This window comes from Amblyomma mixtum, chromosome 4 (genome assembly GCF_055824585.1).
Source record: "Amblyomma mixtum isolate Tamu chromosome 4, ASM5582458v1, whole genome shotgun sequence".
Lineage (NCBI taxonomy): Eukaryota > Metazoa > Arthropoda > Arachnida > Ixodida > Ixodidae > Amblyomma > Amblyomma mixtum.
Genome location: NC_143015.1, coordinates 130,483,445 through 130,627,623, shown reverse-complemented (window position 1 = coordinate 130,627,623; position 144,179 = coordinate 130,483,445). Strand labels below are relative to the sequence as shown.

Sequence of the window (144,179 nt, the reverse complement as noted above, 5' to 3'; positions counted from 1 at the left end):
TTCGATGGAGGCGAAATTCTAGAGGCCCGTGTGCTGTGCGATGTCAGTGCACGTTAAAGAACCCCAGGTGGTCGAAATTTCCGGAGCCCTTCACTACGGCGTCCCTCATAGCCTGAGTTGCTTTGGGACATTAAACCCCGACAAACCAAACCAAACCTACTTCTTTGCTGCTCGTTTAGAGAACGCGGAGCTCGCAGATGGTGTGGTTGTGACATGACGGCTGACACGCTGAACGGTCTTGTTCAATTTAAGCGGCTTGCCGAGTCAGGTACGATGGCGTTTGAGCCGATGAAGAGTAATATTGTACGTACATGGAATAGGTTTCAGCTGCAGCTAAAGAGAAATCTTGCGTTTTTGTTTGAAAGGCGATATTTAGCGTGGTTCTAAGTTTCCTCCGATTAGAAAACCAGAATCATCATAGCATAGCTTTTCTTATTTTTTTCTTTTTTTTTTGGAGGCAGATTAGGGGTATTCATCGAGGCATTTTTGATAAACAGCGCTCAAGTGCCGAAGTAATATTTTGTTCTTTCTCAACGTACGCTATTTGTTTAATAGTTAAGTCCGACTAGTCGGTCAGAGTAAATTGAGAGTTCTCCACCGTTTCCATGGCAGTAATATATCTTATTTTAATCCGGTCTATTACAACTATCCTGCTCTTTAGAGTTATTACATTAGCGACGTGGACAAATTCTTCTAAAAACACTCTGTGCTCTGCTTTCGATTGTTTCATCGGATATTGTTAAAACCGAACCTTAATCAGGTAAGGAACAGCGCTGTCTTAGGGTTTTCGGGCGCAGTTAGAAAGGCGAATCAAAGGGGGGGGGGGGGGGGGGGGGTAAGTTATGGTTGTTTCTTGGTCTCGGGGGAGTATATTAAAGTAACAAAAATATTTCTTCTTCGTAAACAGTGGGCTTGAGCAAGGCGTGCAAAAATGTGTGCAGACAGGACGACTCGCAAGAACACCGACAAAAAATCGGCTTTCATATCGATTATTTGATTGACTGATTGATTGCTTGACTTCTTTATTGACTGTGTACTCAGGTAAAAGTAAAAATGGGTTCAGGGGAGTCTCTGTTTGCTAGTCATCGTTTAGACATGAGGACTGTCTGGTATCTGATTTGTTGACTGACTGACGTAGCTTATCGTAATGGACAGTTCTGGATTAGGTTCAAGCTATCAAGGCAGGAGGGGGTGGGGGAGGGGGTGGGGGGGCTAGTAGGTGCTTGCTTTATAGTGGACATATCGTGCTAACTGATACACATACAAAGAATACATACAGAGAGAACATACAAAGGCATACAGACATACAAAGAAGACATACGCATAAAGACAGGCACTCGGCGTTCTTTAACATACGTTTATGTCCCACTTTCCTACTCTTACGAAGTCGTGCCGTCTTGGCCGGAATCGAACTCACGACCTAAGACTCGGCAAGATGCCGGCACAGTCACTGAGCTACCACGGCGGGGCCGGGCCGGCATAACCACGAAACTTACACTCCCTTCCAAAATGATCGAATTTCGACAGCCTTATGCGAGGCACGTCAGGTCTACAGTTCACGCGCAGAAAAAAAAAGGAACAAAAAACAAAGGTAAAGTATGGAGCACGTGATGCGGCAGCCGGTGAAGGCTGAAATGTCCGCAGAATATTCTGAGTTCGGCGTTTAGCTCGCCATTCACGTCCGAAAATGACGTACAAGGGGGGGGGGGGGGGGGAATTCTGCGCATTTCCGCCCGGAACGTGGCCCGGAACGAAAGCGGTGCCGCATTTAGAGTAGATGTCGACAGATGGCGTTTGCTGACACGACCAGCCTTCGTGTAAGAAGCGGATTGAAAACGCATAACAAAAAATAAACAGAACGACAGTTTCTTTACAGTTCCCTTTCTACCGAGGAAATCGGGTGCGAGCAAAGAAAAATCTCCCAGGAGAATGTCATATGACGAGGAAGTCAGAGTGATGTAGTAACAGTGGACGAGGGTCTGCTGACTCATGCGCATATGACGACATCCATGCATGTAAAATGCATGCGCACATGAGCGGAACCATATAGAGCGCGTATGCATATATGCACGAGGTAGGTGTTCTTGTGTGCAGTGAGGGGAAGAAAGAACAAGGGATAACGAAATAAAAGCACATCTGAAGTCACGAAGCATCTAAACCGACGTAGATTGGTGCGCAGACCTGAACTCGGTGAAGCAGAAATTTCCACTCTGTATGTCGTGATCGTAGGGCCGTTGGTGCTGCTGGTATAATGCAACATTCGTTTAGCTAGGTTCAAGTCTTACCGTCCATGCACGCACGCACGCACGCACGCACACACACACACACACACACACATGCAGACATACACGCACACACATGCGCGCACGCACACGTTCACGCACACACAGACGCGCACACGTGCATGTGGTGGAAAAGACAGAATTACCATAAAATTGGAATAGAATATGTATAGAGTTCGAAAAGGATTTGCATATTATGCGGCACCGAGGGCAACTTCAAACTGGTTGCCGTCTGGCTGCTCGAGCTACTTTCACGGACCCTTGCACATTCGTTTTCGAGGTTGATGACTGCGATGGATATGTATATTAAAGCGTTCTAATTGGCACGATTGCCAAATGTGATGCGCCGATCTTTACTTAAGTGGGTGCCTTTGATTTCATGCGGTGCTGAACACAAATGCTTGCGATGCGCGCTCGCTGTTTCAATCTGAGTGCTTAATATCAGAGTGGCGTTGGTGGGCTCGATTTATCAAAGCGTGCACGGACTTCTATTGCTCTCGTTTTAAAACCTTGAGCAAGAGCGTTGAGATATGAAATCTCCTTACAAATGATGATGATGATGATGATGAACTTTATGGCGCAAGGGCTTATCTGGCCGAAGAGCGCCATGACACAAGCTTTTCCTTCTACTCAAGGGGGGGTCACAGACCCATTTCCCAAGCATTTCACCCTAAAGAAGCCGTGTACCAGGCTGGGCAAAGCTTGTCCCCATTGTATCACCGGTAGGTGCCCGACGGCAGTGGGGATCGAACCTACCGCATGCGAGGCGTATGCTCAAATCACTACGCCAATGCTGCGGTTTTTCCCGTGCAAATAGAGCGTGTGCATAAAACCGTGGCACTCACGCGCCGTGGTAGCCCAGTAACAACGGCTTTCGGCTTCTGAACACGTATAGAGCCTCGTTTACATGAACCCGACAGCGGAGGGTTGAGTCAGGGGATCGAGTTGAGCAAGATCAGCCCAACTCGACGACTGCGTGTTTACATGAATTCGACTTTAGCGAGTCGAGACCGGTTCAACTGAGGCGTCACTAAATGTCGAGGAGCGCAGCGGGAGAGGGCAGCGGCAGCCTCCAAAAATGCGACACGGCACAGCTATCTCGCAGGCACGATGGCGCAAGCGAAAAACAGGTTTTGCATTTATCCTCTCCTCTCCCACTAACCCCTTTCTTCGACTCGATGCATTTAGAAAGGCAGGTCATGCGAGTTAACCTACCCCCTCCAGGCTAGTTAACTCTGCTCGCTCTGCCGCTTATTTTCTCGACCCGACAGTTCATGTTTACATTCATGTTTACATGAACAGTTCATGTTTACCTGAACACGACAACTGGTTTTCTGCCCGGCAAGCTAACTTGACTCGACTCTGTCGGGTTCATGTAGTGTGACAGTAGGTCGAGAGAGCGAATCTCGGCCCGAGCTGCCGCACTTCTATGGAGGTGAAATGCAAAACTCGCCCGTGCATTCTGCAGTATAGGAGCACGTTGGTGATCCGAAAACTGTAGAAAACAAATCCGAAGCCCTTCACCGCTGCGTCCCATGTAGTCCACGTGCAGCTTTGGGTGTTGAAACCCCTCATATTTTATGCTGGTGTGTTTGGTTAAATAGATTGATTGGGACATTCAACTTGGCGCAGCCTTTGGCTGCGATAGCGCACCAAGCTCGAATGACGCCTCAGGGTGGCTTAGAACGCCAGACCACCGTCATCGGCCCCCCGCAAAGCTTTTCTTGCGTAACGAAGGATTCTTGACTGGCTAAATCCCTTAGAGCCGGCGGTCATCATAAGATTTCGGTGGTTAATTGCCAAGAGGACCTCGTTCGCCGAACAATCATGAATTGCCTCTTACACAACCGAAATTGCGCCCCCACTCCCCAACCCTTCCTCACATTCCCCAAAGCTGTTGGTATGCCTGTCAAGACGTAAGAACGCTTCTCTGCCGACCAATTCGTTATTGTGATTAGTTTTATGTTACCGCCTTCCTGGCCGCAAGAATGCGCTGAAGCCATATTTCGACACCGGTTTCGACGATTGGTTAGCAGGTTATTGCTACAAGCCTGCATTCAACGTTTAGGAACAGCCAATTGCCTTCTAGAGGACTGCCACAAAACAAATTGCAGGGAGCACTTAAGATCTGCCTTAAGGGTTTGACCTGATAGCGTTCATAGGTTACATAAATGCGGGTTTTTCATTCTAGACTTTACATTTATAGGTCTCTGGGAGTCCCCGTAACCCTTCAGGCGCCCAGATTAAGCCCCTGCGATGACAAGTGCTGCCACAGGTGACGTATTGTGCGACCCAGATTGCTCTTCTCGAGCAACCTCTCGCTGTCAATAAATGATTTAACTACCACCTACCACGGTGGGAAGTTTGCTCACAATCCAGTGGGCAGGTTGTGATTGATGCCACGTGACCACGTGACGCCACGTGACAAAGTCACGGGACCTAGGTGGCCCACACATTGCTTTTCGGGGATTTTTCGCTCCCAACGTCCGCGGCGACGACGCCTGATTTTCTGCACAACGGGAGGCTTAACCCTATCTCTCTAAAATGTCCCTTTAAAACGTCGTGTTTTTTTAACCCTGTAACAAGGCGTTGTTTGCTGCTGCGATATCTTAGCCCAAGGACACCGCATACTGTCACAGCCTTTCCGCTGTGAGCGTCCACGAAAGAACTGGTGCGAGGAAAATGCATACGTGGCAAAACTTCATGGATGTAAACACGCGTATTTTTTGTGTTTAATTTCTTCCGGCTCCATCGTACCCATGTCCATGACCATGCCTTGTCGGTTTTCAGGCGAGGGGAAGGAGCTTGTCTTTATTTGCCGATATAGTACAGCTTCCTCACTCTCTCGAGCGAATGTGCGTTAAAGTGGTGGTATTACAAACGGTGGTCCTCGGAGGCCATCGAACAACGACGTACGACATCAAGAAAGCACAGGGAGAGGCAGAGTTAATCGGCAAAAAATAGAACTCGTATCGAGCAAAGAAATTGGAAGTGCAATGGTCCAAACACTTGACTCAATAGAGCGCACGAACGGCGAGCACTGTCGTGGATTTCCGACAATCGCCCCTACCTGGCGGGCTCGATACAGCTTTTAAAGGTATGGACATAGTTAAACACAATCCACCTGAATGTGTATGCGTGACAAGCTCCGGTTTAGAGCTTAAAGGTGCACTGAAGAGGAATCTGAACTTGTCTTTTTGCCGCGGGAACTCGATCTACACGTTCCGAGCTTTCTTAGAAACTGCGATTTTTTGCCCTGTGTGGCCGATTTCCCTAATTAAATCGAATTAACGCCCGGCTCTCGCCTTTTTTTTTTTTTAATTCTGCCTCGTACGGTGGGCGGAGTCGACCAACGCGTGGAGCTCCTTTCACCCAGTCCCGTGACGGCTTGCCGCTCTGCCATCGGCGGAGTAATACGTAGTAGTCCGTAGTAGCAAATAGTCCGCGCGTATTTTTATTTCTTCGGGGCTTATTTTGCGGCTATATTATCTGCGAATGAAACTATTTATTCATGGAAACCTAAAAAACAAAATAAAGTGAAAGCAAAGCCTCCACGGGACTGGGTGAAAAGCGCTCCACGCGTTGGTCGACTCCGCCCACCGTACGAGGCAGAATTAAAAAAAAAGGCGGGTGCCGGATGTTAATTCGTTTTAATTGGGAAAATCGGCCACACAGGGCAATAAGTCACTGTTTCTAAGAATGCTAGGAACGTGTGGATCGAGTTCCCGCGGCAAAAATACAAGTTCAGAATCCTCTTCAGTGCACCTTTAAGATCACACGTAAATGACAAAAGTCTGCTCCAAAAATGTGCCATTCGAGCGCTGCAGACAGGTGTACGGATGACTGTGCAGGTGCTTGCCCAGGATGAATCTCGAGCGATCGCTGGATGGCGGAAGTAGAGATACAACTGAGTGGGCCCGGAAAATTTTGAACCACAGATTATTTCTTTTAAAATAGAATTAAACAAAGCACGAACATTAATAATTCTGATGGATGCTGTTTAGATGGTGACTATGGTTTGAAATACATTAGACCAGTTATAGCTGGGTCAATAAGAGCGACGCCAGTGATATCTTCCGGATGTGAGAGGCAACAGAAGACAAAACAAAAAAAGATTTCATTTTAGGTGAAAGTAGCGTCTTCGGCGTTAAAATGCAGTTATCTTTACTTTAATCAGAAAGGAGTGAAAAAGGAGTAATTTGTCCTCAAGCGCACTCCCATTTACAAAAGGGAATGTTCTAGAAGACAGCTTAATCCTTTTTTGCTCTCGTATAGAAGTATTCGTGTTTATAGTGTACCAGTACAGGCCAACAATAGTTACTTCTCAGAGTTTCGTCAAGACTGGTTCACTGCCCCCATGACTAAAGCGAGTGAGGTGCAGAAGGTTTTAATTTGTTCCCTTTCATCATTTGGGACTCAACGAATCAAAGGACTTAAATGCACACTGAGGGAAAATTTTAGGGCAAAAGATGAATCTATAATTGTATTCATAGCAATATTCGATCGCCAGGACTTTTATGACTCTGGTGACTTTTTTTCGGCACATTAGACAGTTTCATTGCAGAGAAATTAGGAGTCAAATTTAAATATTTTTCCTGGCGCTTCGATTCAAACTTGGGGAGCAAGTGATGACGTCAGGTGTCATGAGTTTTCTTTATCTAGTTTTCAAAGTGCACTTTTTCTTTTCGCCTTCACTGTGTGATAAATGTTCGCTATCGGTTACGAAGCAAATGCAACTTTATTAGTAGGGGCCTTTATCCTCCGTTTTCTGTTCTGGTAAAGAAAAAAAGTTCGTAGTTTATCGGTCGTTCAGAGTAGAAGTAAGCATAGAATGCATTGCAGGAAAGGCGTAGCCCATTGTAGGCGTCTCACAGATGTTGATAGCCGCCTTGGTGTGCTGCCCAGGTCAATTGGCTGCTTTATGCGCCTCTGTCTTTGCCGGATTAAATAGGTCGACCAGGGCAGGGCGCATGACCTCTCTAGCTGCGGTCGCATCTTGAGGGGCTGCCACCATTAGCTGCTTCACTTTCAAGTGAACAGCGCGCTCGGCGCCCTTTTTACGTGTCGCCGTGTTCATCCGCTGTGTTCATCCGCCAGCACTCAGAGCCTCTCGCTGCTTTCGTTACTTGGGGCGCCATAGCGTTCGCCAGCATAGGTCTTCTTGTAACATTTATGTGCGGCTGTCTTAGGCTGCCTTTTGCGGCTAGGCGAGCCTCGCCTGCATCTTGAAACATTCAGCTGTGGTGCAGGAACACGAGGGAAGCACTGTTGCTGCCGACGGTTGAAAGATGACGAATGCGAAGAATTAAAGCAGTAGTGCGACAGGCTACCATTTAGAGCAGAAAGCTTCAAATGCTGCGGTAAGTGATCTAAAGGACCGAAAAAAAAGCTGTCTTGTGTACACTGGCGCTGATTCGAGTCGTATTCGGAGCTCAAGTTTTTTTTACTTTTTTTTTGTGCTCGTTACCATTCCAAGAGAAATTATCGGAATTTTTTGAAAAAGTTTGGTTTGATGTTCGGCTTCAAGTTTGCTGCTATTTTCGGACTATGTTCGGCTGAATTTTCTGAGGATAGAAATCAAAAAGTATTTCACGTCTAAAATCTTATTTGTGCGGTTGTGGCAATGATCAATGCTGTCGACACCTGTTTTACATTTCTCGCGGTTTTCTAGCTTCCAAGGGCTCCATCCTTTGTGAAAGAAACCAATTTTCTATCAAATCAATGCGTTGAGTATACAGCTGAACCTCGTTATAACGAAGTCGAAGTGATCCCGAGATTCCTTCTTTATAGCCGTTGCTTCGTTATAGCGGTACATGACAATGGTCACAATTGCAGCATGCCGACGGGCTTTTACGGGCAATGTGTATACCGTGGACAACATAGCCGGCGTTAGTGCGCCTTCGATGTGCGTTACGGGAGTTTTCAACACGCGCATCGAACGGCCACCGCGTGGCCTAATATACGTACACCACCCGAATACGTACGACTTGTCAAAACGCGCCAGCGTCTAACGCAACCCACATGGCGGTCAGAGTATAGAAAGCTGGCCTTGGAAGAATAGTGTCGAAGAGGATAGGGAGACTCTTATAAAGAAAATTTATCTCCATTTTCCAAACGCTGAAGTTGACACCTGCCTTTGTAAAAGAGAAACGCGGCGGTGATTTTATGCGAGTACATGTTTTGGTTAGCAACACTTGTTGTTGGGCTAGTTGATAAGCCATGATCTCAGAAGAACCTCAATTCCTTAATTCTTCTCCTTTATCAGTGGTTATGGTGCTCGGCTGCTGACCCGAAAGACGCGGGTTCGATCCCGGCTGCGGCGGTTGAATTTCTTTGGAGGAGAAATTCTAGAGGCCCGTGTACTGTGCGATGTCAGTGCACGGTAAAGAACCCCAGGTGGTCGAAATTTCCGGAGCCCTCCACTACGGCGTCTCTCATAGCCTTAGTCGCTTTGGGACGTTAAACCCCATAAACCAAACCAAACATTTATCTGTTATAGGAAAGAGCTGTTTAGGCTTTTTTGCTTACTTGCGCCACTCTTTTTATACCCTGAGTCATTGTCAAAATGGTTGCTCTGCTTGTGCTTCATAGTCCTTGACAAGGAACTGTACAAATACGTTGCACTACTTTCTACCGAAGTAAAGCTCAAAGATCAGCGCTTCTGTCCGTGCCGTCCTCCTTCATGCTTGTCCGTTGTCTTTTTGCGCTGGTTCTTCTGAGATCATGTTTTGGTTGTCTTCGTAGCATAACTCCTCAGCACGCGGGTCACCACACTTCTTTGCATGGCAGGTATGTCCTGTGGAAAAGGATGAGAGAAGCCAACAGCCACAGAAACCAAGGGGCACAGGGGATTTTTAATTAATTTATTTATTTTGTGGTGTTGATCAATTTATAATATTACTGAATATGTTATCGCTTAAAGCTAATTGATTAGCAAAGCAGAAGAAAAAACAACCACATGCCGCCGGTGGGATCCGAACCCACGACCTACGAATTACGCGTCCGGTGCTCTACCACTGAGCTACGGCGACGGCTGTCAAACCTTCTGCTTTCGGGGGTATTTATGTTTACAAATAACCTAACCTTGGGAGTGTTCACCAGCGCCACCCACGTTCTTAATTAAGCGGCGGACGTAGCACGTCCTGAGTTACCGCAGAGCCGTATGCTTTGGTGATGACCGTCTTCTGGTCAGTGGAAATTGTTTCACGCTATCGTTTTCCGTCGCTTATTCATGTAAAACCAGCGGGACCTCGATTCCGTTAAGCACATCCAGCGCACTGCCGAACGTCTATAATCATGAGACCACGCTGCGGAAACGTAAACTAAACTGCGCATGGAACTCGAGAAGCAGAGGAGGCTTAAAATGAGCCTTGCACAACAATGAGGTTGACGAAAGCAGAAACTGCAATCAGCCACATCGAATAGGTACGGAAGAGCCAAGAAAGAATACAAACTGGCACACTGAGCGCAAAATGGCCAGTGGGATACATTAGAGGTTCGTTATATCCGGTTGCAGAAAATTTTTTTTTCGTAAAAGCGGGATATTAAGCAAATGGGCTTATATGGGGGCTCCCAGAGGAGGCTTGAAATGGGCCTTGTACAGCAATGAGGTTGAAGAAAGGAGAAACTGAAATTGGCCACATAGAATCGGTACGGAAGTGCCAAGAAAGAATAAAAATTGGCATACTGAGCGCAAAATGGCCAGTGAGGTTCATTAGAGCGTCGTTATATCCGGTTGTAGAAAAAATTTACTTCGTAAAAGCGGGATATTAAGTAAATGGGCTTCTTTGGGGCCTCCCACGTAGAGTGGCGATTACTTCGTTATATCCATTGTTACGTTCTAAACCGCTTTGCTCCAGCGAGGTCCGATTGTATTTCCATACGGATAACTGTTTTTCTTTTGTTAGTGTGAATAATCGGATGACAGCGAGGGATGTAGGAGAGAGAAGTGGTGATATGGATGAGAAAGTGGTCGCTTAGAAGAGTTTCGGCTGTCACCTGCCAGTGAAAGGAAAGTGAACCCCGAGAGAAAGTGAGGTCGGGTGTCGTAGGGCGTTGTGAGGCAGTGCCCGCTCGAGTAGGAGAGCCAGGAGTATTAAGAAGGGTGAGGTGGCGTTCCTGGACCAGACAATGGAGGAGGCGGCCGGGTTTGAGGGTTTGTGGGTAGCCCCAGAGTGATTAGTGTTTTTCGCACTAATCTCGCCTCCGACTCCTTTCAATCCTACGACGACTGGACGTCGCGCATCTCTGCAGCGCTCACGTCCAGTAGCCGTCGCGTTCGCTCTCGTTACCCAATCCAAGACCCAGATCCTCACCTTCTCCGTTTATGGCGTCGCCGTAAACGTCTTCAACGCTCCTTTCGCTCCCAACCACACAATGCCCAACTTTCCTCCCGGATCACTGCTTTGCGGGCCGAGATCGTCGCCCACTGCGCCTCCCTCGAGCACTCTCGTTGGAGTGCTCTTTGTGATGGCCTTGATTCTGCATTGCACTCGCGATCCGCATGGTCTCTCTTTAAATCCCTCCTTGGCACTAAGCCTGCCCTTGCTCCCACTCTAGCTAAAGCCCTCACTCAGGGGACTCCCTCCGAAGTTTTTGATCAACTCGCCTCTCTCTACCTCCCGCCCCCTCTGGCACCCTCCTACCCGGTGTACTCGGGTGGACCTAACCCCGATCTGGACCAATGCTTCACTCTACGGGAGCTCGAATCTGCTCTGGCTGCTAATTCTACACGCTCGGCTCCCGGTGAGGATGCCATTACATACACCACACTTCGCAACCTTCCTGACTGCGCCAAAGAATTCCTCCTTCAAACCTACAATGAGGCCTGGTAGAGCGGCTGCTTGCCGAGCTCCTGGACATCCTCCCTTATTTCTATGATTCCAAAACCGGGCAAACCTCCCTCTCTCTCTAACCTCCGCCCAATCTCCCTGACGTCGTGCGTTGGTAAGACCCTTGAGCGAATGGCTCTGACTCGCCTCTCTGATTTTCTTGAGGCACGGGAGTTCTTCCCCCATTCTCTCATTGGCTTCCGACGCCGCGTCTGTGCACAGGACATGTTTCTGATTATCCAGCAAATGTTCCTGTCCCCTACACCTACTCAAATTTACGCACTTGTGACCGTCAATGTTCGCAAGGTCTTTGACGGTGTTTGCCACGATCACATCCTTTCTCAACTCGCCTCTTTGGATTGTGGCTCCCGCATGTACTCCTATATCCGCTCATTCCTCTCTAAAGGTGTGGCTCGCTTTCGAGTAGATACCCACTTGTCTAACCCACACGACCTCACCCGTGGCACTCCTCAAGGTGCTGTTCTCTCTCCTACCCTTTTCAATCTCGCTATGGCCCCTCTCGCCTCCCAGCTAGCTGAAATTTCCGACCTGCATCATATATTTTACGCCGATGACATCACTCTCTGGTGTTCATCTGGCTCTCCCGGTCACGTACAGGACACCCTGCAACGTGGCCTAGATCTCATCGACTCCTTTCTCACCACCGCTGGCCTCTCTCCTGCTCCTGAGAAATCCGAGCTTCTCCTTCTCAACCATTCCTCCTACCAGCGCTCACACAACCACTTCGTCTCTCTCCACCTTTCTGGCTCTCCCATTCCTGTCGTCACACAGTGCAAAGTTCTTGGCTTCCCTTTGCATGCGGCTAAGAATGTGCAATCCCTTCACCGCGCTGTCACCACCTGCCACTCTGTAACTCACCTCCTGCGGCGCGTGGTAACTCGACGCTCAGGTCTCCACGAGGCTCACGCGTGCCGAGTTGCCCACGCGCTGGCCCTCAACAAGGTCTTGTATTTTGCACCCTACGCTTCCTTCACTCAGACTCAACTTAACGCCCTCGAGACTGCCCTTGTGGGCCTCTACAAGGCAGCTCTCAACCTCCCTATCACTACCTCTACCACTAAGTTCTTTGCCACAGGCCTCTTCCATCCTCTTCGTTCTCTTCTCAGTCTCCATCGTGACTCGCAGCTTGCCCGGCTTTCCCTTACCCGTCAGGGTCAGTGGTTATTGACTCAAGCGGGTATCTCGCCCATTCCAATCTCCCCGTTTACCTCTCCTATTCTCACCCCCGCCCCCAATCTTCGTATCCTTCCCCTCCCGACCAACATGTCCCCCGTCCTGCACGCCGGACGTCGTCATGCGGCCGCACAGCACCATTCCCCTCTCTTTGATACCCAGGGTGTAGCTTACACGGATGCCTCCTTCGTGGCTCCTCGAGGTTCCTCCGGCTACGCCCTGTACCATCCACACCTCCCTGCTCCTGAAACCCACACCAGCGGGCCGTATCTACACCCTCCAGACGCATTGTCCCTCGAGGTCCTCGCCATTGCGCATGCCCTCCAGTCATTTTCCCTCCTTCCCTCTCTCCAAGAGTACACAGTCTATTTGGACTCACAAGCCGCTATACACCACATACAGAAACGCACCCTGAGCCCTTCCCTCCAACAGGAGGTCGAACGAGCGGTCTCCGCACTGCAGCCTTCCATCGTTTTCCTCCGCTGGGTCCCTGGGCATTCAGGGATTGACGGCAATGAGCTGGCCCATCAGATCGCCCGCGACACACTTTTCCGGGCAGCGTTGATCCCCTGGCCCAAGCCCTCGGAGGACGGTGGGAGACTCACCCTTCGCCGCACCATAAAAGAGGTCTGTCTTGAGCTCCGCCTCGACAAACGCCTTTACCCTCCCCCTCATCCATCACTCACGGTGCCGGAGTCTCGCCTTCTTCGGCACATTCAGATGAATGCAGTTATCACCCCGTCCCGCCTCTTCCTCTATCGCTATCGACCGGACCCTCCCTGTCCCAACTGCCCCTGTATCTATGCGGACCTGGCCCATTGCCTCTTCTATTGCCCGGCTGCTCAGCAGTCGGGTTCCTTCCCCCCACCCTCTCTATCCATCACCACCTGGCTCGACTGGCTTGGCGCTGAAGGGGAAGAAGAACAGCGGCTTCTGGTCGCCCAGGCGGTCGAAATGCTCGGCCTGTAAATTATGGTCGATTAAAAGTCTTTTACTACTACTACTCTTTTGTTACAAGTAAATCCAACGTGAACTTGCATATGTGGAGATAAGATTAATAGCTCCACAAAAAAACAAAAAGTTGATTTCAGAAGCAGAGACGAAAAAAATTGACTAGATCGTAATTCCAGCCGCAGATTGCTGCTTTAATAAAGTACAATCACTCAACCGCAATGACGTCAGCGGCGCTTATACGTCATGAAAGATAAATTTCCACGAAGTCGGATTTCTAATGTGGAAGGGTGCCTAAAAGTTATGCTTTCTCGGTTTCTTTTGTTTTTTTTAATGCTGGACGGAAAGAGGAAGCTGCGTATTCCTTCCCCTTTCACGGCTCGTTCGAAAAGGGAAGACCGTTAGTTTTCATTTGCATACGGCGCCAGCCTGTTCGTCCACTCGTCTTCCCGCCCACAGCTGCCCTGTTTACAGTTCTAATAAACGAAATACAAGCACGTGGTAATATTATTCTCCGTCCCCCTGTAGGGGGAAAAATACAAAAGGATGAAAAAATTTGATTGATAAGCGTGGGCAACGCAAAAGCGAATGTTTTTATCGAAGACTCAGATGACAGGTCCTTTAGCAAAGAACACAATGTAGATCGTCTCCATCGGCAGTTCTCGACTTTACTTTTCTTTTTTTTTTGCAACTGAATTGAAAACATTTCCATTGCTTGCCAGTTTCTTTGTCATCGCAGCTACTTCTACTCAGCGTTCAGAATTTTTTTTCTTTTTTTTTTCCGGCTTCGTGCTTTGAGTTAAGCGACGTTTGATACGCTTTTGATGCCAAAGCATTTATTGCTTCATGAATAGCGTGACCACGAGTTTGCACACGAGCTGTGACCACGAGGTGTGTACGAGAGATAACGACGATAAGAACGATATTAAGTAGCCGTAACCAAGGAATTAACAGGTAATATTTAATGAAATGAAACAGGAAATAATTAATGAATTGAAAGAATAAAATGAAATTACCTATTAATAAAAAGTAAGTAAAAGTAGTAATAGTTAGAGACAGTGACCTCATCGACCAATCACGTGATGGGACACAACTAGTCACGTGATACGAACTTGTCTAAACAAGAAGTTGCTGACGGGTTGATGACATCACAAACTAGAGAGAGAGAGAGAGAGAGGGAAAGGCAGGGATGTTAACCAGAAAGGATTCCGGTTGGCTACCCTGCACAGGGGAAGGGAATGAGGGGAATTAAAGAGGAAAGAGAGAAGTAAAGGGAAATAATCACAGTCTGTCAATTAAGGCAGTCGCTCTCAAAAAGCGAAAGAGTGCCTTGTAAGCCTTGATGGCAGTTGACTGTTGTGGCCACGGACCGAGGATCTTGGCCTCTGTGAAAGGGCGAGGGTCCAGGCGGTCCAGAGCACATCGCAGCTTATGTCTTTCGGCTACAAAGGCAGGGCACTCACACAAGATATGGGTGATTGTCTCATCACAGGCGCAGTTCACACAAGAAGGGCTGTCGGCCATCGCGATCCGGAAAGCATACTTATTCGTGAAGGCAACACCGAGCCATAGACGACACAGTAGTGTTGCTTCATGACGCGCTACATTACACGGAAGACGGAGGCGCAGTCCAGGGTCCAATGTCCTGAGGCGACGGTTGCACAACTCTCCAGAGTTCCACGCTGAAAGTGTGAGCTCCAGCCTCAAGGAACGAAGCCCACACGCTTCGTCAGCTCTCGTTACTGGGATATTAACGGGGATTCCGTCATTGTGGCCAGAACGGGCAGCTTCGTCAGCCTGGTGATTGCCATGAATGCCGCAGTGGCCCGGCAGCCACTTTAAAATTATGTCATGTCCTTTCAATGTGGCTTCATGGTACAGCTTGCGGATTTCGGCAACGAGTTGTTCGTGTGACCCACGGCGTAGTGCAGTTTGCAGGCCTTGAAGGGCTGCTTTAGAGTCGGTGAAAACTGTCCAGTCATGTGCAGATTCCTGACTAATGAACTGAACTGCAGCCCGTAGGGCAGCTAGTTCTGCACCAGTTGAAGAGGTGAGATAGGTAGTCCTCACCTTCATTAAAATAGACCTGGCCGGTATCACCACAGACCCAGCAGAGCTTGTTGAAGTCACTGAGCCATCTGTGTAGACATGTATGCGGTGTTTATGGTTAAAATGCAAATGATGCAGTGTCAGTTGCTTGAGAGCAGGCAATGATAAATCAGATTTCCTATTAATTCCAGGAATAGATAGGTGCACCCGGGGTTCATGGAGACTCCATATGGGTGAGCATGATCTTGATGGGTGGGCGAACTGCGAAGGAAGATAGGCACGGTGAGCTAAAAAAAACAAAAAAACTTGTCTGGAGAAGAAGTTGCGTCGCCTCCTGTCAGTTCGTTCTTGAATGCCGAGACATGCGGTTCTCGAAATCCTTCCGCATTTCCGCACGTAAGGAGACTTCAGTGCACCCCGTGATTTTTTTTTCTTTAGTACATAACCGAACAAGAAGAGGGAAGCTCTCAGTATTTCCGATTTTTCCTTCAAGCATTCACGCGGCGAGCACTGAGTTCACCTCCTAGCAACTCCGCCGCACACCTGTGAGTCACCGCTCAGAAGTTGTAAATTCACTGGAACAGAAGTGGAAGAAATAAATGCCATCTGGGTGGATAAAAGCGCAATTAATTGCTCCCAGCGCAGGAAATATAAAAAAAACATTGTGAGGACACTTTGGCAACTAAAGTGTTGAGAGGCGAAAGCCGAGAACACTGACGTGTCCTCCATGACGACCGTGACGTCACATCTCCATGACGTCACATTCATTGGAAGTCATGACGACTTCTGGTGGATGTAACGTCACACCTTTCCCGTAGCTATATCTTTACCCAAACTATACATCTTTCGGGGAGTGTTAATCACGCTTAATTACACATTTTTACATCTAATTTGACGCAAATTCGACATTTTTTCGACTATTCTGTGATAACTTTCACTATGCCGTGACGACTTCCGGTAGATGTGACGTCACACCGTTCCCGTGGCTATATCGACGCAATTTCGACATTTTTGCCTATAATTAATTAACTAATTAACCTACAGTCATCAAACTTGACTTCTAGGTTGATTTATTTCTCGTCTATCTGAAGCAACCATTAGTTTCGTTCTGTCGCTTTTAGTTCTCGAGTTAAACGCGTGTGACACGCTTTGTTAACGGACGACAGTATGAGCCATTAAAGGCTTTCACCTTAGAACACTGCGAAGTGGCTGCGTAGTGAGCGGTCTTCAGCTGTCTCCTTGAGACTTCGTCTCGAATGCGTCATTTAGCTTGGCACACGCGTTTTCAGTTCTGCGCATGCGCGTGGGCTCATCGATGGAGGTCATCGCGGCGTGACAAGACTGGAACTCAAGTGCAGAAAACGTATGCAGGTGTCGCATCGCTTGACGACGGCTGCGGAGACGCGGAGTGCGTGGCCTTTTCTTATATGCGTAATTAGTGCAATCGCTGTATGCGGCGCCCCGAAGACGGTGGCGAGGCAGCGAATGAACAAACGAACGCGCTGTGAGCCACCGAGGAAAAGGCGTCTAAATTCAAAGGGCAGCGCTGAGAGCTGCGTACTGTATTGCTGTCTGTAAAATCCGAGGGTTTGGTTCTATTTTTCTGCCTAGGTTGACACTCCCTCGGCAGAACGAAACTTAATCAATGCAGATGAATTAGGATTTGAAAATGAAATATATTTGTCCCGTGACTGGATTCAACTTGTGAAGCTGATGACGATGTCAAATGAGCTGGTTTTATTGACTGTAAAATTCGAATGTTTTTCGCTTTTATTTTTGCGGTTAGATTGACATTCGTTCGGCAGCAAGAACCGTAATCAGTTCTGATGAATTTGGATTTGAGAATTAAATATATATTTCCCGAGACTGCGTTCAAACTTGTGACGCTGATGACGACGTCAGTCAAGCCGGTTTTATTGCCTGGAAAATTTGAATGTTTTTTGGTTTTGTTTTTGGGGATAGGTTCACATACGCTCTGCAGCAAGAGACCTAATCATTAGTGACAAATTTGGATTTGAAAATTAAATGCGTTTGTCTCGAGGCTAGATTCAAACTTGTGACGCTGGTGATGACGTCTATCGAGTGCATTAGAGACTCAGGGATCGCGACCAGAAAGTGGATGGCGTTTTGTTGTAGCCTCAGAGATCCATCAAGAGCACTTGACATCGCCGCAGTTGCTTTGTGAGAACGGTGTGTGGTGGCGATATTCGTCTTTAATTTTTTTTTTACTTTTATGGATTGTCCAAACCTACTTTTTGTGCAAGATAGCCTTTTTGTAATTAGAAAGCGTTAGCTTAATGATATAAGCCAGCTTAATATGTCCCAAGTGTCGCTCTAATGCCATAACGGCTGAGCCATGTATTTGGTGGACCCGCAAAGCTGAGAACCAGGTGACGAAAACAGTTAACCTACTGACGTCATCGAAATGAAGCCTGTGGTCATATATACACAATATCGAGATCATTATCATTAATTTGCTTTTTGTAGAGAGCGCGATACAAACTTTAATGAGAAGAAAGTCGGAGCGGTCACAGAAAATTTCTGCTGCACCAATGCGGACACCGTTGAAGGAAACGTGCCGAAAATAATATGTAAAAAAAAAATAAAGACTCCCAAATGCGGGGTCTACCATGGTGTATAAGGCGTCATATTTTGAACCAAGCGCTTGACAAACCGACAGTCGAGCGCTGTCTTGCATTTAAAATGGCCGATGAAGCGCTTTCATCACGGGGAGGTATAGTAGGAAAGGAACGGAGAATAACTGATGCATGAGCCTTGGGAACAGACACGTGCTCAAGGACACGCCTAAGGCACCCGCATACGCGCCTCCGCGATGGCGCTGAAAAACAGACTTGGCATTTGAAACGCGCTCATGTCAACAAGGCGCGCAGAACTAATTGCGTGACGCGTATCATTTGATCGCTCAGTCCTTGCCGAAGACGTCGCATAAAAGCCCTAGAATTGCTAGGAGGTTTAAATTTTAAACTTTTATTTCAGAATTTAGACAATATACAATGATCTCGCTGAACATTCAGGGCTAAAGGAGACACAGGAGGTCAATTGACTATATTCCATCTCAATAGTTTCTTGCAGCACTAAGATAGCTGCGATCAGTACAGAGGTGATGGTCTGACGTTGGAGAATATAATGTTAGTACAAAATGGGCATATGACAGCCGCGGTGGCTCAGAGGTTACGGCGCTCGGCTGCTGACTCGAAAGACGCGGGTTCGATCCAGGCAGCGGCGTTCGAATTTCTATGGAGGCGAAATTCTAGAGGCCCGTGTGCTGTGCGGAGCCCTTCACTACGGCGTCTCTCATAGCCTGAGTTGCTTCGGGACGATAAACCCCATTCAATCAAAATGGACATATGGAATAGCGTAAGCTGAAACAACAGCGTGCCCCGTTGGGTGCATGTACCAACCGCTATTTCAAAGCAAGCCTTATCGTATGCTCCCGTTACGTGTGCTATTTCTCGAGATTAACATGCGTGGCTCTTGCGTGCGCTGAAATATCGTTTCCAAATTGGCGGCGACCTTCGAAGGAGGACAGCTCGCTTCGAACTCGACTCATCATTGCTACTGCCGTTTTCAGTACGTTCACTGGCTATATATGCGGGACAGGCTTTCGCATCGCCTCATCTAACCTATAAATAAATATATGAGCGATAAACATACGAGCGGCTTATTCGATAGGATGTCGTACTTTAATGACAAAGAGAGTATTTTCACTAAAAATAGAGTTTTTGTAAACTAAAAACTATCAAGAAATTAAATTCAGTTATCGCCAGCACTGGCTGTTTTCATCAAACCATCTGCGGCGCTCGAAAATAAATGTTTTTGGCCCTACATTCCCAGTTACTTACTCACCGTAGTCACAGAATCTACGTCGGTATTGACGTCACGAATTTCAATCGAGTAGAGGAGATAAAAAAATATTCATTTTTAAAGAGAATTTTCTCTGCAGTGAAGGCGCCTTTTGTCGTCGAACAAATGTCAACATAGCCATAAGGAGCCACCGAATCGATTTTTACCAGCTAAGAAAACTAGATAGAGTTGTGATCCGTGATCTTTTCAGAAGTACAAAATCAGTATTGAATTTATAAAGGAAAGACAGACGAAGAAACAAAAGGGATGCTTAAGCCACTTAAAGGGAAACTGCATAGGTTTTAGAAATCAACGAGCTTAAGAGGGTCGAATGTGTGAAACTCGGAGGTAAAGCATGCGAAGTATTTTTGGGCTAGCACTTTAAATAGTGAAGTAATCGCCGATTAAAATCCGGACGACCTTCAAGCTTCTTCGCAGCGCACAACGCCAAGTGGGGGGCGCATGATGACGTCATCGAAGGTATCGGTACATTTACAACGCACAAACGCCTGCTTTGCAGGAAAAAAACCAATGCCACCGAAGGCGAACCCTGCCGAGAGTTGTTTGGCAGCGTCTAACGCGTCAGGGTAGGGTGTGGCTGATGACAGTGGTAATTTGAAATCATACCTTCCGTGACGTCACGCTGAGTTTTTCTGCACTCCTATGGTGCATTGAGGAGAAGCGCAAATTTCAATCGTCGATTACGTCACTATTTTAAACGCTAGTGCAAAAACACTTTGCATGCTTTACCTACAGCCTATGTATATTTGAATCCTTGAATATTGCGAAATTCTCAAAAAAGTGCTGCAGCTGCCCTTTAAGTGTGAATTGTGATGGCATTAGATTTCACATTTTTGGCAGCTTCTATTACAAGTTCTGTGCGTTTGCGTCGCTTTTTTTGTAATTTTTCCATCAAACGACATATTCGGACTGTAAGGTCCAGTAGCATGTATCCGCCATTGGTGCCGACATCTGCATGCATCGCATTTTTTCACGTTTTTCATTTCCATACTCCGTGTAGGTTGCAGTCCAGAAACTAGGTTGCTCAAAACGCAGCAGGCAGGTTGTCATAACGTCGAAATGTCACGTGAGATTTTTCAGACAATCATGGTTGCCCATCAGGGCCGGTTTCAATGACATCATAAGGACGCGTGACCTTTCTTGACCAATCAGCGACTTTCATCTCGGACATTGGCGGGGCTTTGGTTTGACATCTGTAATGCTCTCGCATGAATAGAAATGCATCATGTTATTCCTAACGAGCTGGGCTCAGAGTTCGACGCGCTCCTGTAAACAGACCTAAGAACAAATTAACTACCTACTTTTGCCATGCATAGACAAAGGCTAAGTGATGCGCTGAGCATATAAAACAGGAGCGCGCTGTTCCTGATTACTGCATAGGCATCCTGGCCGACAACTTATTTGAATATACGGGCAATATGGCTTTGATTTGTTGGTTAACTGGGGGTTTAACGTCCCAAAGCGCCTCTGGCTTTGGTTGGTTGGTTTGGTTGGTTTATGGGGTTTAACGTCCTAAAGCGACTTAGGCTATGAGAGACGCCGTAGTGGAGGGCTCCGGAAATTTCGACCACCTGGGGTTCTTTAACGTGCACTGACATCGCACAGTACACGGGCCTCGAATTTCTCCTCCAAAGAAATTCAACCGCCGCGGCCGGGATCGAACCCGCGTCTTTCTGGACAGCAGCCGAGCACCATAGCCACTGAGCCACCACGGCGGCTACTCTGGCTTTGAGGGACGCCGTAGTGGAGGGCTCCGGAAATTTCGACCACCTGGGGTTCTTTAACGTGCACTCACATCGCACAGTACAAGGGCCTCAAGAATTCTGATCAACCTGCTAGTGTGAGAATGCAGGGAGTAGCAGATAGGGGCTATTACCCTCCCTGCATTGTCGGGGATAGCCCTCTATGTGCAGTGTAACACCACTCCCTGAATTACTGTGAAACTCGTGCTAGCAGATTCAGGAGAATCGACCGGGGCTGTTGGCTGGAAGGGGTGCCTTTGACGGGGAAAAGCCGCTTTTTTTTTTTACTTGCATCTTACTAAGCTACACCTAAAAAGGACTTCAGATCTGAGTACGTTGCAACAACTGCAACTTTTAGATCGAGCACAGACTGGAAAAGTTGAAAATAGAATATATATACATATATATAGGGTGCGAAAGCATGAAGTGCTTGACTGCATACAAGAGTATATAGAGAAGTATACGCTTCGTTAAAGGAAATATATTTATTCGACTCGACGTTTCGATCGGAAGACCGATCTTCTTCAGGTCACTCCTGAAGAAGATCGGTCTTCCGATCGAAACGTCGAGTCGAATAAATATGTTTCCTTTAACGAAGCGTATACTTCGCTATATATATATATATATATATATATATATATATATATATATATATATATATATATATATATATATATATATATATATTTTTTTTTTTTTTTCTGAAGTGCTTCTAGCTTTCTGCCGTTATGTTCCTTTATTCATTTTTCTCTCTCACAATATAATTCCGTTGATTACAGTTTGAAAAAAAGAGTAGGCACTATAAAAGTCATGCATATATGGCATAGTGATCTCAGTCTCTAAAAAAAAAAAGAAGTTAAACACTGCTCGAAAGGTCCATTGAAAATTCACAGCCAGATTAAGTAGTTAGCACGACATTCGCAGGCGCTCTGTGCAGATTTCAAGCGACTGGCGAAACTGCTATTTATGCGAGATCTCGTCTTGAGAAACTTAACTTGGACGGTGGCCTTATTAAAATAAATGGAATATAAAACATCCTTTTTATCGTCAAGCACTGCCTTGTATGTCGAAATTTTATAGAAGCTTCATTTTTAGGAGAACGTCGCAGGAAGAAAAGTATGTATAAAAATTTTGAGGATCGTGCACACTGAAGCCTGAAATACGAAAGTGACGGATAATGGCATTTACGTCACAAGTCCAACCCCTAAACCGCTAAGGGGCGTTATGCAAGTGCTGGAATTTTTGAGAGGGCTGCAGACGTAGGCTGAGTTGGTGCTTATAACCCATACTTCACTTCGAAACTTATTTGGACAATTCTTGGACAATAATTTACTTGAACAATTTGCTCGGAGAATAAATAATTTACTCGGAGAATAACTTTGAATCTCAACATAAAGAAGAAGAACGATGGAATTTCTTGACTTTCCGGAAATAGATAGCCACTGCGCATTATGCGGATCGTATTTAAACACTGCTCATTTAAACCTTTTTTTCCGGCCGTGGCGGACGAATTTCAATGCAGATGAAATGCAAAAATACGGCGTTCTCAGAATTTGGCGCGCGTCATAAAATCCCACTGGGTCCAAGTTACTTCGGAGTCCTTTATTAAGCAGGGTTTCGTAGACTGTAGGGTCTAACTTTGGCGCATGAAAGTATATTGTGAACTGCATTTAGACCTCGATAAGTTTTTCGCTGAGCTGAGCGATTTGTAGTGTGTTAGTCATTTTATTTATTCATTACATACAGCTAACATGTTGTATGTCCAAGCAGGGGAGGGAAAATACATAAAGAAACACCAGTGGCTATGGGATCAATCAACAGAAAAATTAGCAGGTCTCCATTACTACAATCTACGAAATCATACGGAATAATATTAAAAATACACACAAGTAGTACGCAATAAATAACACAACTGAAGAATGAAATAAGACTACAAAAACATCTTCTGAGAGAACAGCACACCAATAAAAGAAGGCGAACAAATTGGGAATTGTTAGGTCGAGCGTACGATTCGGAAAATGCATTCGAAAACATGAAAACATGTTCTTGCGCGCGCAAAAATATGTTTAAGGTCAGAGCTGTGCTTAGTGTGCTAAGGACGTGTAAGGTCTTTGGCGATGTAGTTTTCTGGTCTGATACCAGGTCGGGAGAAGAATAATGAATGGAGAAGGATTAGAAAGAATAGTAATAGAAACATATAATTCAAGCCCTGCTTTCATTTTGTACTACTCTATATATAGTTCAAGATTCGTGGCCAAAACTTGATTTTCAATATATATACCGTTATCTATTCATACTAAAATAATTCATGCAATAATTAATACAATACACTTATACGAATGTAAAATTACACGGCACTACTGAACAACAGGTGAGCAGTGGCTTTTTTTTTTGTTTTTACCAATAAGAGGCTGTACACTTAAAGGCTGTACACCAAGTTCAACCTTCTCCTAACTTATATATTAAACTGAAATAATTACGGTTCAAGAACTAATTGCGGTCTGCAGTCTCTACGATACCTCCTTCCTTCTCTAGTGAACTAGTTTGGGTTCACTAATGCTGCCATTTACTCCGTAACGGTGAACTACATAAGAAATCTGTTCCTTTAGTGTGTTGTTTTTGCGTGTGTGTAGAGCGTAGTTCTAAATGCTTTTGCTTTCATCCACGATTAGATGTTGTTTCCTTACAAATCATTTGTAATTAGTTCGTTTGTGTCTGGCCCTATAGTTTGTGTATTGCAAGGAGCCAAAAGTGCTGGCCGTTGTATTTTCTGCTCAATGTCTCGTTTTTCTTTCTTTTCTTTTCTGCTTCTTCCTTTCTTTTTTCTCCCCACCCAACTGCTACTGAAGCAACAAAGGAGTTGGGAGCTTTGTCAAGCCACAATTGCGGCTTTTTTTCTCTTTTCCTCAGCAATGTACCTGACTGAAAATAAACCTTGAACCTTGAACTGGCATTGCATTTCTCTTGAAGCGGTACTGACTTCCACATTACCGACTAAATGCCGCGTATTTGACGTGATAAGTATATGGGCTTGGCTCAGTACAGCTGCTGTTCTCTTGCTACCATAACGTTTTCGAATTACAATGAGAACAAAAGCAGTGGAACTTCACTGAGATTTGCGTGAGTGAAATTAAAGCCCCTCCATAGCGCTTCCTGTGGACAGGTTATGTAGTTCCCTACGGCGCTTCCTCCTTGTCCAGCTTCCGGTCTTGAAGTCTTGGACAGAAACGCTGCCGTTTTGTTTCCTCGGGGCGAGTCTGTCTGCGGCGGCGTTTCACTCCTGTGGTTTGCGTCTATCGCCTACCGAGCGCGAATCAAGTCGGTTTAGACTACTACAGGCCGAAAAACAGCGTAGTAGCATTGTTATACAAGGTCGGCTCGAGCGATGGAGTACGCTGCACCGAGGCAACCCAGATATAACCGATGCGAGCCGAGGCACGGATACAAGCGGATATAAAATGGACGACCGCTACCGGTGGAAATCGGAACCGGAAAAGTTATGCGCGGATGTGGAAAACAGGCTGCGGCGCTCTTCCATGATTGGCGTATGCAAAGAAAGCGTCAGCAATCAGAGAGGGCTTTAAGTGCAACTAAGTGGTCTTCCAAGGTTCCGGACATGACTTGCCACAACTTTACCTGAAACCCTTTTCCACAGGACGCTATCGTCATAGGTGGCTTAAAGGAAACGAAATATCAGGTTAGGCGATGTGCTTGCCTTGAAGGTTTTGATAAAGGGGCATTACATATGGCGTGAGCAGTTACGAGAACAGAAAACAACGATTGATTTAAAAAGTCGGTTAGAACCTTCAAACGCAAAGGAAGGTTAGATCTGGAGCCGTTCGGTACTGCACAATCGCCAAGGAGGAACTCTTAAGGTGGGATGAGACTTTAAAAGTAACAATAACAAAATGCTAAGCAGCGTTCGTATCATCAAAACTACGTTAATTGAATTTGGCATAAATAATCCAGCGACAAACAGTTACAAAAGACCCTAAGATTTGCGAAAAAGAATTTTCAAAACCTATATATAGCTATATATTTTGTACAAATTTCTGCATTCGTGTCTGAAATGGCTCGCAACAGTAAATTCACTCAATAAAAACACAGACAAAGTCTCAGAAAATAGGCGTATAATTATAGTTCAAAGTCTATAACAGAACTGCGCTTTCCCAACATTACTTATCACGGCGGCGTGTTTGGATCAATTTGCATGCAATCCGCCGCGGTGGCTCAGTGGTTCCGGCGCTTGGCTGCCGGCCCTGAACGATGCGGGTTCGATCCTGGTCGCTGTGACCGAATTTGGATAGAGGCGAAATTCTAGAGGCCCGTGTACTGTGCGATGTCGGATCACGTTAAAGAACCCCAGGCGGTCGAAATTATCGAGGGGGACCTCCACTACAGCGTCTCTCATAGCCTGAGTCGCGTTGGGACGTTAAACCTTCATAATCCATGTAAACCTATTTGCCGGCAAATGCATAAACGTGCAACAAATAAAAGTACAAATAACCACAATATTTTACAGATTTTGTGCCTAATTTTATTAATGCAACTTTGATTATGCCATAGCTAACGAATAGTTTATTATTGCTACTTCTAAAATTTCACCTCAATTTCCGTCTTTCCCGTGTGGAGAAATGGCAGCGACAACAAAGTTCCTCTCGAAATGCGCTGCCTCCAATGCTAGGCGTACACAGGCACACACTGAGCTTCAGTCGTTCCGCAAACCTGTTTTTATATAATTGAGCACTTTCGAATAAGCGCGCGCACACACAAAAGCGGACAGCATAGTAGAACATATTATCCAAAAAATGAAAAAAATTGAAAGTGGGAGAAAATGAAATGAAAGAAGAATATGGAAGAAGGCAAAATAAAAAAAACAAAGAAAACAAGAGAGCGGGCAATGAAGGACATAAATAAAATAAAACGAAGTGACAGTAAAGGAAGACCAGAAGAGAGAACTTTAAGAAGAAAGTAAGTAAATAAAGGAAAAGGCAGAAAGAGGGAAAGGAAGAAAAGCAGGGAAGACAGAAATGAAGGAAAGAAAAAGAAAAAGAAAGAAGAAAGAAAAATGGACAGAAAATGGGAAGCGACAGAAAGAAGAGAAGAGGTAAAGGACGTAATAAAACGCAGAGTGCAACATAGCGGAACAGAAAGCGAGCATTCTCCCAAATAACTTTTGCAGCCTCCTGAATCCATTGAGCGATACAGAGCGGACTGGCGGCAACGAATTGCGCGCCCATAACGCGAGCCTGCTGAAACTTAACTTAGTCGGTCGTTTGAGGTAACTCCTGTGCTCACCAGCGCATACAGGGCCAAGCGGTCTCAGTGCGCATCGCTAGAGACCACGCCGCCCCGCCCACTTTATTACAGCTATATGTTAGCGCAACCACTGCTTCCAAAAATAGTGACCGAATCCAAGCGGGCGCAGCGTTCAAGCATCTCATTTCCTTTATGGTTACGGTCTTTCTTCTTTTTATACCTTTTTGTCCTCAGTGTGGCAAGGGCAACTGCATCGAGCAAGTTTTGTTGCTAAGCGGAATTCCGGACTTGCCCCAAGGTCACGTGATGCTAAGGCGATTGTATTCCGTTGATTGCTATCCGAGCGTCATGCGTGTGGACGAAAAGAAGCTACGTCCTATTATTCTCTCAAGAATCGCTTGCGAACCACTTTAAATTTGAATCTGAGGAAATTATACATGCAACTGCCTCGTCTTAATTGACGAATACATTAGCCTTCGTGGCATCAGTTTTCAAACTGCTCCACTAACTGTGCTGTGCTGCGCTGAACAGTTCAGATAGAGACTCCATTTCTTTAAATGAAAAATAGGACTAGATCGAAGCTGACCTCCCAAAAAGTAAAAGTTACTAGATAGTTGGAAGACAGTGTGAATAGGAGAAAGTCCAGGCTTTTAATTGGGACTGCTTCATCAGAAGACTAGGAAACTGTTCGGGAGAAAAGGAGAAATTGAGACAGAAGCTCCTAGTTTTCTTTAAATTGTCTTTATAAGAGGACCCAACGACAGCCAAGGTTAGAGTTTCACCACAGCTTGGAGACCCTGCCATGCGCGGTCATGACTGGGGAAGCCATACATTTTTTTATCGCTTCTACTTTCTCTCATTGATTAAAGCGCTGTGCGACAAACCGTGAACAAATTCCACTCACTGTCGTTTCCTTGTGTCTCGGTGCTTGATTTTGCTTTCTTGCTCGGTATTTTCTTTTTCGGTGTAAGTTCTTGCAGACGCTTAACAATCGGGTGAAGCAGACGGCGACGCTTTAGAAGGGTCGCATTGTCTGCCGCGAAAAAGAGATTGCAGACGACAGATGTCAAAGCAGTCAGAATGAAATCTGTTGAAGAAAAACGAAGTTAAATTCTATCGTCCCCAAAGAAGGGAAACACAACAAAAACAAGTACTCTGCTCTAGACGAAAAGAATCAAGAGTGCCGCAATATCGAAACCCAAGAATCCGACCAACACGCGAATCTTTGCGCAAGATTACTGCGACGAAACGTTTATGCTCGTTCAAAGGCCTAAACCGTAGTAAGCTGTTCGGTACGTGAACAGCACCTTTTGATGAAGGAAAAAAAAAAGCTACAGAAAACACGACAGAGGGCCGGATCAAATTTGTGTCGCTTGTAACGCTTTTCAAGAACCGATTTCAACACAAGAAAACTCTACAAAGAACGGTGGCCTAAAATTCAGCGTTCAGCGTAAAATGTGTGTGAGTTTCTTGCGTTTTAAGAAAAGCGTTTTGTTGTGCGTAGGCTTGGAGCGTGTAGCCTAAACGGTTCAGGGGACCATTTCGTCTGTTAGGAAAAAAAAGGGGGGCCTTTGTCTGAGGCCCGCAAAGCTGCCGCAAAGAAAAAAAGGGAAGAAATAATGGAGAGACAAAACCCGAACGAAATACAGGGGGCGCTGAGGTCTTGAAATGTATTTCACAGAAGTGTCCGCCTCGCCAACGGATCAAAAAAAAAAAAAAGAGAAAGGATTGTGGCAGGGATCTTCGAAAAAAAACGAAAAGGAAAGAATTCGAAAAAAACTGCGAAGTGACACTGAAAGCGTGCCAATACGAAAACCTATACGCTTTTCTTTCGAAGTATGCCCCACAATGCAACTGCTTACCGGTGTAGTGTACACGTTTTGAAAGCACAAAGAATGACAGAGCTTTCAGAGGATATGCTGCATGGGCGAGATCTCAATTCGACACCTGTCTAAGAATAACATGCTATGGAATCCTACTGCTGAGCAGACTTTGCGGCCTAGGTGAAAATGGAGTTACGGAATCGGCAGGGGAACAGCAGGCGCCTGTCTTCTTAGAAGCAATATAAGGTAACGTTTGTTTTCCCAGGGTCTCTAGGAATAAGCAGTTTTCTCAAAAGCACCAAGAAGGTCTCGCTTCTTTCCATGTTGAAAGTGTTCAGTTATTCTTTCGGCAATTGCGGCGAGCCCAAGGAGCGCAGCTCATACCTGTACCTTTCGCGCATTACAAATGTTTGTATTGTGAATTCACAATAATAGAAAGCGAAGCGATGTTCTTCTCTGAGGAGATGTGGCAGAAATGAAAATCTCCAGTGCACGAGATCCGAAAGAAACCGCTCTAGGCAGCGGTTGTGTTTGAGAAGTAGTTTCATTTTTCTTTCTTTTGCACTTATTGTCACGTCGCAAATCACTCCACTGGCACGACAAATTTTAGAAACCCTTTCTGTTCGAAAGCCTACCCCCACTTCTTTTTTGAGAGCCATTTAGATGAAACTATATTCAGTATCGCGCATATATGAGTACAAACGCTTGCTCGCTACATCCAAGTCACACGCAATTTCAGGTTGGATCTTTCTTTCTTTCTTTCTTTCTTTCTTTCTTTCTTTCTTTCTTTCTTTCTTTCTTTCTTTCTTTCTTTCTTCCTTTCTTTCTTTCTTTCTTTCTTTCTTGCTTTCTTGCTTTCTTTCTTTCTTTCCTTCCTTCCTTCTTTCTTTCTTTCCTTCCTTCTTTCTTTCTTCCTTTCTTCCTTTCTTTCTTTCTTCCTTTCTTTCTTCCTTTCTTTCTTTCTTTATTTCTTCCTTTCTTTCCTTCTTTCTTACTTTCTTTCTTTCTTTCTTTCTTTCTTTCTTTCTTTCTTTCTTTCTTTTCTTTCCATTTCCTTGGTTTTTCTCTGTATCTCTCTTTATATCGATCTTTCTTTCTTTTTATTTCTCTTTCTGTGATTTTTTAAATTTTCCTATGTTTAATATCTCGCTCTTTTTCTTTCTTTCTCTTTCCATCCTTCCTTTCCTTCTTCATATCATTGTGTTTCTTCCTTTCCATCTTTTCCCTCTCTTCCTTTCCTTATTTCTTTCCCCTTCAAAAAAGCTACAAAATAAGCAAGGCACTCGACAAACTGAGCAGAGCTGTCACATTCTGCAAGCGGTTCAAGCGCACTCGAAGAGTTTCGAGACAAAATGCAGTTACGAACATCTGTGCGAAATCACTATTCCGATGGGTAAACCCCGAGCAAGACTTTGCGATGTTTGTTGATTTGTGCCAAGTGAAAGAAGTTGGTTCGCGACCTTTGTGGGTTCGTGCTAAGTGAAAGAAAGGAGTTAAATAAATATCCGCGACTAATCAAAGATATACTATAAAACTAATATTCGTGCTTCGAGCTATGTGGCGACAACGACAGAGAGATGTTCGCTGCATGCGTTGGCGTGGAAAACGTTGTGGCAGAAACAAGGCACTACAGCAGTACGCGTTGGCGTTGAAATCATAGGTGCAGGAAAGCAGCACTGGAGCGTAGGCCGCCAACGTGCAGTGGGTATATTGGCACTGACGATAAAAAAAAATTGACGACTGGATAGCTGGCAACCTGGGTCAATGGACACCTCAATCGCGCTTTCAGGTACGTGGCGGTATTGTCCAACTGCAAAAAACTTTGCTTTCGCACGATATTTCGTGCTTAGCAATGCTAAACCACCGTCCACTTTTACAACCTGAATGCGATAGAAGGAAACTGCGAGAAGCAGAACGAACGCGTTCACTAGTGTACACACTGCGACGGAATCCAAGATGATTGTATGCCTCGTAAGGTGAGCTCACAAGTTAGAACTTAGGGCACTGCATCCCTGTTTTGTTCCTCACGCGCGTTGTTGCTGGCTGCTTTTTTACTTTCCACGTGTTTTGTTATTCGGAGCAGTACGTTTATTAGCTCCATTGAACAACTGGCCTCAGTTTTACTTTATTTCCTGCTATATGTTTAAGGGTTTATGAGCGATAGGCTCGCGTGAGAGAGATGGCTTTCGGGCGGTACAACTACAGGCAATCTGTGATTTGAACCACCAACAACCTCCCACTATACCCCCGAAGTCCCCAAACCATCAGTGTGAATAAGACTAAAAGAACCATCAATGTGAAAAGGACTAAGTGAAGGAGCAATGTGAAAAATGATCAACTGATGAGCGGTAAAAGTCTACCAAGGTTCCACATGCGGACATGAAACCGGTTAACCAACGAGTGGCGAGTGGTGTACTACGATGGTTTCTCCACAATGTGACCTACATTGCAGTGGTGCACCCTTTCAAGGGTGCACCACATCCACAGATTTATAAGGGTTTCGCAAAAAATAACACACTCTTTCTTTGACACAATACCAACCGTCTTTAGAGCAGGTACACCATTTTGTTTTTTTTTTGCTATGTGCCGCATAACTCAGGCAGGAGTGCTGGGGTCAATCGAAACAAAAGTTGCGCAACCTCTAAGAAGAAAGCGATCTCAGGAGATCCCGCTGGCCCGGCAACAGCCCGGGGCGTTGTTGCGTTTCCACCCACTGACCCCTCCCCTTTCGAAGGCCCTTCGAACCACCATCGCTCCTGCCTCCTCCGCTCCCAACTATGGGCGTTCGAAACCAACAGGCCCGGGGTTTGTGGGCTGCGGCTTTGCATGTAATCTCCCCCTTCACTCCCCGCCTGCAAAGTGTACCCAGGTGGCGAGGGCTAGCAGTATCCCAGCCAAGGCCAAGCAAACAACCGATCCCGCGCGCAATGTTCTCGGAGCGCTCCGACAACTACCACGTGACCTGCTGTGAGAAACTTTGGCGAGAGCAACAGCCCTACGTCTGGAGAGCGGCCGCGGAGCGCAGCGGTGCCGAGGGAAATGTGCAGCCGCGGCGCCGGCAGCAGGTTTCGCTCGAACCCCGTCGGGAGGCGCTGGCCACTGTCTCATCCGTTCAGTGCTGCCGACTCTCCTCGCGCCCCGTTCTCCTCAATCTTTCTACCCCTCTATCTCTTCTACTCTTCCCTCTCTAAGCCAGCCTCTCCCGCTTCAGCCTCCTCGCTCCGATCACCGCGCTTATCTCTCCATCTACAAGTCTGCCGTGCTCGGCGTTCCCTCCTCCATTCCCGCTCCTACCACCCTTTCTCCAGGGGCAGTCCCCGGGCCGCATGGCGTCGCATAGAAAAGCGCCGGCTCGGAGTGAGTCGAGTTCTGTCTCCAACGCGCAACGCTGGCGGACGCTGCTCCCGTACTGTGCTCCGGTGCACGCTCTTTGTTCATCGCCGCTTGTCGTTGACGTCGTCGTCGGTGCAACGCTATGTCGTCTGCTCCTGCTGCGTTGGAGGCGTGTGCAGACGGATAAGGGACTGGCATCGTCTGCAAACTTCGCCGGAGTCGTCTGCTGCAGCGAAAGAACAGTTACCCCCTGTGCATTCGTGTACTTACAAACTGGAACAAACGGGACGGGATCAGAACGTTCGCACGTCTTCGTCTGCAACTGTCTGCAACAACGCTGAAGCCTTGTCTTGTGGGCCTTAGCTGCAAAAGAGTAAGTCTCGTTGCATTTTACGCTTAGTTTTTTCTCAGCTAAGTTTTCACGCATGCAACACAGGGGAGACGAAGGGAAGGGTGATAGTGCTTCCTTACAGAGTCAGGTATATGATGTAGGAAGAGCAGCTTTATCCAGCTTTCGTAGGGGCGCCAGCTTTTCTATTTCTCTCTGAGGTACGCTTCAAAAGCTACACTTCATTACTTTCGCAAATTTCATAGCACTTTGTTCGATGCGCTTCGCAGCGCTAAAAGCCCAGAGCGTGTATTGCAGTTGCAATATGTTGCCCACTAAGTAATCCTAAGTTCTCTCAGCAACTTCGGCGAAATATCTACAGGTGTCGGCTTTGCAACGCTTCTACAGCCTCACGGGCTCAATGCATCACTACAGAGTGTTTATTTTTGGTCGGCTTTTTTTTTTCGAGTAAACAGCGAATAATTTTTTGTAAGAATTCATCTTGCAGTCTGCCGTGTTGCAGCAACTCGTAGCGCGGGCACTCTCAAGGCTGGCAGTTCGGTTTCGCTGGAGACGACGTTCTGTTTGCACAACTGCGCCTGCACGGTAGGCGAGGAAAAAAATGTCAAAGAGGCATGTTTCGAGTCGGGCAACTGTTGATTGGAGCACTTCTTTCAAGGGGTCTTGCAGAAACGAGAAGTACCGTAGCCTGGCTTTGCGCATTCTCAATTTCTTTTTCTATATTTTTCAACGCCGCGAGCCAGAAAAAAAGTTCAAAGCCAGCGCAGAAGTGTCGCACTCCAAACCAGGTGCTGTAGCGTTGAATAGCTTGTTACTTGCAGGGCGTCAGTCTTTAACATCTTGAAGTGCGCTATGCCAAGCAATTTTTGTGGAAGCTTTGCACAAACAGTAGTAACCTTAGTAACAGCGCGCTTTTAGGTGCTCTCTATTTTGCAAATACGATGTTACGGATGACTTGTAGATTTATGCTAACTTGTGTTGAGGGGAAACGCAATGTAAGGGAGCTGTGGCTTGGAAGCACTTCTCTCTAACCGCTTAGTAGCAAAACTAACCAAACAGCCCTACAGGTGTTGATGACGGACAAGAACTGAATACATGTACTGCCCTTCTGTCATGCGCGTTTATAGCGCAGTTACATTAGTTAAGAATTAATTAAGCATGGTTAACAAATAACCATGAAACAACTTTAATAGCACTTACTTGCGAGCAACCTGTAATATATGGACTATGTTCATGGTTTCTAATATCCGGACATATGGGCTAGGATAGGTGCTAAATTAGTGCTACATCTTCCTCTTGAGCTATGAGTGCAACCAAACTACGTTATCTAGGCATAAGGAATCACACGATAAAAACGCTCTATTAATAACTTATGCATGACAAAGTTTTCTATGTTCAATTTTCATTTGCTTTGAGTTATCCAAAGTTTTTTTCTTTTGAAGGCTGCGATGTTCGTCCGTCCGTGCCTGCAGGGTACGATATTGGGTACTAATTCGCCTTAGCTCATTCAGGCCCTTGAGATCGAAAAAACTGCTCTGGACACCGAACATGGCCATCACACCGCGGGAAAAATGCAGGTCATAAAATTAAATTGTTCCTATGCTACTAGCCGAAAATAAAATATGATACCGGGCCATTCCGAAAGTCGTAGAGCATATTCGTGTCATCAGCTCCAATGGTTTTGGAATCTTCATTCGTATTCGCGCCCTTGTTTGCAGCGTTTTGAAAACGTTGCCTTTAAGCACCATAAAGCATTCTTTGTTTTTGAAATATTCTCCTCCCTTCGTCAAGCTAGACCGCTAGTAAAAGTAAAACGCGCTGTACGATGTCTTTCATCATGCGAACAGATGTGCAAAAAAGAGAGAGAGAGAGAAAAAAAAACCTCGCTTCCTGTTAAAACTTTTAACGGACGTTATATGAGTTCCGTTGAGCGGGTGTGCAGTACTGACCATATGTGTTTTTTTTTTCCCGTTGACCGCGTCGCGACGATTTTTTGTTGCATTCGAGAACCTTTAAGGGCGTCCCTGACGACGGTGCAAGGGCACTGATGCATTGCAGTTCTGAGACCGCTGATGTTCGATTTTTGATTAGTCGCGTTGCGCTCGCTCTGGCGTGAAGTCCTTGACGTTAATCGAAGGCCGTGGTTTCGGTTTGAATATTCTTTAGCGGAAGCTCTTTAAAGCTGCTGTCGCTGTGAAGCAAAAACAATAAAGAAATCTTTACACAGAGAGAGAACGGTTGTATTTTTTGCTATATTTAATATGTTTTTTTTAGCACTCCATGGTATCGTGTAACGTGTCCAACATTCTAAGACGAAAATATTGAATATTTAAAAATTTGAAGATTCTCATGGAAATAACGACAAAAGTAATAGACGATTCTTCTGACGAGTAACAAAAAAATCTTTTTATGTGTTTACATTGATCCCATCGAGCAGATTAAGACTGCCATAGAATACCAGTGGGGAACACTTTTGACGATAGCAAAAACACTAATAGCATAAAAAAAAATTCAAGACCGCCGTCAGTTGATCGCCGATAATATTGATGGTTATACTGAAATGTTACATTATAAGAAAAAATGGCATTCATAAATTGTTTCGCGCTTCAAAATGCTTTTGTCCAGAATTTCTGGGTGTGAAGTGCCACGAATTTTTTCATAGCAGTAAAAAATGTCGAGGAAAATGTTCAAAAACCTAAGTCATTTGATTTTACTTTTACTTATGCATGTGTAACGAATACATTACCATTCTAACGGAAGCCGGCTGCGCTCTTTTTGCTTATGCGAAGAGAAAAAGCACATCGAAGCGGATACGAAGTGAACACGGCATGGAAAGGAATATAAGCGATGGCCCGTCATCGTCTCCAAGCTCGATGGCGGAGGTTTTGGGGGGCGGTTGCAACGGATTCCAGATAATGTCTCTACGCAAACTTTTTTCTAGCTTTCTCACTTGTTGCGTCCTTTCGCCCGCGGTTAAGCAATACACCTCATTGTATGTATCTGAAAACAAAAAAGCTGTGCATTACTTTCCCTTGAGTAATCCCTAAAGAATTAATCGCTAAGGTCAAGCCAGTACTTTGGGAAAATGTAGGACTATCTTGTTCTGGTGTAACGCTCCATCTAGGTCTTAGTTTGACCTATGACATATGTGTTCCTGCTTCTCTTGTGGAAGTGATCCGCACTTGCTACCCGGTACTGAAAATTTGCGTTTATAATGACATGCAGAGGGGTAGTTGGACTAATGCAGCAGCCATATAAAAAATTCTGGACAAAAAAAATTTTAAGCGAGAAACCTTTTATGAACGCAATGTTTAAATATAATGTAAGACTTGAATATAACAATCAATATATCCGCAGATGATTCAATGAGGGACTTTAATTTTTTTTCGATTAACGTTTTTGATATCGCCAAAAGTGTTCCCCGTTGGTTTTCTACGGGACTCTTAACTGTTCGATGCGATTGATGTAAACCTTTAAAAGAAATATTTTGCTACATATCAGAAGAATGGACAATTGCCTCCTATATTTCCGTAAAGGCATCTTACAATTTTGAAATTTTTTGTTCGAAATTGTTGGACATGGATGTGAAAACTGAGAGTTCCATGGTGATCTTATATCCTTCTTGATCTTACTACTATAGTTATTATTATTTTTAATATTAACACAAGTGCATAGCTTCTAGAAACTCTACTGTTTTAATGGTGTTGCACATTACCGAAGCTGTTAAGGCTACTTTATCCTCATTAAGAGAACTCCTTCTTGCTGTATTTGCATCGTTCAGACTGTTTTATGCTGAGGTACGACATGCAAACACTGAAAACGCATAAAAACGTGGTACTTGATTTCGGCAGTACAGCCCAAATAGTTTTACTTTTCTATGAAACAATAAAATAGCACCATTCAAATAATTTGCGCAGAGGAAATATGTTCGCGGAAAACAAAAAAATAATGCTACCTATACGCAATGAGCGATTGTTCATTGCAGATTAATAATGTGTTAGCTCTTAGCGCAGTTTACATCTGCGAACCTTTAAAACAACGTTAACGGTGTTCAAAGAATAATGATAAGCACGCGTCAAAAAAACAACAAAAAAAAACAACAAAAAAACTCGACACCAGAATAGCGATAAGTACCGAATGCGCAGGAATTTGCTTAGAGTGAAGCTTTAATCAGCCTTGCTATTAGCACCTCCTAGCATTGCTCATGCTTCCATCAGCCATCAGGATACTTCTGCGACATACATGCTCAATTTTTTTTTTAATGGTTTGCTGCTGTATAAAAGGTCCTACGCTAAGTTTTTGTTTTTCACATTTTCTAACATCCTCCAGTTTAAGTGTCCCGTTTTAAAATATTCGCATGCCTTTGAAATACCAGCCTGTGTGTAATGCGTCTAATGTGCGCTCATAAAAAAATATGCACGCCTTTAACTATGGGTGTTCTGTATTGTAGGCCAACCAAGGCTCCAGAAAAAAAGTAGTTCATGGGCAAAAAAAAAAAAAAGAGAATGCTGGACGTCGAAGACCAACGCAGGGGTTAAATATATTCTTGAATTAAAAATGAGCCGCTACAGACTAACAGTGATACTAACCGCGATATACAGGATGCGATGTATGTATAGCCATTGTTTGGTTATTAAACTGCAAGCGTATTCTAATATATGCGACTTTTGCACTCCATGACCTGTCAAGGTGCTGTAAAAGAAAGTAAAAAATTACAAAACGCGCCTCCGCGAGTTCGCTGCCCTCTAGTACGCTACATTCGATCGGCTTAATGTGAAACAGCACTGCCCCTTTTTGTTCTGCGCGAATGTCTCCGCTCGTCGATTTAAACTAAGGTCCCGACGAGCATTTGGACGTTGCTACATTTCAAACACAAGGCCGTAGCAACTACGCCCAAAGGTCGCCACGTGCAACCCCGCGTCGAGAGAGGGCGCTAGCTCGAAACCTTTCGGGGAACGCTTTCATAGAAATGCATTTACTTGGAAGGCGACATCGCTCGCTTCCTCGCTCGGCTCTCAGGGAGGAATTCCGCGTTTACTTGACATTTAATCACGCTGGAATCCCAAAACAGCCTCCCTGATATACACTCCGTTTGCTTCACGTGACACGCATCTGCCGGCCACGCGTTAGGCACCGCGCAGCTCACGTGTCGAGTTGTGTAGTTGTTTTTACTTCGGGACGAAATCAAATAAGAGCGCTCGCCTCCCGGCACTGTCGTTGACTGTCGACACGTGCAGTCTTGCCTATCCTTCGTGGCGCTCTGAGGAAAGACTTTTAACAAGGTGAGACTGCCGTGCGTTGCCTGAAGCGGGTGAGGCGCTTATTATACCGCTGGGATACGTGTCATGTGGTGTTCGGGGATTGCGGGGTTAGGAAGAAAATGAAATATTCGGGTGACGAAATCGAGGTGAAAAAAAAAGGAATTGAGAGGAATGCAGAGTCTATTGCAGTAAAGGGTCGGGTAGAAAGGTGGCGTAGAAGATTTCTGGAACAACGCGGCCGAGTCTGGTGCGAAGAAGGAGGGAGTGGAGATCACATGTCAATGCCTCGGCCCTGGGAAAGACTTAGGCTGATGTTATATGGGCCGATTCACGGCTGACAAAGAAGATTGGCTCACAGTTCCGTGGGTAGCCAGTACTAAACTGACAGGAATGGCATATTAATACTAGTTATAGTAGCAGTAGTAGTAGTAGTAGTAGTAGTAGTTATAGTTGTAGTAGTAGTAGTAGTAGTAGTAGTAGTAGCAGTAGTAGCAGTAGTAGTAGTAGTAGTAGTACCAGTAGCAGGAGTAGTAGTAGTAGTAGTAGTAGTTACTTCACTCAAATGCAGAAAGAGTGTCATTGAACCCCAGCTAGACGTTTGTCATACTCAAACATCTCTTTCTCCTAACACCGAGAAGCGTAAGAGAATAAATACAAATCACCCGCAGAAAAAAGAACATACAAAGAGTCCGATCACACTCGATGAGGCATTGTTCTTTCCTTGACGCTGACAGCCGGTGTGGACACATACGCCGCAGCGGTGCTTCTTGGCGAGACTGCATGGACCGTCCATAGGTTACTGCCCGGGTCACGTCGCCCAGCCTGGACGACCTAGTGAGTGTGCACTCAGTGCGCTAAAAATAGACTTGCGTACCTCAGGTCACGGTTTTGTCCAGTTGCAAGGTAAAAGACGCTGTTGTTACAACGGCCGCCGCTTGATGGCGCTAGTTGAGTGTAGGAGGACCGGGGAGAGAATTTATTTCGCTACATTATTCGGTACGTTTTTTTTTTTTTGACACCTAGGTCTGCATATATGGTACCGCCTATGTCAAAAGTAACCAGGCTGCATGGTTTGCTCCTAGCTTGTATAGTGGAGCCCTTGCGGCTTTCCTAAAGATAAAAACGTGCTGGAAGGTAAGAAGACCCCCAGTCCTTACCTTTAACGACCATTTCAGCTTCAGGAAAGCTGTAAGGGCTCCGCTGTACGAGCTAGAAGCAAACCACGCAGCCTGGTTACTTTTGACAAAGACTGTACATCCAGATGGGTAAATGGCGTAGTGTGCTTTAAAGAGAACTATAACGTTCCCCCGCTGGTTTTCGAAATTCATGTTATTTCAGGATGCACCGTTGTTTCTTTGGGTGGGACGCGTTCTGCTTTGAAGAGCAGAACGTTCCCAATATTTCGTTTTTTTTTTGTTTTTTACACCTAACACTTAAGGAAACGCTTTTGCATGACAGCGCAGTCGGATACTCTTTTTTACATTGGGGAGAAAAAAGTCAAGCTAGAGCTTACAGCAAAACACAATACTCAACATTCACAACACCATGCACACTTAGTTTGAAACTGCGAACTTTTCTTAGCTATCCAGAAACTTCTCTCGGATTCTTTTTTACAAATATACGACCGTCAGAGCTGGCTTGGTTTGCCCAAGCTTTAAACAAGCATTCTCCAACGTAGCATCAATCTGAAGACGGGGGAAAGAAAAAAGAAGGCATCACAGGAACAACAAATAGATATAAAAGCACAACTGTTGCGCCTGTGCTATTAGTGTGACTGGCGCATACATCAGGCCCAGGGCTATGGAAAAATGCACAGTTTTCAGAAAAAATACAACAAAGAGGTGAGACCCTTAAACGCACTTGCGCACACATATTAAGCAAAGGAAACCCAAACTCAACTCCCCGAGAGTGTGGAATGCGTTGCTTCTCATAAAAACTACAAAACCAAATCTCATCCTGCTTTACGACTCCTGTGCTTGCATAATGTATAGTGGGTGGTCGCCAGAAGCGTGGCCATCTATACGCTGTTGCTTGGCAACAAAATTTTTCCTTGCCTTATTTCTAACGTTACGCCCTAACGACTGCGCAGTGTTATATAGCTATTTCTGTACAAGGATGCATAAATTAGCTGGTGCCAGAAAGAGAAAGGTAGCGGATTAAGCGATGTGTTTTTTTTTCTTCATTTGTATTCTAGTCTCAGCCCTTCAACTAAGATTACAACGCTGCCTACATGTGGTGCTCGCCCGGCCTGTTACCAAAATGAGAGCCGAAAATAGTTATTCGTTACCGAGACGTGGCCTCCCGAATCCTTTATTAGGTTATTTGTTATCTTTTTAACTCTGCAGTGTCCAGGTAAAAGCTACGATTTTCCTCCGTTTTGGAGTTGTTATTTCCTACATTGCACCCAGGTAAAGGGATTTCTGTGCGTTTAGGAATCATCAGAATTCACTAACCTACTCGAGCTCATATAATAAATAAAAAAACAAAATTAAAATCGTTTCTACCGCTAGCTAATGCTGCGGTAAGCCCGCATAAATTTAGCTTGTTTCGACGGTAAGGTTACCTTTAGAACGAGTACTCTTTTGACAGGAATTCAGGACCTCTGGAATCTGAAGCTTTAACTTAGCTGCAATAAATGTGTTGCGAAATGTCAATTGTATAGTGCAGTATAGAGAGACTGACATCCTTGTGGGCTTTGTGACGATGTGACTTCAGTCTTGTGGAATGCGAGAAGGCGACGTGCACTGTCTCGTTTTAACAGAGGTCAGAGAAAAGTACCGCAGTTGGCCTTATGTGAGCATTCGTGCACATTTCTTATCGCCTGGTTGCCAGGCTTGGAATCTTAGTAAATATAGGGCAAGTCTGGTCTCTAACTCGAAAGAAAATATGTGACATGAGCTGGCAATGAAGCAATTCATATTAACACTTTCAGGAGTCACTTAATATTTCGATTGGAAACAAACTTTACCCCGGCTTAATAGTATATGTAGGTACCAGAGAAGACAGTTCGTTAATTTTCCAACTGAACACACCCACGGACAACTTTTTATACACAAGTAGAAAATTTCTTATAGTCTAAATAGCTGGAAGCCATGCTATTAATATACCATGATTTGTCAAATTAACACGCCAGGGATCTTAAAGGTACTTTGTTTTGAAGATGCACATGACGCTAAAAATTCAGGCAAAACAAAAACTGTCATTACTACTGATGGAAATATGTCTGCCACAGAATGCGGACGATGTGGTACTAATGACCACTTTTCTGAGAAATGTTATATGATGCACTGAGTTGTCAACATAAAAAGGCACCTTATGTGCAGGATTAAAGATGATAAATTCGCCTCATACAAATAATTCAGTGTTATGCCGAGCACAAACCGAGAAAAAACTGCGAGTTCACAACGCACACAGCTGCGAGAGAATTACCTTAAAAGGTTAAGATTTTCTGAACAATGGTAGGCTGGCAAGGTGGACATCGGTGAAATTAGACTTTCGCTATACAGCCGGATAATGTTCAAACATATAAGGACAGCGGCTTCCCGCAAGACGACGCATGGAAGTGCGGTTGCCACATCGCAACCGCCGCTCAAAAGAACAAAAATAGGCACGACCCAGAAACCGCAGGATTAAGTGAACGAAGAAAAAAAAAAGAGTCGAGGCAGCACGTTGAAGGCTTCCGGGAAAGCCGGTTAGCGCCAATGACGCGCTCAATAACGACCCTGATGGTGCTAGGCGGTTAGGCAGGATTACCCGGGAAGTGACGCAACAAGGATTTGAGGGCAATTTAATCCCAGAGCATTAGCTAGCGATGCGTTTGATAGGCATGTACTAGCACAATGATGGAGAAGGGCTGACCTAAATAGATTATTCGCGGGGATATTGGAGACGGCCCAGTGCTTCGGAGCACTATTAGCTATGCTAAGCTTCTTAAAGTTTCCTCCTGTATGCTGTGCTGAAGTGAAGTGCTGGCTTTCTCGAGCAGTGCTGCATCGATCACGTCTGTCAGTTCTGTCGGTAGACACCTGCATTTATCTCAACTGGCTTCTGGTGTGGATATCAGTCGCTGTCGGAGATCGATAAGGATAGCAATTTATATGATGGCTGGGACTGAAAGGCAGAGGCATCAGCCTCGTGGATCATTGATCAATCAATCAATCAATCAATCAATCAATCAATCAATCAATCAATCAATCAATCAATCAATCAATCAATCAATCAATCAATCAATCAATCAATCAATCAATCAATCAATCAATCAATCAATCAATCAAAATCAATGATTTTATTGTAGGCCGAGGCTTCACCCACACAATATATAGCGGAGGTGATTGGTTGGGTGGCTCTTCTGGAGGGTTAAAACTGGGTGGAGGTTGGTCCAAGGTGGCGGTGGGTGCATGACTGTTGCCTATCTAGGGGGGTGCGGTTGGGAGGGGGCTGGTGGGTTCACTATCTGAAGATATTGACAGATGCCACCATTTTTCGCATTGTGACACTGGGACTGCTTACGAAGTAAAAACGAAGCAGGAATGCTTCCTCAGCTTCATGACAGTATCAGACTATCATGATACTGCTTCCTGAAAATATTGACTATGCCAGATCAGCACCGCTGTTTTTTGTTCATGCGTCATGGTTGACCATGCCATTATTGGCGCTCCTAGCACAATTCATGCAAAGCTGATCAGCCAGTACACAGAAAGATCTTTCTGATGTAGATATGTAGAATACTACGCCGTGCATTTGGTTAACCTATCAGAGTGGTAATTTCTTAAGAGGCTTTAACATATTGGTCGTTACCACGGTTTCCAAAATTGTGGAAAGGATGCGCGTGGGAGCGGTGTCGCCACTTTGCCCCTTGCTCCCGCACAGTAACTGCATGCACTCGATGTAGAGGAGGAAGCGTCCCTGAAGACCATTATGGAGAAACTCTGCCGCCTTCAGATGCAGCTGTGTCGGTGTCAGCGACAATTCCTCCGAAACGGCTCAGGAAGCAAAGACGTGGCGAAAACGGAACACTAATGAAGTGAAAACAAGCGCGTGTTGCTGGAAACGCTGCTTTAAAAACAAACTCGGATTAAGTTTAGGCTTAATTCGATGAATGAAAATTTCTCGCGCACCCCCCCGTTCTGCTCGAAAAATTAACTGCAGGGTTTGCAGGGAGTTTAAGGTTTGGTGTTTTTTTAAGGCGGGCAGTAGTGCGCGTTGCCATTTTTGCGGCTTCGAAAAACAATGTGAAAAGGTCTTGACGTCAGAACTGGCATTTCCGCTTTGGGCTTTTCAGCAGTTACTTTCGCTGCAAAGAAAAACGGAACAAAAGAGTGCGAAAAGTATGAACTGCTTTGATTGTTGCGTAGAATGGCAAGTCAGTCAAGGGGGGATTAGGATTTGTGCTTTTCTTCTTTTTGGCGCGCAGTAGTGCCCACTGCCATTTTGGAGACCTGGGGAAAAAAGTGAGAAAAGTCTTGTCACCCTAAGCGTTTTTCAGAAATTAAGTTGCAGTGAAGGAAAAATAAACTACAAAGTTAAAGCAGCATCAAATGCCTCGGTTAAGTTCTCTGTCTAGATGTTTGGTTTTGTTTCGTTGGCTATACACAGTTCCTCTCATCTCGCCGGCTGAAAGGTTACAATACTGTTCAACCACCGATCAATCAGCTGCCTTGCTAACAATTACTTCACCTCTGCTGATTTAACTAGAGCATTATCGGTCATTCAAGTTAATTTAAAAACCTGCTGATTTGGTTGCTACACGCCCGTGTGCTGCGTGATATCAGCGCACATTACGGAATCCCGCATGTTCTAAATTAATAATGACGCCTCCAGTATTGAACCCCCCCCCCCCCCCCCCCCCCCGTAGTCTATGCGTCGCTTCAGGACATTAAAACTCGCAATTTAATTTTTTTATTACAATTTACCATTGAATGATTTCATTCGAAACGGACGCGCATATTATTTTTACTTCATTACAGTTACTTCATTTTCTCAAAGAATATTGGTAACTGCAAATTTAATTACCGACTACCTAACTCGAAAAAGATGCACTTGCGCCCCGACGGCTTAATTAATGTGCAAATATGTTTTTCTACCCTTTCGTGCACTTTACCGCTGACACTTCCCATACTGTTCGAGCAAGAGCATTCATATCACCTTTTACAATCTCTTGGTTCCATTATAAGAGTAAAGTTCCCAAGTCATGTTGTAACCAACGCGTCTATGGACTTCTCTCTCTAAGCCTGCTTTCGGATTGAACAGGCAGGTGCAGGTACTGGGAACTGGTAGCCACGCTTTCGAAACCTCTCACTACCACGTTTCAAAAGAGCCGGCGTCGCCACCTCTTTAAAACCTCTCCGTTTCCGGTCATTCTCAACAGATAACGTCCTTCACGGTCTGTCTCCTCTTTCTCTCTGCTTTTCCTTCGCTCTCTCTATCTTCGATGTCGCGGAAGAACGGCTTCTATAAAAAGGAAAAGCCCATTCGGAATGAACGCCTCAGTTCCCTTCTTCCTGCCTGAGACTGCCATTGTATAAGCGAAGGCCAGAGAGAGTTGGGAAGAAATAAATTGTTTGCCTTCAGAGAAACCTTCGCCGCCTGTCCTTGCTTCCTGAATTGCTTTTCTACCCGCCGTCTTGAGCTAGCCCCTGAAGAAGCGGTATATATTGCAACAGCTTCTCAAAGCGGGAAGTGAGGCGGTGAAGTTTGATGGATTTTGCGCGACCAACCCGCGGTGGAAACTGAGGTTGTCGTCATCACTGAACCCGAGTGTTTCCTCGATTTATTTTCCTTTTTACATCCATCATATTTTAGATTTCAACGGTCCCCGGTATTTTCCAAAAGAGCTCACCTGCAGTAGGTCTCACGTCGCCTCTAAAGAGCCAATAAGTCAATTTCATTTTTCTTGAAAACACCTGAAACCTTCAATTCGCGATGATGCGTTTCTGGTTTGGTTTGGTTTATGGGGTTTAACGTCCCAAAGCGACGAAGGCTATGAGAGACGGCGTGATGGAGGGCTCCGGAAATTTCGACCACCTGGGGTTCTTTAACGTGCACTGACATCGCACAGTACACGGGCCTCTAGAATTTCTCCTCCAAAGAAATTTAACCGCCGCGGCCGGGATCGAACCCGCGTCTTTCGGGTCAGCAGCCGAGCACCATAACCACTGAGCCACCGCGGCGGCGATGACTAAAAAAAAATCACTCACTCAAAAAAATCACTCAAAAAAATATGAATAAAGCGAGGAAGAAAAAATGATTTTTTTTAAAATAAAAGCTGCGCTCATAAAACTTTCCTGCTGCTTACATCATAGCTGCACTAGCGTTTCGATTTTTTTTTTCTCTGTTCCTAATGCAGTGTTAGGTGGAGCCGTTACGCGACGCCATCAATTATTCATCCCTTTAGCTCCAAGTCGACGTCCGCAACCTTTCGCGCTCTATATCATCCTTCGTGACGCAGGAACTGTCAGACGCATTATATAACGCATTAGGCCGGCGGCTGATAATAGGCCTTTCACTAACGCCTTCGCCGAAGCAAGGAGAGTCCTGGAAGCTGCGATGACATTAGGGAAATGGGGATCTGAAGCGCCTAATTACGTGCTTTCCTCGTACACATTTATTACGCCATAATGGCTAACGCGAACTACACAAGTTGAGTGAGAACAGGTTGGAATGCATTTGGTCCACCTTTTCTTAAGCCCACGAACACTGGCTTACATGCGTTCCTCCAAGTGATAATATGTAGTAATTGTATTTGACTGTACTCACCAATAGAAACTAAACTTACAGGCTGACAACAAGCTTCGAGATCAGATTGAGGACATCATAGACATCTATGGTGAAGAACCAGATAAGGACAAGAATAAAAGACAAAAATAGAGCAGTGTGAATGAGAGTCTAAACTTGAGTTAACGCCATTCTAGAGGAAATAAGACTAGGACGTGGACTGGTGCTGCAAATACAGAATAATATGCAACTTTAAGGAATATTTCGGATGACCACATTAATGTAAAATAGTTACAGCAGTAAGTGCCATATTACAGCATGCGATTTCATGTTAGTGCAACCTTCAAGATCCCGCATGAAGGACAGTCGAAGAAGTCACTGAAATTCCTCGGTGTCTGCAGCAGGCTAAAGCAGTTACAGCGGAAATAAAAACTTCTGTTTCCTATAGGAGATATTCCTCCGGTGCATAGAAAGGCCATATTTGCAGTCATCATTTCATAATAAAGCTGAAAAAGAAATCTTACTGGCTCCCTATTTAGATTTCATGCGATGAAGACCTATGATTTAATTGGCGCGCGTAGAGGAAAATGCGCAATCAGAACACTCTACTGTCTTTCACGTTTTTCTTTTAGCACTGCAGGTCAAAAATAACAAAAGAAACCATTACAAAGCGGTCACTTTAACATACAGAACAATGAAAGTCCAATATAAAGCGCCTAATAATTACTTATTGCTAGGACATAGTTTCTTCATCCCCGCCGGTTGCGATGGATCTTAATGACCCTTAAAAAATTGTTTTTTTTTTGGCACTCTATAGACTACCTATAGACGTTTGCCAATAAACTATAGACTTTCTATACACAAATTCGGTAGACTAGCCTATGAACAATAAAAATCCTATATACAACCTACAAACAATCTATAGACAAATGGGCATAAACTGTTCGTAAACATTTGTCCTTGGACACACTACAGTCTATGAATAGACAAAATAAAATATTTATTAGAAGGCAACAGCCTATAAGAAGCCTACAGACCATTTTTTGTCAGGGGAGCGTAAAAAACCTTCATTTTTATGCGTTCCTGCGCTGAACGAAAAAAGGGAGAAAGAACTGAAACCAAAGTTGCAATACAAGTAAAAGCAGAAATGAATAAAAATAATCTCCCTCGCTACAAGCGTTCGGAGATTTGCGCGCAACAAGTTATTAAAGAAAATGATGAAGTGCCCCACTGAACACTAATTGCACACAAAGGGCACTTGTGAAGTCTATCGTTTTTGTTTCGTCCCAAGATTAGAGAGCAGAGCAGAACACAAAAACCATAAAAAAAAAATTGTTACCGTACTGCACGGGCCCTATTTTTTTTTTCTACATTCCAGTGCTAGCGTGAACCAAACTAATCTCTCGGAAGCCACTTACGAACATCGTTTTCCGAGAGCGAGACTCGTGAGCAGACTCCGAAAAAAAAAAAAGTTCACAGTGCCTAACGATTTCCTTTACTCGAATAAAAAAAAAGAAGGGACGTTTTCAGACGAAAATTAAGTGGCCGCTCGCGGGGCGAACGTCCCGTTTTTGTTCTTTACTTGCACTAGAAAAACAGGGTGCCTCGTTAAGAGTTAGAGTATTTATCCGGCGAAAACAAAACAACAAAAAATATTCAGGAGATGAAAAGACCCGTTCGCTGAAGCAATTGCGTAAGGTACCTGCATGTACCGTACGCTTTGTTTCTGTTTCGCTTAGTCGCCCCTTAAATCGCTCCCACAGAGTAGCAGGTGGCTCACGTGACCGTAGCCCTACAACGATTAGTGCGCGAACGTTGACCTTGCAACGAACAACGATTAAATCTGCGTCGAATCATTCTATAGGCTTGTGTTCTGCTCCCTAAAAAAAAAGAAAAGAGAGGTCGTGCACCTGTGTTCCACATGAACCGAACAGGGCAGGACTCAAGAACCGTAACGGTGACGATGCGCTCGAGTGATTTGAAGCAGAAGGAATGAGAAAAAAAAATACGCGAGCAGGTGTTCTTGTAGATACTCAAAGCATATAAGCCTACGCCCTGATAGTTTTCGAGAGCAGCAGACGACTGCTTGCATAAGACAGTTCATCTTCTTCCTTTTTATAATTTTTTAACCGTTCTTTGATTAGAAAGTTTTCAGCACGGGCTCCTTCCCAATGGCGAAGTTTCAGCTGTAGCCCAGGGCTCATAAAGCAATCGCATATTCGGTCAAGCTAAAAACAGTGAGGGGGTGGTAGAAAAAAAAATGCAAAACGCAGTCTGCCTTTCTTACGCTCGATATTCCGGAGAAAATCCTATGGTGCAATGAAAACAATGACCAGTTTATTTTATTTATTTGGGCCCAAGCAGATGAGGCGAAAAACTAATCATAGATTGACGCGTTTCAAAGTGGCTAAAGTTAACGACGCAAAAATAATGATTGTTTCATATAGGTCGCTAGAAAGACAAAGAGAAAATAAGATCAACATAAAAAAAACCAATGCCCCGAAAAAAAAAGACAGAGTGCACTGCGCACGATTTCCCACAAACGCGGATATAGTCAGGGTAAAAATATTTATTGACTTATTGCCATTTTCCTTCCTAAATTAAACCAATCGTTCTTAAATATTTACGTAAAGTGGGCGTTGAAATTACAACCGCCTCACGTCAGGCCAAGGGACAGCTAGGTGGGCTTTTATTAGCTTGTTTGTTTTCACCCTGTTTTTAGAACAAGAAAATTATGTTTTGAGAGTCCAGAAAACCTCGCCTAGCTCCCAGCCAAAGCCTTACATTAGGGCCTGTTGAAAGACTTTGTGCATATGCGAAGCATTTTTCTACTTTGGCATCAAGCAGCTTCTTGCATGCGTCCTAACGCTGAACAAATATACAGCGATGAAAAAACACGAATCATGAAGCTAAACTAAATAAATAGAGGTAAGCATGTTATCAGAATTTTTTCCGTTCAATTACGTGCCCACCATCTTGGATGTGGTTCGTCATTTCCGCTGACGTGTTATTATTACTAGAAAACTATTTGCTGACTCTGGTATTTCCGGGCGCCGCGGGTTCTTCAATGTCCTCGGCATACCCTTCTTCGCGTGAGGTGAAGAGTGAATAAGGAATGTAGGGGAAAGTAGGCGGACGTTTAGAAAGCGCTTGTTGTCCACGAGAGAAAGAAAGAAAGAAAGGAAGGGAGAAAGAAAGGACGAAAGAAAGAAAGAAAGACAGAAAGAAAGAAAGAAAGAAAGAAGGAAAGGAAGAAAGAAGGAAAGGAAGAAGGAAAGAAAGAAAGGACGAAAGAAAGAAAGACAGAAAGAAAGGAAGAAAGGAAGAAAGAAAGAGAGAAAGAAAGGACGAAAGAAAGACAGAAAGAAAGAAAGGAAGAAAGAAAGAAAGAAAGGAAGAAGGAAAGAACGAATGAAAGAAAGAAAGGAAGAAAGAAAGAAAGGAAGAAGGAAAGAAAATAAGAAAGAAAGAAGGAAAGAAAGGACGAATGAAAGAAAGAAAGGAAGAAAGAAGGAAAGGAAGAAAGAAGGAAAGAAAGGAAGGACGAAAGAAAGAAAGACAGAAAGAAAGAAAGAAAGGAAGAAAGGACGAAAGAAAGACAGAAAGAAAGAAAGGAAGAAAGAAAGGAGGAAAGAAAGAAAGAAACAGTGAAAGGAAGAAAGAAAGAAAGAAAGAAAGAAAGAATGAAAGAAAGGAAGGAAGAAAAGGAAAAACGAAATTATTTCGGCGCGACGAGCCGAACCACGCTTCCGTTCGGCTTCGAGATGTGTTTCGATCGATTCGCATTTTTATTTCTGTGTTAGTTTTTTTTTTCACTGTTGATGCTGATCGCAATTGCACAGGAGCTCGCTGCTTGTACACCTCCGGGATAAATCGAGCGCGTTTATCGACACGTCTTTGTCGGTGTCGCATTTTCAAAACAAGGCCTAGCAAACAAACAAACAAACCTTTCGACTAAGAGCGATCGAACGAATGAACCAACGCGCAATGAAAGAAAGAAAAGGGGAATGAAAAACGGAAAGAAGGAAAGAAAGAGATAATGAAAGAAAGAAATCGGAATAAAGAAGGGCTCGAAAAATATTCAAGAAAAAAAAAAGAAAGCAGAAAAACTCCACGAAAAAGCGGCCTGTCGCAAACCGGAGCTGCCACGTTTCCTCGCCATTTTTTTCGCTGTGCGATCTGGCAGGCGCGTTTACGGCCTCCTTTAGTGTTAACGCGCGAAAGCTTCGTCGTATTTCACTCTTTTTTTACGGCCGCTATTCACCAGCGGCGGCATTCACCACTACCGGGCGAAAATGGCTCGGTATGTAGGGTACATGGATCACGCGCCTAGTCGGAAAAACAGAACCGCTTTCCCGCCCATAGTCGGACCCTTCGCTGGCTGGATTTCTATTGCCTTTTTTTTCTTTTGATTTTCTTTCAGGCTCGCTTTGAACAGTCGACATATCTTTCGCCGTGCGCACGCCTCCTTTTTTGTAAGCCAGCTGCGGAGTTCTTCGCCAGTACTAACGTGTATGTCTTCAGTTCAGCGCATCTGGAATATGAAGACAGAGAGTATGCCAATGCCGCCAAGGAAAGCGGAGATGTTCTTGGGTCAGGAGTACTATTCTTCTTTTTCTTTGTATCCTAGCGTTTTCTTCACTCGGCTTAAAATGCCGTATTCAAATATGCTGGAATAGAAAGACAGAAAAGAAATGAAAGAAAAAAATACCTGGGGGTAGAAGAAAAACGCTGATATTCTGTCTTCTATGCGGCTCAGGCGGGCTTTGGGATGTGCGTTTAATATCGACGAGAAAAAGAAAAAAAGAGCTGGCTCTCTTTGCATTGCAAAACAGTTATTTTCTCCTCGGTGCTTTCTTCATGTCACGAGGACCAGTGCGAACTGTTTGTAGCGTTGAGGAAGGGATATGTTTACCTACCTGCGTCTGTTGTTTTGTAAGTACCCAGTAAGTACCAGTGAAGTACCTTGTAAGTACGTTGTAAGTACCCCGGAAATACCCTTGAAGTATCGTGGAAGCGGTAGGTGAGCAGAAAAATAAACAGAAACTGTGTCACCCGTAGACACGTGTGCAAATCACTTTAGCGAAGTACGTTTGGCGCATATGAAAACATGCTGGAGGGAGCAACGACGCATGCATACTAATATACTGTCACCCGGGCGCGGCGTTGCGGTTGGAACGTGCTCAGAGTCGCAGCAGAAGACGCGGAACCATGTTTAGAGGTGTAGATAAGCGTTACTCACAGTGCAAACAGTCCTGCTGCTGTTGTTAAATCCGCAGTTGAGTATCTGCACGCCTCTCGTATACATGAACTCCTCCGTTTTTCATGAGCTCTATATCCTTGAATTCAAACAAACAGCATTTTTCTTTTAAAGCGATGGCATTGCAATTCTCATGAGAACAAAATGTGTCGTCGGTCATGAAATTGGCACAGCGGTGGTGAGAAGTGACGTCAAAAGACCGAAGCATTCCAATTGGCTGGTGATAAGTGACGTCAACAGACCGAAGCATTCCCATTGGCTGGGGAGAAGTCATTTCACCAGATGGGAGCACTGACATTGTTTGGAGGAAAATGACGCCACCAGGCCGGGGCGTTTTCATTGGTTGAAAAAGAAGGGATGTCAGCACACGGGAGCATTTCCTTGGGCTGGAGGGAAGTAACGTCACCAGACCGGAAGTGACGCAACTTCCGGCAGTGGCTTCGACAGCTGCTTATGCTGTCGCACTGCCAACGCATAGTGGAATTAGATTTCCCTGTGAATTTTTTTTTTAAATAAGAAATACTGTCATAATGGAGTTTTTCTCAGCTAACCGATGTCATGGTACATCTTTATCTGCTAGCTACAGTGTTTTACTTGCTGAAAAAAACAGTTTGGCGGATGTGACACTGGAAACAGACACAGTTTAAGCACTTCTTTCGATTCCGCGCCCTCTGGTCCGTCCTTGAACTAGGATGCCGGCAGAGGACAAGCATTAAGGCCAGAGCGAACGCATAAGTAGGAACAACGGGACTGACCGAGGCGTTAAATCGTACCGAACAATTCGGGGATTACGAGACGAGGATCAGCAGAGGCCACACCAAGCAACGAAAGAGCATTTCCAATTTGGAGGCTGATATGAGGGCGCAACAGAGCATCAAGTAGCCATCAATACAACAGCGGGACTCATCATTCCGCTAGGGGATGTGGGAAACGCATGAAATAAAGAGGTCAGTGGCAGATAAGCGAAACGAGGAAGGCGAGAAAGTTACAAGACACACGACAGTAAAGAGCGTGGAATACCCGCGTGTCGTCTGCAAGCTGAACGCCGCCCGGTCACTGTCAGGGCCACATATATCTCGCCAAGCCTTGCCAAGCCAAGCGCGTAAAACGCGCCGCGTCAGTCCTCGGCAATGTGAATCGTCTGCTTCGCCGTTTTGTGTGTTTCCCTGCGTGGGTGTTTGCGAGAGAGAGAGAGGTAGGGGGCGTTGGAAATCGCGTCTTACGCAACGCACCATGTCGCAATGGGACAGCTCAACGGGGCGGAAACGCCGGCATCGCCTTTCAGAGGGGGGGGGGGGGGGGGGGGGACTTGGGCTGCACTGTTGACGTCCGCACGTCCAGTGGTCCCCTATTTCAAAAGTAGGCCGCGTCCGCTCTAAGCGAAATGACGGTGAGCATAATGCATAGCGAGTGCTCGAGTACCCGCTGACCTTCTCAAGGAGTGGCGGGTATTTATTCATGCGAGCGCGGAGGAGACGCCTGGGTAAGGGAGAAGAAAAAGAAAGAGGGAATCAAGCACCCTCGTGCCTCGGTGGGGCTGCGGTTGGCGTGCAGCTGTTTAACCGACTGCTCCCGGGAAAATGTCAAGGAAATAGGATTAGCGACTCGGAGTGGTTCCGGCGTTTTCTGTCCAGGCGAAGATTGGCCTCACAATCTCTGGGCGGAGGCGTCGGGGGTTGAATGACTTCTTAGATCTAAGTCAGTAAGGCGAGAGATAAGAGCTGTTGAAGGGAAAATGCGATGTCAGGTTTTTGACTTGGAGAGACAAGGAGGTGTCGTCAGTCTGGGTGTAGAAGCGGGGATGGTGGTGACTCAACCACAGCGCTTATGCAACCGTAGCGACTAGTGAACTATTAGTATTCTAACCTGTGAAGCAGGTACAAGGTGAGCTGTACGCAATTCGAAGTAGGTGGACTTTTACTAAAAAAAGAATATGGGGACGAAATAATCTAATAAGCGGCTTTTCGACCAATCGCTGGTTGAAAGCCCCGAGACCCATTCTTCCGACCTTTGAAGTCCTATTTTGCCTCGGTTCGTGCAACCGCTTTGTTTCTCGCCTAAGTTCATGAATGCCTTTTTGGCTTTTTGAATTACATTAAATATGTAAAAATAAGAAGTCGAAAAAGTGATAGAAGATGAAGGGAGCCTTACTACGTCTACTGCTGGAACCTGTATGGGCAATCGGTATTCATGCATTCTTGCAGCTGTTGTACCCTTTATTCTTTGTGCGTTTCTACACATATTATTCTTTTCGGGGTGAGGTGATGGAAGGAGTGGTGAGGGAGGAAAGGCGTTTTTCGACACAATAACAGTGGTCTTCACAATCAGGCTGTCTAAAATAGACAATGACGGTGATGGATAGATGAAAAACAAAACTTCATTTCTGACAAATTTAAAGTGTTCTTGACTCGTACGGGTCACTGGGCGCCGTGGTCGATCCTTGGCCCAGGATGCCGCACTTGACTGCTGCCATCGTGGCTCGGCGTACGAGAAATCGTTGCGCTTCCTCGTCCTCGCTGGCCAGCAAGTGTTCCCACTGCATCACACTCCGGTGGCTTATTCTAGGCTCCAAGTCTGTCTTAGGGCAGGTCCATGCGACATGCTCTAGTGTAGGTTTACCCTGACACCACGGAAATTCGTCTGCATATTGTGTAGGGAAAATCTTGTGTAGTTTGTGCATGTGCGGGTAGGTACCGATTTGTAGTCTGCGCCAGTCTACCGCCTCCTCTTTGGTGAGCCTTTTGTGTGGGGCTGGGTGGCGTTTCCGCTGACCCCTGTAATGATCGAGTATATCTGAGTATACGTGGGGGTAACTGGGTGAAAGGTGCCCGTGGTGCAGTGTTGAGACTGCTCGGTTCACGTACCCTCGAGCTAACTCGTCTGCTGCCACGTTGCCCCTCATGCCCCGGAACCCACACTATACTATGTTTAGTGTTTATGTGTCTTCTCGTCATGTGTAGAATATGATTGGCGATGCTGTCGATCCTGCCTCTTGTGTAGTTCCTGCATGCTTGTTTGGAGTCCGTCACTATAGTGAGGTTTTGTCCTGCTGCGTTGCCATGCGATATTGCCAGAGCAATGGCGGCTTCTTCCACTGCTTCTATACACACTCTGACGAGATCGCCGTCTGGCGCTGCAAGAACCTGCCGAGAACAATTTGTTAACACGTCGGAGACGAAGCATGATTACACCATCCTCGCAGTGGAGGTGGCGACACGCTGCGATTAACCTGTCAGACGTCGATGACAAATGCTCGCCCTAGGCGTGGCTTGTCGCGACATTGCTCCCACTCCATCTGTCGCGCTTCTTCTTACTGACGTCTCAAAGAGAGTCGAAGATGGAGACATGAAAAAAGAAAGACCGAATAAACGAAGTCCGCGACGGGGGCAGTTTTCTTGGGAGGTTTCATCCTAATTACGATCGGACATTGACAGCTCCAAGGTCGCTAAATGCTTGTGCACAGATCGCGTCTTTCACGAGAATCGACGAAGTCACGACGAAATCGCGTGGTCAGGTTAGGTGATCCGGTCACGTAATAAAACACGTGACCGGGTCACAGAATAACCTATTCCCGAATTTAAGTAGGTCAGATGACCTACTGGTCACCTGACCTACCACATTGGCCACGTGGCCAATGGTCACACGAGCCATAAATTATCAATAGGTGACATTTCCCATTTAACCAATCACAAACCACCACCACTTAACACTGATATTCATATTGTACAAACGTGAACGCACCTTCCATTTTTTACCTTTTTTATGCGAAACTGGGGAAGCCTGCTCATTCGTTTTTCTGATGTGGACGCCTGCTATACTAAGGTGAAGCGGGATAAAAGTCGTGCGTTTTTGTTTATATTCTTTGATAAATTTTTCTGGAGCACGCTGGCTAATTAATGCGATGTTTCGTCCCAACGATGTCCCACAGCTAAAAGGCCCATTTAATGCCGTCTTCTCACCTTGCATCCCTGTACCGCTTAAGCGTCGCGACAGCCAGCAGTATTCAAAGGAGCGCCGCTTGCGTAGTGGTTAACGTCAGGGAAGTTGCGTTCAAGGTCACGCTATGCAGACCTGCCAATGCGAAACTGCCCCTATTGCTGTGACAGTAGTCTGGCCGTCGAAAGAGAGAGGGCTGCGGGTCCTCTTTCTCAGCCCCTGGCTCCCTGATTCCCCAAGCTCCCCCTCGTTCCCGGGAGAGCGATGATCTGCGGCCGCCATCGCCAGCACGCCTTAGCGGCGGTAGGGAGAAAGAAGTCATCATCGGCAGGCAGGAACCGCCGGCACCATCATCACACGCCCACAGGGAACACCCGCCGCTCAGCCGGTGTCGTCATGCAGGCGCCCAAGCGCTGGCAAAACTGCGTTTCCCCCTTTCTTCCCTACGCGTTTCCCCTCGCTCCCCGTCTCCCTCTTTTTTTCCCTAGCACTTTCCGCTGTCACGGCGCTTTCCGGCTCTTTGATCGGGCGGGCGGAGACGGAGCATCATCGTGTGGTGGAACGCTTTTTCTTTTCCTTTCTTACTCTCTTTCCTGCTTTCTTTTTCTCTCTCTCTTTCTCTCTAGCATAACCTTTTCTTTCTCTCTCTCTATCTCTCCGGCATAACTTTTCCCCACTTCTTTTCTTTCTAGCCATTTTTATTTCATTTTATGTCTCCCTATTGGTCTTGCTTGGCCATAAGCTTTCGGTGCCGCAGGCATTCGTCCATCGTGTTTTTGGTTTACCCAAGGTTTCATTTTGCAATGGCTCTATCGACCTTTTTTTTTGCTATTCCTTCATGGTGCGCTGTCTTTGGCATGGGTATTTATGAGCCCCGTGTTTATGCGGAGCTTTCAGCTGCTCCCCTTTTATATCTCCTTCTTTTTTGCCTATTCTTGATTCCTGTCAATGGGCGCTTCTTTGCTGCTTTGGTGTCGGCTTCTGCTTGCGCACCTGTTTCCGTGGTTGCTCTCTTATAGGTCACGCATTTTGCCTCCTGGGTGGCATAATGTATCTCACCCTCGACCTCCACCTTCTTTTTGTTTACTGTTGTTTATATATGACATGTCCACGCTACTAAAGAAAGAGCTCGTTTATTTTCTCTTCGTGACGCGTAAGCAAGGAAGGGTGAGAGAAATCACTGGATATTTGGGAAGGGGCGAGGGAAATGAATGAGATGAAAACGAAGAAAGCAAAAAAGAGAAAATTTATTAGTGACGCGCATACAGTGAGGAACACACATGGAGCCCAAAATATTGTAATATGCACACGGCTCACATGCAGCCACGGCGCATGATCGCAATGTGTAATTACATACGCACACGCATGAATCACAAATAAGGTTATGGTTTGGTTTATGGAGTTTAGCGTCCCAAAGCGACTAAGGCTATGAGAGACGCCGTAGTGGAGGGCTCCGGAAATTTCGACCACCTGGGGTTCTTTAACGTGCACTGACATCGCACAGTACACGGGCCTCTAGAATTTCTCCTCCAAAGAAATTCAACCGCTGCGGCCGGGATCGAACCCGCGTCTTTCGGGACAGCAGCCGAGCACCATAACCACTGGGCCACCGCGGCGGCTTTGATAGATAAGGTTATGGGACGGGTGTCTTAAGTATAAGTGGAGGTATTTTTACATTATTCTTGAAAATGACGGCAAAATATAAGTACCCTTCGATGTGTGTTGTACCCGACAATCAGATAGAAATTCACCTATTTCTTTAGGAAACAACGTTAAGAAACAATTTTGTGGAGATAAAACATTGGCATTTTTTGATACTCGTCATAAATTTGTTTCTAATATGCTCAAAAAATTTTATGTAAACACATCAAGAAACGAAAAAATAAAAATACACCAAGAAAACGGAAAAAGAAACGAAAAATCAATCAATCAATCAATCAATCAATCAATCAATCAATCAATCAATCAATCAATCGATCGATCGATCGATCAAAGTCATTCTCTGCTTTTGTTCCCCCGGGTATGAGGGGTGTTGGCGATGGAGGGGCTGCCTACAACCCATCAGATGCTCCGCGTCGCTGTTTATAATCTTGTGCGTAAGGCAGCCGCTAACGGAAAGTAGAACAAAAAGGTCAGCAAACAATGTCATGTTCACGTCTCTTCATGTCATGTCTTCGTTTTCATCGTCACACGCGGTTACGCAGCGAAAGGGGTGAAGGTTAGCCGAGTTGATAAGGGCATGCACTGTCTTAACCCAGCTGACTGCGCCTAGAGTATCTGTGCGAACGAAACGTACACTACGTCTTAATCAAAATGCTGCTTAGGTTGTTTGTTGACATTAAGAGAGGCCTTCTTTCAGAAACGCTTGAAGCGACAATGCGGAGAAAAATAGAAAAACAGAAGGCGATGTTTTCGTCAAAGTTAAACTTAACAAGCACCCACACGCACGAAATGGTGGCAGCCTCAGGGAAAGCAGTTCATTTCTTAGCCTCGAAAGCTAAAAATTCATCAGTCTCGCCACTGTTTACTTCTGGATGCCCTTTCGTTATCCCAAAGCGGAACTGCCTTACTCATTGCCAGCGTGTCGGAGATGACACATGTTGTCGACGCGTTGTGTTGTGCGTGGGTATCCAATTAACTAAGCCAATTAGGCGTCGGTCGTAGGGAACAGAACTGGGTGAATCGTGAGCAAATAAAGTGAAAGACAAAGCAATAATTCAAGAAAGAGCGTAACGCAGCTGATGTTTTTTTTTTCTTTTTCGGTGTGATTTATTGACGAACCACGTGTCCTAGACTCCTCGGCATATCGGTTCCCGTCTAAGATTAGCAAGCGTGCAGGGAGTTATGACAGCTGTTTTGTTTTAGCGGAAATGCCAGCTCACCTCATTAAACCCCACTACAAAAACAAAGTGGCCGTACAGGGTAAGGAGAAAAAGAACCATAAAAAACAAAACAAAACAGAGGAGTGAGAGTGACTCTCCGAGCTTGGTTCAGTATGCAGTTCAGAGTTTTGTTGACGCAGGGTTTCCATATTATCACTTCCAGACTGGTATAGCATGGGCGTTCGATGAATACTGTGGGCGCCGTGTTATCGCTACAAGAAATTAGATAAAGCGGTGTAGCAATTGAGCTAAAAGGGAACGGCCAGAGAGCAATAATAAGCTTCGAACGAGATCGAGCTTGTAGGCGGCGTGCTTGTCGAAGATTAATATCGGCCGTGACGTCACGGAAGTGGGCTGCGAGGCCTTCCTCTGCATAACAAGGAGGTCCCACGAGTTGCGTAGGTTGAGGAAGAGAAGCGATATTGCTTGCCTTTCGGGCACGAAGTTGGGCTGTGGGGAAAATATATCAATCATAAGACTGAGAATAAGAAGGGGGAACTAATAAAAAAAGGATAAAAATTCATGGCGCAGAAGCATGTTTCCGGCCTAAAGTAGATTGTTTTTTGAGAATCCGTTATCATTTCTATCATAGCCGCTTTTTTTTCTCAAGATTTTTCTCAGCCTTCGAATTTCGGGAAACAGGGGGTTTTTCGCTCTGCTTCTATAAGCTGCCTTTCTGGGACGCATTTCTCTAGGGGCATGTAAGACACGTGTGCGATATATTCAGTTATTCGTCGGTGGAGGTTTGTATGTTTCGGAAGTCCTTCAAAGCGGCGCGTGCCACAATGGGAACAAGGATGAGATCTGTATTCTTTGAAAAGTATGTTAAGGAGGTACGATAAAAGCCCCCAGAGGTACAAAGGAAAGCAACTATATAAATTGCAGGAAAGATTCGGCACTGGAGATTGTGACACATGTAAGAGGAAAGATGGAGGCAACCTTTATTTAGATCTCCATTTCAGGAGCGAAAGAAAAGAACAATGCGGAAGTAGGAACGCCAACAGAGGGATGAAAAAGCAAGCGCCAGAAGCCTCATTTGTGCATCTTGATTTTAGATCCCCAGCTTTTAATCCACTTTTAAATAAAAGAAGGTGAACTTTTGTTTACCTATCTAAATGACTGTAACTAGCCCTAATTAAACCTGTGGTCGCATGTAGCTTCTTCCTCAATGGAGCAGAAGGAATAAAATCTTCCTCGATTTATTTCTCTCTTGAGCTGCGGTGTAATGGGAGCAGAAGTTTCGGGCCTCTAAAGAGAACAGTCACCGCGCTCGCTTAACTACCCAGCCCGTTTCAATTTGGGGAAGTGCTCATCCCTTCTGCGTCCCCAAGGTCGGGAAGGTTTTAAACAACGCGTTTCCTCCCCTTTTCGCGACCTTGCTCGCGGATTCCCTCCCTAACTCCTCTTTACACTTTCTTTAGTCCCTCTTTACTCGCCATGCGCTTTCCCTTCAGCTTCCTGCTTTCCCTAAACTATTCCTCTCCCCATCTTCTCATGAGTCCCTGAAGATGCCACCGAAGCGTCTGTCTCTGGACTCTTTCGAGGCTCCTACTATTGCGACGCCAGTTAATTACCGCCTTTTCACTCCCTCGGGACTCCCTAAACACGGCACAGTTTTAGTCAGCGCCCGGACGGCTTTCTCCTCTGGATCGCAATGAATCTTTCCCTGGGCACCCGTTTCTTCCTTTGCCTATTCTCCCTCAGAGAGCACTGATTTGGGTCGACGGCCAAGTAGCACTGCTGCCTCGACCCTGAAGATTCGCGCACCTGTGAGCAATTGAGATGCCTCTCTCGACATTAGGGGGCCATGACCGCTGGAGAGATTGGGGAGCCAGATTGGGAAACTCTGATGAAGCCGACAGTGCCCTGGCCACGTCTTACAAAGCTGTTCGCCATGGAGCTGTTTGTTTCTGGCCGGAGGGAAGCGTTTGCCTCTACCGTGCGTGTGTGTATATATAGATGGACAGACAGATACGAAGAGGCAGTTGCATTAGACAGACAGACAGAAGGAAGGATGGAGAGACAGAGAGAAAGGCAGACAAACAGACACACGAAGCAATACGGAAGGACAGACGAACAGAGAGACAGAGGCAGACAAACAGACAGACGACAGACAGACGGACAGACGACAGAGAGACATGCAGACAAACACAGACAGACGGAAGGACGGACAGACATTCAGACACACAGACAGGCAGGCAGAGTGAGAAACAGACAAACAGGCGGACGGACAGGCGTAGAGGCAGCCAGACACAGACAGACGGAAGGATAGATAGGCAAGCACGCAGACAGACAGACAGACAGACCGACATACAGACAGACATACAGACAGACAGACAGACAGACAGACCGATGGAAGGTTGGACAGACAGGCAGACAGACAAACACAGGACGGACAGACAGGCAGACAAACACAGACAGACAAATAGACAAACACAGGCAGACAGACAGACAGACAGACAGACGGACGGACGGACGGACGGACGGACGGACGGACAGACAGACAGACAGACAGACAGACAGACAGACAGACAGACAGACAGACAGACAGACAGACAGACAGACAGACAGACAGACAGACAGACGGACGGACGGACGGACGGACGGACGGACGGACAGACAGACGGACAGACGGACAGACGGACAGACGGACAGACGGACGGACGGACGGACAGACGGACAGACAGACAGACAGGCCTATTGCCTGAATGTGTGGCCAAGACCGATACGCTTGCATCAGAAGCACTCAGAACAAAGCAGACACGTTTTCTTGGAGGCAAGCAGGGTATATGCTGAATGCCTAACAACACACAGTGTTGAAGCACTTATTGGTCCGTCGTCTCGTATCGATGAGCCTTTCCGGTTTCCTGCTTTGTGCCCTTCTTTGGCGATTTCCTCTAGGGCGGTATTGTCAGACGGGAAAGTGTTTTCCTCTGTTGTGGCTGCTCTCGCTCTGGGAGTCTGCCGATGTCGGTGCGGGCTATTTCTGTGTCGCAGCTGCTGCCACTGCTTCCATATCTACTAGGAAGATCAGTGACTTCCTGCGATCCATATTTGTTAAACTTCACTTGTCTGAATATAGACACCCGTGATTGCGTTTCTCATTACGTGTGACTATTCTCCGCTTAAAATGAGAATAGTTCCCAGGTTAGTTACAGCGGATCTCGCTCAAGATATATTCACTTTCTGGAAACGTGGTTGTGTCAGGGAACCGAGAACCAATGCACAAATCTCATCAGAGATTTCACCACACTATCACATCCGTAGACGGTGACGATTGTTGTAGTTCTTATCGCCAATTGACGCTTTCAATAGAAACTCAAAGTTTCAACCGAAAGTATTGTTAATTAGTGTTTCTAACTTCAATTCGTTTCCGCATAATATTATATCTAACGTCACTCCGTATGTTGAGAAAATGCGTCAGAAAGAGCAGCGACCGGTGAACAATAAGTGACTAGAACGGTTTCAGTGCTGCCATAGCTGTAAGCATGGCACTGAATAGATAATGACGTGGTCATTTTTGAGTGGTGTTCTGGAGATGTAGAGATGTCGGTCACGCTTAAGCTTCACTAGATTATTAAAGCTGAGAATGTTCAAGAAGCAAACCTGGTTTTTCTTTGCTTTGGTTCTGGTTTACAGTTGATATGCAAGCCAAGGGTGTATATACATCCTTCGGAATCGACGCTCAAATTCCGCGTCGCTTGTAACAGCTCAGGTCGGCTTGGAATTCTACCTTAATTTCTAACTAGCACTAACTAACTTAATTTCTAACTAACTAGATTCCACACCATAACCGAATACTGGTAAGATGGAGCAATTAAATTACGTAATGTAATACATTGAAAGTAAGTCGGCAGAAGATATGAATCCAATACAACGGCCGTGCATGAAAGTGCAAAACGCCCTTTACCTGAACAGAAAAATGCCTCATGCCTGTATCGCTTCAGGAGAACTAAACAGGAGGCAAACGTCTTTCCTATGCCGCTCCCGGAAAGCCACTCCCGACGGCGCGCCTGACGCTGCTGTCCCCTTCGAAGGAAAGCCAATGGCCTCCGCATCCTGCGAGAGATTGCGTGCATATAAGACGGCCGACATACGTCGCTCGACGCTAAGAGCAAGCAAGCAAAAAAAAAAAAAACCTTCGCTGCACGATGCATATCCTCCAGGCCGAGGCTAAAACAGCGCCGCCATTTTTCTGCGCGGTCTCCGATCCGCAGACGGCAAACTCAAACGCGGGCGTCGTCATCGTCTGTCAAGGCTCCATAACAGACGACGCTTCTGCTTCACGGAGCAGACGAAAACAATACTATAGGTGCATTCCACCTTTTGCCTGGCTTCGCCGCGTAATGCGTGCTGTCGCACTCCATAACGCTCTATATATGCACGGCTGGAACAGTATATGGAGAGATAAGACGAAAGGAGGGAGGCACGAAGAGAAGCTCGCGCTACAGGGTTTATTACTTGCAGGCTTCGGCGCAAGGTCCACCGCGTGGAGTGCTTTCGCGGCTCGGCTGCAGTGGCAAGGACGCGAGGCGAGAGGCGGAGAGGGCCGTTGCATCCAATTGCGTCTAAATTAATAATGCTCGGGCCGATAAGCGCGGCGTTGGGCTGGCTGCCTGCACAGACTGGGGATAGGAGTGGTCAAGAGAGCCAGGAACTCTGGTGACCTTTACTGCCGCGGTTGGGGTAGGACGTAAATAAGGGAGTAGGGAAGAGATGAAAGAATCAAACAAAGGAGTCGGGAAAGAAAGAGAAATGCTCTACATAATGAAATGCGGAGAAAGTAAGGATGAAAGAGAGGAAGAAAAAGAAGAAGTGAGAGAAAGACGAAAGAGAAAAAGAACAGAGGAAAGCGAGGAAGAGATGAAGGAGAAAATTCGAGAAGGAAGGAAAAAGCAAAGGACGAAATGTAAGGGGAATGAGAGAAGGAAAGAAAATTAGAGAAAGGAGAAAGAAATCGACATCGAAACGAGCTGGGGAGGCAATAAAAATGCTGAGAACGCCAAGAAAGCGAGCTTAGTAAAACGACAGCCTCGCCAGAGATTAAACCACGAGACTCATGTCGCTGACAATGCCTTAGGAGTACTTGCGAGGCCGAGTAACTAGCGCCCTCTGCGCGCCATCAAGACAGGTGCTGCTGCGAGCGAGAAAACGAAAAGGCAGTATATTGAGGCGACCTGAAAGCGCTACTCGGCTGATGTCCCAAAGGCTGCGGTTCATTCTCGCACTGGCGGGGACTATACGAACTTCATTGTACTTTCACTCCTACGTAGTTCGTGTACCTCGTCACTCTTGTTTGCTATCGAAAAGACCGCAACTACTCCTTTGTTTCATCTCTTATTTACATAAGATTTCATTTGGCCCAAAAAGAAATGCAAAAAGAAAATGAGCGCGGCTATACTTTCAGAAATCTCTCTAACACAGCTTTCCGTGGTCCGCCTCAGGTACGTCTGAGTGAGCGACCTTTTGACGCTTTTCGATGACTCCGGTGTATTCTCGAAAGAATTGCCAGTCCTCCTGCATTTTTTGTTTGAGACGGAGTCGTGTATTTTAGAGGACAGTGACAACTTGAAGATGACTTTAGAGAGCCTTCACCTTTGTCTCTTGTTAGACCCGCCTGTACCGTGCCCGCCGCTGGAGAGTAGTTTTGTGCTGAAAAAGAGAACAAAATATAAATGATCGCTCCTAACGGGGCCATCAACGTCCCCGCTCTGACAGGTCACGTATATTTTTTTCAGCATTTATTTAAGTTCTTTTCACGTACTCTTTAATATTCGGTGCAATCAAGTGGTTGCGTTATAAAGGAACGAACGGCAGACGATGTGTGCCAATAGATGTCATGAATATTAGAAGATTAATTGTTGCGGGCAATGCTTTCGTCCAGGTTCTTATTGAAAAATAATAAAAAATACCATTTCTTGACTTAGCTCCACTAGCTGCTCCGCCTTCAATCACAACGCGATGAGTCACATCGGTGAGGTCAGTGGCAAGGTTCGAGGTGAATGACAGTTTTCAAATGACAATGCCTGTTTATTCTCAGATCAGAGTTTCCATTCACACAGCAACTTGTCATCGGGATTACTTTGGTGACAGCTAGCGTTTTCAAGTCCGGTCAGTCATCCACTGAAAAACGGTGTCTTTATTTAGAAGCCTTTAGGCAATCAGGTAATCAGTACTTCGAGTACGGCTTGAATATAGAGCGAATGCTAACTCCTAACAGGTGGCAATTGATTAGCGTTCACTCTCTATTTATAGATAATAACCCTTTGAACGATGCTGATGCTAACCGGTCAACGGACTTTGTATCGCGCGTTAATTTCGGGCACCTGTACTGTGCGTTGTACATCGTATATTGAATGAATCGCCTCCGGAGTGAGACACGACTTTCCTCAGTGTAGCCTGTTTGCAATGGGTAACAAATAATAAACAAAAGAAGTTCCCTTGAACGCGGCTGATTGGAGTATGAACTAGTCGTACCGCTTTGAAAGAAAGCACTTTACTGCCATGCTGTAGGTGATTAATTGCTAACAGTGTGGGTTAGAAGCACAATTTGTTTTTCTTTTATCGTAAATACTTTGCTGTATGCTGGTCTTAACGGCTTCCAAATTTGATGCGACTGCAAAGATCAGTTTGTTTCTTCAGTCAGGCGTAGTTGTTTCCGTTAAAAATGTACGTTCCTGTAAGCTCAAGGATACGCAAAATATTCGTTTTTGAGTTTACTTTATTCTTTATTTTTGCACCCAAGTATGATAAGCTTTCAAATTAAAAACCCTATAACAAACCGTTCTAAGCCGTCCTGATTGCCGGCCCGAACCCAGCAAATTTCACTAACACAATTGGCACGTGGTGGAGCCGCTCTCATTGTGAATATACGTCGCTTTCAGTTCAACGTTCGACGACTATTCAGCTAACTGAACAAAAGAACCAGCGAAATACCTTTATTAACTAGTAAATTAGCCCCTCAAGTATTCGGCAGTCTGGGTAACTAGTTATGTTTTTCAGTTTTTGTCGCAGCACTGAAACACTGATTTCCAAACGAGCAGTGATGTTCACGCTCGTCTGATACGAAAAGTGTTCCTTACAGACAAAGTGTACATTAATATTAAAAGACACTCTTTGCGCATTAATATAAGCTCTCTGAACAAGCCGACGGCCATTAGTCACGGCAAGCAAAGCAGTAATAAAATGAACGCACGTGGTGTACGCTAAAAAAAGAAATGAAAAATCACATACACGCCTACAATGCGCGCAAAAAATTTTGATTGAGTGTCTTTACAGCCGCTTTGCCGACAGCAGCGCGCCGCCGGGCGGGCTTAGCTTTCATTTTACTCTCTTTATGTACAAACCTTTTAGGCTCTGAAGCGCCCATTAGAGGCAATTACTCTTTCATTCGCTGTATAAATTCGCCAGCTCGAGAAGTGCGATAGAAGAGTGAAGAGTTTGCATCAGAGGAGAAGAATTCATCATCCGACGTAATTCAACGAAGCAGGTTCCGTTCGAATAAGCTCAAATAAGCCAAAATCGCTTTTCAGAGATTAAAGTCAGATGAAGTGTGCGCTTGTCCTACGTCGTTATTCAGCTGTGTGTGTGTTTTTCCGGTGATACTGTTTTTCCTTTCTCGAAGCCAAACTACATGCCATGCAATAGAACACGTACTAAGCCAACGAAAAGGGATATTTTCTCAACTCTTTTCTGTGTAATTTCTGCACCCACTTTCTCTGATGCAAAAGCCTACGACGCGTGTCCAGTGTATCTCCTGGAACCGACCAACGTTTGGATGCATGTTGATTCGACACAGTAGAAAAAGAGACGAAAAAAAAAAACTAGCAATGCAGGGATAGGAAGTGCATAAAGAAAAGAATTCAAGCTTGAGAAAGCACAAAATTACCTACATAGCATGCGTTTTATTACTCGTCTGCGAACAGTCTTGCTGTGCATGGGATTCGGCTTTGGATACGATGCGTACTCGGCGGGGCTTCGTCTGCCAAAGGTTTCGTCTGCACAGGACGTCTAGCAGACGGAATTTCCGCCGAAGCCTGCCAAAACCTCGCGTTTGAATACTGCGGGTGAGTTAGTGGCGTTTCTGCGGCCTCATTACATTATGCTGTCCCCTTTTAAACGTTCCTTGCTTTCTCAACGTAAGTATCGATTCAATCTCGCCACACGACTTGCAAACGCCAGTAAGCCACAAGGCCGTTTCATCAGAAGTCGCAGACGACAGAGAATACCGTGAAGGCTTCGACAATAATGCGTCGCTTGCTTTTTTTGCTTTTAGTTCATTACCTCCTGCATGGATAAAGAAAAAAACACTGAACATAATAACTCCCAGAAGAAGACTCAAAGGAGCACGAGATGACTATGGGACAAAGCCGCACTGGGGCCGCTGTATAATACGTATGATTATGCAGAATAGTTCGACGAAGCAGTGCCGAAGACTTACTGGAGGAAGCCGTCTGCTATGCAAACGAAGGTTCCGGTAGGAACAACGCTGAAAAACACGAAAGATCTTTGTCGAAGTGAATTCGAGGCTGTCTTTGAAGCGGCAGAAATGTACATACATGAGCTGGTGGCGGCAGACGTGAAAGACTATACGAGTGCCAAGTATTTTTTCACGTCTCGGTAAGCAATCGCCTCGTGTGGTAGGCGCATGGCCGCAGAAAACTGAAGAGTGCAGACAGAAAGGCGTACGACTGTGTGCGCACGGCGTGTAGACTTTTTAGTACGGTGGTATGCCTGCTTACTTGCCTTTCTTTCATCCTTGCTTCTTTCCTTCGTTTACGTCTTCCTTTCTTTCATCCTTCCGTCATTTCTTTTTTCCCCCTGGCTCTCTTCTTCCCTGTACAGCATATAATTTCTAGTTAGATAACTTTTGTTTTATTATTGTTCATGATTTGATTGTTACAATATATTTCCAGTTAATAGAAATGTAATGAAATGACACTTTTCTGTTACTGACATATAAGCATGCGAATAAATTGTTCATCCGCTTAGACGACCAGGAAGTTATCAGGGAGGCCTTCACCAATAAGACAAGGATCGAATCTGCGTCCCGTTAGTGCCGTCTCTGGTCGCTAGTTCTGAGCTACTCGCTTAGGGCGGTGGCTTCCTCCCAAATTTGTGAAATCAGTCGAAAGGATTCCCGGAAACCAAACCTCATATGGGATCTTCCCCATAGTGATAGAAGAACATACATGACAAGATTTGCTCACACAACCACGCCTAACGTGCGTGGGTATGCATCCAAGCTAGGCGGAGAGTTGGCGAGTTAAAGCAGGCCCACTGACGAAATCCGATGAGACCGAACTGCACCGGCCACCAGGGAATCCGTGAAGAGACGCACTTTAGATATGCAAAAGAAAGGACATTATATCTAGAAACAATGAAAGATAAGAAACAATAGAAGACCCCATCTTCCCTTTTCCCTATCGCAAGATGGAAAACCGAAACTCCCATCTCGTTCACCTCCCGATATGTCTTTCTCTACCCTTCTTTCTCTTTGTAGCTTTACAACTCTTGCAAAACCCAACCTAACTACATTACCGTCTGTCGAAAAGTGAGCAGTGCTGTGGAAGCTGATGCTGTCCTGACATAATCGGGCCTGAAAAAGGCACTGAGCCGTTCAGCGTGTTACGAATGAGCTATGATTGACAGACGCTATCCTACACGTCGACATATCATAGCAGCCCGCTAATATTTTGATCACAATAGTCGAGGGGCCATGTTAAACCCGATGTGTTGTTGCTAGCGTCGGGAGCTTTGTGTCCCTAGGCCTTCGACTGGAGTTCACGCCTCTGGTTTCAGTGTCCACCGTGCTGCACGCTATTTAGCGAGACATACCAGCGTATAGTAAAGACTCGCACGGGAGGCCGTGAGCTATTTCGGGAGACCCGTTTTCGGCCAGCAGGAGCGCCTCGAGCCTCTTTCAACCGAATGGAATTCCTGATGACTGGGATTATTTATTCACGCCTTTGTGTCCTAGGGTCCGGACGTCGCCACACACTGCAAGAGCGAAAAAAAGAATAAGTCTGAAAAAGAGCGAACGAAGAGAAACTCTTGACAAGCCTTTCTTTCTTTAAGTGTGCCGGGAGCGGATATAAAAAGGACGCTACGCGCTGGATGTTCAAGCGTGCAAGACAGCGAAGAGGACATGCGAGGTCTTTTCAGTTGTCCGGCTATTATGGTGCCGTGATGCTATTTTCTGAGTTTGCGAAACCTAGTAGTCGTCGCAGAATGCAAATAGACTCTGCACGCGCGTTTGTCTTCAGGTGGGACTAGGCTTCCTTTTTTTCATCTGCGTCGCGAACGCTAGCACAAAGAGAAACAGAAAACACACTAGTTTCACAAATCTGCATATGAAAGGCAACTGAGCTCGAGGTCGCGACGAGACAAAGGCAGGAACTCTTGCAGATGAAACGGAGGCGCAACTTCGCTGATGAAATTAAGGCAACTTTTTGCAGGCGAAAATATTTGCTTCGTGTGTCTGCGAGTGCTTGTTATGTACGGTGCTTCTCGTCTGCGTTAGCAACCAACTTATTTTTAAGAAGATAGAGCTCGCTATTCAGTCTCTGTGCTAATTCGGTAGCGTTGCATACGACCTTGTTAGGGTCAACGAACTTGCAACTTCTTAAACACGTATTCAACGGGAGTAAAAGGGTGTACGTCAGTACAGCGCTGGAAAGTTAGTCATTAATCTTAAAGAAATTACCTCGGTAACTGAATGGCATGAAGGGCAGTTGTCGCATTGCAAATCACTACGCCTTGAAAGTGTTTATGTACTTATTTGTTTTGTTTTCAGGGTATATCTAGATATCTACTTTAGGGTTTAGAGGCCGTGCACCAGAAGAAAGAATATGCAATGACGCAACAAATAAATAAAGCATAAAAATACAAACGAAGGTGCAGCAATAGGAATGCACTAATTTTAAGCTATTCCAATTTTAAAGAAAAATTCATCCTTAAGCTCCCGCAAGATGCAGTTAGGTTACTTTAGTCACAGAGGATTTCAGTGATGAATGAGTTAAAATATGCTGTTCATTTGTTTGGAGCGTATTGGTACCCTCGCAGAAGCTGCTATAACACAGGGGAAAATGGGCCCTCAAAATGAATGCCCCAAGAACATTGTCATACAGTCCTCCTGTATGACTGTGACATGCTCACATCATGCGTATGATGATGACGAGGATATACAAATGGCGCTGGGAGGATTCTAAGAGAACAGAGAGTAGGGTTATGGCAATGTACGTTATGAAACAAAAGCTAGAGATTGCGCAGTTTGAAGTAAGTAGCTATAGATTTGAGGTTGTCCTTTATGTTTTAGAGCTGATAACTTATGCTTTAAAGGCGATAATTTATGATGCGGTAACTGTTTAAAACGTCGCTCGTCAACATAACAGGTGAGAATGGTGATGATGACGGAAATAGAGAGATGGTTGAGAGTGTTACCAATGGCTATATATCGGCTTAGAAAACGTCTGCAACTATGGGCCGACATGGCCGTAGCACACTGCGTGTCCACATCGTAGGCGATAATGTCTTGCCGCTACTAGGTACGCCTGTGTGGGCTCGACTTTTACTTTACATATTGAGGACACCTTTGAAATTTTCAGTGACTAGCGATGCTCCAAAGTCCGTTTTCTTCCCTCCTGGGCTTTGCGTTGCTGCTCAGTGAATTCGAAATGCAGTCTTGGTTAAGCTCTGCCTTATTACTATGCAAAAATCGCTCTAGGAAACAAGAGGAGTTATACCGTCATGAATACATTTAAACTGCTTGCGCATTCTACTCGAATACATTTACATATTCTAAGAAACACCTTTGAGGCGTTCAGAGATTTTTTCACAGAAGGTGGTAACCGTAAATCTTGAACACCGTAAGGCCGACATTCATGAGCGAAGATTATAGCTTACTACCTTTATAAAAGTGGTCTATAGACATTCTATAGACTTCTTATAGAGTCTATTTCTTTCCTATATATATTTTTCTTCTTTCTATTCACTGTGTATAGATTGTTTATAGAAAAAAGTATACTGAGAGTGTATGACCATAAATCTATAATGTATCCATGGACTGCCTATAGGATTTGCATTGCCGATAGACTAATCTCTAGGATTCGTCTATAAACAGTCATAGACTTTATAGACAGTCTACAGACTCTTTAAAGAAATTTTTCAATGGGTTCATATTATGTCCAAATCAGATTGGGTATTTGTTCCCATTATGCTGCGTTTAAGTCGTTGGTCTTCCTTGTTCTTCTGATGATGCACAACCCCAAGAGCGTTATAGTGACGTGCTACTATATACGCTGTCATTACCGTCTTCCTCATACCGCTCTAGCCTGATCAGTGTATTTTTTTTTTAACCACCATTTACACCTCCTATCGATACAACTTGGTTTTGCGCCCTGAAACGATGGTACCCAAGTCTTCAAGTCGTAGGTGTCACGTTAGGGTGTTCTACTCATCCACCCCATAGCATCTTCCTAAATTCTGCTTCTGAGATTTAATCCATGTTTGTAATGTCCACTCATAAAACGGAAAAGTCTTCGCTGTAACTTGCTTTCGTCATGCTTTACAAGAACAGGCATGTTGATGCTTTTTTTTATAATTTGGCATATTTGGCGCTGTGTATAGTGGCGTAGAAATGCGGTACATCGGCAAAGTACCGCGGAGAAGAAAATATTTGTTTTTATTGTATATAAATGATATTTCTGCTATTGTCGAATCGCCTGTCAGAATGAAACTTTTTGCCGATGATTGCTTAATTTACTCTCCCGTGGCTTCCCCGGCAGATCAGATGAACATAAATAGGTGTCTTCAGTCGTTAAACTCGTGGTGCCTGAAATGGGGTATGGAAATAAACTACCAAAAATCTAATTACATGCAAGTAACAAGGAAGCAGAATGGTATGATGTTTCGATACAATATCGGTGAAAATTCCTTAGATCAAGTAAAGTGTCTCAAGTACTTGGGAGTGACATTAACAAATAATCTTGACTGGCGCACCCATATTGAAGATGTCTATTTAAAAGCCTACCAGAAGCTCTGTTTCATGAGGAGGAAGTTGCCGAATGCGACTAGAGAAATTAAATTGATTGCGTACAAGACATTCGTGCGGCCAATCATAGAGTACGCAAGTGCAGTGTGGAGTCCTCATCAAAAGGGTTTAAAACGGAAACTGGAAAGATTGCAAAGGATGTCAGCACGTTTTATATGCTCTAGATACCGCCGCACTGATTCAGTCACAGCAATGCTAAAAGAGTGTCAGTTAGAATCACTAGAAGTAAGAAGAACAAAGCAGAAATTGAAACTTTTTTTTTCTGATAATGAATGATAAAGTCAAAGTTAATAAACATCACTATGTTACACCTCCCCTGAAGCATTGCCCTCGGAAAAATCACAGTAAGGTATTACAACCTATTATTACACGTACTGATGTCTATCGCTACTCCTTTTTTCCCGATGCTGTAGAAATTTGGAATCAACTACCAAGTGACGTTGTGGACCAAACAGATGTAGACAAATTTGTGACAGGTGTGAACGCGTTCCTGGAAGATTGCTGTGCGAATCTGTAATTCTGTGCATTTGAGTGTTTCTTTTTTTAGCGAAGAGAATTGCACTTGTGTCTGTATATGTTTCCCTCCCTGTAATGACCCTCATGCAGAGGGTTAACAGTATGAATAAATAAATAAATAAATTTGCTTAAGTGTGGTTCACGGGAATCTTACACCATGGAGAAAATAGTTCTGAACGGCGCTTTTACGTGTAGCGATTGAACGGCTTTGAGTGTCGAAAAGCTTGACAAAGCTGGCATGGTAAGCAGGGTAGGAAAATATCCGCAGGCTAAGGAAATGGTAGGAGGCGTTATCATAATTAAGTGGCCTGGCGTGACATTGCGTTTTTAGTGCGGCGCAGGAAAAGGGTAGGCGCCTATGTGGAGTCTAACTTTAAAATTTCACAGACCGCCAATGCAGTACATGATGCTTTGGGCCGAAACCAACAAGATTGGTAATCATGGTTGGCTGCGTTTTAAATATCATGATTTAGATTGGAGTTTAGCTTTTGGGCTGTATTCGATGATTGTTCGTTATTTGCTCTTTTTAGAGATCTGCGCTTCTTCTAGTGTTTTTCGAAAGTTAATATATAATTTACTCTCGCTAACTAGAGATCAACTAGCAGCTATTGGCCTATAGGAGCTCCTTCTTCGTGTTGGCTCTCTCTTGACCATATAAACAGTCTCAGTTCTTCTCTGCACGAAAATGAAAAGTATATCTATAAAACCTTGACACGGAACTCAGAGGTCACACGTGAGTTGGAATATTGTGCACTCGCTCAGGCCAACTTATTTCCGAATTCACTTTCTTGACAGCCCTTCTTTAGAGAAAATCCGCCCCGGGCACTGAAAGCGCACATGTTCTGGACAGGCCGAGTAATGCTGAAAGCATGTCCCAGAGTCGCCGAGAAAGTTGGACACCTCGGCTGTCCCCATCAGCGCACACGACATACACCAATAGATGGCGTACGCACTGCTGTCGGCAAGAAAAACGAGAAAATAAACAAAGGAAAACGAAAACGCAAGTTAAGACAGCCGCAGGCTGTATTCAACTCACAGCCCGCCCGAGAGTGCTCGCAGACCTAAACAAACATTCAGATGTCAAAAAGCCCACTAAAGATTGCGTTCTGTGCTGGCGAGGTCAGACCTACGCGACGGGCTGGATGCGCAAAAAAATTTACGTTCGCTGTTTGGCTTCGGGAGTGCCACAAGGGGAAATGCAAGACACAAGGAGACAGTAGAGATTGTTTATATCTGAGGAGAACAAATACAATTACGAGGGCGGCGCACGAGCATGCTTGATGTACAACCGAAAATTGATGCTTTCTACCAGACTAAGACAAAAACTACGCTGTCGGCGCACTCTGTCGGAAGCGCACATACACGTTTACGACACGATACCCGAAGCGATCGATCACTGCGAACAAGCAGTGCATAGACCTCATGAGCTGGCTGGCTCGTCTTTCTCAAGGCCCGTCGCAGCTGCACACAAAAAACGAGAAGAATGCGTTCTACCGTTTTGTGCTACGTTAAGCACAGTCTCGGCAGTCTATAATTTAAAGGGCAATTAACAACATGACTTTCGCTTTCCTGCACCCCCCTCTCGCATGGGCCGGGTATAACCTCTATTTTTTGGGAACAAAGACTACTTTCTCGTTCAACAGTTGGACATGGTAGCTCCCTCTGAAAGGCACTTTCCCCGGAGGCAATCTTTATCGCTGCTTAATTACGCTGTTATTTGCCTCTCTTTACAAACACCGTCTTTAAACTTCTGTACAGTTTTCATCCTTGCGCAAGCATTTAGGTCTGCGTTCTTCCAAATTAGTCTATGCTTTAGCAAGGACGCCGCGTATGCGGTATTCATCCCAAATTTTAGCGCGCCTCCATTTCTGTCTTGCCTACTATGCAAGTTCTATAGACCAGAAAAAAGCCTCGCAAGTTCTCCCAGTCGGCTCGTTAAGCAGAAACGCATGCTTCGGTGGCTCTCAGTGCAGACAGACCGGAGTCAATTGACTCGTCATGCCCCCCCCTTTCCCTTGCACAAGCAGTCAGCGCCAGCGGGCTTCCCATTACGTCTCTGCTATTTCTGGATTTGTGTTGGCACACATACTCCGCCGGTGTGGTCGGCGGGGAAAAAAAGGATAGAGGCAGCAGAGAGGTCTGCTCTGGCTTTCCCGAAATAGAATGCGGGAAAGGAGTTCCCTTTTGTCGAAGCCGTTCTTCGGCTCTCGAGGCTTAACGTCATTGGCGTAGAGACTCTTCCCTGAAAGCCTCGTTGAGTCTGCGCGTACTAGGGCTGGATAAGGGGAACGACTGGTGGGGAATCTGGGAAAGGCCCAATGGAAGAATCAACCGGCAAACAAGAGTGCTGAAAGCGGTCACTAGGAGTCGTCAGAGGGTGATTTGTTTTTGTTTACTCCCGTAAGTAAAAGGAAATATTTACCCGCGCGAAATTAGAGCCTGCTTTGGCCGCAGATTTGTTTGTTCCCTAAATACACGTGTGGAACCGCATTTGTAAATATATGGGATATAAACGGCCTTCGATATATTTAAGGATACATGATTAACTTTTACACTACTGTATGCTAGTGTACTCTATGACAAATAGAAAAGGAAGGAGGAAAAAAATTCCAGACTTCTAGCGCTCAGTCGATGTGAGAATCGAATTTACTACGATGAATGGACCGTGCCTTCTATGACAACGCAGTCGGCACTGCAAATATATAGGCCTGACCCAAATCGGCAACAGGATCACATGGCGCACTAGTAATATTAATAATTTGGGAGCGCCTGCTGCTTTGCCCGTTTGTTTAAAATTCTCATCACGCAGTCGCGTAGTTCAGGACTGTTTGATTGCGTCATAATACTACACGCAATTAACGATAGAGAGAGCTGCGTGGGACACTTTACATGCTCTATAAAGCACATCTGAGTAATTTAGCTGTGAAAAATGCACAAGAACTGTCTCGCAAGGTCTTTTCTATAGCGCCTTGCCGGCGTGCGTGCAGCGTTCAGGCAGTGTTGTTTCACCAGCGAAGCAATGGACGCAAGGCAAGTGGAACAGCGGTGACTGTTCGGTCGACAGGCCGGATGGCACACTAAGGCCGAAAAGGCAAATCGAAAGAAGGATAAAGGGGGCCACTGTGACAGTGAAGCCTGCTTCCTGGAGAGCAATCTGAGCACGCCCACGTGAGGCGAATCCGAGTGAGAAAATTGATCAAAAAATCGAGACAAAAGACGACAGTTGCATTCGAGCGAAGCATCTTTTGGGCGCAAGGAAGGACAAACGAGTCTTCTCCGAAAGTTGTTCGAGACTTAGTAGCGAAACAACGCAATGGGAATCGCTCATGCGAACGGAAAAAAATAACAAACGCTCCTTCTCTGGCCGAAGTACCCTATATTTTAGCTTTCAGTTTAGACGACAGCCTGCTCTGTGCAGCTGGTTAAGTGCTTTCAGCGTCCCGCTATAATCGGTAAGAGAGGGCTGTCCGAACGCATTTCAACGTAGACAAGTCCAGGAGCAGTACTTTGTGACTATCCTTCTCTCGATTCATTTTACCGCCCATTTAACGTCGGTCGCTGCTGTCCGTGGCGTCGGAGATAGCAGTTAATGTCACTCGCAGGCTCCGACATCAGAGGCAGGGCTGACAGATAAGGCAAAGAAAAACGAGATAATGGTTTAGAGAATTGTTAAAATTATTATTGAAATGGGGATTTTAAAAGCTGTAGGAAAAACCGGCAGCCAAAGACTCTGTCAGAACGTCGCAGGGTCTTCATCAAGGTGATGTGCTTTTAGCATTGGCTGATCACATGTGAGCTTGAGAGTCCCTTAATTCTTGTGTCAGCAGTTTGTCGTGTTCCGATCTAGATGTGTCTTCGGCCTTACAGGATGGCCCCGCCACAGTGACAATGATCTCATATTCCCAGTGTTCTGTTGATTAATCTAGGATAGCCGCCGATCTGGGGTCATAATTTTTCTGGTATACTCTGTTCGCACCTTTAGTACCAGGTCGTGGGTTGTCTTTGAGATGCTATCATTTCCTGGATCGTTATCTTGTCGGGAGTTACTTACGCATATGTCATCACCTTGTGAACTTACCCGTGAGGCTCATATCGAAGTCCCTTTTAATTAAACCCTAGATGTCATCCTTTGCTGAACTCCTTGCTGAGCAAACCCACGACCGCAACGACTACTTGCAAGTTCTTGCAGTTATGGCGTTACGACCGTATGATAATTGTGTCATTGAACCAAATAAAAATCAAATAGTCAGGAACATCTGTGAAATCCCGAGCATTCTGTGATTATTACAAGTGTAGTCAACGGATGTCACTAGGCACAAATAAAAGATATAGCCCTTGCTGCATTCACTGCTGATGCCTATTCGCAGCTGACGTGTAGGATATACTGACCCGCCTAGCTTGGACTCAAGTCTCGATGAACCCCCAAAAGTATAAGCGGCATTACGAAACGACTGCTTGTGTAGATACGGCACGGAAGTTTTCCTCACTAGACAGCGTCTATTCGTTTGTAAATGTGCTGGCTTCTTCAAGCAGGAAGGACGACTTCCTTCACATGCGGAACTTGCAAGCATAGTTATAACTGTCGTTGCTGTTATTGCCGTCAAGGCTTTCTTCTTTCTCTCCTCTTTTGCCTCTATCTTGCTATTCCTGTCTTTTCTTTCCCCCTTTTTTGTTTACGTTTTATTTCCCCTTTTCTTCTTCTTCTTTTTATTGTACTCATTGCGTCTTTATTTTCTCCTGCCGTCACGTCCGATGTCGTCGTGGCGGCGCAGAACTCAACGCGAGACGAGCGGTGTTTTGCTGGAGCTTTAAAAAAAAACACACACACACAGGACGAGGAGACGCTTCAGCTTCTGTCAAAACATGTCATCGGCCTCACGTAGTAGTGGAAGGAGCCAAGGTATGCCGGGAAAACGGGTTTCGAAGACTAGGCAGTGCATCTCCTGCTACTTCTATTATAACTACTATCACTGCTATTATTACTGTTACTTACAGTGCGCAAGTAGTAGTACTTGTCTTTGTAAAATGTGCCGCTGCGATGACTACTACCACTATGCTACAACTGTTAGTATTAGCGATGTACTAGTCGTTATGGTAGTGGTTCTAAGTCATACTACTATTAGTGCTATTATGAGTAGTTGTACTGCTACTGCCTAAAACGTGCCACTATCCCTGTTACTACTACTACTACTACTACCATTACCACTAGTACTACTTACCACTACTACTATTACTACTACTGCTATTACTATAGTAGTAGTAGTAGTGGTAGCAGCGGTAATAGTGCGTTTTAGAAGTGGCGAACTTTCCAAGTACTCAGGTTTCAAAATATTGTGCTGCGCCGAGAAAGGCGAGAGTCTAACGCGAATTTCCATTTGCATAATCTAGTCGCAGTTCTCTTTTTCGTCCTTGGTTGTCTGAACCAGCATGAACCTCCGACTAGCCGGCGTAAAACATACTCTTCTCTGGATTTTAATCCTTACGTTCACATAATGTATTTTAGGCACGAACGGTGGAGACCGGGGACAGTGCGCGCGTTATTTCCAGTTAGTCACCTTTTCGTTGGCAGTTAATTAAACCAAACGTTGCTCTAACATACTGTACAGAACATATGCATAATGTATGCTGTGTGCGCGCGTGCACTAGGAATACATTAAACGTAATAACGCGACTCTTCTCGTTAGTATTGATTAGTGAATTCAATAGCATGGGACACTGTGAGCACTTCTAAGGAAGCAGGGTGTTAATAAACCGACAGCACGTGGGGAAGAAAAGGCGCCGGTAACCGTGCATTCTTCATTAAGGAAGCGGAATTCGTAATCGAATTAAGCAACGCAGAGACCAACGGTGCCCTGAACCACTTTCACGTTCAACGTTCTGCAATATTAATGCAAGTTTAGTAACCGGACAGGAAATTGGAATTAACAATGCGCCAAGGAAAGCACGTCCTCTCAGTTCTGGTAACCAAGCCGTGGCTCGAACAATCCAGCCGCGACTTAATTATGCTCGGGTAATTGCTTTGTTTCTGAACTTTTATTCATGCCATTGACGCGATAATTATGAAAGAACAAGCGGACAATATACAAACTGCGCCACCCTATCTATAGATGATGTCTAAGTACTTGCGCATCGCCGAATGTCTTCGTTAGACCTTTGCATTGTCACAATGCGAGATAAGGGATGAACAGGATTAGATATAAGAAAAACTGTGACGGTCCATGAAATTACTGAAATGAGTCCGTATTTTTTTGTTCACTGCGCTAACACACTGCAGGTACCATCTCCGACCCGCAACAAGGAAATAAACGACTTTAGCAAATGAACAAGAAATCCCTGAGCTAAAGAAAGCAGTTCGCTTTGGTTAAGCCGCTCAGGTCAACCGCTGACGAGACGGTTTCGTTTTCTTTATTTCAGGCATCGGTGCTGGGCTCAAAAGTTTGTCTTGTTCCTCGTTTCGGTGGAGGCGAAACTCAAAAAGGCGCCCGTGTGCTGTGCGATGTCAGTGCACGTTAAAGATCCCCAGATGATCAAAATTATTCCGGAGCCCTCCACTACGGCACCTCTTTCTTCTTTCCTTCTTTCACTCGCTCCTTTATTGCTTCCCTTAGGGCGCGGTTCAGGTGTACACGGAGATATGCTAGACAGATGGTGGTGGTGGTGGTAGTGGTTTATTTAAAAATAGAAAAGTGAAGCAAAAGAGTGTTGCCGGCGGCGGCAACTGTTATCTAATATCTTAAGCACCCGAGCTACAGCCGGCGGAAATGAAAGGGAAAGGGAGAGGATAGTGAGGAGAAGTATAGAGGGGAGCGACAGCAAGAAAGGACAGGGCAGAGCTTTGTACACTATTTACAAAATACAAAAGTAATGAAGTTCGCGCCGCTCGCGTGCTAATGTCCAAGCATTGTCCGAAAATAAGTGCGCGCGAGCGCCCACTGCGCACAATCACAAAAGAAGTAAACTCTATGTACATAGCCGCGCGCACGTAGCGTCCTGTCTTCCTTTCCTGTCTTCCTTTCCTCAAAACCTTTTTTTTTCTTTTTTTCCGCGGCCGTCAGTGTGCGCTTAAAGGTGTCTGAGCTGGCCTGCCAAGACGCGCTTCGTTTTTTCGAATTTTCTTGTTTCCTCAAAAGAACGCGCATAATTTACTCCTCGCGTTTAAGTCGCGCCGGCTAAACACACTCGATGGTTGAAGAGAAAATTGCGGGAAGAAGAGAAAGAGCCAGTGATAGAAAAATAAATAAATAAATTGTCTCGGTCGAGAGCGAAGCAGAGTTTAGCGCAGCGTCGGCTCTTCTGATGTTGTGAATGTAGGTGGTGGTTACGGTGTCTGCCCGCTCCCGCCTCGGTTCTCGGCTGGGTTATCGACCTGCCTGGCGGCTCGCTTCGTGGTGGACCCCCGTTGATGAGTCTTTCCTCTCCTCCCCTTTTCCCTCAGCCAGTCCCTGCTTTTCCCTACACGTCGCGCGTCGCACCTCTCCTTCCCTTCCCGGCCGTTTTGTGGGGGACAGCTTTCCCTAAGAGGCAGGTCCCGGGTCCTCCATCATCATTTCTTTCCCTCCGGAAGGAAAAGGGTGCTGCTCTTGTAGTGGGCTTGCTTCCTCTGCAACCCCTTTTCCGGGCATTATGTCTTTTTATCTGTCAGGTTCACGTCGCGTGCTGCGTCGGGTTATGGCTCCATTTTCCCGAATTAAACTTAGCCTCTTTTTTTTTTTCAGTCGTCTTTCGAAGGCAGAGCGGAAGGGAAGAACTGTGGCAGACATATAATTCATGGCTATATTCAAAACAGGTTCAAAGTGCCGTGTTCTGATTGGCGCCGGCGCTGAATAGAGACAGCGGACGGCACATTTGCGTGGGAAGAGCAGTATTTTTTTATCTAGAGTGTTATTTTCAGAGAGAAAAGTTCTGTAGCTCTCAGCATTTCGCAGTGTGTTGCCACCCCGACGCCACTGTTCTGCAGGTCCGACGAGTTTGAAGAAACGATGCCGGTTTTCCATTTACAAACCAGTGGTTTGCCGGAGTTCACGCGAGATGTTGCTAAAAATGGACGTTAACGGCGAGCTTTGCTGGCAGGGAGCTATAGCGTGTTTTGGTAATGTTTTCTTTTTACTTTCAGTAGTCGATAACTATATGATGGAAAAGCACGGACTCTGGCGACGATAGGCTCATAATTTTTAGGCTGTTTGATTGCACTGTTTTTCACCACGCTTTATAGAAAGAGAAGGAGATAGAGAGAGCAATAGTGCGCAACCGGGGGACTACTTTCTATCTTCACGCCATTTTTTTTCCTTATTGTTATGACATATATAATATACAATGCTATTACACCTTTTATGCTTTGCATTCTTTTGTGTCCTTTAGTCCACTAGCCCCTTCACTGCTTTCTTTGACCCTGATGGTTCTCTAAAGAATAAATAACTACAAATGGGGGAAGAGGGTGAGGGTTCTCAGCCTACGACCAACTACTACTACCTTAGGACGTATAAAGAAAGGCCTGAAGACCTTTGAAGTGGGCTAACTGCAACTGAGGGTGTCTTGTAACCGGGACCATGTTCCTCCGGTCTCTCACAGTGCCCCGTCGCCGAGCTGACGTCGTTAGGAAGGTCGGTTTGCAGGTCGGTCGTCGCCTTCTGTCGAAATGACAACAGCGTCCTGAGCATCTGGTTGGGGGGTGTGTTCGAAGGGCGGGCAGCTTCAGTAAGGTATACGGTACAAGTGTCGCGGTGCTAACCTTCACAGCCAGAAAGAACCAGTGAGCAAACGTTTTGTCTCGGCGTGCACAGAGGGCAGGAGCGTCCAAATGTCGCCCCTTGGCTCCGCCAGGTTATTGCTGACGTCACAGCAGTTGTCAGTTAGCAACCTTCGCAACAAATATCAACTGCACAAGCATCACAGCGTCGTCATCCTAAACGACAGGGACGTTGGCGTGAAAGGCCAATATGAACATATCATCAGTAGCAATGTTATAAGGAACAATCGCCGTAAAAGTTTCGGAATCAAGAGTCACAGCCACGATGTGGAAGCACTAAACAACAGCAACAACGCCCGTCTTGCTCATTGCTTCGTAGTGATCCTTAACAACACTGATGTTTCGGAATCAAGAATCATAGCCACGATGTGGAAGCACTAAACAATAACAACAACAACAACACCCTTCTTGCTCATTGCTTCGAAATGATCCTCAGCATCATTGACGTTTCGGAATCAAGAATCATAGCCACGATGTGGAAGCACTAAACAACAACACCCTTCTTGCTCATTGCTTCGTAATGATCCTCAGCATCATTGACGTTTCGGAATCAAGAATCATAGCCACGATGTGGAAGCACTAAACAACAACAACAACAACGCCCGCCTTGCTCACTGATTCGTAATGATCCTCAACATTATCGATGTTGAGGATCCAAAACACCCACTGTGCTTGGCAAGATCTGGATTTACGATTTCGGGCACATGAAGTGAATAAATACGAACACAGGCGTGGGCATCAGCATCAACAACAACGCGTCATGATCAAAAGCAGCATCAGCAGAAAGAAAAATGCATGCCATGGTCGTCACTTGAGTGGTTTAGAATTCAAAGTTCGTTTTTAAGCAGAGAACGTCTGTGATGTTACAACTAATACTCATAACGAGAAATGAAGTAACTGTGCGACCAAACGAGACCTCTGTTCACTACGTTAGGCGGGTGCTCCTATTGATTGCCCTGTGCTATGGTTGCTGACATTCGCGCCCATTCAGGGAGCATGTAATCGAGGTAGGGCAGGTCACCTGTGACTGCCAATGCACACTATGCCTCATTGCGATGTGGCCATTCAAGTGCGGCGGATGTAGTGCTGTAGGCTTCTAATGTTCATCACGCTCTCATTCATGCCGATATCTAGCGGCGTTACTCTGAACATGCAATAGACTGCGCATGAATCATACAGCACAGTGTCCTCGTCACGACTTACGGCATAGCGCAGGAAGTGACGTAGTCAGTGCGCGAAGGTTGCGCCCCAAATAATTGAGAGCCAACGGACGCATATGCCGTTGCGGGCTGGCGTTTTTTATTTTTATTTTTGCGAGTAGTAAACTGCAACGGTTTTTAAGAATCCGAGCTTTTCGGATGATATAGTGAAAGAGCCCTCAGGCGTATGTTCAACAGGCCACGCAGAGTGAGGCTGCTCAGAATCAGTGACTTTATTATAAAGCATGGGAGGTGCTAAACGCGAAAGCTTATTACTGTCGCAGGAACAACGTTTTTTTTTTGTTTTTCTCTCCACCTCCGAGCCCTCTGCTTGTGGTTTTGTTTGTTTTATAAGAACCAAGTTTTACACACGGAATGAACGAAGAAAAAAAGTAAGAATATAAAAGGAATAATTTGTTCTTTCTATTCTAAAAGCTGGCCCATAGTCACTGCGTTGACAGCTTAAACGGGCAAATATTTGAACGTTTCTCCGTTAATGCCGCAACATATGAAGCGTGTTGGCGAACGGTCATGCACTATCTAGAGAGAAAAAAAAGAAGTTTACACAGGTTAAGACTCAGCTATTTCGCTTATTATTGTTGTTTAGCTCCTTGAATTCTACAACCTTTCCGAAACATGCTCGTCCTTTCACTGGACTTAAAATCACGCCCGCGGGTTTATCATTAGCGGATGACTCACTAAGGAAAAGGTTCTCGTTTTCTAGCGTTCTCTTTATTTCAAAGCAAAAAATAGAATGAGAACATTGGTTAAATTATTTCTAAATAAATGTTAACTCCAATACTTTATTTAAGCATATATTTAACTCGTTTCAACCAAATATTTCACTTATTTATTTCAGTGTGATATCATTAGAGCCCCTACGTCGGAGAAATCTGTCCCTCCGTCCGTCTCAAGACTAGGTTGGCAGATGAAAATTGGGGAAAGGGAAATCCCCTTTTCTAGAAGAATACAATTGGGACTTGGGAGATACAAATAAATTAACAAACAAACAAATTAGAAGCGTTGGTTTCCCTGCGAAAAACATTATTCAACTACTTTTCACCCCTTTCTCAAAGTTTATATTTTTTACCTGTATTTCGCGCCGCTGCACTAGATCCGTTTGCCTCATTGATGATATTTTACCGCTGTACTGAATCGTCGACATTTTCATGCGACTGAATCGCAAGGCCCTAAAGCTGAGATTCAGCAGCAGAGGCTGAATGCATCACTGTCAGCTGTTTTATTACCGCGGTCCAGGACAGAGGCAGAGGTGTCGTGTAGGCAGAGTTCTTGAATGGAAGCCTTTACAGTGCACAGAAAAAAAAGGAAACATAACATGCGGTACAGCGTAACAAACAGAAGGTTTGGTCCAAACTTGATCAAATTAGATCAAGTTAGATCAAAATTAGAATACGCGTGCTCTGTGTGGGACCCGGGACATGAAACTCTTACTAATCAGTTAGAGTCAGTACAGAATCGTAGCGCCAGATTTATTTTGTCTAACTTTTCCCGCACTGCTAGTGTAACTGCAATGAAAAATACTTTGAACCTTCCTAGCCTTTCCCTTCGTAGAAAACTCGCGCGAATGCTAACTTTTCACAAGATTTACTACCACAATCATCAGCTAAAACGGGATCTTTTATCTGAACCATCATTCATATCACCTCGCACGGATCATCGCCACAAGGTACGCATTCCATACTGCCGAAGCAATCCATACTTCAACTCATTTATACCCAAGACGGCGAGCGATTGGAACCACCTGCCCACCTTGGTTGCCGATATTTCTGACACATGTTTATTTAAAAATGCCGCGGAAAACTATGTGTTTGACTAGGCTGTTTTGTTACCTAATCTGATATGTATTTTGTTCAAGCTTACGTTTTTTCTTGCTTTGCTGTATTACACTACATTTTGCATTTTCTTTTTGTTTTCATTTTGCTGCATTGTCTATACTTTTTTTAACCACTCCCTTCTGTAACGCCCCACTGGGGCCCTGAAGGTATTGTAATAAATAAATAAATAAATAAATCTCTGCGCAGTGACACGCCATTTCAAACCTTATTCGGACTATCTTGACAACGTGCAAGAAAAACAACCTGTCTATCACTCCAAGCAGATAGACTGACATTTAAATCTGCCTAGTAAATCTAGGCGCACTTCTAGCGATTGCTCCGCTGCGACTTGGCTTGCGGTTGAGGTTGTTGCTGCCTTATATCGGGAGAAGCCTTGCAGTTACTGCCGTAATTACTTCGCCGTAGCGACAACTTACGTAACAAAAAAAGGGAACAGAAAACCGCCCCTGGTGCGTGGTATTGCTTGGCTGGTTATTAGTCTTAACGCCCTAGGCAGCAGGTTCCAATGAAGAGATTCAGAAAGAATGAAACCAAAAAGAATGGTTGGTTGGTTGGTTTATGGGGTTTAACGTCCCAAAGCGACTAAGGCTATGAGAGACGCCGTAGTGGAGGGCTCCGGAAATTTTGACCACCTGGGGTTCTTTAACGTGCACTGACATCGCACAGTACGCGGGCCTCTAGAATTTCTCCCCCAAAGAAATTGAACCGCCGCGGCCGGGATCGAACCCGCGTCTTTCGGGTTAGCAGCCGAGCACCATAACCACTGAGCCACCGCGGCGGCAAGGTTGTAACTAATAGGCTTATGTGATCTTAAGATACGCTCAAATCCTAGCGTCTGTCAAACTCGCAATAGAGACGTCGTGGAATAACATTTATTTATTTATTTATTTCATACTGCAGATCATGTTACAGATCAAAGCAGAAAAAATACATATTAGACAACACAGACACACGGGCAACAAGTAAAATATGAAGAAAAACTAAAAAATAAAAAAGGCATGCAGGATGACTATGTGCTTACATTTTGTCGTGTCAGAGAATTCTACTCGCTGATGGTACGCGGGAAAAAGTACCACCTTCACTGCACCACCTCCTCGCGGACGGTACTTCACAGAAATTCGTTTTCTGCGAATCCTTTTTTTATCAACCGTCTCACTGAATAACTGATCGCGGTAATATCTTTGCAGGGTCAAATCTTTTACTGTGGCTAATATCTGCAGCACCTATACTGGCCATGTTACGGGCCTTCCTCTCTAAACAGGTTGCGGCTAATGCCAAGATAACTGAGGAATGAATTGAAATAGGAATAACAATCGTCATGAACAGCTGTTTCGTGAAAAACGATCAGTCCTTGGTGTCGAATTGTCTATTACGTGATGACTGCTTAAACGGAATGTTTCCAAACGGTATTCTGCGAGCTCGGCAGCTTGACGCGAGATTGATGGGGGATATTATAACTGTACGCACTTTTCATAGATATCTTTTATAAACCGTTCTACACGTCTCTGCGACCACTTGAGTCTTCCAGTGGCTGATCAAAACAGAACAACTTTTTCTGTATATGGAAAAGAATTAGGTTACGAGCTGACCACTGCGAAGAGGGCGAGTCGACGACCTTTCTAAATATTCGCTGTGGCTTAGCTTGGTTAAGCCCGGTAATTGCGAAAGCAATATCCGTAGCTACGCCATGGTTCAGCTGATAGTGTAGCTGGTGGTGGTGCTTGTGGTTAGACTTGTGGTGATGCATCGGTTATACAATCTAATCTAATCTAATCTAATCTAATCTAATCTAATCTAATCTATTCTAATCTATTCTAATCTAATGTAATGTAATCTAATCTAATGCAATCTAATCTAATCCAATCTAATCTAAGGCCGCCGGTGGTGGCACCGCCACTACTCGCAGACGGCGCGAGATGGTCGCCCAGCTCTTCGGCGTGACGTCACACAGAGGTCATGCGAAAGGTCAATGGTGGCACCGCCGCGTCACGGCAATGGCTTGAAAGTGCAAATAGTAAAGCTTTCGCTTTAAAAACTGCACGCATCGGGTGTCTTATTTTACTCTCAAAAACAAGTAGTGGAGCGTATATTACGTCCTTCCCGCGCCAGGATTTTGCGTTTTGTTTAGGGCTAGTCTACTGCACAGCTACAAAGGCCGTCCGCAGACACCAATCAGAGTTACGTAAGCGATTCTTCGCTTAAATAAAAAAAAATTATATACCGGGCCAGTTCCTTTCCACGACGGTGAAAAAATGAACGACTACGCATCGCCCCACAGAGGCATGATCTCGAAATTTCATTGTCCTCACGTGGTTACCGAGAAAAAGGAACCTTTCAACCTACTTTCCACTTGGCCCCCATTTTTCCTAGCCGTTTACATTCTTCTCACCGTGGTTGACGTCACAGCTGAGAGTACAAAGACTTACCAGACGCACTTCACGGAGGAAAGATCGATGTTTCTTTTCTGCCGACGCCAGCGCTACGACTGTATCGAAGCAGTACGCGTTGGCCTCTAAGCACATATGCAACCTTTTCGCATATTGCCACCAGTGCCGACGGCCTTTCTGCGCCCCGCTTACGTCACTCTTTTGTACGTCAGACGCCAACGCTGTGGTCCGTTTCGAGTAATACCAGCCTGTGAGCTTCAAGCTAAACACATATGCGAGAATGACGCGTTTTCACGCACTAGTTACGTAACACTTGAGTACGCCAGTGACATCACTGTTTCGTATGACACCTTTCGTACAACGAGTCAAGCGTTTCAGACCTGGGCGCCATATTTTCTACCGACTGACTCTGTCGGACGAAACAGGATAAATAAAAGAACTGACTCCTTCACCTGTTGTCTGAACATCAGAATAATATTTCTCCTATACGAAAAAAAAAAGTCGAAAATAATTTAAGATGAAAAGTGCAGGTCGTAGGAGAGCAAGCATAATAATAAATGGCCGCTCCTGAAAAAGCGGCATGCCTGGTCGGTGTTACCGAGAAGAGCTCGTGACAGAACCAGGTTCATGTAATGTATGCGTATATGCACGCTTTTTTAAGCTATTGCTTTTCATTATCCCCAAGTATGGGCAGCCCGACCTGCAGCCTTATTAGGCTCGCTTCTTGGATATAGTCAGTGCCGGTGCAATCGTTGCGTCACTCTTAACCAGTACTATCCCTCTCCTTGTTTTTGTTTTTATTGTTTTTGTTATTGTTGCTGTTCATTCTTTTCGGAAATCTGCGCGATTAGATTGCGCATATGCATGCAGTGGCCGCCTTATGTGGCCTAGCACGTGACGAAACAAACCGTGCAGCACGGGAGACAGGGACTGCAGCAGCTGTGCTTGGCGGCACGCAAAGAAGATGAAAATAGAAAGAAAAAGAAACGAATAGAAGAATAAAAAGGAGGAAGCAAAATAGAAAGAAAAGAGGTGGACGAGAAGAAAGGGGAGAAAAAGAGACGATGGAAAAAAAATGAGAGAAAGAAGCTAGCGGACACGATCACAGCTGAGGCGAAGCGTGCAGCTGGCATTGGCAGCCTCTGCGCACGCCTCATCGCACTGTAAAAGCGTGCAGCGCGATTTGAGGATGCAGACCTACGCCGACCGGAATGTCACGTGTAAGACTGTCGAGTAAATGCGGGTGTATCAGAATTTGCCCACGACAAGGACATCGCTAATAATTTATTTCGTGACGTAATGATGAGTATGGCGGTGCTAGACAAAAAAAAATGGTTTGCCAACGATACGACGTCCCCTGCAACGCGTAGTAAAGAGGCCAGACCTGAAGCTGAGAAAAAGTGTCCCGAGGACTCCCCGGAACACTCACTTTTATGTTTGTCCTTTTTTTTTCTGAGGACACCATGTAATCCGAATAAAGTTCCGGCGTACGTTGCGATGGTGGGAAGAAAGCTCTAAGCGCTTAAGGTCTGCGGTTCACTTGTGTCAGTGGTATTTATTACTGACGTTAAATTTCTGCTCGATTTCATGGTCGCTCCCGCTTAAGTACGATTGCGTTTTATGCTTGACTGTTGTTATTGTTTTATTTTTCTCATCTTGATCCCCGTAGGACCGATAGTACACGAAAGAAAAAAAAAGTGTTGTAAGGTACTTGTGAAGCAGTAATCCCTAGACCTAGAGGCCCGTGTACTGTGCGATGTCAGTGCACGTTAAAGAACCCCAGGTGGTCGAAATTTCCGGAGCCCTCCACTACGGCATCCCTCATAGCCTGAGTCGCTTTGGGACGTTAAACCCCATAAACCAACCAAACCAACCATCATCGGCCTTTGAGCTCTCACTGACAAAACCCCAATTAGGTGGCGCTGGGGGTCGCTCTCACAACGCTGTACGGTTTTGACGTGTGAGAGAGAACGAAAAAATTGTGAGAGGTTGCGTGTAAGAGAGAGGGACAGATTGAGAGAGAGAGTGTGTGTGTTCAGAGGCTGCAGGCACTCATCCGGCCCCTGTTGCAACCGTCCCGTTCTTTTCTCCTTTAGTGCCTTCCCTTTCACTCTTCCCTCTTTCGTAGTTGCTTCATTCGCTTCGAAACTGATCTCAAAGCGCGCTTTGTTGTACGCGCTCAGAGCCGCCACCTTTCCTTTCTCAACCGGCTTACTTTTTTTGTTTTGTTTTCGTCTGCTTTGCTAACATTCATTTTTTCTTTTCACCTTCCCTCTCTTTCTCTTCCCCGTCTCCTTTCTTGGCGCAGCTGCTCGCTGTTGACCTAAGGACGCTCGCCGTCGCCTTTCGGTGTGCCGACGACGAGAGCGTGCTCCGTTGCCTGGCGCGCTCCGCTCGCGGCCCCAGCGAAACGTAGTAGCTGCTGCTTCGCCGCTGAGACCCGTTCAGCGATCGAGTGCGGCATCGGCTTGGAGGCCTGCGTTCGTCGTAGGCGGAGCATCTTTAGACTGCGGTAGTCAAGCCATCCGTCGCTCCCATCGCCAACTGAGGTAACTGTCTTTTCGTCATCGCCGCTGTTGAATTACGCTATTAAATCGCTGTTGAATTACGGGGCGAAAGTCGTAAGAAAATAAGTTTGCTGATACGCACATGGAGCGCTTCGTGCAAATGACGTAGAAAGGCATTCTCTCCGACTGCTTAGAGAAGTGCAGTTGTTTTAACGCGATAACGTTAAAGGCCTTGTTGTCCAGAAAATCCGGTGTCGGGGTTTGCGTTGTAGGCGTTGTGAGTGAAACATCATGACCATGGCTTTGGCAGGTGGTCCCCAGAGAGAAACCTAGGAGGCAGGAGTGCTACCTAAGTTACGTGACCTTACGGTGTCATCACAACCTGCCCATTGGATAGTAAGAAAACTGCCCACATTAGAAGGTGGCAGTTAAATTAATAACTGGTTGATCGACAACAGCAACCTGTTCCGCACAACGCCCACCGCTGGGAGCAACTGCCATAACAGGGCAGTGACGTGCCGCTTAGACGTCACACCACTGCACCAGGAGGGGTATGAGAACTCCCAGGGATCTATGAAGGCAAAGTATAGAATGACCGTCTCCATATATGACAATTAGTCTATTACGGTATTGCATCATGACCATAAGGAGGAGATTAAGTGTGCCCTCGAATTTTTTGTATAGGTTTTATTCTTTTCCTTCAAACAACGCTTCCTTACTTGCAAGCTTACCTGGATAACCTACCGTAATTTCTTTCATATAGACCTCACGCGGTGTATAGTCCACAGCACTTGATTTTGGCCGGAAGATATTTTTTTTGTTTTATTGGACTGTCCACACCCGGTACACAGAGCTGCGATAGGTATTTCAAGATTTATTGTAAGAAATTGAAATAGCGAATGCTATAATGGTCCGCACCTATATACAGTGTGTGTCACCTAAGAATTTACACAATTTTTTGAAGTGAGCTTTCTGTATTAGAAGGGCGCTTTTTTCGGCATAACATTGTCAGCAGTGTAGTACATCAAAATACAGCTACGACCTGCTAACTAGCTGGCTGGTTAACTGATATTGGATAGTTAACTTTTTCCCTATTAGTGTTAGACTCCTTAATCGCGCCAAAATACATGCGCTTTCGAGAAGCTTTCAGGCAAAGCAACCTCTCCAGTACACGCGACTCGTCGAAATAGTCAAAATTTGTTGGGCCTTAGCGCCGAGGGCAACCGCGTTTCTGAGATTGTAAAAACTGCTATGGATATCACTTACTTTGGGTTGCACGCCTCTCAGTGATTAAGGCGCCTAACAGTAATAGGTAAAAAGTTAACTATTCAATATCAGTTAACCTGCCACCTAATCAGCACGTATTAGCTATATTTTGATGTACTTCACCGCTGACAATGCTATGCTGAAAAAAGCCCTCTTCTCACTCAAAAGGCATATTTTCAAATATTGTGTAAAATCTTTGGTGAAACAGCCTGTATAGTCCGCAATTGCCATAATTTCAACTTTTATCCATATGTAGCTGACGTGTTTTTTTTTTTTTTTACGACGTGGTCCTGTACACGCCACATGACGACACAACCGCTGTTTTTCAACTTTCTTCTCATCGTCTTTTGTTTCGAGGCCAGAAACTAACTACGTACCCGGACAACTATTTCAGCGCGTGGATGGTGTTTGCCGATGTCTCATCGAATGAACAGAGCTTTGAGAAGGATGAGAAGAAAACCATGACTCATAGGAGAGTACGCAACTGCGATCATATTGTTTGGAGCCCCAGGTTGCTCGAAAATGACGTCAATGCACAAGTCAGTGTACCTTTCGCGCGATCTAGACAAGTGTGTTGAATACTGTACCAACTTGCCCTCATTAAGTGCACTGAGTAGGTTTTTTGCGGGTTGTTGATGAGGAACACGGGGCAAAGCATGAATAGTATGCCCCGAAACCAATCAAATGCGGTGTAGTTACAGTATAGGGGAACCCTATGTGCACCGGTGCAGTTATCAATTTTAATATAGCAGACTGATGCGCACCGATGTGGTTTATCGAACATGCTGTTAGGAACTCTGGGCGCGTAGAATAAAGCCCTGGTCAAAAGCCATGGAGCTTAATCTTGTTTTACACGAAAACTTTTTGCGTAGTACGAGAACACTGTCGTCGCTTGACTTGTTACACCTCACTGATTATTCTGTAAGTTCCGCTCATTGCGTAGTTCTCGCTTCGCGTTAGGGCCTCAAGTCGGTGTTATTGGTTCAGAAAAATGTGCCGCGTGTGAGGTCGTTCGACGGTGATTGCAATATGTGCAGTTACTTTTTTGTTTGTTTTGAGTTTTTTATTACGGAATTGATTTTCATGGGTCTATAGGCCTTTTCAGCAAGGGCTCCCCCGGGCATCGCCATACTGCCGGGTGGACTGTTGTGTGCACCTGCGTCTAGCGCGGTTGAAGCGACAGCGAAACCGATTTAGCGACACCCTAAAGAGTTGTTTCAACATCTCCTTTGCCCGAAAGAAAGGTATATAGGCTGCACACTGAGACGCGTAGAGCGCAGTAGCGTAGGGCTCAGACTTAGTTCCCCCCCCCCCCTCTGTTTGATCTTCAAGAAATTCCAATACAACATGACTGGTTTTGTATCTTCCCTCCTTTGAAATTCGGTCAGATTCGAACCGTTGACCCTCAGTGGCGGATTACCGCATAACCACCGCGACTAGCCGTTATCTGTTTGCTCTGAATTAATTTCTTTTTTCCTTGTGGAGCCAGTAACGGGTTAGGAGCCAGAACATTGCGCTAACAGCAGACCGTGTGTTCCAAAGACGCAGTTGTCATATGGGTGTGGTCTATATTCTTTCCCAAGGGTAGAAACTTGTTCGAGTCGGTAACTGTGATTCATGGTATGTGAGGTAGCCCAAAACGAGACAAGAGACAGAGAAAGACGCACACAACACAAGCGCTAACTTCCAGGTTCTTCACAGGCGCCTTGGTTGATAATTGTGTCAGAAAGCCCTCTATCTCCCTGACCAAAAGAGAGCTGACCTTCTTAAATAATCGCAGAGTCGTTTGTCCGTTGTTTCTCGTTCACCCCATTTTTATTATTTTTTCCGGGCGCATCCGCCTGCTTGCCGCTCGGGTCACGTTCATCTTGGTCGCCTAGGTCTCTGTCAGTCGGAAGTTAGCGCTTGTGTTTTGTGTGTCTTTCTCTGTCCCTTGTCTCGTTTTGCGCTACCTCCCATACCTGTATTCTTTCATTCTTTTTTCTTTTAGTGCGAAAGCACTATTGGCCTTCTGACCTGGAAAATGCCGATGTGTGGTGAAGTCTCTGAAGTTAGTCACGTGATGCGGGAAATGGCGAGAAATAAAGACATTTAATGATTGTGACCTTGGCTAACCAGGAGAAATAGAATAAGTATTGCCGCGACTGGGTTTCGAACCCACGGCCCCACGAACAGATCAGCTTCGTTGGCCACTGCATGAAAGCACTATGCTATTTTTTTGTTCTTTCAACAAGCGATCACACCTCGTGTAAAATAGCAACACACTCTCGCGCTGTGCTCTGCACGTCGTCGTCTTCATCAACTTCCATCAAGTCCCGAAAGGAAAGGAAATTCGTTTTCAATCACCCTTTCAAGTACGTGGCGCTGGTACCCACGAACCACAAGAACCACAACAACCACAAGAACCTGCCTTTGCGAAATATTTCGTGGTTAGCAATGCTAAAACGCCAGCATTTTTTTTTTTTGAAAAAAAAGGGGGGGGGGGGGGGGGGGGGTTCTAGTACTCGAACAGGTGCGCGGCGGCGCTCGACATCCGGTTTCGAAGGCAATTATCACGAGTTGCAATGACCCACTGTGACAGCTGCTGATGCACTGAAAAACCGCCGCAATAGCGACTTGCTCCACTAATCTAGGCCGCTTTAAACCTGCCGGAGCTCCAAATCCACCGCGGGTAAAAAGCAAAGCTAGACTAATGCCTTTACTGGCGCATAGATGCACATGGCTTTTTATTCGGCCTGCAGCATACGGTTCTATGCCCCGATACTTTTCCTGTGCCCTGTGTGCACTTCTGCTCATCGTAGTCATTCTGCACGCCTTTCTGTCGTAAAATCATTACGAAATGTCCTTTCTTTTCAAATGAAACGTACAGAGTCCGCCGTGTACAGTCATAGGTTATTTAATAAGGATCACTTTATAAATGTCTATAGCCTTTTTTTTTAGCGAGGAGCCTAAATGAAATACGCGAGCCTAGCTAAGCGTTTGGTTCCTCTATTGGGTGTAAGTGATCACCACATCATAAATCGTTTATTGGTCTTGTCCGGCCGAAGCGAAACATATCGCCTTCCCATTACAATGAAGAGGAAAACGTTTTTCATCTTATGAACCGAATAGTAACACAATAGAGCGTTCATACGGACCAATGCCTTTCTCCCTCTCGTCTAAGCATCACGTAGTAAAAATGCTGCCGAAAATGAAAAAGAAAACCATAATATTAATGATAAATAAAATACCCGGGTACCGCATGTAACGCCGGGGTTGATGCACTAATATCAACACGTTTCACATAAGTTCACTTAACAAGATTATATGAAGGCTGCATGAGTTCGCGTTCGGCATAAAAAAGGTAAAACAGCCCAGTTCCCCATGAAGTACGTGGAACCGAAGTTTTAGCTGGTATTTAAGTTGAACTTATATGGGCTCATTGGCGTCATTCATTAAGTTCGGTCATTATCTATCCATTCGGATATCCCTGCGCTTCTGTGAGACGGCATGCAGTTCTTGAATACGCCGAGCCACAGCAAACTATGCAGACGTAGTCAGAAGTGGGGCGGTAAGCAGTCGTGAACTGCAGCAGACGGCGTAATGGTCGGAACAGGCGAATGAACGAGCGAAAGGTGAAGGTTGCACGAGAAAGAATACGATATAAAAATAAAAAAGTGCTTGAGCGAGCGTAGCAGCTGGGCATGAATTCTATTGTCCGGTTGATTCAGGGCTACGTGAAAAACAGAAGAGAGTAATAGTTTTAGGAGTTTTTTTAAAATATGCCTTTGAAAACTGTCTAATGGAATGAGGATTTTTACCGATGCACTCATTTTCTCCTCTAGGCGTGATTAGTACCGTATGTGACGCCGTGGTTGATACACTAATATGAACGTGTTTCACATAAGTTCCACTGAAGACGACGATATGGAGGCTGCAATAGTTCTTGTTCCACATAAAAAAGTGCAACGAGCCTCGTTCCAGATGACATATGTAGAACAGAGGTCGTAGCTGGAACCGATGTGGAATGAAAAATGTTTGTAGAACCGAGATTAAGAGCGCAGCAAACAAGAAATGACATTTGCCGACTGCGATCTGAAAAGAGAATCTATACCAAAGGCAACGACGCTAAAAGAGCAAACGGACAAAAGTACGGCAAAGTACGCATCTTAGATGACTCATTCTTACAGTTTGCCAGCAAATGCCTACGGCCTGCGGAAGAATTTCACCTTTGATCCACAGGCCATTTTCTTCATGTTTCCGCGTCTCGAGTAGATGGTCATGTTTCATTTATCTGTTGCTAGCGCTCCCAAGAGGAAATTTCGTCACTATTATTGCACTATTCCATCCTTGTAGACATAGCATGCGTGCGCGTGTGACATTGAGACTGGGAATCGAACCCGTGACCTCGTTCTCGGCAACAGCTGGCCGTCTTCTCAGGCGCCGAACGCGAGTGTCGCCATAGATCGCGATTTTAGGCGACAAAGCTATTCCACCTCTAGCAAAAAAGGTCGTTTCTGACGAGAGCAAACCCGTGGCGTGGGAGATGACCTACTATCGCCGCGCTGGGTGAAAAACCTGCTGCGACTTCCGCCGCTGCTCTGTTGCGACGGCGAAGCCTGTTCTTTTTCTATTGCATACTTTTTCGTCCGTCCTCATTGGATGCGGCGAAGTCACACACCCGCTGTATAACTGGATCACTGGGAGAATAATGAAAAGTTTAGAACAGAATCGATTTTGATGAATCCTAATAATATGGCAGATCTCGCTGCGCTTGTTGCATGGAATGGTTTGTTTGGTTTATGGGGTTTAACGTCCCAAAGCGACTAAGGCTATGAGAGACGCCGCGGTGGAGGGCTCCGGAAATTTCGACCACCTGGGGTTCTTTAACGTGCACTGATATCGCACAGTACACGAGCCTCTAGAATTTCTCCTCCAAAGAAATTCAACCGCCGCGGCCGGGATGCGTGTTCGCCAAATGCAGCCGGTACAGCCAGCGATGACAGCGCCGCCCACCGGCAGGTAGCAGCCACATTAAGGCTGGTTATAAATATTCATTCAGAACGACGGCTTGACATCGCCGCTATGGCGCAGTGGATTAGAGGCACGTGTTGCGTATGGAAGGTCGGCCGTTCGAATCCGCTCTCTGTACTGTAATTTTATTGCTTTTTCAATTTCATTTTTTTCAATTTTTTCCCTTTTAGGTCGCAAATCGTGATGCTTAGTGGCATATAACGCCGTTTAAGAGGATATATTATCCCTTTTAGGTAAGCCGTTGTGACAATCTTCAGTCACCGTGATCAATTCACCGTGGTTTCAAGCCTTGTCGCTGTACAGGCTGCAGTTGGCGAATACGCGGCCGGGATCGAACCCGCGTCTTTCGGTTCAGCAGCCGAGCACCATAACCACTGAGCCACCGCGGCGGCTGTTGCATGGAATGATTTTTGGGGTGGTTTAACGTCCGAGAGCGACTCAAGCTATGAGGGAGGCCGTAGTGGAGGGCTCCAGAAATTTCTACCACCTGGGGTTCTTTAATTGGCACTGACATCGCACATTACACAGGCCTAGAGCATTTCGCATCCATCGAAATGCTACCACAGCAGTTGGGATGCATCGAATGAATTCTGTCCACGTCAAACTATGCATTCCGCATGCCGACTCTAATGGCAGGACAGTGGGTGGTATTAGCTCTCTTTCTTTTTACGGTACTGTATTTTCTCCCAATAACTGTGCTTGGTATTGAACTCTAAGTTCCCGCAGAGTCAGCCATATGATGTTGCGGTTAATAGAGAAGAAAAACATTCCAACCTTTGTTTATATCTTGAAGCTCTCTGCATCGTTCGAGAAAGCCGCTGACCCGATCTTTAAATGCCGTAGTGACACTGGCGTTAAACCGAGGCGGATGTTAAAGGGCGATACTGATATTCAGAGACAGAACTGGCTTGAAGCCATTCGTCTTTTTTTTTTTTCTTCCACCCAGACGGCAAAAGCCGGAGGAACTGTCTCCCGCACATGACAGCGCCTATTTATTTCGTGCTTGGATTAGAAGAGATGATGGTTTCAAAATCGCACAAAGGCTAACATGTCTTGAAGTTCATAGCAAGAGGTGTCGGTATACTGGTTTAGGTTCAGTGCTGAGATGTAACCGTCTTGTGTTCGCCTTAGGTTTGTTCGTGCATGGTTGGGTTTTCACTTTTTTTTTTTACTGTGGATGTCTGCTTCTAGCAGTAATCTACTTATTGATGGCAGCTTCTTATAGGCAGGACTGTAGACAAGGAAAATTATATATAAAAAAAGTAGCCGTCGAAAGTGCCAGACGGACAGCATACTACGGCTGTCGATCAGATGTCGCCAAGGTGCACACTTCTCAAGTGCAAGAGCAGAAGATCAGTATTATAAGATAGGAAAGAAAGCACGATAAGCTTGCCACGATCTTAGCCGGCGTTTTTTCATGCTCCACCCCTGTGCCTTGCGTGCTGAAGTTGGTAAGCTTTCAACACATGACAATGAACGCATCAAAACACGTTTACGTTTACTGGCAGATATAATCAGCAAAAAGATCAATTAACTTTGCATTCATATTCTACGTACACCACTCTCCTTCCCCAGTGGAGGGAAGCTAAAATTTCACATTTGCTCTCACTTTATTTACGCTGGTTCGCCCCGCCGCGGTGGCTCAGTGGTTACGGCGCTAGGCTACTGACCCGAAAGACGCGGGTTCGGTCCCGGTCGCGATAGGTGAATTTCGATGAAGGCGAAATTCTAGAGGCCCATGTACTGTGCGATGTCAGTGCACGTTAAAGAACCCCAGGTGGTCGAAATTTCCGGAGCCCTTCACTACGGCGTCCCTCATAGCTTGAGTTGCTTTGGGACGTTAAACCCCAATAAACCAATAAACCAAACTACGCTGGTTCAATAAAAGTTTTCGTCGTTTTGAACGAAGTGTCGGCTCGTGTTCAGTGTCTCTGGTGTTTTGCTGCTGAGCCCGAAGTCGTGGGGTCGAATCCTGGCCACAGCTGCTGCATTTCAGTGTAGACGGAATATAAAAACGGCAGTTTGCCTTGCGATTTCAGTGTACATGAAATAACCCCATGTAGTCGAAACTAATCCGGATCCCTCCACTACGACGTCATTAACAGCTGACATGCAGCTTTAGGAGCAAAAATTGGGGGATACCTATTGCTCTTGCCCACACAGACAAGGACACTGTTTGCGCTTTCACAATCACAATCATTATGTGAACGATCACGCCACGTAGTACCTATGAAGCCTTCCTTTATCCAAGCCATACGAACGTATCTGCGTAGCGTAGCGGTAGAGTGTCTTGACTCGCAACCCGAGGGCCAGAAGTTCCAGATCCGCCGCTGGTGTAGCTGGCGCCATCTATGGGAGCCTCTCGTAATCGACTGCCTTAATTTTTCCTTCACGCCGACGGCAACGCCGACACCGGCTTTTCTGCGACACGGGGCCTAAACGTTTTCGCGTAAAAGCAGCAGGTACCATACCACACTATGTACAGTTATCGCAGTAAAAGTGCTTAGTGTAGAATTGAACGTTCTTGCTGACAAGTGGAAATATTGTCGTTCACCCAAAAACAGCCATTCGCCGCTCAGTCTACCTAATGAAACAATAAACGTGCATGTATTAGGGCAGGCAAGTGTGCATGGTAAGTGCGATCGCACCGGGACCTCGCGGAGCGCTGAAATTCAGCAGCTGTGCGAGCAAGTGGAAGGCCGGTTCAGCGCGAAGCGAAACAGATGAAATACGATAGCTTTCAGCCCACATTCGTTCGTGCTAGGTTCGCCCCCGGAGCAGTAATTCAGTACTTCTGAGGTGGGGAACTCAGAGTTCCGCGAACTGCGTATCCTGCAGGGGATCTCTCGATGCGATGCACAAGCTTGGCTGAACTGCATGCGAGGATGTTCTCTACGCCTAACTGAGAGGTAGCTGCATTAACTAACTTGTACGAGAGCTGGGGCTTCGTTCGCCTTATAGGTGAAGCACTAGCATAGAACACGAACTCGCTGCAACCGAATCACTTTAGCTGAGGGGGATTATGGGGTTTAGTGTCCCAAATCGACTCAGGCTACGAGGGACGATGTAATGGAGAGATACGGATAATTTATACCACCTGGGGTAGAAATTACAGAAACAGAGGATGGGTTTCTAGCATTTCGCCTCCATCTAAATGAAATCTCAGGGGCCGGGACAAACCCGCTTCTTTCGAGGCAGCAGCCAAGCATCATAACCGCTGAGCCACCGCGGGGGCTACTTGAGCTGAAATTGCGCCTTTTATTAACAAGTGCTCCACGCTGTGTCAAAATATTGCTTCTTTAAATGTGACTTGAGCGAATTTCTGTAAGAAGCTGTGATTCTGAAATTTCGTATCATCCACCGAGTCTCTGGAAGCTCAAAGCAGCAGAGTCCGCGCTCTTTCCAGAAATGCACGTGGATTTCAAAACTTCACAATGCGAGTGGCAGGTTTGCGTGGCAAACGTAGTGCGGTGGATGAGACGCTGTTCAAGGCAAGGGTGTTTTACCGTTCAAAAGACCACCCGTCATGCCTAACATCAGGGCTAGAAGAAACAAGGACATGGTAGTTGGGCGGTGCCCCTGGGTAGGCGGTAAGTCCGTCAGTCTTTTGACCATCATTGGAGGCAACTGGCTCGTGATAGCCTTTGTTGTGACTTTGTCGTTGGTTTTCAAAGCATTTCGCCTGAAAACATGTCTCTGAGCTCCTCTGTAACCTCCAATTGTTCTCTTCTGTCTCCACAGCTTGAAGACTTGACCACAAGTCCTTTCGGTGGGGCCTACGTAGTCGACCAAGACCCGTGGGCTACATCGTCTTTCTGCTTGGACCAGCAGCTGCCAGCATGCCCGGCACAAGTCACGTGCCTTCGGTGTCGGCCCTGCAGCCTCCCCACGACGAAGGTGGCCACAACGGTGGCCACCCGGCCAAGGACCAGTACCGGGTGGTGGTCCTTGGAGCGGCCCGGGTGGGCAAGACGGCCATCGTGCATCAGTTCCTCTACGATGAGTTCCCCGTCGACTACTTCGCCACCGTCGAAGAGGTGAGTTCTCGGCAGCTACTGCCTTGAAAAAATATTGGGGTCATGGGCGCAAAATCACGGAGAGTGGATAAAGCGTAGGTTTGTATTGAATTCCATCTGTCCGTTATTGCTACAGTAATTTTATAGCCAATTTTACGTCCCAGGTTTTTAAAAACAGTTATTCTTCAGTTACTGCACTTTTTGTTCATTAGCACCTGTACAGGCGCGGACAAAAGTAAACGGAGCACGCAACTGTCTTCGAATATTTTTCACACGTCACCTAATTGAAATTTCCAGCAGTGGTGCGCGCATGCTGCTAGCGGAGGTTGGTGGGCTTTCTTGTAGACAAACGACGCTTCCTCATTACCAGTGGAGAAAGCGTGATTGCACTTCGAACGCAATAGCGTGCTCCGTTTACTTATTGCCGCGCCTGTACGTCCATACATGGATGACTACGCTAACGTATGGATATCACATAAGCTTCGGACATTATATTCCGTATACTATACTCCAACGCGGGCGGGAAGCGGACAACTGTTGTCCTAAACAACACTGTAGCGATACGCGAGGGGTTATACACAACAAAAAGGACAGTGAATAAAAAGTGCCCGAGCTCACAGTTTCTCGCGTGGGCGAAGGGCGGTAAGGAATCGAACAAGTTTATATTACACAAATGAACAATCTATTCAATGCAATAATGAGCTGCAGCTTCCTGAAGCAGCTCGGTAAAGGTGCCACGATGCCAAACACACAAAACTAACCAGCCGAGGCCGCCAAGGTCACTCTAATAGATGTCTGTACTGTTTTTGAAACATCGGCGAGTCTTTCTGAGGTGCCTTCAGTTCCTGTTTATTTAGCTGCTAATTTTTGTGAATTAGAGAAAAGCTTAGATTATATAATGGAGGACTTATAGGTCGTGGTTTATGCATCTCTAGTTGTAGAATCGCATGAATCGTTGCGCAGTGAATTTTAGAGCACATTAAGGAACCCAAAAGTGATCTAAATTAATCTAGAGACGTTCATGGCAAAAGGCAACCTTCATTGTGTGTTTGGCATAAGGTTGATTTTCCGCACGCCAGTATTTATTCCCGCTAGTGCTCCGTCCTTGTACACTATTCGGGCAGACAGCATTATTTATGAAACTTGGATTTCAGCTGTGAAAGGAAATGTGATAGTAGAGTGCCCATTTTCAAACGACAAGTCCCGCGCTGCGTCGCACAAATTTCCGTTTATGCCCAAACAAAACGTTCAAGAACTCCGCTTTCACTCAGAGCATTAACCAGGACGCTTGTTTTTGTATTGGTCGCGTAGAGAATTCCCCGTTCGGCAAACTCGAAATTGATACACCCGCCAGCTGCTGAAAACTGCTTCTTGACGTTTGTATGTTATTCGCGTGGTCCGTCCACCATCGCTCGATGTCGCACTTATAACCCTGAGATCCCATCTTTGCCGGCGACTTATTACATGCCCGTCGGAACCCGAATGCACGTGCCCCTAGTAGTGGGAGAAAAAGACAGATGCCCAGAACTGGGTCGTTGGTCTCTGCCACTCTTCCAGGGCCACATATCTCTTTCCCTCTCTTGCTCATGGTTGTACATGCGTATGCGGCTATCAGGCAGCGATAGGATGTTGACATTTTATTCCAGGAAGGGCCACCCATTTATCAGCTCTCGAGGCAGAGAAAACAGAATTAAGATATCGCTACAAGCGCTTCGTGCCCTGGATATACGGGGACCTGTACAGTCGTAAAAGAGTTACTAGGCGCGTTTAATCGGTCTGTTTTGATCGGCTGGCCGCTGACAGCCGTGTGGGGTCACCGGAGCGATGAAACGGGCCTGCACGTGTTTGCCTGGAACGCTTCTGGCCTTGCTTTTGTCCGCTTTGAACCGGAATAACTGAATTGAGATCAGGTATCTCTTCTCTCTGTGGCCTTTTTGTCTAAACGCATGCGCACAGTATTCACAAAAAGCGCCAAGGCAAAAAAAAAAAGAAATGTCGAGTAGGTGTGCTATTCAAGGTGCATCCGCCTCAGTTTCCAAAACACCCGCACGCACGCACACGCGCACACGCACACACACACACACACCACACACACACGCACGCACACACACACACACACACACACACACACACACACACACACACACACACACACACACACACACACACACACGTACACACACACACACACACACACACACACACACACACACACACACACACACACACACACACACACACGTACACACACACGTACATACATACATACATACATACATACATACATACATACATACATACATACATACATACATACATACATACATACATACATACATACATACATACATACATACATACATACATACATACATACATACATACATACATACATACATACATACATACATACATACATACATACATACATACATACATACATACATACATACATACATGCATGCATGCATGCATACATACATGCCGTACTGGTAACGTTCAAGACGTCACAAACGCACTGTTGACCGTAGAGATCTCCTACACTGTGGTGGCGGAAAAGACACTCAAACTGATTTCAGCAGACAAACAATGCAACACGTATGTGCAGTTTGGAATAATTTAGAGTTACATGACAGCACAAGTTGCCTTAAATTATTTCAACCTCTACAAAACACCGGAGTTTCTAACCTACCGCAAAAAACCGACTTCACTTGGAGCGAAAACAATCAATTGACGCCCTGAAAACGTTTCACAGTAGAACGCCAGTACACAACAACAGGCGCTGCGTAAGTACCATAGGAGAAGGGGTATAGGGAAATATTTATTAAAATATCACGGAAAGCTGGACTCTGCCAACAGAGCCGGCTGCTCTCGAAGATTTGGGTCTATGAAACAACACAATGGAACTTGTAAACGGTATGTACTGCATGACAGGATAAATAAGAAAAAGGGAACCATGCGGACATTATCTAGTTTACTTGCATTGCGGACAACATATTGAAATGCGTAGCGCTATATTGGCTCCACCTTCAGTTTGGTGTGCATTCCAAACAGATAGTTATTCAAGAAGCTCAAATATCTTGGCTACACCCGGTAGTTTGAGCACCGCAAAGCAGGCTCTGAAACAAAATCAGTAGAAAAGGAAAAAAATTAGGGAGCGTGAAATAAACGAAACGGACATCTCCACTGGATCTCTACCGACGCCTAAGTTAATCTCGATGCGTAATCCCCGCCTGCAGCAAATAATACTGAACGCGTTTACGCTGCTTTCAAAGTTCGCGCCTCGCACCATGAAGCGAAGTAATTTGAAGCGCCTTTGAAGTCTGTACTGCTTATCAAAGGTTTCGAAGGGACCGTCTTATTTTTGCTCTCTTCGTTGCAACAAAACTTCCAAGGGCAAACACACCTTTTGATCACAAAGTGGTATGTGTGCGCTACTATCTCTCGTTGCGTTGATTCATTTAGGAAGCCATTCCTACCGTTCACGGTTCAAAGTATTGCCCCTAACAAATTGCCTCCTAGCGCATGTCTGAAGCGCTTGCTTTATGTCGATTTGAGGAGTACTTGAACACTGGTATACACTGAAAAGGACGCGCTGAAATGCGAAAAAAAAACGAAAAGAAGCTGATCTAGGTTCGGATACGAGCCATATCTGACGCTGTTTGATGAAATGAATCGTCTTTCACAAAACAATGCTGCATAAGTACTTTACGTCTAGTTACCATCTCTAATGTATTGGAGAGATGTATTGGAGAGATGTTGGTTAACTTCCAAGTCTCCACTACAGCCAAAGCGAATGCGAACATGCGACATAGAGGATGGTCTTCAAATACGAGAATCTGGTCTAAAAGACAATTTCATGAAATTTCTGCGGCCTTGACCACATAGCAATACTGCTAAGACATCGCTTGATACGTCCAGTTTTTAAGGGAATGTAGCAAGGTGGAGTGCATTTGTAATAAGGCAGTAATTACTGATTAGCATCCACTAAAACGCAACCATGCAGCGTCGAAGGAAAGGTATACAGCTTTCACAAACCTTTGCAGTTGACGAAATATCAGAATCAGTACACTAGAACACATGAGTAAAGCTAGTCGTCTGCAGCTTTTACAGGGCATTAGAAATGGAATAATCGAACAACAGCAACTTCATTATGCAAAGCCTGTCAGTAAACACAAAGGAAGGAACACACAACATTTCGCTTTCGGAAATATTTTCTACAACAGAATCGCACATGAATAGTTTTTTTTTTGGTACTGTAAACAGAACAACCTTGTTGAGGTGTTGCAATCAACAAACTTTGCATGAGATGGAATTTTTTTGTTCTCGCATAAACTAGCTAAACTCTAAGCAGTGTTTACAACTCACTGTCATATTTGTATCTACATCAAATTTCTGCATTCTGTGATGTATGTGCTACACTCAGATATTTGCGGCAGCGATTTATTCGCTTGCATGTAAATTCAAAGGTGCGGTTGTTCTTTTTGTGTTAGTTAATGCGCTAGCCCCAGAATTTACATCTTTAAATTAACATTGCTACGACCTGAAACCTATTCGTGAGTTTGTTTGTTTTTTGCATTGTCATGCCTTGTCCCTATTTCACCCCTCCAACTAAGGCCAGTATTTTGACCTCGGGTGTACATAAATAAATAAATAATAAATAAATAATTCATGGATAGGTGGTGGATCCGGGTTCGTTCCCTTACCAGGAAACAATTCTTTAACTACGAAGTTTCTGTGAAAGCTGCAAAACTTTCCTTTCTGGCCGTATGGCTGCGCTTGGGTGGATGCTAATGAATAATTCCTTCCTCACTGAATCGCTCTGAAACTTCGCCGGCATTAAGTTTTGTTCCCCTTTCTTTTAATCTTGCTCTTCCCGGCAGCCATTCATTTGTTCTCGAAGTTTTAGGTCGATCCGTGGCTTGAAAGCACACCTCCAAACAGTACTGTGAAAAGTTCACACCACCTCACTTTCGATCCAAGACGCTCGGCAAACGAGAGGATTTATCGCTTCCAAATCCCAACCACCTGCCTTCTCTTTGTCAGACCCCGCAGGTTCTTTTGAGGGGATTATCGCAATTTCCCGGGACTGAATCCGCGCCACCGCATTGAGAACAAAGGCTCCACTGAAGAGTTTTCAGAGTTTGAGGCTAAACGGAATAGAAAAGGGCAGCTATCGCACTACAGACTCTCCTGAATAGAAAACGAAGTAAGTGAAGCTCAGCTTTCCCTTGCTCCGCTCCCGGGCGCCAAAGGTCAAGGTTGAGCGGTGGGGAGCGGAATAAACCAAGACACGCTTCAAAGAGTGCGAAAGCTAAGCTTCGGCTTTTATCCTTTCCTGCTCCTCATTTCATTTTGTCCGGGCTTTGAGGCAACCAAGCGAGACGCAGGTGAAGTGCACTCAAGCGGGGCGATGCCTTCTAGACTGTACCGGGGGAATTGTAAAGTGAATCTTCCAGAACTTTTCTTTTGTGTTCGCAGTTCGCCCGATAAGATTTATCTGTTTGTGATTTTCCTTCCTCCCGAATGGGGTGAGTTTTAGAAGAGCGCGTGTTCAATGAGGTGAGCTTACTTTGACGAGACGTTCTTTTGAGCACGGACGCAGAACCATGTGACAGTGATGGTGCAATAGATACTGGAAAATGGAATGGGGTCGTCACGCAGTTGTACTTTCGATTGCAAAAATCAAGAAATTATAAATTTATAGCCTTCCTTTTTATACTTGGCTCGTTTGTGAGCACTGCTCGAAAAGAGACGGTGCTGTAGAGAATGCCTGTCACGACAAGTGCCGGTATTTCTTCGCTGAGACGAAGAGTTGAGCCCACCAGGACATAACCGGAGACTGAGCGACAGCCTAACGAGTCTTGCAGGAACTTATTGTTCGGGGAATCTTCTTTCTGTCGTAGCGATTACCAGAGCTTCTGAGAAGTTTGGACTGCTTTCTCTGAAGGATCATTCTGGCGGGAAAAAATTTAAAAAAATCGGGCAATCCCTCCTTCAAAGGATCTGCTGAGGACACAGAATGTGAATGTATACAGGCGCGCACAGATGGAGTTGAGAGCGGAGGCTATGTGCTGCCGAAAAAAAAAGGCCTTAGAGCTCTCTCACAGCGTTCATGACCACCCCTTGTATACTTTGCTCCGCAAGAGAGCCGGCAAAGAGACGGCTCTTTATCCGGCTAGCAGTATATCTTGCCCGTTATGACATTAGGGCCGCCCGCGTCGAGTGATTTAGCGCCCAGGGAGACGGAGAGTCGCTTCACGCCAGCTGCAAACGTCTCCCGTGACATATGCGCCGGTGGCAGAGTAGGCGCTGAGATAGACACCTGTGTAGAATAGCCGGATGAGGAGAGGAGCGACCGTCACCTCGTCGACGCGTCAGCAAAAGGGGGATGAGTCATCCTAGCGAACGTCGCAGCGCACTCGAAGCGTTGTTTTCTTATCGTTGCTGCTTAAAACTTACTTTTGAAGTGGAATAAAAGCTCACGAATAATAACATAGTTCCAGTAGGTGACCGTTTGCCAGTTCTTGTGTTGGTGTATTATATTCGTAATTCATGATTAATTTTATTAATGTATCAAATCACACATCACAGCTTGTACCTGTCCGCTTAAGCATGCGTACTTGTATGCGGACAGGGCAATCCATGTCTGTATATAAAACAAAAATGCATAAATACAGTGCAAAACTTCATCATTAAAATTGCTTCAAAACATCGAGGTAATTGAATATGCCTAACTGAAAAGCCATTTTTTATTTATTTATTTATTTATTTATTTATAGATACTGCGATCTTGTACAGATCATAGCAGGGTGGGACAAAACAAAATACACAATCACAGCGTGCATAGAGATAGACATTGAGTGCCTTTTTGGGTTTTCCTGGAAAACTGGGGTAGCGAGTTATATTAGCACCGCTGATTAAGTATTGGTTCCAGGGAGTTAAGCCAGAAACTGAAGTTGAAGGCTAGGTGGTGGCTCAGTCTATCAGCTCGAGCCTCGTTGAATAGGCCACATGGCCTAATTGCATACTGTGTAGAGCACGCAGAGAAAACAACAAAACACGCTTGCCCGAGTACATCGGATCCGTTTAAGACCCGTTCGTCGTTTTGTCGTCCAAAATCGCGGAATCTAATCCTAGCGCCGGTGGCGTGCATTTCGAAGTGGTCGAAGTGCGGAAAGGACGGATTGCCGTCGAACGTTAAAAAAACCCCAGGTGGTTGAGATTAATAGCCACGTGATATTTCGGGACATTAAGCCCACACATCATTTCAATTTCAACTCAGTTCTGCTTGTGCCGCGAATAAAAAAGTACAATAAGTGGGCGTAGTGCATGCAGAGAAGGTCCCAGTGTTAGAGACTGAAAAAAGGACCTGCTGTTAATAGTAAATAAAATGAGTCACCATACTTAACTGACTGACCATTACTGAATAATGAACTAACTACTTACATGTCTAATTAGGCACGTTCTTTTTCCTTGTTTACGCAGTTCCACACGGGCGAGTACGAGCTGAACGGCGCCTCGCTGACCCTGGACATCGTGGACACGAGCGGCAGCTACCCGTTCCCAGCCATGCGTCGGCTAGCCATCTCCACGGCGGACGCGTTCATACTGGTCTACGCCATCGACGATCCGGAGTCGTTCGAAGAGGCGCGCCGCATCCACGACCAGATCGTCGAGCTAAGGTCCGCCAGGGCTCCCGTGGTCGTCGTCGGCAACAAGTGCGACCTGCCCACAGCCATGCGTCGCGTGAGGCGCGAAGTCGCCGAGACCATCATCTCCATCGACTGGGAGCACGGCTTCGTCGAGTCCTCGGCCAAGGAGAACATCAACATCCTGGGCATCTTCAAGGAACTGCTGGTGCAGGCCAAGATCCCGTACGACCTCAACCCGGCCGTGGTGAACAAGAGGCGCCGCTCCCTGCCCGTGTACCCGACCAGCCCTACGATCAAGGACAAGGCGCTGCTCAAGAGGAACAGCTGCGCTGTCTCGTAGCTGCGCCATGGCGGCCATTAGCTATCCTCTTCTATCGCGGACTTGAGCTATCTGCGTGCTAACGACTGTGATGTATCTGTAACCTGTGCACTTATACATAGCCGAAGCAACAGCGAAGAATGGCTGCTGTGTTTTGTCACGGACAATGCTACTGTGCACACCGCGTTCATGAACAGCCCGTCCTGCCAGACTGAGCTCTTCGTGGGAACATCAGTGCAGCGCTTGCGCGCCACACCAACAGAGTGACGGGTGGGGCTGCCTAATGGAAGACAGACGCTCTTTATCGGCGCCTGAGTAGTGCTTGCCAGGACAGTGTGTCACCCGTGTCCGAGGAGGTCAGCTCGAGTACGGATGACATTTGCTGTGTCGTTCACGACGCTTAGCGAACTACTTCCGTACCGAGCTCTCTGGAGCGAATAACCTTTGCGCAGAGACACAGAAGTGATGCAGCGACGGGTTAGCTTCGCCGCGCTTGTGAAACAAGTGTATAGCTATAAAGTGCGAAGCGCTCCGAAATCTGCCTATAGTCCATGCCAAGGCCTTCGTCGAATATTCCACCACGTCACGGTTCTGCGACAGTCATTCAAAGGTGAACCGAAATTGCAGAGCATTCTCCGTCGACAACTCTTGCACACTGCAGAGCAATGTTCGGAGAAGGCCTGCTTTTTCAGGAGGCGTTAAACAAGAAAGTGACCCATTTGAGGCGAGAATCACGCGAATAACAAGCACCGTAATGCCAGCATGAAATAGTGCGGACATTTTACATAGTATCGGCGTGGACCTGGAATGACACATGCGAGCCATCTTGTGGCGCCGTGGTTCATCTACCCCGAGAAGACAGCCAAGACCCGCGCCAGTCTCAACGAAAGACTGAACTCTGGAGTGTGAACGGGAACAGTGACAAGTACAGCACATCAAAACTGTTTTGACGCTTTTCAGTGTTAGTGAAACTGTGCATGTTTTGACGTCCATTTTCTCAGGACAATCTGAGAGTGACTGACGCGCCTACCTGCCAGCACACGCATAATAAAAAAATGCTAATGGGCATGAGTGGAAAATAACGCATTTATGAAGTGAGGCTGGGTTTCAGCAGAGGTAGAGATTTTGCGACTGATTTTGATGCTCCAACTAAGCGCCGAGAGCCACTTACGCTGCCGTAGTTTAAGGTGCAAACAAAAAGGAAAGAGGGAATGGAATGCCAATAGCGAAATCTCAGTTCTTGACGCACTTATACTGTTTGGCTTAAGGAAGGTAACTTTACACTTGAAAGCAACCAATCGCGGAGGCCGAGAACGGTTACTGTCGGAGCCGTGATGTCTGAACGAGAGCTTTAGCACACACGGTAGTTTAGGCATTTGATACGCAAGTGTGGAGGAAAAAAATGGCGGAGTGAGATTGTTTATAAAATATCTGCTTTCTTTTCTACCCTCATTCTGTATTAGGTCCCTAGCCTACCTCTTTCTTTTCTATAACCTGTAGAACTATCATGCACGTCTATACGATACTTATCCCCCCGTTAATAACCAACACTAGACTAGTCTACCATCTACAGACGTTATCTAGTCCTTACCTTCATAGAGTAAAGATTGGAGTCTCAGTCTTTCCCACCAACCTGATATTCCTGTATCCTCTGGTTGGCCTTGTAAGCTCTTGTAGACACTCTTAGATTTAGAAACATTGGAACGTTTTGAATGTCTTTCTAATCGTACAACTGCTACTTGTCTGCCATCTACACAAAAGACCCGCCCAGGAACAAACAATTTAACGAACTCTGAGACGGTTTTGTAACACGCCGCCTATTACGGCTTCCCTTTTGTCCCATCTCTGACGCCTTTTCTGAATGGTATACTTCCTTTTCGGACTCAACCATAACGACCACAACCTCCTGGCGTAGTATTCTCATCACCATGGACGTGCAATTGCGCAACTGTAGCTTTACAAGAACTGTAACTATTGAAAGAAGTTTCCGTAAATTTATTTAATTCTATGAAGACCCCTCTTACATCCGCCGGTATTTGCATTGATGAGAATTTGTTCGAGGTCTCAAAAGCAAAGAATCCGACCTATGAAGAAGAACATGTCTAATGATCTTCTAACGTGATCATAAGACATTAGAAAAGATTAGATTAGATCATTAGATAAGAAGATAGGCAGCCTTACGCCGACAAACTGAGTGAGCTAAACCAGCTCTACAGACGAGTAGCCTTCGTCGAAACGGCGTTTCAAGAATTAAAGCGGTTGCCATTTCTGCGTTTACGCAACCTCTAAGCCTGCGTTTAACTTAACTGCGGACATAGGCGGTGGAACTCGCGTTAAACATGGAGCCATCACAAAACCTCAGCGCGTACTAATGCCAAACTTGATTACAACAACGCTTTCACAATGTGCCTACGCTAGATGTTTTATCGGTGTATTTCTGTGTATTTAACTGTTCCGCACTCACTCCTCAAATTGAACTCTCTTTGAAATGTCAGAAAAAGAAAATATAGAAAAGGAAGTAATTAAAGCCTAAACAGACATATACTTCAAGGCAACTAGCTTGCAAACGAGTCATCGAAACAACTCAAATTAGCGAAAGCATATGTAAAATTACTACCAAGTAAAGATTACATTTACCACCAAAACGAAATGAAATTATTGTGAAACTGACAAGTTGTTTTCCTGAATCTGATTTTAATGACGTCATCAAGGTGAGGGAAATTTTACTGCAAGCTATATTTAGATAAAATGGAGATCTCTGCAAACACTATATGAGCATCATGAGATTCACAAAGCCTGAAAAATAAGTTTCTGACACTTCGAATAGACAGCTTCGAATGCGACGGAGATGCTTTTCAGTCATTTGTAGTCGGTGATCCAGTGGCGTGGTGTAGCGACTTCTGTGGCGATGGTTATTATACACACATAAACGACACAAACTCCCCTGATGCAATTGCCTGTATTTGTGATGCCGCACGTAACGCTGTCTTTCGGGCCTTCAGTGTGCTTATGTTGCTATAACTGTGTCACTTCGGTGTCTTGATGCCTGTGTCTTAAGCATCGTTTAATTTTTTGGATGTCAGCCGTTATCAGCACACACTTTGCGGGCTTGCTTGAATGCTACTAGTTAGGAACTAACACTTGTACTATTATGCTTCTAATTCTCTTTCCTCAGTTTCAATTATGTCCATTGAAATGAACTCGTGCTCAGGCGCAACGTTACGATAAAAAAAAAGCGCAGTTACTGTAACTTCCAGACTACAGAGAAATACACGCATATGTGTCTGCATATTAACGCCATAAAAATATTTAGGTCGCGGTGAAATTCACCAGACAATCCTGGCAACTCTTAAAGAGGTGGTGGATGTGGTTACAAATATGTAAAGTAAAAACTGTTCTGTAGTAGCTAGCCAATGAAAGTGGTGCAACTTGATGAGCAGAACATTCCTGCAACATGCACTGCAAAGATGTAAAGATGCATGTTCTCTGAAAAGTATCGAAACAATTTCTGTTTGATTACTGGCTCTTAACGCTACCTAAAACTTTCTTTTATTTCGTATACTTTCGTTTAATGCTTAAATGGGAAGAAAACGGTTTTGTGCACTGCTGCCATGAATTATATCCTTGTTGTGATATTTCTTAAAAGCTGTACTGTTGCAATCTTTTGTGCCGCTTGTTCTTTACGATGAGCGCATCATTCTTGCGCATATCAATGCGGAAAGAATTAGAAAAATTCTTCAAGTCGCCCCTAATGAGGAAAAACTTATTCTCATTAGTGTGCGGCTGAATCCGGCCAAAACAGGTCGTGTACCAAGGCGTTAAATAACTGACAATTTGACATTCTTTTATACTACCCTAAATGTATGGTGCAGCAGCAGTGAATACAACTTATAAGTTATGCGGATTCAATGCTGTTGCCACAGTTCGCAGAGTTTTTCACCGATGACTTTGATGACCCAAGCATTGTAATCTTGTTCAGTTTGTGCTTGCTTTGATGACGTAACGTCGCAACAAGCATCGTTCGATATTGTAAAAAAATAGGCTAGACGTTCTTGCGGTGTGTTGGTGCTGTTGTTGCTTAGGCTGTGATGCTCACCGTGCGAAGTCGATTGTTCCTTGTGAAGTTGTCGGTTATTATGAAACCCTGTCGACTAAGATTTTTTTTCGCCTCTATTCCTTTGTATCTTCGAATGATGCTGGTTTATTTTGTAAGCTCTTTGCATGTGCATGCCGAGGCCGACGATACGACAATGATGAAAACAAACGCTGCTTCCACGTGTAAATAAACACTGTTCGACTGTAAGCATTGTTGGTTTTTACTGCTTATTTGTTTGGATGCGATCGCTGTTGCTGGGTGACTGGAAGCGCCGCCAGATGCACCCTGTCGCATATAAGAAAGACTCAAAAAAAGAGAGTAATTCTCATTATCATACGCCCAAGCTACGTCGCTTGGGTGGGTGCTAATGAGCAACTACTCACTTTTTTTCAAATGTGCTCTATCTTGTGCGACTCGATCCTTGAAAACACGGGACTAAGAATGGCGAACTCAAGCTCAAAGACTAATAGCAAAGTGACGACTGCTGACCAGTTGGTTGCACGGAGCTACATTTGAATCACTTAACTCATCCGGTTAACCTAAAAAAGAGCATAGGATTAAAAGCAGAAGGGATCGTAACTGTACTCTGATAACAAATCCTTCACGACGAGTTTCATAGCCTGCTGCTTCGTAGGCGATCCACAAGAGTCGTCCTTAACTACCGCACAACACCTATCCTTGCTGCAAACACAGATCTCCTAAGGTTTCACTGACGTAGTTAAGCTTCTAGTTAATAACTCGGCGGTAATTACATTTCAAACTTTAATTAAAGAAAACACTGCATGTAGAAGGTGTTTACGGTTGTACCTGGGCTTACCCGAGCTAAACGGCGTCATCATCGGAAGACACTGAAATGTCCCGCCATTACCTTCTGCCAAAAACAAATGCTGTCCAGACGACCGAGAGCCATAAATGATAGTGTTCACAAGTGAGCACTATCGAGGTAAGTGAGCACTGTCGAGGGTGCGCCATCTCTGGTTACTTTGTCCGCATAGGCCCAGGAGGGGAATTCTCTCTCACGTACAGGCTAGCGTCTCTGGCACTGTCTTCATTTACCCCTGCAACTGGTAAGACGGAAAGACCGAAAAATTTCGTCACACTCCACTGCAGCGCACTCAAAGGTCAAGAAAGATAGCGTTCGTCTGCTTAGAAACAGCATTTTTTTTTAAGATCAAACAGCTAAGCATGAAATATGGTAGAGAGAGGTTGGGCAGATGGTCCTTGATAATTAAGTGAACAAGGGAGGGAAAAGCCTCGGGTTACTTGCCAACGTTTCGACAAGAAGACAAAGACAAGATCTCTTGTCGAAACGTTGGCAGTGCATGCACCACGAAGAAATAACCAAGGAATATGAGCCAGAATGTGGTTAGCTGCCGGTACTTGATTAAATTTTTCCAGAAAAGTGTATGGGAAAGCAATGAGACCGGCATTTTGCCAATGGCTGCTAATCAGCTTGAGCTTTTCAGTGTAATACAGACTGTTTTGAAGGAACTGCAAGAACAAGCCAAGATGTTTGCCAGTTCTTTTTTTTTTGCATAAGATGCGTTTAGCTACTGTTTCCGGCAAACTCAGATGAACAACGTCGTGGAACCGCGGTGAATCAGAGGCAGGATATGTGGTAGACTTCCCGAACCATTCCGTCCGTATGGTTATCGTCTTGGCGCACGCTAGAGCAATCGACACACCGGGAACTGTAGCGCCCGATGGAAGCTTTACAAGGGTCTGCTATCAAAGCAAAAATTGGGTTGCCGGCGGCCGCGTTGTCAAACAGTACGTACTGCCGTATTCCATCTCGTAAATGCGGTTTTACTCATCGTTCCAAAGCGATAGAATAAGAAGCGTCCATAAAAACAAGTGAGGAAGGCAGAAAAGGGATGGGACGCACGCACGCACGCTCGCACGCACGCACGCACTTATTGTCACGTAGTGGTGACGGCAGTCCGGTGATCAGGATGACAGCGAAAAGGCTTCCAAATGAAACTCTACTGGGCTGACTCGCACCCACAAAGAACTGAATGATTCCGCGATGGCCTAGGAACAAGCGTGCTCGGCGGTCGTCGAACAGAATGCCTGCAGTTCTTGGCCGCGCTCATTGTAAAGCTGGTAAGCAACCTTCGAGATAAGGAACCAAAAGAAGATACACCAACGTGAAAAAAACGTGGAAGCACTTGCAAGTGGCCGCGATCGGTCGAGATAAGCCTGGGCGCCACTCGCGTGACAAATAGACAGCTTTGAGAGTGAACGAACAAACAGAACAAAGATTAGCAGCAAAACACGCGCAAGCGCACACACGCACGCATACTCACACACACGCACGCACGCACACACGCACGCACACGCACGCACGCACGCACGCACACGCGCACGCACGCACACACACGCACACGCACGCACGCACGCACGCACGCACGCACACGCGCATACGCGCACACACGCACGCACACACACGCGCACACACGCACGCACGCACACGCACGCGCACGCACGCACACACGCGCACGCACACACACTGGCGTACACAACTTCAAGCTAAAAGCTTTACGAGTCTCGGGATATAGGCTGCACGGGAATAGGGCATGGCACAAAACTATCCGACGTTCATCCACAACGTATACAAGAACTAATTTTATGATTACTGTTTTGACTGCGTGAATGGAGTATACAACAGGAAAGACTTCACTCTGGGAAACATGAAAAATAACACTGTCGTAACAAAATAAATTGCGGTGAATAGTGGGGCGAAATGTGAAAGATGATACATTCACAAAATTTGTCCGCAGCTGCTTGAGACTTCAAACCATAAATGAAATAATATGGTTCATTGAGAGCGACAGGAAGATTATGGGTCAGGGCTTGATATCTGCACAAATTGCGAAAACGTGGGATCACCTATATGTCTATGACCCCTCCTGGACCTTGCTACACCGGTACTGCGAAGCATTTCATGCTTGCATATGCTGTCGAAGACGATGGAGGCAAATTCCCCCCCCCCCCCCCCCCCCCTAAATGATGACCGTTACTTCACACAGCCACAGTGACACACGCAAGCACATGTTGCATCACGTAGATGCCCACTATTGACGCAGTAAGCGCAGGCATGGACAACGTAACCTAAAATGGATTTGGAAATCATGGAGCGATGACCCTAACTACCTGTGGCTCCGTGCAGCACGAGAACATGATCCAACGAGATGAGCGTCGGCACGAGATTGACGCCTGCGTCTGCTTTCGAGAGTAATGACCCTGCGGTGATAACGCTTGCGAAGGCGTGGTTGCGAAAACGGCCGACAGGAGGGAAATATGACAAGCTTTTGTGGTAGTAGCAGTAGCACTCAGGGACGAATCGTGAGAATGATGTAACAGGACGCAACAAAGGCGCGCGCCCCATAGCTCGTCTAACACTGCTTATGATGATGCAGGCGCGCTTGTCTGCGGTCTAGTGCGCGGTGCATATTTCGTTACTTGTTCGTATTTCCCCTGGTGTTAAAAAAGTCGGGCATCAATTTGTTATTTTCTTGCAAAGTGAACTCGGGTTAATGCGGTAGGTTATAAACACCGGTGCTTTGTACTGGGTTCAAGTCATTTAAGGCAACTTATGCTGCAGATGTAATTCTAAAGTCTTCCAGACTGCGCATGCGTGTTGAATTTTGGGTCGGATGAAATCTGTATCAGAATCTGTCTTTTCAGTCACCAGTCACGTCAGTTTAGGAGTTTCTATGGTCGACAGTGCACTTGTGACTTCTTGAACGTTACCTGTACGCTCATATCCCCCCCCCCCCTTCCCGCCTAATTATGTTCAAGCTTTTATTCGTTCATTTCGACTATTTAAATGAATGAGGCAGTTCATTAAAGAAAGAGAAGGGACTCAGTACCGTATAATGTCATTAACAGAAAAATTTTAACGAAAAACGAAGAGTTGGTATACCTAAATTGCACGTGTGCTATGCACAAGACAACATGAAGTGACGAAGTCATGGCAGAAAGTTTCAACCGATGCCTGTATGCAGCAACTAGAACATAAGCCAACGCTGTAAGCACTGGTGCAGGATTTCTGGCTATGTCTCCTTTCGAGTATAATGACCCGCGGTGATAACTCTTGTCAAGGAACGGTTGCGAAAATGGGGCAGCGGTAGCCAAATAAAACAAAAACGTTCCCGCCAGTAGAAAGCGCTTAGGGGGTGATGCAATAAGGTGCAACATAGTAACGAACCCTTGGCTCGCCTAACAACGATTATGCTGCTCCAGGCGTACTTGCAAGCACTCTCATGGCGACATTTTACGTCGTTAACGGTTCATGTTCTGGTAGCAACATGATGCCTTCGGTAGGTTTTGGTCGTCGTTCTTGAGTTCACGTTAGGTTGTCCACGACTGCATATGCCATCATAAGCTATCCTCGTCCGCCATGTCATTGGAGAAGTTAGGAGGTATGCACCCTGGATGTGCTGTACTCGTTATCTTGGTGAACCACGCACTGGTTGGTAATGAGCGCACATGTCCTTTATGCGCGCCTATGTTTAAAACATACAGGGGCTTTTTTTAAGGTTGTTTATAGCTTCAGGGTATATACGATTGGCTGGTTGGTTTAATGGAATTAACGTTCCAAAGCGACTCAAGCTCTTAGGGACGCCGTAGTAAAGGGCTCCGGGAAATTTCAACCACCTGGGGTTCTTAGCGTGCACTGACATCGCATCGTACATGGGTCTCCAGCATTTCGCTTCCATCGAAATGCGACCGCCGCGGCTGGTGTCGAACCTGCGTCTTTCGGAACAGCAGCCGAGCACCATAACCACTGAGCCAACGCGGCGGCTCAGGGCATACAGTGGGTATGTGAGGACAGATGAAAGAAAATGATGCTTCAATAAATTAGATAAGGATGGCCGACCTAATGAATTGGAGGAGTGAGCGGTGATGCAGACCCTGCGTCCAAGTAGTAATGTGCAGTTAAATATTGTTCGACGCGAGACCCAGGAGCTGGATTTTCGTCGGCTTCTGTGCTGGACAAACTCATAGCACGCAATAGATATTGGCCTCAGTATTTTGTGACTTGCAGACTGGCAACCCGGGGCAAAGACAGAACTCTCGAAATTGAAGCCACTTTCGGGAGAATAGTAGCTCTCATCTTGTCTCGGTGTGCCGTCGCGGCTAGTACGGTCATGGACGCGGTGACCAACTGCATGCAAATAATGCTCGGTGAATGATACCCACAAATACAGCAAAATAAAACCTACAACTGATACTTTATATCACACCCTCCGTCAACTGTACGTGGAACTCGACATCGGCGATAAAAAAAAAAAAAGCAGTTTCTGCATACAGCGTGCATAGCGTGATATATAATTGTGCGCTGTAATTCGCGCACTGAGTATAAGGCTGCACATATTTGTTCCAATCTGCGGGCTAAGATTGCGATGACATCTAGTTATTCCGCTAATATAGCGCTACATAAATTCTTTACTGCAGATGTGCTTTTCACGAATGCATGGGGATTGCGCAGGAAAAAAAGAAAACAGAGAACACAACAATGAAAACGTCCGAAGTCTCTATGGGGGCGGCAGCAAAAAAAGAAAAGAGCTACAATTGCATTCCGCTGGCTGCTCGCGGCGTTCTTATCCCTTTCATCCCTTCCCGGCATCGGCACAGGCATCGACCAGTCTATTGCCGATGACTGACTGGAAAGAATTAATGTCTTCTTAGAACCTAATTTCCCGTCTTCTTCCTGTCTTCTTTCTGTCTGCATTTCTCTATACTCATGCTATACCAAGTGCAGTTAGTCATAGAGTTTCTTACTATTACCTAGAGGGAAAGCTGGCGGCGCTGCACTTCAGCCACCAATGGCGCTCGAAGCATCATGGGAGGGTGAGCTACTTGTTGCGGGACAGTCGTATTTTTTCGGGAACAGGGAGTGGCACTACTGAGATGTTTCATTCCGAAAACGCTGTTTGTGTATACGCAGACGACTTTGGCGCAAATGTAGTGTGCAAAAGCTATAGTAGCGAAACCGCAACGACATATGACGCCAATAAAAGGTTTCACTTTTCCGAAATACTATTAAAAAACCTCCTCTACGGCGTCTCTCATAGCCTAAGTCGCTTTGGGACGTTAAAACCCATAAACCAACCAACCAACCTTAAAATATCCGAGCAACAACATTTTTTTTAAAACTTATTTACATTTAAAAATGCGCCTGTTAATCACGAAATATTAGTTTTTGTAGTGTTCATTATTTGGCCAATAGGAAAGCTAGCCACCTCTTCTTTTGGGCAAACTTTGCATTTACATGGTTTTCTGCTCGTTTGTTGCCATTTACAGAGAGGATATTGAATGTTAGTACATTCGTAGTTATCGAACAGCTTTATTTTTTAAATATTTTTTGGCCAAAAGTTGTAGTTCTGCAGTCGGTAGCTCACCGCCCCATGATGCTTTCAGCGCCCATGGTGTCTGAAGTGGTCTCCAGGGGTCTCCATGCAAACTCCCATAGACTGGCTGCCAGCTTTCCCTCTAGGTAATAGTAAGAAACTCTATGCAGTTAGTAGGGGAGGTGTACGGTGAAGGTTCAGATGCACCCTGCCCCCATTCCCACTTGAGCCACTGACCTCCTTTTAAAAAATATTAAGACACGCAAGTTCTTGTTGGGAAAACGTTGTACATGTAATACCTCCACCTGTTTGCGGTGTAAACATCTTTGAAAGGAAGCCAACTTGAGTTTGCCGATGTTGCATGGCTACGTAACATGTGAAGCCTTATATAGACTCGAGTGCAGAAGCCATGTGCTAGAGTTCCAGCAAGGGCTTGCAACTTGAAGCCGTAAGCATTTTCTAAGACAGTTTCGTAGTGAATGTCGTTGGCGAAATCCCTGGAAAGGCCCACTACAAATATTTGCGGCGTCTCCCTTAAAGGAAGTCTTTTCAGGTATCTACAAGGTACATGGGAAGATTAATCACATGGGAGGCAGTTTGCCGCAAGATCATTAGACGCCACTTCTCTATAAAGCTTTGTTAAGGAAATACGCTTCGCGAAATTTCAAAGCATGCTTTAGCTCAAAAGTAATTTAAGTCCGCCAGTTATAGTATATTCACAAAGCAGCGACGCTCATAACTTAAGATCACTGTAATCGATTTGGTCAACGTTCGTCACAAAATTATTAATAAAGGAAGCTTAGTTTCTTACAATGAACGACCCTTGGTACTGGTAAAGGCAGTAAATATATATAGGGGCATTTATTTTGAAAAAAAAGTTGCGAAGTTAGAGAATTTGAGTGGTTTCAAGACAAAAGCGCACCTTATACATGAAAACGGAGGTCCCACTGCAGTAAAGCGCATTTGGTATCACGTTAGATGCGGAAAAAATTGATATGCGAGATTGGAATATCACTAGATTTCGATTTCAGTGGCGGAATTTCTACATGAGCTTTTTTTCACGATTATGACACATCGCATACTCATATTTTATGGTTTCCTAGAACCTTTGTGAAATGAATTATAATATATAGAGGACAAAAGATTACTTCCGTTGCCGAAATACAGAGCTGTGAGGTTGAAATTTCAAACTTTAAATATTTTGCGGTCGGACGCAATTAATCACCGGAGAGTTGTGGGCCTACACTGCTTTTTGACTAGGCTACGATTCATTCCTTTCGTGCAAGGCATCATTTATGTTTATTTCAGACACTGGCGTTCTCAAAAAGTTATGTATTAAATAATTCTACGCTACAGCCTTTTGCTTATCGCAGGCATCGTACCAACACTTAAACTTGCGACGTTTAGTTTCCAACATTTCAACATAACTAATAGCAATAATAACTACCCCTTTTTGGTCCCAATATTTAGGGTGAGACATTAACCTCTAAATACTACAACTGTCATGAGAAATATAGTTTAGTTAATTTGTCTCTGCAGCGTTCTTTCGAGGTTTATTTTTCAAGGAAAGCTGACAGCAGAGGAAAGAAAGCAAGCAAGTGTATCAGTTTCTAAATAATCCATAGTGATCGCTTGCCCTAACATTGCGATACTAAAATGGCAATGGATGAAGTAAAACAATATAATGCAATTAATTTGTGTTATTTTATTTCCAGAGGAAAGTACACGGGAGAGATGAGTTTCCAACAGCTAGAAAACAGTAAACACAAAACCAAAATGGCTACACACAGCATTAGGCACAGATTCGACGTGCCAGCAAGCACGTAAATCTCGCGTGGCGTCTTGCAGCTTCCACGCTCACGAATAACATGTTTCAAGAGGAGCCAGGAAAGGTGTTCTACACGCCTAAACACAAGATGTTTCCTCTTCAAAGCAATACACACTTCCATATCACGAAATGCTTTCAACGAGGAAGCTACCATCAATACTAACCAAAACAAGACTCACCAGGGATAATGCATAATGATGGTTCAACAGCGCAAACACATACAGAGCAAGAAGGAGACAAGACACACACTCCAGCGCTGAATGTGTGTGTCTTGTCTCCTTCTTGGTCTGTGTGTGTTTGCGCTGTTGAACCATCACTATGAATCTACACCAACTAGCCCAATCTGCAGTTCTTCTACAGGGATAATGCGTTTTTACTAGCAGCCGTTCGTACTGACTCCAAGACGACCTACAAGAAGCACAGGCTTAAAATCAGTTGCTGGGCGAGTTGGTCTCTCATGCTTACATTCACAATGTGCAAATACTGCGCTTTGTGGTGTCTCCCCTCTGGTCCGTGTTCGTCTTTGTGCTGTGTGAATGTAAGAAGCATACGCTTCCTTTGAAACATTAGCGATTTGGTATAAACTGTCTTCGTATGCCGAAACAGTATCCGTGATTGTCTCGTTTTAAATTGGTTGGTTTTTTTGGGGAGGGGAAGGAAATGGCGCAGTATCTGTCTCACATATCTCGGTGGACACCTGAACCGCGCCGCAAGAGAAGGAAGGAAGGTGAGAGTGAAAGAAGAAAGAGAGAAAGAGGTGCCGTAGTGGAGGGCTCCGGAATAATTTCGACCGCATGGGAATCGTTTTAAATATATACTGTTTTGTGTGTTGCCAGAAGAATAGTGTTGTTAACTACTGCGTTCCTACTTCTATGTTTTCCTCTGTTCTCGCTTTTTTCTCGTTTTGTTTTCTGATCCAAAGCGCATTTTCCACCATACATGGCAGGGAAGCGGTAGCCTTGTGGTATATCATCCGCTTGTCATCTGAGAAGTGCAGGGTGCGATCCCCAGTGACGCCAGATGTACATCGGTTTTCTAATAGTTACATAATTCCTCCCACCTGGGGCTCAACTTTACTGGGGTGAAATGCTTTGGAAACGAGTCTTCTACCCAGCCTATGCGTTGAAGGGTCAGTTCATTCGTTTCGCCGTCAAAAAGCTCAAAAACCGCCTTATGCGGGAAAACTCATTTGTGGCCCTTCTTTTTAGAAGTCCCGTTTCAAGCTCAATGATGATTGGATGTGAAGGAGCAGTGTCCTTACGCCAAGACATACACGTTGGAAAGCCGAGCATAAGGCTGAGAATAATACCCATTTCAAGAAACCGATGAGTATCCGGTCGGAAGTGCCAGTCGAACCCACCTTCTCCGGAAGCCTTGATCAATTTCAGCAACATCGTTATTTCTTGCCAAATACATGCACGTAGTTTTTTTCATTGCATTCGTTGTTTGCTTAGTGTTTCTGCTCTTTTAACTGCGTAAGTTTTTTTAGACGCCATTCCTTTTTTTACAATATTATTTTGCGATTTTTTCAGATATTCACTAAGGAGATGGCTCCGTAACAGCCAAGAGCTCTGGGACGTCCCTCTGCATTCTTATGAAATAGCACCAAGATGGGGAGGACAACAGTCCTTTAATGCGTCTTTCGACGGCGTGCTGCTTCCTATCTGAACGGTGTATAACGCCATTAAGTACTTTACACAAAAAAAGGACCTCGAATATTGCCCCAAAGCATTGGTCGGAACTACTGGAAGACAGAAAAATTTGTTCCACGGGAACTTTAGGTGGTACCCCTCATGAGATGAAGACAGGATGTCTTAATCTAGGATTTACAGATATTGCTCTAGTCTGGTTCGACTCGCGAAAGAAACTCCTAAAAACATTCTTCAGGAAACAGGAGTCGTGAAGACAAGTATCAATGACATGAAAAGACCATAAGGAGAGATTCTGTTGACCATCCATGCCACCTTGACGCCACGTTAATTACAAACAAACCGGTACAGAAATACTGGATAAGACTTCTTCAAGGTTTGGCGAGAAAGACGCATGATTGCTGCTTTCAGTGGCGGAAACAGAAACCTATCTTCCTAAGAAATGAGTATAAAGGTCGTTTTTACAGCGTTGGGCATTAGTGCGACGTCTTGGCGAAACACCAATATCCGCGCGTTCCGCTTAGATGCAACCCGCCGTGATGACTCAGTGGCTTAATGACATGCTTGTCCAAGTCAAGAGGAAAAGTTAGGCTCGGGAAGAGCATGTAAACTGAAATCAAGACAACCGATGCTTGTTAACGGTAACGGACTGGATTCCAAGAGAAGGCAAGCGTAGCAGGAGTAGGCAAGAACGTTAGGTGGGCGGATGAGATTAAGGAGTTTACGGAGATTAGGTGGCCGGGGCTAGCCCAGGACAGGGTTAATTGGAGAGTGGGCGCAGTCAGTGGGCGTTGTCAGGATGATGATGATGATAGAGTCACTTAACGTGCACAGTCATCGCAAAGCAGATGGATGTCATTTGCATTTCAACTCCATAAAAGCAGGAAAAGCAGCCGCGAACAACATATGTCAAAAATATGCGAGCGTCGTCCCGACGCCGGTCGGCCTTTGAAAGAGTACCCAGATCGCAATTCTATTTTTGTAATAACTGAATAATACAAAAGAACTAATTAAAAGTTTCTCAATAAACAATACTCAATAACCGCATCCCTCGCAACCGCGCCTCAGTTTCGTCTCTGAAATCCTGTCTTGCAAACAACATCCGCGAAGCACCTCTCCGACGTTTTTTTGGAAAAGCATTGGTCTAAAGCGTTGTGTGCTTTTTTGCAAAAGCGCGCACGCACGCACACACACGCGCGCACACACGCGCACGCACACACACACACGCGCGCGCGCGCACACACGCGGACACACACACACGTGCACACACACACACGCACGCACACGCACGCGCACGCACAGGTACACGCACATAATATTGAAGCCCAGCTGAAAGAAATGAAGTTTTCGTAATCATGCGTGGCGCTACATCAAAGAGGACTGAATACATCTGCCAAGCTGCATTTTAAGTGGAAAGTGTCGCTTAAAACCGGGGGTTGCCTCATGCGCCAGCAGCCCAAGGCCGTATACGACACTTCTAATCATGTTAAGCGCACCAGCCCGAGCTCACATTCGGTCGTTTCTGATTTCGCTACTCTTCTCAGCGCAACCAGGCTGTCCTCTAAGTGTTAAGAAAATTCAAAATTGCTGATACTCCGCATATCGCAATCGGTTCATGCAGTTTGATCGCGTTGCGTTGCAGGGACTCTTCGCGTTTCGCTTAACAGCGCACGGGGGTGTGGAAACCTTCTTCCCAATATCTGACACTCTCATCGCATCCAAGGCGTGCGCTGGAGCTTGGTCGGCAATGGATTCCGAGGGCATCGTTGCTGCGAAAGGGTTATTAAAGTTTGCCCGCAAGTTCAACGCCCTCCATCACTCCCGGTAAACGCTTCAAGGAGACGCTCGACAGCTGACTCGCGGCGGCCGCTGTCTTCTGACCGTTCAAACTAGGGCGAACGCCCGCTTACTATCACGAACCAGCGCTTCTTCGTCGAGGGTAATGCCTCCGGTAAACGGATTAAAAGCCACGGACAAACAGAACCAAAGCAGCTGCAAGAAGCGAGAACTGGCTAATTGGCGACACACCCCGATATGAATCGTCAGGACGATGAAGAACGGCAACATCACGTTTTGCCGCAATGCATAAGAGAGCAAGGGAAATAAAAAGAAAAAAAAATAACGGCGGCTGCAGACGACACTCGCCGTCTCGCAGGAAGAGTCGCCGGGTATCAATTACTTTCGACGGTGAGGAAAAAAAAGAATTTCATGGTTTTTGAAGAAGTTGAAAAGAATGAACAGATGAGAAAAAACAGTTTAAAAAGAGTAAAGGGCATCCAGACGGAGACTGCGAGTTGGGTCAGAGTGATGTGATGCGATGCGATACTCCGTCCAGACGGAGCGCTGTCGAAGTCAGTCAGTGACCCTGCCGCGCATTTGCCTAATCTCCGGCGTTTCGACAGCAGGCAGGCAGAGGGAGCTTTGGACAAGCCGAGAGACAGCTTGGTCGTTGTTTACCTGTACACACGTATGAGCAGTGCATGCGAGCCGGTAGGTGGCAGCGGAGTGTCCGAAAAAAAAAAATTCTTGCTTGACAAGACCGAAAGAGATGGAAGAGGGGATTTGATGTGCGGTCAGAGTCATTCCTTTTTTTTTTTTTCGAAGGGACAGCGCCCGTCTCCCTAAAGCGTTCGTCGTCAGTCTTTCGTTCTGGAGCGGTTTTATATTCTTGTCGGGTCAACAAAGTTTAACGGCGTTGCGCGAGCCTGGTCCCTGTCTTTCTTGTCAAAAACGAACCATGATAAAAATGGACTGGGTCGCACGAGAAGGATTCCTGCGTGTGGCTTGCTCTTAGTGCGTAGCACTAAGGCTTCCAATCTCAAAAAAAAAAAAACGCCCGTTGTCGGTTTTATTGTTTGAACCTAGCTAGACTTAAAGAAATAAAATAAATATGGCCGCGACTGCGCCGCGCCGGGATTACGAACCCACGGCGGCGCCAATAGATCACCTAGATAGATAGTGATAGATAGTGATAGCATGAGAGCACTATGCTATCACTTTTTTTTTCTGCATGGTACTAATTGCAGAAATGTAATGTTTTATGTATATTAACAATATACAAACTTGATAAAAATAGTGAGAAATCAATGTGATGCATAACATGACACCTTTAAGCAACCAAACACGCGAAAAGAGGCAATGCAGAGTGCATAACTCATACATACTCGAACATGCTCATGCTCAGAACCGGCGCTTAAGACTGGCGCTCTAAAAATTGGTAGAGCTATAAACTTCGTGGCTTAGCACATCAATCAGCGATTGTGATTAGCAGTCGAGAGGTCTGGAATGGTAGAAGGCTCATGTAAGGCTGCCTCATAGTTGTCCGCTGCTAGGCCGGGAATGTAGGCAGCGGCTCTGCTCTTTTCTTCTGCATCGTGCCTACGGAAAGAAGCGCTCATAGTAAATGCGCGGCGCGCTCCGCAAAGCCGTAAGCGTTCGCAGAGAGCCACTGTTGCCCAAGCGGCTCGGATCACGGGCTCAGTCTACGCATTCTGAGCTCCCGGTTCGACGGACTGCCGCCCTTTCTCGACCCACAAAAGTTCATACAAAAAAATTGTCTGGCGCTTTAGCATTGCTAAGCACGAAATATTGTTCGAAATCATGTTTTTTTTTTTTGCTTTTTTTGCAGGTGCAGAGTCAGCGGACAAAAAGGTGCGCGGTGAAGACAATGCCGCGGCCATGCAAGCCCCTCACGCCCGGACATGACGACGTTGCAGGACGCGTGCTAGGGGAGGGTGTATGTTTATTTGAGATGTCTTTGACATGAGTTATAAATAAGATATGGCGCCAAATTTCGAGCCTTACTGCACGCCGTCTTTTAATTATAGAGGGTACGATGGCATGCTCAAAAGTGCACAGACCGCTGTCCATTGCAGAGGTGAGCTTATGAGCTTTCATGACCCCGTGTATTTTGTTCCTCGCTAAATTCATTAAAGCAATTTTATCATCGATTTAATCAAAAGCAACGAAAGCCTAGGGGAATTGTTTTTTTGTATTTGCGATTTTTATCACCGGAAACTTGCAGTGTATACACTTTGCGGCTGAAAGATAACTGATTAGAAAATAGAGCAAAACAAATGACATGAAACCAGTGGGATTCGAAGTCCAAGATTTTAGGGCATCAGTTTTAACTGTCAGCCAATTTTGGGATGTTGTAAGGCGCTGTTATAGAAATATTGAAGGTAATGGTTCATACTTTCGATGCGTCACAAAATTCTTCTTTTAAAGTTCGTCCTTCGCACGCATCGAGTAGTTAAGACTGTTATAAGAATCACTGGGTAATGTTTTTGACGATATCAAAAACGTTATTAGCAAAAAAAATGCAATCCTACCAATTGGGAGATCTGCGTACATATTGATCTTTACAATGGAAACTTAGGATGTATGAAAAAATTGCGGTCATTACCAACTCGCCGCTGAAAAAATGCATTTGTACAGAATTTCTGGGTTTGCGAGCCGACGACCTTTGTATGTCGCGTATGGAGCTCTGCCAACCAAACTGTGGCGGCGGCGGTCGACCCTTCTACTTTCAGGAGTACTTATGTAACAAGTGAAGGCGGGCTATTTGGTGCATTCTAAGCATTCTACTAGACTGATGAAGATACTACGGTCCGAACTATGGAGGCAAGTCCGACATCTTCAAGGTTGCCTACTGGTCCTCGCAGCATCCCAAGGCGGCGGAGCGGAGAACTGTGATGTAGTGTATAGACAGTACTCTCGTGAGTGCAGCTTTACTACTGAATTTTTGTGGTCCCTATGCCTTCCCGGGCTCCTCGATTGGGTAAAAAGTCGGAAAAAGATTAATCCGCATCCAGGTAAAGTTTCATACATTGGTGGCTGTGGTGTACCTACATATGTTGATTCGGTGTTGTCCAAAGGTCCCAAGTTCTAATTCCGCGTCTTGTCCTGTGCTTTCCTCTCTTCGTCCTGCGTCGTTTTGCGCGGTTGCAATATGCACTCCATAGTATTTATGTTTCATGTAACCTAAGCTTCAGTATGTTAACCAGCGCCACCCTCATCCATCGCGGTGGGCATACAGCGTCCTGTATTACGACCAGTGTTGCATAGAACGTGATAGATCGATGAGGGTGGCAAATGTGTGAGAGCCCTCCTATGCTTCCCATGGCATCAACACTGCCATAACTGAGGGCCCCGTTTAATGAATTAAGAAGACAAATATGTGGAAATGAGGGCCTCACTATAAGAGTTAAAAGAAGGAAGCCAACAGTCACCGAAGCCAAGGAGGGCATAGCGTTTTTTTTTTTTTTTTACAACGCAGCTCTTAAGCGCCCCTTCTTCGGTCGAGCCACGTTGTCGCCGTCTGTGTAACTGAGACAAACCATAAATAAATAAACAGAAACATTGCCACAACTGTGATTCGAGCCCGCGGTGGCGTGAACCGATAAACTTTGCTGGGCACTGCACGCAGGCATCAGGCTATCACAGCAGCCGATCACGCCTTGTGGTAAACTGCAACACACTCTCACGTTGTGCATTGCGCACAATCGTCGTCTCCAATTACTAACACTGCTGTCGGAGTAATATACACATTCTCACGCACTGTGCATTGCACATCGCCGTCGTAATTAACAAATACTATTATCGAACTGATACCGTGGCCAGACGGGCGGAGGACCCAGCATAACGAAACAATGAGCCTGCAGAGACTGAGAGCACTAGGTTATCGCGGCAGCCGATCACGCTTCGAGTTCAACTGCAGCACACTAGGCGCTGTGCACTACACATCGTCGTCTTGTACTAACACTGTTATCGAACTAGTATACACATTTTCGTGCGCTGTGCATTGCATATCGTCGTCTTCATCAACTAATAATTTCGCATTAGGGAGAATCTTAGTTGTCCTTAGAATTGTTTTTTATTTGTTACGTTTACTAATAGAAAACTAGGAGCGCAAAAACTTTACACCTGAAAGGTAAGAGACGCTGTTATCCCGTACCTCGTTCCACTGCCCTAAACTTAATTGAAAGTATCTCATTACCCTCCTAGCATCTGCCCTGTAGTTTGGTTTGGTTCATGGGGTTTAACATCCCAAGGCGACTCAGGCTATGAGAGACGCCGTAGTGAAGGACTCCAGAAATTTCGACCACCTGGGGTACTTCAACATGCACCGACATCGCACAGTACACGGGCCTCTGCAAGTTCGCCTCCATAGAAATTCAACCACCGCGGCTGGGATCGAACCCGCGTCTTTCGGGTACAGACCCAAAAAATGACGGAACCATAACCACTGTGCTACCGAGGCGGCTTTATCTGCCTTGTGGAGGAATGCTTGCAAGATACCGCCATTATGCACTTTCCGCTGAAGACACATTGGCGACCTGCTGTTCAAGGAATGAGAGCGCCTGGCAACATCACTCCGCCCCATTGTAACCCTCTTATGTGACTATCAGAGATGCCTCAGGTAATCATAATTATAAAGCACGCCATAGTTATCCGCGGGCCGACGTAACACCATCGAAAGCAGAGGCCTTTAAATTCACCGATCGGCTTCTTCTAACTGCAAGGCTGAGGAAAAAAAAGTGCGTTGTTGCTAAGGCCCACGGTAAAGCGTTCGAATCTTTGCACACCAAAAATTAGTTGAGAATTATTCTGCCTCGACATTTTAGTCAAAAACTGCGGCCTTTCGCAGGGGTCGTCAAGGCCTAAGCAGGCGACAGTAAACTACGCCCGGAAATAGAAAAGGTTGAATAACAAGAACCGTTGAAATCATCGGAAGAAATGGAGGCGATGCGAATGACCGAGACAACAAAAGAGCGCTGCAAAGGTGGCAAAATCTGCTCGCGACGGTAAAAATCGAAATAGAAGAGAAAAGATCGAAGATAAAACGGCGAGTTCAGCGAGTTGGTACGAAGAAAACAGCGCAGCAACAGGGACACGAGAGAAGACGTCTCTGTCCCGTCTTCTCTCTTTTGCCTCTTTTGCACTGAAGATCGAAGATACTGGACGCATGTCTTGGAATCATCTATGATTTGTGCACTCACCATGTATTTGGCTTTAAATGGCCGTCGCGCGTATAGCTCACTGATATTGTGTCATACCCTCCTATTTTCGCCGCCTCTCTATTTCTGTCGTTCCTCAGTTGCTGTCCCAAAATGGGAAACTGAAACGGACGTCCAGCGCCGTGTTTCTCCAGTCGTCACCTCCAGCCTCCGTTAAAGCTTTCTCTCGAAGGAAAGCAACGATAAGCGGCTGAAAAAGTGGTCTTCAGCCGTACAATACGAAGGATGAAAAGGTGAAGGGATAAAGATGATTCAGGTAGAGTAAATCAGGCTCGCGGGGATACAACAGGGACGAAACAACAATGAGCGCACACGTGCGAGACGGAATGCCTCACCCGGTCGGTCACAGATCTCTGAGGCTGAGCTAGAAGGGAGGTGCGACGAACTCGCGCCGTGTAGGTAAGCGAGGTGAGGGCATTGTCATGATGGGTGAGGTCAGTGTCCCAGAGACCGTGCCTCATCCCATTCCCTGTAGCGGATGAGCGTCATCGCCCTATTGCCCAACCCGCACCGCTCGCGACCGGGCCACTGACTCGACTGCAATCCGCTCCGCCTCGATGGCAGACACGGCGTGTTTGATCTGCCCGCTTCGGTGGCGTGCGGAGGGCGGAGTAGGTGAAACGCTGTGCACAATTTCGACGAAGTAGACTGCGCTTGCTGCCTAGGGTTCTCTTTTCTGCAGACAGTGGAAACCGATGTAGAGTTCACCTTTGCGCGACGATGTCTTCGCGAACACTTTTCCCCACTAAGCAACAAAAATCCAAAATGGAACTAAAGGTCGAGAATATGAAGTCAGACGGTTCGCTAGCCATTTTCCATGCAGTCGTTTCGTATGACACTAGACTATAGCTTCTAAGAGGAGACATTGTACTTGCAGAGGGATGTTTAAAGGAACATCAGAGAGTCTATAGTGTCAGCAAAACTGAATTGATGTCGCATAATGTCCCATATACGTCAAAAAATAGCGAAAATGACGTCGACATGAACTCCCGTAGAATGTTGAAATAGAGATCGGTAGTTTGGGAGCAGACCAACTCAGATTTTGTGGCCAGATCGACCGGCGTTCGTAGCCTGAAGCGGTCGTTACCCACGATGCCGCAATTCCGTTACATGTGCCTTCCTCGGTTGGAGTATTGCGCAACAAGTGCAACGGATCCCAACGGAAATGCACAGGAAATGCGCTTCTATAGATAACCTATGTATTTCTCGTCGCTTAGATCGCTCACACAGCCGTGAACGGCTTCTATTTCAAGCCGAAATATTCCCGTGAAGTGAAGTGGATGGCGGCAAACGTCTTATGCATTACGAATTGGAAAAACAGCGCAATCAAAGACGAGACACAAGAAGGACAAAACACCAGCGCTGACTAACAACCAAATGGTTTATTGCTACAGGTGAGGCAGCATATCACGATGCATCAACGATAGACTGCGTGAACATGCAAAAGATATAGCGAACAAGTCTCGCAGAAACCATCTTGCTGTGCACTGTGCTGAGTGTGAAGATTGCGAAGCGTATCTTAATCGGACCACTATCATCGCCCGTTATAAAGATGAGACCACAAGGCTCATTTCGGAGGCTTGCCATATCAAAAAGCTAGGTAACACCTGTATCAGCAGCCCATCGATAAATCTACTATCAAAGGAACTTGCCTATCTTTATCAGTGACATGCCTTTCTTTAGTAAAATTGTGTGGTTGCGCGATATCTTTCTCTCATGCTTATTTTGTGTTTTTACTCGTGCCATTTCATTTATATGCTGCCTCACCTGTAGCAATAAACCATTTGGTTGTTAGACAGCGCTGGTGTTTTGTCCTTCTCTTGTGTCGTCTTTCATTGCGCTGTTTTTCCAATTCGTAAAACATGTACCAACCAGCCCGTATTTGCCCTCTTCTGGTCTTATGCATGTCTTAGCGCGCTTCGTCGATGCAACGTCTGGAAGTTAGGCGTCGACTCCGAGCGCGAACACTTTCGGTCGCACCGTTTCGAAGCCGCGTATTGCGATCTCAGATGGGGTTGGCATCGGTGTCGCAAGCTGAAATTTCGGAAGAGGATGTCTGTACAATGTGTGGGAGTTTAGATTTCGTCACGTCATACTTATGCAGCCGCTGCAAGGTTTTAAAATACTGCAGATCGACGGGTTCAAGCACGACCGCCACTGCAACTGGCAGTATTCAACAGAAGGTAGCTCGGGGGGAGAGCAAGCAGAGTGTGTTGTCTGCATCGCATCTACGGGAAGACGTTTCGCATTGTTTTCAACGAAATGATGCTGGAACCTTTCGAACTATAGTCCATAATGAAAGGAGTTGCACAGGAAAAGAGAAGATAGTTTATCTTGTCGCTACCTCTGCTCTGTGCGGCGTTTCGCAACATTCAGATGTCGGATGTAATCAACGGGATAAATGAAACATATACTCGGAAGTGCCGCAGGATCATTCCACTTTTTTTTTAACCTCTTAGCCCTTTTAGTGGTCTGCTAAACGATTGGCTTATTGCAGCAAACATAGTGCATTTATAAAAAATTGTAGAGCAGTCGCCTACTATTCTCCATCACCGAAAAGAATAATAGCGCGAAGGCATACAGGGCAGTGCAACTCTGGTTCCGTATGCTAAAAGGCAGCCCATACTTTTCTCAATTCGTCAGAGCAGAGCAATATGATGAGTGATGCAAGTACTTAATTAGTTTAAATTGCTGGTACAATTCCACTCCGCAAGCAATTTTTCTCTTCCAAACTATACAGTTAGTGCAAGAGTTAATACCTTTCTTAACTTATAGCTTTCGAAATCACTTGTCTAAAGAGTATTTCATTAACCTCAATATGTTTATAATGCAGTATTTGCATATGTATTCACTTAAGTTTCAATACAGCTCTCATCTCAGCGTTGCTTTCTCTGTTGAAAATGCCAAACTAGTACTCGAACCTTAGTTAAAGCTCTCTTTAATCAAAAATTTACCCCCCCCCCCCCCCCCACGTTGCCCATTCTCGCTGTAATATCTGTACTTGACCGGCAATTATTGGAGCTTTCCACTTGCGTTATCTGGTGTCACTTAGGGGCTGCGTGGTATGGGAACATGTCTCTAACGATGAAGTGGAACAATAATCTCCCTGATTTTTTGTTTCATTCTGCCAGTCTTCAAGCTGATGGCGGTGTTACGAAAAGAACAACAGAGGAAGTCACAAACCTGGGGGGGGGAGAAGGAAAGGACAGAAAATAACATAAAAATAAAGAAAATGAACGGTAGAATAAAAAAAGATACGAAGAGACAAAAAAAAGTCGTAAAGCTAGGAGGATAGAAGGAAAACAAACGAAAGGAAGGAAAGGAAAGGCAAGCAGCAGAAGGAAAGGATGAGAGAAAATCAAAAAAAGAGAAAGGAAGAAACAAGGAAGCAAAAAGAAAGTTAAGCATTGCTCACGCAGTAGGCGACCGCCTCTGAGACCAAAGTTGCATTTTGCTTCGCCTGCGGCTAACCTAATCAGCCGAAGAGTAGTAACACACGTAAACACGCCTGAATATTAAAACGGCCAGCCTCCGAGAGACCTCCATAGCTTTATAACGCCAGCACGCTTCATACGAGGCGCCACGCTGTTCGTACGCAACGACCTTCGTTAGAGCCGAGCCGGCCGCCCGCACGTAAAACATGCACCACGTCAAGATAATCAGTGGTGTCATCATCACTTCTCGCGGTTCGCCGGTCGACAGGAGGATGTCAGTTCGACAGGCGCCCTTGGGTGACCAGATGCCGTCCACTCACACTGATTGTACAACTTGCACGTTACTGAAACGCAACCGAAGTCTATAATAAGGGAGTATTTCCTTATTAGAATCCACCCAAGCGCAGCCATACGGCTATAAAGGGAAGCTATACAGCTTTCACCGAAACATCTTATTTAATGAAAAATTCATCCTGCTCTAGGGGTTCAACTGCAACAACGAAGTTTCTGTGAAAGTTGTGCATAGCGTTTCTTTGTAGCCCTACAACTGCACTTGATTGGATGCCATTTAGGAATTACTGCCTTTCTATCAGGATAGCGTTAAGGGTGTCTTTGAGCAACAACCGCAGCCTACGCGGTGTGTCGAGAAAAGCGGATGACCCATCTACCACCTAGCTCACGTAACCTTGTGACGTCATCACACTGTGCCCATAGTTGCAGGTGGCAAACTGCCACCAGATCGCGAGCAAACTGGTCAAGGTCGCAGGCAGTTAAACTAATGGCAGGTGACAAAAGGTAGCTCGGGAAGAGCAAACCTTAGTCTCACAAACAAAGCCACCGCCGGGGCTTGTGAGTCCCAGGTGGCTGTGTTTGACACAGTGCGCATAGAATGCCGTCTTGCGAGCAGGCATGGCACTCCAAACCATTTGCGCCTACCTTTCTGCATGCCAAATCTAGCGGAATACCAATTACGACTGGCAACATCGGGATGTTCACTTCTCATTGGGGTCCCTTGTTCTCCTCCTGTTGAGTTCCTTCCGCCGCTTCGGACTCTCTGAAAAGCCTCTGCACCCGTGCAACTTCCTCTACCGTGTGCTTAGTCAAGTGACCGACGTAGCCTGTGAAATTGCTATCCTCTATTCTGACACTGTCTATCTGACATTCTGACATTGTCCAGCGCTGTGTGTCTTTTCTTTCTGTGTCCTTGTCTTTTGCGCTGTTTTAAGGAGTCATGGTTCACCAACTAGCCTGCACGTCTACCCTTGTAAGATTGTCCATTTGCCCAGCTACCGACGTCGGTCATGTGGTTCGCCCATACTGTGCCACATACCTTTCTAGTGTCCGCACTTACCACAGGGACATGATTTTGCCGACGGGGGCGTGGAAAATGACGAAGCAGAGTGTTGTACTTGAGTGTGGCAAGGAGGACCAAGTGTGCTGTTCGCGGTGGGCGTCGCTTGTACCTAGTTGTTCGCCTGCACCGCTGTCAGCTATTCTTGAATATAGCCACCGTTTGGGACACATCTCTGCACTACATTATATACGTTCTTGCACTGGAGACCACAGCGTTTGAGCAAGGTACTGTCGGGGACAAAAGTGGTGTACTCCATGCGGCAGAAGTCGAAGCAACGAAAAACTGTGTTGCAACGCCATCTACAGGCGGCATCTGGGATCGAGACAGCCTATTCGGGACCTTTATTATCAGCAGGCATGTCGTTTGTCTAGTTTCAATGTTTCGCGCTTTAGCTCGCCAAAATGCCACAGTTTTCCGTTGCTCCGGCACCCGCTGCATGGAGTGTACTTCTGAAGGAACCAGCGCACAAAACACAACGGACAAGAAAAAGGCAGAACACGACGGACAGGAGCGCTGAACTTACAACTTTATTTCGGAAGTACAGATGCAACGTATATATTGTCACGTTGTAGTGACGGCAGTCCAGCGGTCAGGAAGACAGCAACAAAGACTTTCAAACGAAGCTCTTTATTTGGGTTGACTTGCGCCCTCAAAAGAACTGAATCACTCGGCGGCGGCGTAAGCAACAGGCGTGCTCGGCGGTCGTCGAACTACGAATGTCCGCTGCTCGCGGCATCGTTCAATTTAAAGCCGCCAAGGAAACTTCGAGATAACAGTTCGAGATCATCTAGAGTAATCTGGAAACACGTAGATGCCGCTCTTCGTGGCTGTGATCAATCGAGATTAGTCCGGTCGCTTCTCGCGTCACAAACAAAAATGATAACAGCCCTTTCCTGCAGCCTTGAGCGTGAACGAACAAACACTACAATGATACGTGGCATTACCCCCCTTCCAAAGAAGCATCGTCTCGATGCTTTAAAATGAAAATAAACACGGAGAATGAAAACTTCGAGTCCTTTAGCGTTCATAATATGGCTTCAGGCGTACGACATGTACGACTTCCCGGCGTGGGTGGCGTCGCTGAGATGCTGTCATGCCGTCGGGGATGACTTCATAGTCGAGGTCACCGATGCGGCGGAGAACCCTGTACGGGCCAAAGTAGCGTCGCAGCAACTTTTCGCTAAATCCACGGCGGCGAACTGGCGTCCATATCCAAACCCGATCACCTGGCTTGTAATGCGTGTCTCGTCGGCGCAGATTGTAGCGTCGGGCGTCGGTGTGCTGCTGGTCTTGAATGCGAAGCCGCGCAAGTCTTCGGGCTTCCTCGGCGTGATGAAGGTAGGCAGCGACGTCGAGGTTGTCTTCGTCGGAAACGTGCGGGAGCATTGCGTCGAGTGTTGTCGTGGGCTTCCTGCCGTATACCAGCTGGAATGGAGTAAACCTGGTTGTCTCCTGGGCGGCAGTATTATAGGCGAAGATCACGTAGGGCAGAATAGAGTCCCACGTCTTGTGTTCGGCGTCGATGTACATGGAGAGCATGTCTGCGATGGTCTTGTTGAGACGCTCTGTGAGTCCGTTGGTTTGCGGATGATAGGCAGTTGTCCTCCGATGGCTTGTCTGGCTGTACTTTAAAATGGCTTGCGTCAGCTCCGCTGTAAATGCCGTCCCTCTGTCTGTGATGAGAACTTCGGGGGCGTCGTGTCGCAGGAGAATTTGTTCGACAAAAAATTTTGCGACTTCCGTTGCGGTACCATTAGGCAACGCTTTTGCTTCGGCGTATCGGGTCATGTAGTCGGTGGCCACGACGATCCATTTGTTACCTGATGATGAAGTCGGAAAGGGGCCGAGGAGGTCCATTCCTATTTGCTGAAAGGGCTTAGTTGGAGGTGGTATGGGGTTCAGGAGTCCGGCTGGTCTAATCGGAGGCGTTTTGCGTCGCTGACACTCGCGGCACGTTTTCACATAATGGGAAACGTCGGTAGCTAGCCGCGGCCAATAGTACTTCTCCTGGATGCGGTGCAACGTGCGAGCAATCCCGAGATGCCCCGCAGTCGGCTCATCATGACATGCCTGCATAATGTCTTGCCTAAGATTCTTGGGCACGACAAGAAGATGTACTGTCCTGTTGGACGCGAAATTCTTCTTCAGGAGGACATTATTGTGAACGACGAAGCACGACAGTTGGCGCTTGAACCCTCGGGGAGGCGATACGGTCTTGCCTTTCAGGTAATCAACTAGGCTTTGCAATTCAGGATCCGAGCGCTGCTGCTCCGCGAAACTGCTGGCGCTTACCGGTCCTAAGAAAGCGTCGTCGTCTTCTTCTTCGCTTGCTGCGTCGACGGGGGCTCGCGACAAGCAGTCTGCGTCGGAATGCTTGCGGCCAGATTTGTAGACTACAGTTATGTCGAATTCTTGAAGACGCAGGCTCCAACGGGCAAGGCGGCCGGAGGGATCTTTCAAATTGGCTAGCCAGCAGAGAGCATGGTGATCGCTCACAACCTTGAATGGTCGTCTGTGCAGGTAGGGGCGAAATTTCGACGTGGCCCAAATAATGGCGAGACATTCTTTCTCGGTCGTCGAATAGTTGGCTTCGGCTTTCGACAGTGAACGGCTAGCGTACGCAATAACTTTTTCCTCTCCACCATTTTTCTGAACGAGCACCGCTCCTAAGCCCACACTGCTTGCATCGGTATGGATTTCGGTTTCGGCGTTTTCATCAAAGTGCCCGAGCACAGGAGGGGACTGTAATCGGCGCTTTAGCTCTTTGAAAGCCTCCTCTTGCGGCGTTTCCCATTTAAAAGGCACGTCCGCCTTGGTAAGTTGGGTCAAAGGCTCAGCGATGCGCGAAAAGTTCTTGACGAATCGCCGGTAATAAGCGCACAATCCAAGAAATCTGCGTATAGCTTTCTTGTCATTAGGCTGTGGAAACTGTGCGATCTCAGCCGTCTTCTGAGGGTCTGGGCGAACTCCATCCTTGCTTACGACGTGACCAAGGAACAGCAGCTCCTCGTAGGCGAAGTGGCACTTCTCTGGTTTCAGTGTTAGGCCCGAAGACTTGATTGTTTCCAGCACTGTCCAAAGCCTTCTGAGGTGGTCTTCAAAGCTTGTGGAGAAGACAACAACGTCATCTAAGTAGACTAGACAAATTTGCCACTTCAAGCCTGCGAGCACTGTATCCATTACTCGCTGGAACGTCGCTGGTGCAGAGCAGAGGCCGAATGGCATCACCTTGAACTCGAAGAGTCCGTCTGGCGTGATGAACGCAGTCTTCTCGCGATCTCTTTCGTCGACTTCAATTTGCCAGTAGCCGCTCTTCAGGTCCATCGATGAGAAGTACTTAGCGTTGCATAGCCGATCCAGTGTGTCGTCGATGCGGGGGAGGGGGTAGACATCCTTCTTCGTAATGCTGTTCAGGCGGCGGTAATCGACGCAGAAGCGAAGGGTGCCGTCTTTCTTTTTCACTAGGACAACTGGTGCTGCCCAGGGGCTCCTTGATGGCTGGATGACGTCGTTACGTAGCATTTCCTCTACTTGCTTGCGGATAGCTTGGCGTTCTATCGGCGATACGCGGTAGGGGCTCTGCCGCAGTGGTCGGGCGTGTTCGTCTGTGACAATGCGGTGCTTGGCAAGCCGGGTTCGTCGCACATTCGATGCTGATGAGAAACAATCGCTGTACCTTTGAAGAAGACTGCGTATTTGGTCTTGTCTGCTCCGGGGTAATGCCGGGGTGATGTCGAACGTGGGTTGACGGCCTTGGTCTGATGGTTCTGCGGGTTGGTCGGGTAGGGCAAATACGTCTGTGATGTCTGCCAGCTCGTCGAGGAAAGCGATCGCCGTGCCTTTGTTTAGATGCCGGCATTCTTCGGTGAAGTTGGTTAGCAAAACCTGGCCTTGGCCATTTCGGATTTGGGCGACTCCCCTTGCGACGGCCAGTCCTCGATCCAGGAGTAGCTGGGTGTTCCCCTCGATGACGCCTTCGGCAGTTTCGACGTCTCCAGTACCTATGCAGGCGAGGACACTCGATCGGGGCGGCACGCTCAATGCTTCGTCGAGGACGTTTAAGGCAACGTGATGAGTTGCGTTCGTCGCAGCAGGTATGGCATTCTCCGTGGAAAGCTTGATCGACTTAGATCGAAGGTCGATGATCGCCCGATGTTCATTCAGGAAGTCCATTCCCAAAATCACGTCTCGCGAGCATTGCTGTAGGACCAGGAAGGTTGTAGCATAGGTTCTCCCATTTACAGTAACTCTCGCGGTGCAGCGTCCTGACGGCGTAATCAGGTTACCACCTGCGGTGCGGATCAACGGGTCATCCCAAATTGTTGTCACTTTCCTGAGCCGAACAGCGAATGGCCCGCTCATGACTGAGTAGTCAGCTCCCATGTCGACCAAGGCAGTAACCGCGTGACCGTCGACCGTAACTTCAAGGTCACTTGTTCGCGTTTTCGTGCTACACGTGGTCTTCGGTGTACGATCTCGGCTTCGTCGGGTAGTGAGGCTGCGGTGGGCGTACTCCGACGTTACTTCTATGGGCAGCGGTAAAGGCGTCAAGTCTGGTCGCGTCGTCTTCGTCGTCGGTGTTGTCATCGAAGTTGTCGTCGAAGTTGTCGGAGGTGTCGTCGGAGGTGTCGTCGGAGGTGTCGTCGGAGTTATCGTCGGTGGAGGATCTTTGTCCTTGCGCTTAGAAGCAACCTCACCTCCAGAGGCTGCTTTATTCAGTTTAACATTCGGGGGCTGGGGGAGCGTCCACGCACAGCGTAGCCTCGGCTCGGAGATACGAAGCGCGGAGACGAAGGCGACGGGGAACGTGATAGGTGGCTGGGTGGTGAGCATTCTTCCCGACGCAAAAATTCCTCAATTTCGGCTGGTCGCTGGCCGGGTCGGGGTCGTGGAGCGTCGTAAGAGAACCCTCGGATGCCCAGTCTTCTGTATGGGCAGTGCCGGAGGACGTGACCGGCTTCCCCACAGTGGAAGCATAGTGGGCGGCGCTGGTCGGGAGTTCTCCACTCGTCGCATTTCCTCCGCTGCGCGCGTCCCTCGAAGGACGGGCGGGTTGGGGCGAGTGGGCGGCGGTCCAACGCAGCTGGCTGAGGGCGATAGGGGCTTGGGTCCCGTCGTCGAGGGGCAGGACGGCGCACAGCTGCGGCGTAAGTCATGGCTGGGGGCTGCAGAGGCTGCGTGGGTGTCGGCGTCACACCCAAGGCCTGTTGAACCTCGTCCCGGATGACGTCAGTGAGCGATGAAATTTGCGGCTGCGTTCCCGTTGGCAGCAATCGTCGGAGCTCCTCTCGCACAACTTGACGTATAACATCCCGCAGGTCATTGCTGTTAGCGGTGTCCAGGCAGCTTGCTGAGAAAATGCGCTGCTGGCGGTCATACTGGCGGGCTCGGGCATCCAGAGTTTTTTCCATCGTGTTAAACCTGTTAAACCTGGAAAGCGCATAAAAATAACGGACAACAGAAAGAGACAGACACACGAGCGCTTAGCGCTCGTGTGTCTGTCTCTTTCTGTTGTCCGTTGTTTTTATGCGCTTTCCAGGTTTAACATGTCTAACCAACTCGCCCAAACGCAGCCATTATTTCCATCGTGGATGCCTCTTCTACAAATTCCGCGACAGTTTTCGGTGGGTTGCGGACGAGGCCGGCAAAGAGTTGCTCTTTAACTCCTCGCATGAGCAACCTTACTTTTTCTTCTTCCTTCATGTTTGCGTCGGCACGCCGGAAGAGACGCTTCATTTCCTCAGTGTACACAGCAACGGTCTCGTTTGGGTGTTGTATGCGAGACTGTAGCAGCTGCTGGGCTCTCTCCTTTCGCACAACGTTCGTGAAGGTCTTTAGAAGTTGCTCCTTGAAGGTTTCCCAGTTCGTGAGGTTAGCTTCCTCATTCTCAAACCAGACTTTTGCTGGTCCCTCCAAGGTGAAGAAGACGTACCTAAGCTTCGTAGCATCATCCCAGTTGTTGAAGGCAGCCACACGGTCGAACTGTTCCAGCCATTCTTCGGGGTCGGCGCAAGCCGAAGCGTCGAAGGTTGGTGGCACCCGGGGCTGGTGAAGAATGATTGGAGCCGTCGGCTGGGGCAAGCTCATGGTGGACGTTCCTGCTGGCTTTCGTTTCCGGGTAGGGTCAGGCAGAATCCCGAACTCAGGTGCGTCTCCTAGCAGACGTCGGCTTGCGCGGTGGACTGGACTCAGGTCCTGCGGTGAATGACTCGAAGGGCTGGCGTCGCGACTTGCTGGGGGTGTCCGGTACATGGAAGGCTACCCAGCACCTCCACCAGATGTCACGTTGTAGTGACGGCAGTCCAGCGGTCAGGAAGACAGCAACAAAGACTTTCAAACGAAGCTCTTTATTTGGGCTGACTTGCGCCCTCAAAAGAACTGAATCACTCGGCGGCGGCGTAAGCAACAGGCGTGCTCGGCGGTCGTCGAACTACGAATGTCCGCTGCTCGCGGCATCGTTCAATTTAAAGCCGCCAAGGAAACTTCGAGATAACAGTTCGAGATCATCTAGAGTAATCTGGAAACACGTAGATGCCGCTCTTCGTGGCTGTGATCAATCGAGATTAGTCCGGTCGCTTCTCGCGTCACAAACAAAAATGATAACAGCCCTTTCCTGCAGCCTTGAGCGTGAACGAACAAACACTACAATGATACGTGGCAATATATATAGCCATGTTAGGGGGTTAATTGGTAGCAGGGGACGGCAGAAAGTTAGGTGGGCGGATGAGATTAAGAAGTTTGCAGGGATACAGTGGCGGCAACTGACAAAGGACAGGGTTAATTGGAGAGACATGGGAGAGGCCTTTGCCCTGCAGTGGGTGTAGTCAGGCTGATGATGATGATGATGATGTTAGGGGGGCGTGCCACACAAGGAAAAAAAAAGAACAAGTGTAATCAACAAGGTCATGAAGAGAGAAGCGACACAAGCAAACCAAAGATCTTAACTAATATAACAAGTGAAGGTGAGAAGTTTCAATGGAGGCAAGAAAAACAACAGGGAAAAAACAAGGAAAAAACGCCAGACCTCGTGAAGATGAAAATTGATACTTATAATAAAAACAGATAAAAACAAAAAGGTAAAAACCAATAAAAGCGATAAAAGCAATAAAGTTAACAGGACAATGGAAAAGAAAAAGATAAAATGCCAACAAGTAACACGGCAAAAATACTAACAGCTAAAATTAAGAAAACACCGCGGAAAAACTAACAGCTAAAAGGTAAAACCCACAGAAACATAAGGTTAAGTCTTGTGTATCAAATAGAGGAATAAAGTTGGCGGGAAAAAAGACGGATGCATAAAGTGGGAAGTTAAAAAGTTAGTGCCTCGAATTTTTTGCCAGATAGGCGAGTTCTTTCTCAGATAGCGACACTGAAGGCTGGCTAATGCACTGATAACTAATAACTTTATTGCTTTTATCGCTTTTATTGGTTTTTACCTTTTTGTTTTTATCTGTTTTTATTATCAGTATCAATTTTCATCTTCACGAGGTCTGGCGTTTTTTCCTTGTTTTTTCCCTGTTGTTTTTCTTGCCTCCATTGAAACTTCTCACTTTCACTTGTTATATTAGTTAAGATCTTTGGTTTGCTTGTGTCGCTTGTCTCTTCATGACCTTGTTGATTCCACTTGTTCTTTTACGTCGTGTTCTGCCTTTTTCTTGTCCGTTGTGTTTTGTGCGCTGGTTCCTTCAGAAGTATGTATTACCAACTAGCCCAACAACAAGTGGAGTGTACCACTTTTGTCCCTGATAGCAAGTACATGGTAATTTTGGTTTTTCAGGTTGCGGGTTAGATTTGGAGCCAAGCTTTGTCGGAAGTGATGAAAAAACAGCGCAAGGAACGGGACGAAAACACGAAGGTAGAAGACACAGACACGGGCGCTGTTTTCGATACCATACTTACCTTCGTGTTTTCGTCCCGTTCCTTGCGCTGTTTTTTCATCATGGATTACCAACTAGCCCGGCATCTTGCACTTCTGAACTTTGTCGGAAGCCAAAACGCTGCGCGTCTTCATACCGCCAGGCTCTGTGGGCGCTTTTTTTTTTTAACAAGGAGGGATGAAGCGAATCGGCCAGCTACATTAGGTTGTTTAGGTAAGGGAGATACTTTACGAATCACGTAAGCCACATCTGCTTGGAAATTCATATCGCCGGTTATTAAATAGGCGGAATCCTCGAGAGAATCGGGAGGGATGCCATGACACATACCTGGCAAAGCTTGCTTTCTTTTTCTATTCTTTTCTTCTTTTCTTTTTCTTTCTTTCCTTCAATTTATTTCTTGCCTCAATTTTTTTTTCTGTCCTGATTTTTCCTCTATTTGCTTTTTCCCTTTCACTTTCTTCCTTTCCTTTCATCTTCGCTTGACCTTTTCCTTCATAGATTTCCTTCTTTACTTCTTTCTCTATTTCGTCCTTTCCTTCCTTACGTTTATTTTATTGCGCCTTTTATGCGTAGCATATTGCAATCACTCAGTTCAGTCCTTGGGCGCGGCCGGGCAGCCACCAAACCACGTGACGTGACGTCACGTGGTGGTTTGGTGGCGTCACGTCACGTGGTGGCGTGACGTCACCAAACCACGTGAAAAAAAGGAAAAAAAATGAAAAAAAGACGAAAAAAAAAAGACGGCTGAGCATGGTGGCGGTTGCCACCGCCCCGTTTCAAAGGGGGCGCTCCTATCCATCCATCCATCCATCCATACGTCACGGAGGAAAAGCTGCTGAGAAAATAGAGTGCCGCCAAGCAATACCTCGCGCAAAAAGACCGCGCAATATGCAACGCGTTCTTGGCTTAACCAAGCTAAGCCTGGGCATCCTTTTTTATATTATTAGCCGCCGCGGTGGCTCAGCGGTTATGGTGCTCGGCTGCTGACCCGAAAGACGCGGGTTCGATCCCGGCCGCGGCGGCTAGAATTTCTTTGGAGGAGAAATTCTAGAGGCCCGTGTACTGTGCGATGTCAGTGCACGTTAAAGAACCCCAGGTGGTCGAAATTTCCGGAGCCCTCCACTACGGCGTCTCTCATAGCCTTAGTCGCTTTGGGACGTTAAACCCCATAAACCAAACCAAACCAAACCTTTTTTATATTAATTTTCTTTTTCTTTCTTAATTTCATTCTTTCCCGCTCTGTGTTTGTGGCATTCATTGTCTCTATTTTCTTTCTTTCCTTCTTTCTTTCTTTCCTTCTTTCCTTCCTTCTTTCCTCTCTTCTTTCTTTCCTTCCTTCCTTCCTTCCTTCATTCTTTCTTTCCCTCTCTTTTTCTTTTTTCTTCCTTTCATTCCTTCCTTCTTTCTTTCTTTCCTTCCTTCCTTCTTTCCTTTCTTCTTTCTTTCCTTCCTTCCTTTCCTTCCTTCCTTCTTTCTACCATACTTTCCTTCTTCCTTCCTTTCCTTCTTTCTTCCTTTCTTTCTTTCCTTCTTTCTTTATTTATTTTCTTCGGTAGCTCCTTGCTTTCTTCCCTCTTCACTCTTAGTTTCTTTCTTTCCCTTTAAAACAGCAGGCCAGACTCGTGTCACTATGATTGCCCTCTGCCCTTTTCCACATCTTAATGTCTTCTCTAATATTGCAGCTTGCGCCGATATCTGAAACCGCTGTCTCCTTCCCACCATCCAATGAAAAAACGCATATTGCAGGCCATTCAGAGCAGGACTAATATGAAAGACACGGAAGAGTGAAATACAAGCCTCAGCCGTGTCAAACGAAGTTGAAAGAGAACGCGAGTGATTCCGCACAGATAGAGCCGCTGATTCGGTCGTGGAGCCTCAGCAGAAGGAAATGAGGGTTATTGCGCTTTCTTAGAGGGTTACGTAAGCAGGCAGTATATTGGGGTGCCATCACGATGCAGACGGAGTTCAGGGGGAGCGCTCTATCGAATCACGATACTGCGAAACCCTCGTAATAAAGCTCTGCAGGGCAGACCAACCACGCGTGGTTATAGAGGCACTAGAGCAGTCCGGAGAAGAGCCAAAGGATAGTCCTATGTATTAACAGGAAGGGTGATGGTGGCAAAAAGGAGGGCTCTGTTCGAAGGCTTCACTTATTACGTCGCCATCGTGAAGTGCTGAGAAGAAGCGTTCAAATATTTGTGACCAACTTCACGCTATGTGTTCTCACCTCGCGTTAGATCAAACAGCGGATGCTACATATACTTCGACGTGTTGCCTAACTACTGACGACACCTCATAAAGGAGAACCGATGGATGCGTTACGAGAGACAGTGGGTTCGGTGACCGACATTTTGGTTTTGGCGTGAATTCATACCCAACCATTCTGGACAAAGGCATTTGTTTGGGAGGGAAACAGTTTATGGGCGCGTTTACTTTTTTTCATATAATGTGAGATTTCAGTATAACAATCAACATCATCCGCAGACCACCCGACGACATTCTTGCAATTTGTTTTGCTATGAACGTTTTTGCTATCGTCAAAAGCGTCTCCCATTGGTTTCCTATGGCAGCCTTTACTGCTCGATGCGATCAACAGAAACATGTTAAAAGAAAGATTTCGCAACACATCAGAAGAATGAACCCTTACCATAAATATTTGCATAACAGTAGCTTACAATTATTTAATATCCAGAATTTCTATCCGAGAATCTCGGACATGAATTCGCTGGATTGATTGCTCTCACTGATGTGAAAGGTGAAGTAGTAGTAGTAGTAGTAGTAGTAGTAGTAGTAGTAGTAGTAGTAGTAGTAGTAGTAGTAGTAGTAGTAGTAGTAGTAGTAGTAGTATAAAACCTTATTCCGCAAAATGGGATGGGGTTTAGGGGATCAGCTTATGTGGGTTTCGGAACGAGCTTCTTTACCAAGCCTTTTTATTTTGTCTTTCGTTGTGAGAACGACGGTTAGAGTCTTGAGTGAAAGTTGTTTCGAACTGCTCAAGAGGTGGATACATTTCAGAATGGTGAAGATTTCCACTTTCGGAACTGCAACCCATGCGCCCAATTTCTTTGCTATTTTAAAAAAAAAACTTTTCGCGTTTGTAAGCAGACTAGGAAAGGCATTTCTTTCTTCTTCCCAAAAATTCCGCTGATTCTGCATCTCTGGAAATTTAGCTTATGCGAGTTTCGGAACGAGCTTCTACTTATTTTGTCTTTCATTGTGAGAATGGCGGTTAGATTCTTGAGTTTAACATAAAAAAATACAGTTTAAAACATATTCGAAGAGGCTGCGGCAACAGTTAAGTAATCGAGCGCTAATTCATGAAAAGTTTTTGCCAGAATATGCGTACTTGACTGGAAAGCATATCGCGCCCAGCAACCCGCACAGTTTTCAGCTATGGTTGCACAGCGCATATCAGTTTTGTTCTTCACGTACTATCAGCGTCAATTGAAACGCGAACAGCACAACACGCAGATATTATACCAGGCAGGCAAAATACATGAGCAGTTCATTTTCCCATCGAAGCCGAAAAGACCGCTCTTCTGAAATGTTAATAGCCCACGCCTGTATTTCATCTCCAGCCTCTAATAAGCTTGATTTTTTGTGCTCGCGTTTCAGGTGTTTTGTTCGCATTTCATTTGACGCTGATAGTACATCGTGGTATCATGGTAGACTTTCTTATGTAAGTCATGAAGGCCATCGATCGAGGCTTCGAGTTGAAAGTTGCATAAAAACCATCGCACCACATCCTAGTTAAAAGTTTTCTAGAGTTGTGCGACTTTTTTCTCCGTTCATTCGTTCACTTGCTTACCTTTAGCTGTATCTTGGGTTTAATGTCCCCATCATCTATGCGTGAACGACTTCGTAGTGTAGGCCTCCGGATTAATTTCAGTAATTAATTAATTTCACTTGACATACCGTAACACAAGGACATTCTTGAATTTCACTTCCACAAAAATACCGCCGCTGCGGCCAGAATCTTATCGAAAGGCAAAGAATTACTCACGGAAATAAACGTTGCGAACAACGTCCCCTGGAGTACATTTTTCATGGAGGGCGTTAGGATTGATTTGTCCAACAAAAAAAAAAGAAAAAAAAACAATCATTGTTAAGATACTTGCCCTAATAAGGCTCATTTCAAGCTTTGTTGGGACTTGCTTACATTAAGCATCTCTCTGCGCTTTTACAATATTTCCTCATAGGCTGGAGCCAAAAGAAAGAAAATTGAAAATTGAGAAGTTAAAGTGAACTCTGGTATTGGCTACAGGATTCAAGAATACAACGCTGGAAAATACATAACGCCTGAGAGTGCATATGTGTGTTGCACAGTTACTCTCGCCGAAAAGCTGTGCCATTCAATAGTCGAACGCGGGGCAAAATGACTGCTGCGTTTTCAAGTAGGCGACATTACCACGTTATGCCTGCGACGTCAGAGCTGTGTGAGAGTTTAATCGATTTTCTTATCTTACGGTCGTAGTCGATGATGTGACGAGAACCCTGTTTTGTTGCGAAGCAACACTACGCTAGGCGTGAGCGATTTCGCGGAGCTCCGGAGAGCTCCAACTGCGCATGCGCGAGTGGCCAGTGACGTCAGAGCAGCGCGGAGCCGCCGGCTCCTCCGCTACGCGGGTGACTCAGAGGTGCCGCCGCCGCTGCGACTGCCGCGCCGTTGCTTCCGCAATTCTGCTCTGGATGGCCATTGGTTAAACCACAGCCAATTTTTTACGTGTATAAGTCGAATGAAATGCTCGATGGAAAAGCATTAGCGCACACTCAATGAGCTCAGTCGTTTGACCCACCGTTACCGGGAAGGGGATAAAGTGGGATGAATTCTACGTTAGTGTTACGATACTGCATACATTAGAAGCAGAGGGACTCCATCAGCGAAACAGTCATAAGGTATCCAATGTCGTCAAATCAAATAAACCATTGAAGCGCTTTTCCTTGTGTAGCATGTAACTATGACTCTTCAATATTAAAACGTTTGTTTTAATCAGAAAAAGGAAAAGCAAACACTTTCGCGCTACTGTTTCCATTTCTCTTACTCTGCACATTTTCAATTCATCTCCGTAGTTAAACTTCGATTTCAGATCTCATTTACTGAAAAAAAGGCTTTGTCCTTTCCCCAGTAGGTGCTCATTACCTTGCTGATTGCTCACCTCTACACTTTGAGCAGAAAGTAATAAAGAACAAATAAGCTTTCCTCTAGCACACTGCATTTTATAAAAGGAAGTGCACAACCGGACCGCTTACTCTCTTTCAACTGTCTTATATGCGTATTCGCGTCT

General features: G+C 45.8%; 1 protein-coding gene across 2 annotated transcripts; it reads left to right on the top strand.

The window, feature by feature from the left end:
- The first annotated feature begins 31,412 nt into the window (after nucleotides 1–31,412).
- Nucleotides 31,413–107,052, top strand: LOC149348220 (GTP-binding protein Rhes-like). Of its 2 annotated transcripts, XM_089588008.1 has the most exons (4): nucleotides 31,413–31,722; nucleotides 86,814–87,054; nucleotides 97,033–97,328; nucleotides 104,796–107,052. In XM_089588008.1, the coding sequence occupies exons 3-4, from the start codon at nucleotides 97,131–97,133 to the stop codon at nucleotides 105,300–105,302; spliced, it is 705 nt and encodes a 234-aa protein (XP_089444134.1). In that variant the 5' UTR covers nucleotides 31,413–31,722; nucleotides 86,814–87,054; nucleotides 97,033–97,130; the 3' UTR covers nucleotides 105,303–107,052. The 2 variants fall into 2 exon arrangements, with proteins under 2 accessions (XP_089444134.1, XP_089444135.1); XM_089588009.1 differs by lacking the exon at nucleotides 86,814–87,054.
- Nucleotides 107,053–144,179: the final 37,127 nt, after the last annotated feature.

What these genes read in the sequence shown, in the direction of transcription:
- LOC149348220 (XM_089588009.1), top strand. Translation starts at nt 97,131, where the DNA reads ATGCCCGGCACAAGTCACGTGCCTTCGGTGTCGGCCCTGCAGCCTCCC. An exon ending in ACTTCGCCACCGTCGAAGAG is followed by an intron (nt 97,329 to 104,795) that starts GTGAGTTCTCGG and finishes TTGTTTACGCAG; the next exon opens with TTCCACACGGGCGAGTACGA.